The sequence below is a fragment of the Crinia signifera genome, chromosome 1 (genome assembly GCF_055691185.1).
Source record: "Crinia signifera chromosome 1, ASM5569118v1, whole genome shotgun sequence".
Classification (NCBI taxonomy): Eukaryota; Metazoa; Chordata; class Amphibia; order Anura; family Myobatrachidae; genus Crinia; species Crinia signifera.
Window position 1 is genome coordinate 325413945 of NC_139217.1, and position 121896 is coordinate 325535840.

General features: G+C 48.0%; 2 protein-coding genes across 2 annotated transcripts; one reads left to right on the forward strand and one right to left on the reverse strand.

Moving 5' to 3' along the window:
* Positions 1-62826: 62826 nt before the first annotated feature.
* On the reverse strand, positions 62827-121676 carry LOC146080803 (putative methyltransferase DDB_G0268948). The gene is made up of 8 exons (XM_083188471.1): positions 121572-121676; positions 96097-96224; positions 95701-95861; positions 91438-91540; positions 89954-90064; positions 87930-88030; positions 66282-66419; positions 62827-63113 (listed from the first exon to the last, which is right to left on the reverse strand). Exons 2-8 carry the CDS (start codon positions 96205-96207, stop codon positions 63023-63025), a joined length of 816 nt encoding a protein of 271 aa, XP_083044597.1. The 5' UTR covers positions 96208-96224; positions 121572-121676; the 3' UTR covers positions 62827-63022.
* LOC146080774 (uncharacterized) lies at positions 111328-117153 on the forward strand. The gene is made up of 3 exons (XM_083188426.1): positions 111328-111895; positions 112003-113379; positions 114090-117153. Exons 2-3 carry the CDS (start codon positions 112888-112890, stop codon positions 114738-114740), a joined length of 1143 nt encoding a protein of 380 aa, XP_083044552.1. The 5' UTR covers positions 111328-111895; positions 112003-112887; the 3' UTR covers positions 114741-117153.
* Positions 121677-121896: the final 220 nt, after the last annotated feature.

The following is a 121896-nucleotide window of genomic DNA, read 5'->3' on the forward strand; positions in this document are numbered from 1 at the left end:
TAGCCTGTTCTGGGCTTTCCACTGGATGGGTTTGGATGAAGACTGAAATAACTATAATTAACTAAAATAACAGTACCCATAAACCTTGGAAAAGCTGGAAATCAGGGCAACTGTTAACACCCCAAAAAGAAACATTGGCCAGCCTCCTCATAATTTGGCCAATTCCAGGTATTTCAACTAGAAATGCCTATATAATTTCAAGATAGTTACTGTAATATTCTTACAAATCATGCCTGTCCTGAATATCATTAAAATTCATGTGTGAAAAATTACTGTAAGAAATTAAATCTTAATTGTTATTTGTATTGCTGCACTAAAGATTAATGTTGCTATGGATCTAGAAGAACAACCTGAAGTTTTGAAGAGGTTAATTGTGGTCTGAGATAAACTCCCTAGAATTCGGCAATAATACAAATGATCAATGTAGTCATTTGCGCTACATGCGAAACCCTTCACATATCAGTACCAACAGGATAAGGCTGTAGAAGTGTTGTACTAGAGCAGAGTAGTAACTGGTAGATACAGGGTACACCCTTCATGAGTCAGCACAAGGTCATTATTTGACATTACGCTAGTTCACCAAAAACACTATCCAGCTGATAACCTATTGTACAGGAACCTGTTAGAGGAACAACAGAAATGTCCCTGTTTGCACTCAGGAAAACCATGCTGTAGGTAATGGAAATATAACATGGCTGGTTTTGCATAAAGGCAGGGACAGATGGGATCTGTTCTTGGCATTTTATATAGTGTGTGCATACACACACACCAAAAGGGGGCATGGCCACAGCTCACAGTGCACGTCAGGAGTCACGTGGACACGTCTCTCTATGACGGGTGTTCATGCAGAGGGCCGTTTCTAGACTGTTTGGCTCCCAGTGCAAAGACTTAAATATGTGCCCCTCCCCCCACACACCATTTTTGTGGGCATCAGAAAAAAGGTGTGGTCTTGGGAAAAGAGGTGTGGCTTTGAAGGGGTATGGCCTTGCAGAAAAACATAAAAACGCGCCTTTTACACCTCAGTTTTGTCCTGCACGCACAGATATTGGCCACAAAAGTATTGATTATTAATGTATTCCCCCCAGCAAAGTGCAACATAGCTAATCCCATCATCATTATCAGCTTTCAGTGATTTGCCTGCACAGCACACCCCACACACCCGGTGTCCTGAACACTCCACACACCCAGGCCCTTATTCTGTTTCGTGCGGTACGGCCCGCGTGCGGCCGTACCGCCGATGTTTACAGTCTGCACATGCGCAGAGGTCATTCTGCGCATGTGCAGCCCCCTTCGCCGCAGACGTATTTCGTCCGCCGCAAAGGGGGCGTATAGGGGCGTGAGGGGCTTCATCCCCTCATTTCCCTATGTGTACGCCCCGCGTTTCATGGGCGTTCCCATGCAAACGCGGGGCGTATGCATGGAAATGAGGGCATGACGCAGCTCATGGGGGCGGAAAGCTGACGTCGCCGGATGTCAGCTTTCAGCCCCCATACAAGCTACCACACGGACGATTGTCCGTGTGGTCTCAGCTTGCGGGAGCTGCTGGGGCGTGCGGACCTGCCTTCGATGGTCGACGACCATCGAATGCAGGGGGCAGCTCCCACCATGGTGGAGGCGTACGCCTCCACCATTTTTATGCGGATCGCCAGCCGTCCGTGTACGGACGGCCGTGGCGATCCGTCTCGTGGGCGGGGATTGGTTTGTGCGGCCGGAGCCCCGTGTGCGGCTCTGGCCGCACCAACCAGAATAAGGGCCCCAGTGTCCTGCCTGCACAGACCGCACCCCCAGCATCCTGACTGCAAAAAACGCATACCCAGTGTCCTGCCTGCACACTCCACATGCCCAATGTCCTGCCTGCACACCCCACACACCCAGTGTCCTGCCTGCACACCCCACACACCCAGTGTCCTGTCCACACAAACCAATGCTATGCCTGCACATCACATACGCAGATGCCCAGTCTGCATACTCCTTACAATCCAGTGTGCTGCTAGCACACCCCACACACCAATGCCCTGTTTGAAAACCCCACACACCCAGTACCTTGCCTTGTTGCACACCCTGAACACCCAGGATAAAAATTCACTAAAACTAAGACGGTTGTATACAGCCAATCCCCATATAAATGGGATTGCGTTATATGACCTGAAAATATGAATGGAGAATACAACAAATGTACAAAGCTGTTTGTATTTTCCGATGTCACAGCCATTCGTATCCATTTGTATTCCTATACATTCGTATTTGTAATGAATACGTACAATGCAGCAGCATAAAAAAAAATACATAAATAATAACAAAAATAATAGAAAAATAAATAAATAAAACGGCGTGAGGTCCCCCCACAGCCGTAACCAGCACCAGGCTGAAAGAGCTGGGGCTAGTAATAAAAAAATAAATAAATCAGGAAACCCGGCAAATAGGGGTTCCATGATTTTTTAAAAACAACCCCAGGCTCCAGGTCCGGGGCTGGTACCCAAAATACGGGACTAGGGGTCTCCTGTATTTTAAGAACCAGCCCCAGGCCAAACCAGCCAGCAGGGTAATGCCACAGCCGGGGGGAGACTTTTTATACAAGTCGGGCCAAAAGATTCATCCCTACCGATCAGTCAGCCTGGCCAGGGGCCCTGGGGGAGTGGGGACCCCCCCAATAAAGGGGCCCCTCCCCCCTCCAGGATTTACCTGACCAGGCTAAAGCCTGGTGCTGTCCCCGGTGACCCTGGAGCTGATCTTTGTGTAAAAAAAAGAATAAACTATTGTTTAATACAGCGAACAGGAGAAGCACAGAATGTTCATCTTCCGTGCCTCTTCTCTGACTTTCTCAGCTCCTGATTGGCCAATAGAATCATTCGGAGGAGAGCTGCGGAAGATGAACATTCTATGCTTCTCCTGTTTGCTGGTGCCGGGTGTCGTTTTGTTATTTTGCCAAGTACCGGAGGACTACTGCGGAGAGAAGAGGACAGATCTACGCCGGATGAGACCCGTGAGTAGAATTTCCTTCCACAGGTCCCCTATGGATTTCGCCGGACCCCTGGACCCCAGAGCTGGACCTCTGGACTATGGAGCCCCGGACCCAGGGACCTACCGGGTGTGGTATGTTTCACCGACAGTCAGGATCCCGACAGTCATTATACCGACGTTGGGATCCCAACTGGCCGGTGTCAGACAGCGTGGCCAGCGCAACAAAGCACCTTGCGGGCTCGCCTATTCTATTCTCCCTCTATGGGGGTCATGTTTTAACAGTCGGGATCCCAACGTCGGGTTAATGACTGTCGGGACCCCGTCCGGCACCCGACCAACCTACGGGCTCAAGATCGGTAAGTATCAGTATGTATGGGCTTTGGATGTAAAAAAGCTTTATTTTTCGTGTGTCAGTGTGTGTTTATTTGACTATTTTTACTACTGTGGAACTACAAGTGCCAGCGGGCCCTTTAATGCCCCTCATGCTGGGACTTGTGGTTCTCCAAGTCCCAGCTTGCGGGGGAGGCTTGCTGGGACTCATAGTTCCACAGTATAAAACAATAGTTTATTCTTTTTTTTTTTTTTACACAAAGATCAGCCCGGTGACCACCGCTCCAGGGTCACCGGGGACAGCACCAGGCTTCAGCCTGGTCAGGTAAGTCCTGGAGGGGGGGGGTCCCCATTCCCCCAGGGCCCCTGGCCAGGCTGACTGGTCGGTAGGGATGAATGCTTTGGCCGGGGGACTTGTATAAAAAGTCTCCCCCCGGCTGTGGCAATACCCTGCTGGCTGGTTTGGCCTGGGGCTGGTTTATAAAATATGGGGGACCCCTAGTCATTTTGTCCCCCGTATTTTGGGAACCAGCCCCGGACCTGGAGCCTGTGGCTGGTTTAAAAAAAAAATAATAATAAAAAAAAAAATAATAAATAAGCGGGGAACCCCTATTTGCCGGGTTTCCTGATTTTTTTTATTACCAGCCCCGGCTCTTTCAGCCTGGTGCTGGTTATGGCTGTGGGGGGGGACCCCACGCCATTTTTTAAATTTATTTATTTTTCTATTTTTTTTTTACACTGAAGCCTGCATGTATCTGACTGATCCGTGCAGACTTCTGCCAAATACGACAGGAAAATAAAGTGTATTTTCCTATCGTATTTGCCCGGCCATTCGCGGGCGTTTTACCACCGTTTAGTGGTCCTGATGAAGCTAAACGGCGATATGCGCGTTGACCTACACACTTAGGGCCTTATTTTGGTTCATTATTTCGGACAAAATCCTTCTTAGATGGGCAAAACCATGTGCACTGCAGGTGGGGCAGGTGTTACTTGTGCAGAGAGAATTAGATTTGGGTGGGGTTTTACTTCAAAGTGAGATCTATAATGCAGTGTAAAAATAAAGCAGCCAGTATTTTCCCTGCACAGAAACAAAAATACTCACACAAATCTAATTCTCTCTGCACATGTTACATCTGCCCCCCTGCAGTGCACATGGTTTTGTCCATCTAAGAAGGATTTTGTCAGAAAGAATGAACCAAAATAAGGCCCTTAGTGTGTTAAATCCCCTCTATCCCTTTCCCATGAAATGTATATTTTTTGATCTGTAACAGTTGCGTACCGTGTCGACAGCATTAGAGACAGTACTGACCGGGAGCCGTGGGGTCAGACCCTGACCACGTACTCCTGACTTCCTGCTGCATAGCAGCCAGCAACCTTGCTGTGATACGGAACCAGTACCTGACTCTCTGTCTTACTCCACAAGCGTCAACACGGAGCGGGGTTTGACACTGGCAGGGAGAGTCGCGGTGTGACGGCTCTACTGTGGTGTCTTTTCCCCTTCACTCCGACATATATATATATATTAAACGAAATATCTCCTATGTGTAGATCTCAGCAGTAATTCAGATAACATTATCTATGCATCATGCAAATAGAGTGTAACACCTAAAAGGAAAAAAACTCATTTGTGTTGTGAGAATCTTCCTGCAGACCTGCAAAACATTACCTGCTATTTCTAAAGTGGCAACTTGCTAAATAAAAGTGATAATTACCAAGCAATCTATTCCAAGATTGAATGTGAACACACACTAAGCGATTTAGCCTGACTAGCCCGAAGTACACCTGGGACAAGTGCCTTCCGGGTATAGTCTATAGCAGTTTTCACTGCTATGAGCGATTCTGACTTTAAATACGTATAAGCAGTATTTCCAGCTAAATATATGTATCTAATTTGTTTATAGACATTTTGCAACAATTTATTGAGTTATTATTGTGTCATAAACTAACAGGTCGTATCAATAAAGATACCATACTAATCCACACCAGTACAAATAGACACACATCAGGCAATTCCAGCCCAAAAAAGCACCAATATTAGTGCTGTGTGTCCTTTACCTATAGCAGCGGGTGATCGCATGCAGTGAACCCGGCTCTATAGCGTATGTATTACATGTACTGTTGGACTGTTGTTTATACCCTATTTACATCTTTATAATACGCTCCCCCACAGGCCTGCAGAGATAGTGGTTTTTACTAATAAACAATAAATTGCCACACCCACCTTTAATCAATTTTGCCTATGTATGCACACACCAGGCGATTTCTGTTAAAGACGCATTAGGTCATACAGACAGTATTTAAGGAGACCCACTTAGTAGGGATACCTGACATAACTGAGGATTTTTGACCTATAAATCCACACGCCTTCAATGTGACAGTATATAACACCTATCGGACAGAAAGGCAATTCATTGTGTCGACGAGGACTCTTTGTAGACTTGCAGCAACAATATTATTTGTCACCTAAAGAATTACCACAAACAATGAGGGGTGTAACCAATTTATTGTAAAAACACTGGGTACACACCAGGAGATTTCGAACCAAAACGCATTCAATTATATGAGATCAAATTTCAAGGGGATTCACATATTCCACAAACTAATGAGGATTGTGAGACCAGTGCACGCACGTACTTACTCCACAGTGAGAACAATAAATGATACGGAATGTGCACAAACCCAATTGATATAGACCAATCAGTGAATTGAGGGATAGCGGGGTTCACTAAGTAGGAAAAATTCTCCTTTTTTCCTTTTTATTCTTATCCCAATTTCTACCCATGTATGTTGTGTTTTATATGTCGCCATTTTAAAAATAAATATTAAAACTAAATTTTTATAACAAACAATTTTCTCTTTCTCGAGTGCGCCACACTCATGACAGTCTTTCTCTTTTCTTTAAATTGTGTTCTGGGGAAGATGCGGCTCGCTCTGGCCCGCCCTTCTGCTCCGGACGCCGCCCTATGGATGACGCGGCCTACCACGGCACCTCCCGTGTGACGCGTCTGGGGTCTCCTTCGGCTCCCGCTTTCACTCAGCGCCTGGCCCCGCTGGATCACCGCTCGTCACCGGGTAAGTATCACTTTTACTTCTCGCCAGCATCGCTGTCTGCTTCAGCTATGCTGCGCTGCTCTGCTTTTTCTCCATCTCCTCAGGCGAACTGCGCCCTGTCAGCACCGCTATCCGTCTCCTTTAGGCTGCGCAGCGCTGCACTTAACCCTTTCCTGAGGGGAACAGCACACTCGGTAACGGCTTTTTCTATTTATATATTTCAGTCCTCGCTCTCCCTTTTTTCCGCTCTGCCCTCGAGCAGAAAAACTTTATTTAAGTGTTCATCCTCCGGTTCCACTGATCTCCTCTCAGCCCAGGGACATTGGCATGGTCCTGTTATGAAAATTATAGTTAGCCTGTTGCCAGATCAGTCCATCTCACCCTGCTGGGGCACTTTATGTTACCCTAATAAATGTCTATCCTATAAATAATAAATTCATTCCTTTCCATGAAAGTCTGGGCTGCCTTCTGTGGAGGCATTTATCTATATATATATATATATATGTCCAACATGTCTTTAATATCCCCTATGGGGATGGCATTTTAAAAACACAACATACAGTATTTTATATTAAAAGGATTCAGTATGGCATCATATGCCCATATATGTGGTTATCACATTTTTCACCGGTAAAGCATTGCATGTCCTCAGGCAATGGACTTTATACAATTTAAAACATCAATATACTACATATATATCTATATATTAAACATTGCAACACATTACATGCCTTTGAATCAAAAGAATTTACATTTTTATCATAAATCCTGATTTACTTTAACCAAGTTTTGATTAGTCTCTGAATCGGAGGGGTTTCACCCCTTGGGGACTTCTAATGAGTACACCTTCTTTTTGGACGAATGGGCCACATTCCTTGGCCTATCTTCTTTTCTCTACGAGGAGTATTTCCCTAAGGCGCTTAAGATATACTGGGTCTTCCAGAGGATGGTAGGGGACTTGTGGTATTGCGTCTTCCTCTGTACAGTCCTGGCATGGCTCGATTTGGTTTCTGTGTACCATCTTAAGAACTTGGTGGTCATCTCCACCTCTTCTTATTCCATACACCCCATCGGGCTGTATCACTTCCGTCCCCTCAGGGAGGGTGTCAAGCTCCTGATTCGCTGCTCTGTTTCCCCTATCAAAAGGTTGCCTGTGGGAGAATGGCGGTGGACTTCTGCACTGGATGGGTCTCTGCGGAGGGAACACTTCTTCTACTTTCTCCCCTTCACTTGCTTGGTCTGTACTTATGCTTTCTCCACCAGATTCGGCAGCATCCTCTAATTTTGGCTGGTAAGACCATCTGTGGAACTGACGTCTGTTGGGAGCAAACTGGCTTCCTTTAACTGGTACGCCGCCAGGGCCCGTCACGTTGGCTGCCTCAGCACCCTTCTCTCCTTCTACCACATCAAATTCAACCGTCCCGCCCTCTCCAACACTGCGCAGAAATTTCTGGGGGTTGTTTCTCTTTATGGCCGTCTGATGGACAAAGACATCATCTCTTGTGTCATTCCTGTTGATGAAGCCATACCTCTTCCGGACATTAAACCACTTGACAGTTCCTTGTACTTGTGTAGCCAGCACTCTCTTCTCTACCTGGCTTCTCCGGCCATAAATAGTGTGCTGCATAATTCGGTTCAGAGTCTGAGGTTGGCTGTACGATTTTTGTGTCAGTGTCGAGATTGTTATGACCCCTGCAGTCAGCTCTGGCGCTGACGTAAGGGGTTCTCTGCGCTCCGTCCCGGCTGTGACTGCTGTTACCTCTGCAGCCAGCTCTGGCGCTGACGCAGGGGGTTCTCCGCGGTGTGTCCCGGCTGTGACGACGCAACCAGGATGGCGCCGCATCAGGGGGCGTCGCCGCGTCTGGAGACGTGGTCGCGTCAACGACACACGCCCCCCATCTGACGTCACGAACGGCCAGGAGTCTCACGCCCGGCCACTTCCTCAGCGCCCGCCCCGGTTGCCTAGGCGACGGGGGACGCCGGGCGGCCGGGCGGAAGAGGAAGCGCTCAACGCAGCCTCATCTGCCCATGGAGGCTGTGCTATTTAAACCCTGATGCCGGGACACTCAGACGCCGGTTATAGTTCAGACCCAGCGTCCTGAGTGTTCCCGGTTCCTGGAGCTTTCGTTGGTATTCCTGGGTGTCCCTCTCCAGCGTTATCCACCCCTTCGGCTGGTTCCTTGCCTTGCCCGCAGCCGCTCAGCTCCAGCTAAGTTACAGTCCTGCTTATTGAGCCATCTTTGTGTATTGTTACAGTCCTGCTTATTGAGTCATCTTTGTGTATTGTTACAGTCCTGTTTATTGAGTCATCTCTTGTGTATTGTTACATTCAGCTTATTGAGTCATCTCTTGTGTATTGTTACATTTAGCTTATTGAGTCATCTTTTGTGTATTGTTACACCCGTGGGTGGTCGTATCCTGACACTGTTGTTACACCAGGCTCCTTGGGCCATTTACGGGAGCGCCGTGGGTACTCTCGCCAGCAGGTGTCAGTTAGAGGTTCCCCTTGTTCATCACTGGCCTTGACGTGTGAGTTGTCACATACATAAGACCAGGTGGCATCGAGGTGGGAGCCTGACTAACGGGCTCCCACGAACGCGGCTATTAGTGGTGAAGCTTAGCATCCCCGCACTCACACGCCAACTCCATCTGGTAGCAACGGAGTCAGGTTGGCGAGGTTGCCCTCCGTTCCCGATCAGTTCTCCTACCAGCCAGTGCCACGTAGTGCCTCGCCAGGCAGCGTGGCACAGGAGATCCTAACATTATAACCGGCCCGATAATATATATATTTATACTCAGTCGCGGGTCGTAGTCTGTCATGGATCCTTCCCAGCAGGCCACGGGACACGCTCTGGTGGGCCAGATCCACACTCTCACACAGGAACTCCAAAAACTCACCCTCCGGGTCAATACGCAGGAGGAACAGGTACACGGAGTCCTGTCGGCGTCTAGACGCCCAGAGCCCAGACTCGATCTCCCTGATCGTTTCTCTGGAGATCGTTCCCTTTTTTACAACTTCAGAGAGTCCTGTAAACTGTATTTCAAACTGCGTCCTCTGTCCTCCGGTTCAGAGGTTCAGCGAGTGGGGATAATTATTTCTCTCCTACAGGGGGATCCCCAGACCTGGGCATTCGGGCTCCCTGCAGGAGATGAGGCCCTCTCCTCCGTCAGTTCTTTTTTTTCAGCCATGGGGTTGTTATATGATGATCCCGATAGGTCTGCCTCAGCTGAGGCCAATCTCCGAGCCCTACGTCAGGGGCAAGGTACGGCAGAGGGATATTGCACACAGTTTAGGAGGTGGGCCATCGATTCTGGGTGGAATGACCCAGCCCTACGCAGCCAATTTAGAATTGGCTTGTCCGATGGTCTTAAAGACGCCCTGGTACACTACCCATCTCCCACATCCTTAGATGAGATGATGCAATTAGCCATCAAGGTAGATCGACGGTTTCGGGAGCGTCAGAGAGAAAGAGAGTCTGGGGTCTTTCCCTCATCCCCTCCGGGTGATTCTTCCGACCACTCAGGGGAGGAACCCATGCAGTTAGGGGCCACTCGCCTCTCCGCCTCCGAAAAGAGTCGGAGAAGACTTAAGGGATTGTGTCTTTATTGTGGTGGTTCCGGTCACCGTGCTGTGCTCTGTCCGCTTAAGGCGGGAAAAGACAGGGCCTAGGTAACCTTGGGGGGGTTCACTTAGGCCTTACCTGTTTTTCCCCCATGGAATCCATTTATATCAAGACCACTATCTCCTTTGGGAAACAGTTTCGGGAGGTGTCTGCCTTTTTGGATTGTGGCGCAGCTGGCAATTTTATGGACGCCACATTGGTTGAATCCTTAGGGTTCAAACCCATCCCCCTTGAGGGGTCCCTGTCGGTGTGTGGTTTAGATGGCTTACCACTGTCCAATGGCAGCATATCCTCCCGTACTCCTTCCCTCCGGTTGTCTATAGGAGCCTTACATTCCGAGGAAATTTCTTTTTTAGTTTTTCATTGTCCCATTGCACCTCTTGTCTTGGGGCTGCCTTGGCTAAGGAAACACAATCCTAATGTCAATTGGGCTACGGGCGAGATCACCCGATGGGGATCAGCATGTTCTGACAGCTGTCTCTCTCTTCCTCTTCGGGCGGTATCTCCTGTTTTGTCTTCTCTACCTTCATCGTATCACAGTTTTCTTGACGTGTTTTCAAAGAAAGAAGCAGAAACACTGCCTCCCCATCGGCCGTTTGATTGTACCATTGATCTTGTTCCTAATGCCAGATTACCCAAAGGGCGTTTGTATGCTCTCTCCGCTCCTGAGTCCCACGCTATGGAAGATTATATTAAAGAAAGCCTAAAGAAAGGCTTCATCCGTCCGTCCAAGTCCCCTGTGGGGGCAGGGTTCTTCTTTGTTGAAAAGAAGGATGGGACCTTGCGCCCCTGTATTGATTATCGGGCCTTGAATCAGATCACCATTAAGAATTCTTATCCTTTACCCCTCATTTCTGTGTTATTCGACCAGATCCGTGAAGCCGTTGTTTTTTCTAAGATCGATTTGAGAGGAGCATACAACCTCATAAGAATCAGGCAGGGGGACGAGTGGAAGACGGCATTCAACACGCATACTGGCCACTACGAATATCTGGTGATGCCCTTCGGATTGGCCAATGCTCCTGCCGTCTTCCAGGATTTCATTAATGAGGTACTCCGGCCGTTTTTAGGAGTTTTTGCCGTGGTCTATCTAGACGATATCTTGATTTTTTCCAAAACTTTGACCGAACATAGGCAGCATGTTTGCATGGTCCTCCAAAAGTTACGCGAGAACCAACTTTACGCCAAGTTAGAGAAATGTGAGTTTGAAGTTTCCCAGGTTTCTTTCCTGGGCTATATCATTACTCCCAAAGGTTTTTCCATGGAGCCCAAGAAGGTTCAAGCCATCCTGTCATGGGCACGCCCCACTAACCTCAAGGCTGTTCAGAGGTTCCTGGGTTTCTCTAACTACTATCGTAAATTTATTCGTTCATTTTCAGATATCGTGGCTCCCATTGTGGAACTCACTCGCAAGGGAGCAGACCCACAAGACTGGTCCCCACAGGCCGTTGAATCCTTTGAACGGCTGAAGAAGGCGTTTTGTTCTGCCCCCATTCTTCACCATCCTGACCCCCGGAAGCCGTTCTTAGTGGAAGTTGACGCCTCCGATGTTGGGGCAGGAGCCGTGCTCTCCCAGACTCATAGTCTGGATAATAAACTGCATCCCTGTGCCTATTTTTCACGGAAATTTTCCGCCGCTGAAAAGAATTATGATGTTGGTAATAGAGAGCTTCTTGCCATAAAATGGGCCTTTGAGGAATGGCGCCAATGGCTAGAGGGAGCAGAACACGTGATCACCGTTATTACCGATCACAAGAATTTAGCATATATCCAGTCGGCCAAACGACTCAACCCTCGTCAAGCTAGATGGGCTCTCTTCTTTACCCGTTTTCGATTTAACATCACCTTCAGACCCGGTCCTAAGAACGTCAAGGCCGATGCGCTTTCCCGGAGTTTCCAGTCTTCTCAGGACCCGGAATTGGGAGAAGAGACCATTATCCCGTCAGCTTTTATCTTGGCTGGATTAACCCAAGACTTGGCCACTCGTGTTCTTGCTTCCCAGTCCTCTGCTCCCCGGTCGACTCCTCAGAACCTACTCTTTGTCCCCAAGGCTCTGCGTGATTTTGTCCTCAAGGATTTCCATTCCACTAAGTTGGCTGGCCATCCGGGCATCACCAAGACCTTTGAAAGTCTCTCCACTGCAGTCTGGTGGCCCTCCATGAAACAGGACGTCACCCGTTTTGTCTCAGCCTGTCCGGTATGCGCTCGACAGAAATCTCCCAGAGTAACACCCATGGGCCAGCTTCTACCCTTATCCATTCCAGACAGACCCTGGTCCCACATTTCTATGGATTTTATCGTCGACCTTCCTTTGTCTTCCCATTTTTCCACCATTTGGGTTACTGTTGATCGCTTTAGTAAAATGGCTCATTTTATACCTCTGCGCAAACTTCCCTCGGCTCGAGAATTAGCTCAACTTTTCATCACCCATATTTTCAGACTTCATGGTCTCCCCAGAGATATTGTCTCGGACAGGGGACCCCAGTTTGTCGCCAGCTTCTGGAGGGCATTTTGTTCCAACTTGGGTATCCAGCTCAGCTTGTCCTCCGGATACCACCCTCAGTCCAATGGACAAACCGAGAGGGTTAATCAGGCCTTGGAACAATATTTACGTTGCTTCATTGCTAAATGTCAGACCGATTGGGCAGACTTGGTGCCGTTAGCGGAATTTTCTTATAATAATTCCTATCACGTGTCAACCAAGACTTCACCATTTTTCTGTAACACCGGTTTTCATCCCAAATGCAATTCCTTTGATGTTCCTGTTAAATCCTCTCACTCAACTCCCTCGGCAGTTTCTGTTCTTAGGGATTCTTGGAAAAAGGTGCGTCTTGCCTTGAATCTTTCCTCGGTTCGTTCCAAAATGTTTTATGACAGGCACAGGAAACCCTGCCCATTCAGGGTGGGCCAGAAAGTCTTTCTCTCAACCCGATTTATCAAATTACGTCAGAAAAGTCATAAATTGGGCCCCAGATTCATCGGACCTTTTCTCATTACCAGACAGGTTAACCCAGTGGCCTTTCAGTTACAATTACCCCGATCATTGAGGATCAATAACGTTTTCCATTGTTCCCTTTTTAAGCCGGTTTCCACTCTCTTTCACCAGAAACAGTCCAGGAGACCTGTGATTATCAGGGGCCACAAGGAATTTTTGGTTGAACAGATCCTTGATTCCAAGGTTGTCCGGGGTCAACTTAAATTTCTTGTTCATTGGCAGGGATTTGGGGATGAAGAGAGATCCTGGGTCCCGGACAGACTTCTTCATGCTCCCAGACTTAGGGCCGAGTTCTTTAGGAAATTTCCGTTTAAACCTGGGGGTAAGGGTTCGGTGACCCCTCCTCAAGGGGGGGGTACTGTTATGACCCCTGCAGTCAGCTCTGGCGCTGACGTAAGGGGTTCTCTGCGCTCCGTCCCGGCTGTGACTGCTGTTACCTCTGCAGCCAGCTCTGGCGCTGACGCAGGGGGTTCTCCGCGGTGTGTCCCGGCTGTGACGACGCAACCAGGACGGCGCCGCGTCAGGGGGCGTCGCCGTGTCTGGAGACGTGGTCGCGTCAACGACACACGCCCCCCGTCTGACGTCACGAACGGCCAGGAGTCTCACGCCCGGCCACTTCCTCAGCGCCCGCCCCGGTTGCCTAGGCGACGGGGGACGCCGGGCGGCCGGGCGGAAGAGGAAGCGCTCAACGCAGCCTCATCTGCCCATGGAGGCTGTGCTATTTAAACCCTGATGCCGGGACACTCAGACGCCGGTTATAGTTCAGACCCAGCGTCCTGAGTGTTCCCGGTTCCTGGAGCTTTCGTTGGTATTCCTGGGTGTCCCTCTCCAGCGTTATCCACCCCTTCGGCTGGTTCCTTGCCTTGCCCGCAGCCGCTCAGCTCCAGCTAAGTTACAGTCCTGCTTATTGAGCCATCTTTGTGTATTTTTACAGTCCTGCTTATTGAGTCATCTTTGTGTATTGTTACAGTCCTGTTTATTGAGTCATCTCTTGTGTATTGTTACATTCAGCTTATTGAGTCATCTCTTGTGTATTGTTACATTCAGCTTATTGAGTCATCTTTTGTGTATTGTTACACCCGTGGGTGGTCGTATCCTGACACTGTTGTTACACCAGGCTCCTTGGGCCATTTACGGGAGCGCCGTGGGTACTCTCGCCAGCAGGTGTCAGTTAGAGGTTCCCCTTGTTCATCACTGGCCTTGACGTGTGAGTTGTCACATACATAAGACCAGGTGGCATCGAGGTGGGAGCCTGACTAACGGGCTCCCACGAACGCGGCTATTAGTGGTGAAGCTTAGCATCCCCGCACTCACACGCCAACTCCATCTGGTAGCAACGGAGTCAGGTTGGCGAGGTTGCCCTCCGTTACCGATCAGTTCTCCTACCAGCCAGTGCCACGTAGTGCCTCGCCAGGCAGCGTGGCACAGGAGATCCTAACAGAGATTAGTTCTTCCGGGCAATTTCTTAGGACATTCATTCCAATAATTATGGGTGGTAACCATTGTTCTTTAACAGCCGTAATTAAACATCCTTGATTGAGGAGATGAGCTTGTCCTATCTCGATCTCAGCTTCAAAGTATCCGCAACACTCGATACGTTGTCCATTACTGGCTAACAAATTCAACCCGGCCGGTGGTGTGGCTATGATACTTTCTTTCCTCCAATGCTTAATAAACTCATCCCAACGAATCGTAGTCACTTGTGACCCGGTATCCAACAATGCTGGTATGCTGACTCCATTCACTTTGATGTCAAGAGTAGGCAACACCCAATGAATTTTGGTATCCATTCTTGCGATGTGGGACCTTCTACTGAAGATTCTCCCGACGGTTGGTCCCGGACCTCGGGAGTCCTGTTTCTATGTTCCGTACTGCGGCAATTTTGCTCAATATGCCCGCTCCTTTGGCAATGCCTGCAGATGAGTCTTCCTTGCTCATCTAATTTATCTGTAGGAAGTCGGCGGGAGCTCCATGAAGCGTTTCTCCCATCATTTCCGTAGCAGGGTTCTCTCTCCATCTGCCAGGGTCTCTGTAATGTCTGCGTCTCTTTTAAGGTTCTCAATTCTCGACAAATATCCGTCATTCCTTGTGTCAATTCAGCAATTTGCCCTTTCATTTCTTCAATGGGGTCTTTAAAGGCAGCAGATTGAACTTGCTGAAAAACGGTTTCAACAGGTTCGTTCACGGTTCCCTTTTTGGGTTTATCGCCTAAAACCTTTACCATCAACTCCTTGAAGGCCGCAAAGCTTATAGGTGATTCTTGACGATGTAACATCTTTAACTGTCCTTTGGTATTGGCATCGTAGATTCCGTCAAGAAATTGATTGGTTAAAGTTTCATCTTCTTCCATCGGTTCTCTTGGGGCACACAACTTTATATCCTGCAATGCCTCATGTAATTCTACGGCATATTCTCGTAGCGTTTCATGCGGTTGTTGCTTTCTAGAATAAAACTGTGTTTTGAGTTCTGATAAAGTCTTCGCATCGAACACTTCTGCTAACTTTTTCAGTATGTCTGTTGCCGATTTCTTTTGGCTTTCTGGCCACGACTTCACTTTCCTTTTTGCAAACCCCTTCAGCTGAGCCAAAAGGATCTCCACTTGTTGGTCTTCATCTAACCTATATACTTGGAACATGGTCTCGATTTGTTCCCTGAAGTCGCGGAACGCATTGGTTTCAGTCGTCCTCATATCTCCAGTATAAGTGGGAAGCCATGGCGCCCCCAAGTAATAGGGCATAGTTATCACTGCCGGTTTACGTGGCGTTGAACTTATTCTAGCCGCTGCATCTCCTTGGTCCTCGTTGCCAAGCATATCTTCTTGTCTCTCCTGACTATCGTCTTGAGACATTTTGAGTGACGCTGGGTTGGGTTTTCTCCGATTTTGATATACGTATCCTGTTCGTGACGCCAAATGTGAAACCTATCACAATTAGGTAACAGTATTCCTTTCTTTTCAGATGTGCAGTTGGTAGTAGATAAATAATTTAGTACCTTTTAAATTAATTTATTCCTAAGAAACAAGTACCATCAATAAGCATACAACATTGAATTTGCATATATACACAAGAAAATCATACAATTGCAACTCAATTTCTTATTACACAGGAACTGTAGTCTGCTGTCCTCCTCTATACGTTTCTCTGTACGACCAACTCTTTAGAGAAAACACGTTAAACAACCCTACCTGTACTTGCTACAACTAATAAACAGGTCAATACATATTTAAAATCAGTGGCCACATATTCATACTATAAGTAACTTAGATGATAACCTTGGTATTATTATTGCGCAATAATGTATAATGAAACAAGTGTGCACTAGTCTCTGTCTATTATTAAAAAATAAGCGCTTTTAGTCTAAAATAGTTTCCTTTCCTGAAGCTTTAAAGTTCCTTCCTGGGAATGAATTCGCATGGTGTATTTGTAATCCGATAAGAATGGCTATCTTAAAGATAAGTTTCCATTAACTGATCCTGAAGCTGCTGGTTATGTATTGCTATCTCAATAATGCATTAATTTCCACTGCGGCCTGTAGTCTTGTTTCTGGTCACAATCTCCGAATTAATGCTACCATTTCCAATACTGAAGGAAATGTTTTCCTAGCTCAGGGAGATGTTGGGTGTCCAAAGTCTAAGATAAATTAACTTTCCTAGTTGTGGGCTGTAAGCCCGTTTCCCCTGGCAGGAAGGTATAACTACTTTGCAGTTGCTGGCAATACCGTCTCTAAGTACCGTCTTTGAAATAACTCCAACTTACTGGGAAAGTGTCTGAGTCCCAATATGCAATGATCCCTGATGAATTCTGTATACATGCTGACCTTAAAGCGAATGACGTCTCTGGTGTACTATATCCTAAATGAAGATTTCTAATAAATAATATGGGACCTGGGATAATTGCTTTCTGGAATAGTATATCACAACTGTAAGCTCTCAGTCTCTCTAGACACTATTGCAGATTATATATTCCATTGAGTTGGTAACAACCTGTCAATATCCAATCTTCTAAATGTCGTTTATAAACTTTAATGAATCTTCACAGCAGAGCTCTGGTCTGAGAGCACTGTGTACTAATGTCACATGTAGCCTAATGTGCTGGTTATTCCTTTCAATGCAGCCATAAACTGCCTGTGTGAGGGCTGTATTAGGACCTATTTTGGTCTGCCTTTTGGGATGGGCTGGTGGTCACTCACCACTCCCCTCTCTGCTTTGTTGACTCTGGTGCCCGGCTCACTCCCCGCCTCTGTGCCGCCCTCTGTCTGACTTAGCCGCCGCCTACCACAATGATGCAGCCATCTCTGGCTGTCAGTCCCGCCTCAGATGCTGCCGTGCTCACCAAGACTCCCCCGCCTCTGCAGCCTCTGGACTCACCCGGCGCCGCCTCCGTCACCGCTGTTCTGGGGAAGATGCGGCTCGCTCTGGCCCGCCCTTCTGCTCCGGACGCCGCCCTATGGATGACGCGGCCTACCACGGCACCTCCCGTGTGACGCGTCTGGGGTCTCCTTCGGCTCCCGCTGTCACTCAGCGCCTGGCCCCGCCGGATCACCGCTCGTCACCGGGTAAGTATCACTTTTACTTCTCGCCAGCATCGCTGTCTGCTTCAGCTATGCTGCGCTGCTCTGCTTTTTCTCCATCTCCTCAGGCGAACTGCGCCCTGTCAGCACCGCTATCCGTCTCCTTTAGGCTGCGCAGCTCTGCACTTAACCCTTTCCTGAGGGGAACAGCACACTCGGAAACGGCTTTTTCTATTTATATATTTCAGTCCTCGCTCTCCCTTTTTCCCGCTCTGCCCTCGAGCAGAAAAACTTTATTTAAGTGTTCATCCTCCGGTTCCACTGATCTCCTCTCAGCCCAGGGACATTGGCATGGTCCTGTTATGAAAATTATAGTTAGCCTGTTGCCAGATCAGTCCATCTCACCCTGCTGGGGCACTTTATGTTACCCTAATAAATGTCTATCCTATAAATAATAAATTCATTCCTTTCCATGAAAGTCTGGGCTGCCTTCTGTGGAGGCATTTATCTATATATATATATATATATATATATATATATATATATATATATATATATATATATATATATATATATATATGTCCAACATGTCTTTATTATCCCCTATGGGGATGGCATTTTAAAACCACAACATACAGTATTTTATATTAAAAGGATTCAGTATGGCATCATATGCCCATATATGTGGTTATCACAACAGCATTAGTATGTTCTCCTCTGTTTGCAAACTCATACCCTAGAAGTGACAATTGAATTGTATTCATGTTGCAGGAAACCAACTAATGTCTGACCCGTATAGTTTATTACAAAGCTGACTGTAATTCTTGATGAGAGACTTTTTCTTACTTTTTCCCCAAGATAGCTCATCATGATGTCTAGGATCTCCTGTGGTGCCGTGAGCCTGTATTTCTGATAGCAGGATGCATGTTCTTTCGTCTCAAATAGTCGTGTAGCCATTTTATAGCAAGTGCAACCTACAGTAATAAGAAATAGCTGGTCAGCAGAGGTGTAGGGGTGATCCAGCAGTTTAACAGCTTGTGCAATAGGGAGGCAGGGAAATACAGTGAATAAGCACTGCCCCCAAAGCAAACATTCTCTATGTTGTCAGGAATGACGCACCATCACATGTAAAACCATGTCCTCATTTGCCCTGGTCTGCCTCGCACCGTCACCTATGTGGTAATACAGTAACCATAGCACAGACAGTAAAGATGACGCAGGCCCCGTGTATGAGCGCACTATGCCGCCCAGCACGGGCCCGGTGTCTCCAGGAGCACGGACGCACGGACGCGTACAGGCGTCATGTCACGGCCTGAGGCTTACCGTTCCCTGCTCCCTGTACGAGCCGAGGGAAGACCACCAGTAAGCTTGGCCTCCGGTCTAGGGGCGTGGCCTCGCGGCGCCGGGGGTTGTGGTCTCTCTAGAACCCCGCCCAGTCCCCGTTTTCCGTCACGGGGAGCTGCTGGCATGTCCCAAATCCGCTCTCCCGCGTGACCAGATATTGTACGCACGAGCACAGCTTCCAATCACGATTCACGAGTCAACCACCCGGTTCGGTTGTAGCAGCAGCACTCTGCCCTAAGCACCTTATCAGTTTTTTTTGCTTATGTGTAAACTGCAGATTGAATGTAGAGCTGGTCATCGAGGTTTCATAGTCTATGTTTTGTGGCCGGTGCAAAATGCTCCATTAATGGTGCAGCATAACCATTATTTTTTTTTTACCACCAAAGAAAAAGGATGGGCATCGGCTTGTAAAACCATAGTAATCCATTTCAAAGTTGGCTACTATAACTGGGTTTGGGTAAAACCGGACCCATTCAAGACCCCGGAATGCTGATCTGGACATCAAACTCTGCATTCCGGAGCTTGTAGTGTCCGGTTCAGCTGGTGTCCTGTTCAGGGGGGCTGCCTGTGACAGCTGTCACCAGTTAGAGGAGGAGGTGAGAACAGGGCCGGCACCACCACTAGGCAGCCTTAGGCATTTGCCTAGGGCGCCGGCCGCTGGAGGGCGGCAGTTTGGAGCTGGTCCCCCAGTGCCGCATCACCCAGCAAGCTGCCCCCTCCCTGGGGAGCGTTGTGTTGCTGCGACCCGCATCCCCCGCCAGCACAGACACCCCCTCCCACGGCACCAGACACCCCGTCCCCTCCCTGGGGAGAGTCGCGGCGGACAGCGCCGCATCGCTCGGCAACACCCCCCCTCCTGGAACGTCACAGCGATGGACTCCCCACCCCCCCTCCCCTCCCTGGGGAGAGTCCCGGCGGCCAGCACCGCATCGCACGGCAAGCCCCCCGGAACGTCCCAGCGCCGTGCGCCGCATCACTGGACCTGGAAGGCAGCCCCCCTGGAGCGGGTAAGTAATTGAGTGTCGGGGCGCCCCCCCCCTCCCCGCCTGGGGCGCTCTGGTGCCTAGCACCGGATCTGGGTGAGAATACAGCCTCCCTGTATGGTCCGGGCATGTAGCACAAACCGGAGCGGTCTAGACCACATGGGGAGGCTGTAATCTCCCCTTCCCCCTGTCCCTGGTGAAAGCTATCACAGGCATCCCCTGGACAAGACACCCCCGTACCGGACACTAAAAGCTCCGGAATGCAGAGTTCGATGTCCAGTCCGGGGTTTTGTCCGGGTCCCATTGTCGCTTGCATTATCACCATTGATTGCAACCACACCAAAGGCCATCCCTAGTTTGAAGCAGATTTTATGCTTTGGGCTACCGCCTTCTACTCAATTTTATCTCTCTGCAAGGCTTGATGCATTTCTTCCAGGGTCAGTATAGACACAAGCCAGATCTCTAATATATACAAATGGTTTGGTGCATATAAAAAATACAGAATAAAAATCTCAGCTCTAGAACATGGGATGTCATATCTAAAATGCCTAAACTATCCACATGTACATCCAGTGCTATTTTTCAGCAGGAACCAGCAGGAACTCTTGAACCTCCTGAACCTCTAATTAAATATGACATCATCAGGAACTAAAAATGTACTTTCCATAAGATAAGTTTTATTTTAAAGTCACCTGTGAGTGCCTTTGTTTCTAAATACATTATATACATCTATCTCTCCCTCCCTCTCTTTATTATATATATTATTTTTATTTAATTGATCCACCCCCAGACCTGGAGTTCCTGGACCTATTTTTGCAGAAAAATAGTACTGTGTACATCTATTATAAATAGTAACTTTTGGTGAGCAAAGTCTGAATATTGACACACGAAGAGATCCCATGAGGTCTTCAACATGTTTAATGATGTCCCATATTTAAACCTGAGACAAATACGTTTCTCAGACGAAAAGACACCGCTGTGTACAGTAAGCAGCTGACCTAACTTTATATAAAACAAACAATCCAAGGGCCATTTCTCTATGATATATAACACATTTAGCACTCACTTAAGGGGTTATGTTCTACATTAAGAATTAAACAGTTTACCACTGTTTGTCGCTGTGAAAGAAGCAATTTGTGTAAATTCCTAATGAGCCACATAACTAATTAGAAAGAGCGATTGGATCGGGATATTTGTTAGTTCTATGTTTACCTTGCGTGAGGAATTAAGCTGAAGTCTGCGATACACATATCGCATGAATGAAGACATTTGGGGCCGATTCAGACCTGATTGCTGCTTTGTGAATTCGCACAACGTCCGATTATCAATATACTGCTCATGCCTTAGGCCCGTAGTACACATGAATGATGCATGCTAGCAAAGATATCATGCTATTTTTTTCCTTCGCTGGTTGTTCGAAAGGAGATTGACAGTAAGTAGGTGCCGGGGGTAGCGTTTTGTCGTTTATTGGGAGTGCTAAGAAAAATGCAGACATGCCTGGGAAAACATTCCCGAGCGTTTTATGGGAGGGTGTGATTCATTGCAGCCACCGAGTAAGTACCTGGCTACTCCTAGCTTGTGATAAGTGGCCTGTGCAAAAATCATTTGATGAGGAACGTCTAACAAAGGATTTTGGTCATTTTTGCTTGGTGGCAAATTCTTCAATAGCCATACACTTCCATTCGCACGGCATACACATGATATTGTATGGTGGGATTTCACTAGGAATCCTTAAGTCTCTGTTCATAGGCCCTGATTCTGGTTAACTCAGTAAGCTGTGAAGCTTGCAGCTTACCAAGTTCCAGAGGGCCTGCGCAGTCACCCTCCGAATCGCCGCCCTTCTATCCCATAGCAACCATGCGAGGGGATGTGTCACAAAGACACATCCCCTCGCATGTGCCTGCAGCAGGAGAAATCATTCGATGGTCGGTGACCATTGAATGATTTCTTCATGCCACGAAATATAAGTCTGTGGAGACAGACTTATATTTGTGCCCATTCCGCTGAAGTCATGGCGGTGGCTGACATCATGTAACGTCAACCGACCACCCCCGGCACAACTCTTTCCGTCCGCAATCCAGCGGAAACGCTGGGTGCGACCCGGGCCCACCGCCACATGCCCCCCCACCTGCACTGCTCCGTGCAAATGGGCCGGCAACTATGCAAGTCGCGGAGTTTGTTCTCCAACAGAGCCTGCACATGTGTATAAATCATTATGCGCATGCGCAGAGACAACAAATGATTCAGAATTACCCCCATAGGGACAGGTCACCTGCTGCTTTTCCATTCAACAAGATGAAGAAGAGAAGCCTACTGGATCCATTAAGTTCAGCAAAGAAACCTTTCCTCGCAACTCATGCCACCTGTCTGTCTCCCCTCTTCAGATTGTAAGCTTCTGTTCTCACAGTTCTCACTTCAGCTACAGCCCTCACATACTCAGTTTTCATCTAAAGGGGTGTACACATGGAGCAATCCTTCTAAGCAATTTGACTACATAGTCAAAATTGCTTAGAATGTTAGCAAAGATCGCTGTGAAGGTTAGACAAATCTCCCTATAATATCGCCTAGTAAAAAAGAGTTGCCAGGCAAGAATATTTTGACGAGATCACTGGCTGTCTAGTCAAAATCTCTGCTATTCATTGCTGAGGGAGATATTCACTAGGCGATCTGCAATCACTGAGGGAGATATTATCTAGACCCAGCAAGTTTGTTCATTCTAATATAGTCAAAATCGTCCATAGACAAATTGCTTAGTCAAAATCGCTGGTGCATTTAGTCAAATCGCTTAGTCAAAATTGCTTAGTTAAAGTTGCTCACTAGCAAAAATCGCTCCGTGTGTACACCTCTTAACCCACATCTCCTTTCGCTTGTAGCCATTCATCTCTCCCTATGGCTGCCCTACACTAGTACTAAGCCGGTTACTCCTTTGCTTACCTTACATTCCAGGATACAGTAGGGCTTATAGGTAGTACTTTATCACCGGCCAGTAAGCTCCAGACTGAAGTTACAGGCTGGGATTAAAAAAGGATAGTTTTTTTACCGATAATCGGCCGATATATCGGACGATCGGTCAGAAATCGGACAATCGGCCAAAAAATCGTTCTAGTGTGTGGGGGCCTTTAGGAGTTGATTGGCCAGTGATAAAGTACCAGGCACTTTATCACTTCTCCTCCCTTATCACTGCTTCATACATCTCCCCCTTAAGCCCCCCATCCACTACACAGACATATCTGAAGCTACAAATGTCTTCAGATTTCCCTTGAACTCTCCCAGATATTTGATCTGACCCTGGGCTAATTTTTCACTCTATTCACTTCGGATACCTATGGTAGACCCAGGGCTATTTTTCAGTAGGCTCCAGCAGGAACTGAGGCCCTTATTCTAGTTCACTCTTTCTGACAAAATATTTCTTAGATGTACAAAACCATGTGCACTGCAGGTGAATATTTTGTCAGAAAGAGTGAACTAGAATAAGGGCCTCAGTTCCTGCTGGAGCCTGCTGAAAAATACTCCTGGGTAGACCTATGGTAAACCCCTAAGGTGTCCACACACTAAAACAATTTTTTTGCAGATTGGCCAATTTCCAATAAATCAATCGATATATTGGTAGATTTTTACAGATAATAGGTCGAAAATTGGCCAATATTGGTCGGATGCACGATCCCGTGGATCTTTTGCTTAATTTTCTGATCTTTCGTGCTGCATGGAAGATCAGAATATTTAACCAAAAGATCCATAGGACCGCACATGGGATCTTAAGAGAAATCTTTGATAAAGATGTGTACTTGTCTGATATCTTTTGTCCAGGACAGACAAAAGATTTCAAGGCTAATTTCTGCACACATCTTAAGATCGCAGATCTTTCTAGTGTGTGGGCACCTTAAAGTCACATTTGTCCTGTTCTCTCCAGCTTCAGATGGATCTGACAGCCCTATAGGCCCCCACACACTAAAGCGATTTTTTTTGTCCGATTTCCGACCGATCATCCTGATCTGAGGAAGCTCAAAATTGGTCTGTCAGATCCATCTGAATCTGACAAAAACAGGCCAAATCTGATTAGTGGATGGAGGCCCAAGGTGCTGCACCAAAGATCCATCTGATCTGAAGCTGTCAGGGGTTTATCAAAGGTCTGTTTAGATGTATCTGAAGTGAATAGAGTGAAAAATTAGCACAGGGCCAGATCAGATTCCTGGGAGAGCTCAAGGGAAATTTGAAGAGATTTTTTTAGCTTCAGATATGTCTGCGTAGTGATTGGGGGGCTTTAGGCCCCATCCACTAGTCAGATTTGGCCTGTTTTTGTGAGATTCAGATGGATCGGACAAACAGGTCTGAAGAAAAAAAGGCCAATTCTGAGTTCCGTCAGATTAGATATGCGACAGAGTCTAAAGATGCCCACACACTAGAACGATTTTTTTGCAGATTGGCCTTTTTCCGATAAATCGGCCGATATATCATCCGATGTTTACCGATAATCAGCTGAAAATCGGCCGATATCGGTCCGATGCGCACTCCTGCGGATCTTTTGCTAAATCTTCTGATCTTAAGGTGCCCACACACTAGAAAGATCTGCGATCTTAAGATGTGCGCATAAATTAGCCTTGAAATCTTTTGTCAATCCTGGACAAAAGATTTCAGGCAAGTGCACATTTTTACCAAAGATTTTTCTTAAGATCCCATGTGCGTTCCTATGGATCTTTTGTTAAATCTTCTGATCTTTCGTGCAGCATGCAAAGGCGCCCATACACTACGCGATTTGGGCCCAATTCCCAAATCGCGTAGGGTATGACATCCGATCTGATCCGATGCGCGGTCCTGTGCGCATCGGATCAGATCGTGATGTCGGATGGTCTGCACATAAAATATAGATATGGTATCCCAAACTCACTGTATATGAAAAGTCTTCCAAGTCATGTGTAAACTCCTAGGGATTGATAGTAAACTCCATGCTCCTTACGGATCGCAGGCAAGCGCAAAGGCAGAGAGAATGGAAGTTACTATCAAGAACAAATTGAGCAAAGTTATGGCTGAAACAAGGTTTGCTATGGCCTGAGGCATTGCCTATAGTGCTGTATAGTTTTAGAACCACTCTCAGAACTCCACTTGACCTGTCTCCATTCGAAATATTGCTTGGAAGACATCCACATTATGATGGCTAAAGTGTAATAATGAAGTGACTGTTCAATATCTTATAAAGAGGAATAAACAAGTGAGAGTGCAGCAGAGGAAGTTGACAGTACTGACATCTGAATTGCCTGTAAAGGACTGACATTGTCTTGAGCCAGGGGACTTTTGTTATGCTCTGAAATTTGTTATGCCCAAGTTGTTTGATAGATCGGTGAGAAGGGCCAAACCAAGTACTATTGATCAGCACCACGTCAGTAAAGGTTGCAGAGAAGGAAGCTTGGATCCATTCGTCCCGTTGTAAAAAGGTCAATAATCCGGAAGCGGTTGATGCTAGAAGCAATGAAAAAGAAGTATCGCTAGAAGCGCTGTTCCGGGAAGACTGAGAGACAACTAAAGCCGAGATATCTAATGAAGGAAAAGACAAAGGAAAGACTACCCTGACTATCCCCTGGCCAGATGAAGAAAGAAGCAACAGGCAGAAGATGAAGACCTTACTTTCTTCCTGTTTTCTCATTTCTTTTCTCCCCAAGGTGTTGCGTGGTTACCAAAGGGTGGAAAAGGAAAGGCGGAGTTCTGACAGTAGGTTGGCGGATCATAATCAAGCCATGCTAGGATCCCTGAGTAGTCCTGATACTTTGCTCGACCGTAGAGTTGGTAAGGAGTCTGAAGAAAACTTAGGGCGAAGGTAATGTGATGGGTTGTCGTCTGATGAATATTGTATTTGCAGGAGATGTAGTCCTGATATGGAGAAAACTTGTATGCACACATGTCAACATAACTTGACAGCTGATGTAAAGCAACATCCTTTGGGCGAGTATCACTCGCTCATAGGAAGAGTTTAGATCAGACAGAATGTTGGGTATGTTCGCAAGTACCCCAGAAACGGAGTAGTAGGGATCTAATCCCACACCCTCTATCTCTGGCGGAGATACATAATCTAAGCAAAGGAAGATCCTTGCATAAGGAATACGTATGCACCAGGTCTCCTGCACTTAGATTGCAACCATATCAGGTAGACAAGTCCCTTATATGTTAGAACTTCATTAGTTCAAAGGTACAAGGGATATGGGAAGCGACATGGTATAATCAGAGGATAACCTATTCACAGCATCCAGATGGAGAGCCAATAGACCAAGAAAATATTGTTAGAAACCTGCACAAGCGAAAGGCGCAGAATAAACTTATCTTATCAGTGAAACAGATGTCCGGTAGAGTGCATACAGCCAAACTCTTGTGAAAGTTAGATCGGGAAGGAGGGAATGGGAATGTTCATGTGGATATTGTATAAAAGGGTTATGAAATTCTCTGTACCTCACTTCCTTCCAGTTGATGTTTATTTTATTTGTAACACGCGAGCATCTAAATGTGCTCTATGACTCATATTGGACGGTGTTATTTAGGTGGAGTGATGACCCTTACACATGACTCAATGGTAAAGATCCACAAATGTATAACTTCTCCTTATACTCATACACACTTCATACAATTGCATAGAAGAGATCTGAGTATCAGAAAGAAACTTCTGGCCTCAGATCTAGTCCATGAGACCTGCGAGTGTCAAATTCCCCTCGCATTAGATATCACCCATACTGCCAGGTGAATAATTAACTTCCAATACTAGCAAGTATTGACAGACTTAATGGATAACATAATGGAGACATATGATGACACATTCCGATACACCGGAAAAGAGCTACAAGCCTATAAAATAATTGGTTCTGCACAGGAGGTTATGAATGGTAGAGCCCAATGCATTGGGTTAATTATGGTCCCAAGAGATCATAGACTACATAGTCTCTGTATCAGTGGTGTCATCATATTATTCGGCGTGTTACTTAAATGTATGGGGTGGGTAACCCGGGATAGAAACACATTGAAATGATGAGTATAAGGACAAGTGGTCCCACGGAAGACTCAGGTTACAATAGAGACCATTATTCAATAAGGGATACCATACTTAGAAATGCATGTCTGCTTTGTTCTCTTACTCTAATTATTATATATCTCCTCCCTTTAAATGTTTTCTATTTCTTTTCGTTTTTATCCTAATAGTGTATAAGTGTCTCTATGACTCCTCCTTTCTTTCTTCTTAGATACACCCTATCTGGAAAATGTAAATAAATGTAAACACCCCTGTTTTTATTTTGGTCCCAAAATTTGTGTTAGGCACAAGGTGCCGGGAACCCCAAAGTGGAGGTATCGAGACGGCTCAGACGTGCTAGGAGACCCGGTAACTGTGAAGCTAAATGGGTCCTAGCTGGTAATCATCACCGGTCGACATGGGCCACAGAGGAATCAACAGGGTAATGGAGGGCAATAGCCCTAGAGGCCCATGGGGTAGTAGTGAGGGCAGGTGACTGACCCAGAGGTGGAGATGATCAGCACTGGTGGGAAGGAAACTGTCTCGGCCCCTAACTCCGTTGTCACCCAGTACGTCCCACGGTAGGTGCGGAGGCCCTAAATCTTCTCGCACGGCAGCCACGTTTGAAGCACGGGTTAAGCCTGTACAACTCCGGTGCCCTCCAAAGCGTTTTAGGTGGTGGCCACAACCTACCGTTGGAGGAACGAGGTGGACAAGGGGAGAGCTGACTAAATGACCCCGGTGGCCGAGACAGGTGGCAGGGAAATGGACACAGGAATGGACGGGAGCCCTGGTAACCCCTGCCTACTGAACCTAGCACTGATAAGAATACACAAAATAATAAACCACGATACAGCAGGAAGAAATGGAAATAAGGAGTGCGTAACGATACCACTCAGGACCCAAGGCAGAAGACCGGGATGTCTCCAAGGAGACTGCAGGAAGCCGGAAGCCAGGAGAAATCTGCTGGGAACCTCTGAGTAGCAGAATCCACCGACCACAGGCAGGGAAGAAATCCGGGTATAGGAGCTGGAGAAACCACGGGTATTATGCAGGGAAGGAACTGCAGTATGGGCTGAAGAAAACACGAAGGGCACCCCAGGGTGCCTAAGCAATCTTATAACCAGCGGCTTGCTGGACTGTGTAATCTCCATTTATAGGAGAAGTGTGCGTGCAGCAGACTGTGCGCGCGCGAGGTGATGACGCGGCGGGGAAGGACGCCGGGCAGCAGGACGTGGTTGCCAGGCAACGCCCCGATGCTCGGACGCCGGGCGTGACGTCACCGACGCTCGGGACGTTGCCGACGCTCGGGGCGTTGCTGAGCAACGTCCTAATCGTCAGAGGACCGCTCGCCGTGCACCCCGGAGGACGGGGAAGCGACTGCACGGCGGCGGCGTCTGACAGTACCCCCCCCTCGAGGAGAGGTCAACCGACCTCTGAAACCGGGCTTGTCCGGAAACGACTGAAAAAACCTCCTTTTGAGTGAAGGAGCATGGAGATCTAGATCAGCGACCCACGACCTCTCTTCCGGTCCAAAACCTTTCCAATGTACTAAAAAGAAGACCCTCCCTCTGGAAGTCTTGGAATCCAGGATGGAATCAACCACATACTCCTTTTGGCCCTGACGTAAGATGGGCACTGGCCTGCGGACAACCGGCTGAAGAGCAGGTTTGAGAAGAGAGCAATGGAAAGTGTTGTAGATCCTGAGAGAGCGGGGCAGCCCTAATCTAAAAGCGACCGGGTTAACCTTTTTGATAATCCTGTAGGGACCGATGAAACGTGGGCCCAATTTGTGTGAGAATTGCCGGAGCTTGATATTCTTGGTAGAAAGCCAGACCCAGTCCCCAACTTTGAACTGGCACGGTCTCCTGTGGCGGTCAGAGAAGTGTTTGGCTGACCTGGCAGCAGAGAGGAGCGCTCCCCGAACCATGCGCCAAACCTTTCTCTTCGAAGCCACCCACCTAGAATTACCCACTTTGGCATCCGTGGGAAAGAAAGAATTAGCTCTAGGGTGGAAACCGTAATTGCAGAAAAACGGGGACATCCTGGTAGCGGCATGCCAAGCATTATTATAAGAAAACTCCGCGAAAGGCAGATTCTCCACCCAGTCCCTTTGGGTCTTGGAAACGTAACACCGTAGGAATTGTTCCAAGGATTGGTTAACCCGTTCCGTCTGACCATTCGACTGTGGGTGAAAGGCCGTCGAAGGACTGAGTCTAACCTGCAGGGCTACACAGACTGCTTTCCAAAAACTGGCAACGAACTGGACACCTCTATCCGAAACGATGTCAGAGGGCAGGCCATGGGCACGAAAGATATGGGAGATGAATAAAGAGGCTAACGTTTTAGCCGAGGGTAAGCCTTTGAGGGGTACGAAATGTGCCATTTTACTAAATCTGTCGACCACAACCCAAATGGTATTAAAACCCAATGATGGTGGAAAGTCCGTAACAAAATCCATGGAGATGTGCGTCCAAGGTTGATCAGGCACAGGTAACGGCACCAGCTGCCCTATGGGAGAAAGACGGGAAGATTTGTTCTGAGCACATGTGTTACATCTGGACACCAACTGCTCTACTTCTGTCCTCATGTTGGGCCACCAGACCGCACGTGACATTAAAGAAAGAGTCTTGGAAACCCCCGGATGGCCGGCGGATTTACATGAATGGAATTCCGAAAAGACCTTTTCCCGGAGCTTCTGGGGAATAAATAATTTACCCTCGGGAGTGGTGGCAGGGACCGAACTTTGGGCCAGCAGTACCGAATCCAGTAGCCCTTGCGTGAGTCCGGCCAAAATGCATGAAGGGGGAATAATGGGATCGGGACGAGAAACTGGATCTTGTATGGCCGAAAAACTCCTGGACAAGGCGTCTGCTAAAACGTTTTTTGCGCCAGGTCGATAAGTAATTAAGAAATTAAACCTGGCAAAAAACAACGCCCACCTCGCCTGCCGCGAGTTCAATCTCTTGGCTGAGCGTAAATATGCCAAATTTTTATGATCGGTAAAGATCGTGACCTGATATTTGGCCCCTTCCAACCAATGCCTCCATTCTTCTAAGGCACATTTAATGGCCAGCAACTCCCTATTGCCGACATCGTAGTTGCCTTCGGCCTCTGAGAATTTCCTGGAGTAGAAAGCACAAGGATGTAGCAAGCCATCCAGTTTGTCCATTTGAGAAAGAACCGCACCTACGCCAATCTCTGATGCGTCTACCTCGAGAATAAAAGGGAATTCGGGATCGGGGTGTCGAAGAATGGGAGCAGAAGAAAATGCCCGTTTGAGCTCCTTAAAAGCCTCAATGGCAGACGCCGGCCAGGATGTGGGATCGGCTCCCTTCCTGGTGAGGGCCACAATGGGGGAGACAATATCTGAGAAGTGGGAAATAAACCTCCTGTAGTAGTTCGCGAAGCCCAAAAATCTTTGAACCGCCTTCAAATTCGAAGGTTGCACCCACTCCCGAATGGCCTTAAGCTTGACAGGATCCATGGCGAAACCCTTGGGAGAGATAATGTAACCAAGGAACGAAATGGAATCTACCTCGAACTCGCATTTCTCGAGCTTGGCAAAAAGATTATTCTCCCTAAGCTTCTGAAGCACAGCCCTGACATGCTGGCGATGAAGATCCAAAGAAGAAGAATAAATTAAAATATCGTCAAGATACACCACAACAAAGATACCTAAAAACTCTCTGAGAACATCATTGATGAGGTCCTGGAACACAGCGGGTGCGTTGGCAAGGCCGAACGGCATGACTAAGTACTCATAATGGCCCGAGTGAGTGTTAAACGCCGTCTTCCACTCATCTCCGGCCTTGATGCGGATGAGATTATACGCTCCGCGTAAATCAATCTTAGAAAAAACCACAGCTGCACGCAACTGATCAAAAAGAACAGAGATCAACGGCAAGGGATAAGAATTTTTTACCGTGATGTCGTTTAATTGACGAAAATCAATGCAGGGCCGTAAGGTCCCGTCTTTTTTTTTAACAAAAAAAAAACCTGCTCCCACAGGAGATTTAGAGGCTCTGATGAAGCCTTTTTTTAAGCTCTCCTCCACGTACTCCTGCATTGCCTTCTCTTCAGGCAAAGACAAAGAGTATAATCTACCCTTGGGTAATTTAGAGTCAGGTAACAAATTAATGGCGCAGTCATACGGACGATGCGGAGGAAGAGAGTCCGCCTCTTTTTTAGAAAAAACATCAGCGAATTCAGCATACTGGGCTGGCAACCCGGCAGGAATGGTGGTGGTGAGAAGAGCTGGAAGACTGATACACTGCTCAAAACACTCCTTGCCCCACCGTATCAATTCCCCAGAACGCCAATCAAAGACCGGGTTATGTCTCTTAAGCCAGGGAAGGCCAAGCACAATGGGTGTAATGGGACACTGAAAAACAAAAAACTTTATGCTCTCCGAATGGGAAAGTCCAACTCGAAAATCTAATAACTCCACAAAATGAGTGATTGCTCCACCAAGCAGGGTATTACCGTCTAATCCGCAAACGGTGAGCTGGGACGTCAACAGTTGCAGCGGTAAACCCAAATCATAGACAATTTTACAATCCAAAAAATTGGCTGCGGCGCCAGAATCCACTAACGCCTTACCCTCCCAGGAACTGAAACTAACTGGGATAAACAACGAATCAGATGGGGAAAACAATGAAAGGCCCGAGAAGATACTCCCCATTACTTCTGGGCTCTGCCGTTTCCCTGTAACAGGGAACATTTGTTCAGGATATGATCCTTAGATCCACAGTACATACATAACCCCAGGGAACGTCGTCGGGCCTTCTCCTTGGGAGTGAGCCTAGAAAATAACCTGGTAGCCCCAAGCTGCATGGGTTCACCCAGGTCTGGGGGAGCCTCCTCTGGGAGCTCGCAACTGGGTAATGCTTGAGCCTCTTTTTCGCACCGCCTCTCCCTAATCCTCCGATCGATTCGTATGGCTAAAAGGATTAATTTATCCAAAGAAGGAGGAGAGGGATATTGTACCAAGCCATCCTTGACGTTATCCGCCAGGCCTAGGCGAAACTGACTCCGTAGGGCTGGATCATTCCACCCAGAGTCGGCGGCATAACGTCTGAACTTGGCGCTGTACTCCTCGGCAGAAAGATGACCCTGTTTCAGGGCTCTAAGATAAGCCTCAGCGGAGGCTGATCTGTCAGGATCGTCATAAAGGACTCCTAATGCCTGAAAAAAGGCATCTACCGAGCGGAGAGCAGGATTGTCTGGAGCCAGACTAAAGGCCCAAGACTGGGGGTCCCCCTGGAGAAGGGAAATCACAAGACCCACTCTCTGTTGCTCAGAACCTGAGGAGTGTGGTTTTAACTGGAAAAACAATCTACAACTCTCTCTAAAATTTACGAAATGGGGCCTATGACCTGAAAACCTATCAGGGAAATTAACTTTGGGTTCCTGGTGAGAACCCGCTGGTGGCTGAGCTGAGAGTTTAGTGTCCACCTTAATAGACAAATCCTGTAGCTGTTTGGTCAGGAGCGAAACCTGATTGGCCAGAGCTTGGGCCGCGTTGGGATCCATGACGACCAAGCAATAAAAAAATGAAAAAATCGCGGTGAGGGAATATGGACCGTTCACTGCGGAGGTGGATGGCCCACAACACTATTGGCTGGTTATACTGTTAGGCACAAGGTGCCGGGAACCCCAAAGTGGAGGTATCGAGACGGCTCAGACGTGCTAGGAGACCCGGTAACTGTGAAGCTAAATGGGTCCTAGCTGGTAATCATCACCGGTCGACATGGGCCACAGAGGAATCAACAGGGTAATGGAGGGCAATAGCCCTAGAGGCCCATGGGGTAGTAGTGAGGGCAGGTGACTGACCCAGAGGTGGAGATGATCAGCACTGGTGGGAAGGAAACTGTCTCGGCCCCTAACTCCGTTGTCACCCAGTACGTCCCACGGTAGGTGCGGAGGCCCTAAATCTTCTCGCACGGCAGCCACGTTTGAAGCACGGGTTAAGCCTGTACAACTCCGGTGCCCTCCAAAGCGTTTTAGGTGGTGGCCACAACCTACCGTTGGAGGAACGAGGTGGACAAGGGGAGAGCTGACTAAATGACCCCGGTGGCCGAGACAGGTGGCAGGGAAATGGACACAGGAATGGACGGGAGCCCTGGTAACCCCTGCCTACTGAACCTAGCACTGATAAGAATACACAAAATAATAAACCACGATACAGCAGGAAGAAATGGAAATAAGGAGTGCGTAACGATACCACTCAGGACCCAAGGCAGAAGACCGGGATGTCTCCAAGGAGACTGCAGGAAGCCGGAAGCCAGGAGAAATCTGCTGGGAACCTCTGAGTAGCAGAATCCACCGACCACAGGCAGGGAAGAAATCCGGGTATAGGAGCTGGAGAAACCACGGGTATTATGCAGGGAAGGAACTGCAGTATGGGCTGAAGAAAACACGAAGGGCACCCCAGGGTGCCTAAGCAATCTTATAACCAGCGGCTTGCTGGACTGTGTAATCTCCATTTATAGGAGAAGTGTGCGTGCAGCAGACTGTGCGCGCGCGAGGTGATGACGCGGCGGGGAAGGACGCCGGGCAGCAGGACGTGGTTGCCAGGCAACGCCCCGATGCTCGGACGCCGGGCGTGACGTCACCGACGCTCGGGACGTTGCCGACGCTCGGGGCGTTGCTGAGCAACGTCCTAATCGTCAGAGGACCGCTCGCCGTGCACCCCGGAGGACGGGGAAGCGACTGCACGGCGGCGGCGTCTGACAATTTGTACATTATTCCCCTTGTCACCCTGAGTAAATTGTTAGGTTAAGCTGGTTTCACATTGCAAAAACCTGCTTTCAACTCGTTTTTGTAAACGTTTTTTTTTAAATGGGTCAAAAGCCAGGTAAACCCCTTTCATATTGCATGTTGTAAAGGTATATTTCAGTTTCAATACCATTTTTGTACCTTCAAATTGAACCCGTTTCACCCATAGAAAGCCATACAAAGTCATTTTAAATGTTTTTTTCCTGCTTATGGGCGGGGATAATATGTGGTTATCATTTGTAGCAAATACTGTTTCTGAGCTGTTCAGACTGCAGGGAAAATGGTTCAGAAACGTGTAGGATCCTGCTTTTAACACGTTTCAAAATACCGGTATTTTGTAACCGGTAAATTGATTGTGGAGCTTTCATATTGCAGCTGGTACCTGTCACACTCAGCCGCGGCGGTGCGCGGCGGGCATATTACTCACCCGTCCGCGCCCGCCGTCGGCTAGCGTGTAGTGGTCTCCGGGTCAGCGGCAGCGGGCAGCGGCAGTCTGGTGGGCAGCAGGCAGCGTGGGACGCCGACAGGTGTAGCAGTGTGTGCTGTAATGGCGCCGGGAGGCCGGCGCCGCCATCTTGGTTAAGGGCAAAATAGCAGATTGGCCCAGGTCTGAGGTTTCCTCCCATACTGACCTGACAGCCAATGGCAGCCGCCCTCTTGGGATATAGGGGATCTGCCTAGGGCTGTTCAGCGTCAGTGCAAAGAGTCTCCAGAGGCGTTCACAGCTCCCAGCTGACTCCGGCTCTCTGACTCACCTCTCCTGACCTTGGTGCCTTGCTCGTGCTCTGTGTTGGTCTAGGTTACTGCTTAACCCCATCGCTGCCAGTTCTCTCCACAGTCTGGTCTCTGCCTGTATCCCTGAGCTTCCTGACCTAGCCCTTCAAGTCTCCTGCTTCCAAGCAATTCTTCAATCTTCATTCATCATTCATCTTCTTCCAGTCTTCAAGGATCCTTCATTTACCATCAAGTACATTCTCTTTCCGGATCCTCTTATTCTTCAAGACCCCAGCCTGCCGTCCTATGCTATTTGAACTGTCATTATTCAAATGAACTTTCTTCTTCTAAAGTGCCTTGCTGGCTCAAGTATTGTTTATCACTAACTGCCACTTTAAGAAAGTATTCAAGTGTGTATTGTTTCCATTTATGAATTCTATTATTAAACCTGCACGATTTAATCCTTCATCCTCTGGTCCGTCTCCAGTAGCTACACACCACACGACTTCATCCAGCCCTTCAGTTGTGACAGTTTGCACTGACCCGATGGAGTCGGGTGAAGTACAGGCTTCCATGGCGGACGTCTTTCAAGGTATCGTGGCTCGTCTTAAACAAGTGGAAACTACCCAACGCCAAGTGGCTCAATTTCTTCAGGCCTTGTCCCCGCCCCAGGCGGCTCCCTCAGTGTCGGTGGCTCCAGCACCAGAGATTCCAGTTCCTGTTTCCACACCAGGATCCGTAGTTCCTCATCACATGCAACTCCCTACTCCCAGCAAGTATGATGGTTCGCCAAAGGCATGCCGTGGGTTCCTGAACCAATGTGATGTCCACTTCACCTTGCAGTCATCTCACTTCCCAACCTCCAAGGCAAAGGTGGCCTATATTGTGTCTCTCCTGGCAGGGTCAGCTCTGGACTGGGTGTCCCCTCTCTGGGAACGCTCTGACCCCCTGCTCAATGACTATGAAGCTTTTATTACCTCTTTTCGTCGCATCTTCGATGACCCTGGCAGAGTGTCCTCTGCCGCTGCTGAAATCCTGAGGATTCGCCAGGGTAGCCAATCGGTGGGACAGTATGTTGTGCAGTTCCAGACCCTGGCCTCAGAATTAAAATGGAACGAAGAGGCTCTCCTCTCCGCCTTCTGGAATGGGCTGGCAGGTCGTATCAAGGATGAATTAGCTACTCGTGACTTCCCGGCTACCTTGGTCGAGCTCATCTCTCTGTGCAACAAAGTAGATCTACGGATGCAGGAACGCCAACTAGAGAGAAATCGCTCTGATCGCCTTCGCCCTCGCTTCACTCCAAATGCTGTTCCCGTTCCTAGACCAAGTCCTTTCACAACTACACCACCTGATGAACCTATGCAGATCAATCGTTCTCGGCTCTCACTGGAAGAAAAGTCCCGTAGACGACGGGAGAATCTCTGCATGTACTGCGGGTCTTCTGCCCATTTGTTGTCCTCCTGTCCATTGCGTCCGGGAAACGGCCGCTCCTAACCTCCCCGAGGGAGGCCCGGTTAGGAGTCTTGCTTTCATCTCCCTCCTCAACTGTTTCCACCATTCCAATTACCATTGTGTGCCCTCAAGGGGAAAATAAAGTCCAGGCCCTATTGGATTCCGGAGCGGCAGGAAACTTTCTTTCTTCATCTTTCGTCTTTCAACACTCCCTGGCAGTACAACCCTTGACCCATCCCCTGGTTCTCACTGCAGTGGATGGGAGTCGTATCTGTAGTGGGCAAATCACCCTTCAAACCAATCCAGTGACAGTGCTAGTGGGTGCTCTACATCAAGAGACTCTAGAGTTCTTAGTTCTTCCTCAGTCATCACACCAGGTGGTCCTGGGTCTACCATGGCTCGCTAAACACAATCCTCATATTGATTGGACCAGCATAGAGATCAAGGCCTGGGGTACGAACTGTTTAACCACTTGCATGACTCGTATCATTCCACTCAATCAAATAAATCCTCAAGAAGAGGGAGGTTCCAGTCTTCCGTCTTCACCAGGTTCACCTTTGTCTATACCCACACCATACCATTCTTTTTCTGATGTCTTCAGCAAGGGAGGTGCCGATTCTCTGCCCCCTCATCGTCCTTGGGACTGTCCGATAGAGTTGGTACCCGGGAAATTTCCACCGCGGGGTCGTATCTACCCCTTATCTCTACCCGAGACCAAGGCTATGTCTGACTACATTCGTGAAAACTTGAATAAAGGCTTCATTCGTCCATCCACCTCGCCAGCCGGAGCGGGGTTTTTCTTCGTTAAAAAAAAAGATGGGACTCTCCGGCCATGTATCGACTATAGGGGTCTCAACGATATCACAATCAAGAACCGCTACCCATTACTCCTCATCACCGAACTCTTCGATAAGATCAGAGGGGCGTCTATTTTTACCAAACTGGATCTAAGAGGGGCGTACAACTTGATCCGAATCCGTTCCGGTGACGAGTGGAAGACGGCTTTCAACACCCGGGATGGCCACTACGAATACCTGGTGATGCCATTTGGCCTTTGCAATGCCCCGGCCGTCTTCCAACAGTTTGTAAACGACATATTTCGGGACTTACTGTATCATTCCGTCGTGGTGTATCTCGATGATATCCTCATATTCTCTCCTAACCTTCATCTCCATCGTCAAACTGTATCTGAAGTCCTGCGCCGTCTACGCCAAAATCAATTGTTCTGCAAGCTAGACAAATGCGTCTTCGAGGTCACTTCCATTCCATTTCTTGGCCACATCCTCACCAGCACTGGGATAGAGATGGACCCAGAGAAAGTAAGAGCCATCCAAGACTGGACAGCGCCTACCACGCTCAAAGGTATCCAGAGGTTCCTGGGTTTCTCAAATTATTATCGTCGCTTCATCCGGGACTTCTCCACCCTTGCTGCACCCCTTACAGCTCTAACCCGCAAGGGAGTAGATCCAAGTCAGTGGCCACCCGAAGCCTCGCTAGCTTTCCAACAACTAAAGAATGCATTCGTCTCTGCTCCAATTCTTCTTCAGCCGAACCTCGACAAACCCTTCATTATCGAGGTGGACGCATCCTCAGAGGGAGTCGGGGCAATCTTGTCACAGAAAGGGGAGGACCAGGAACTTCACCCCTGTGCTTTCTACTCTAAGAAGTTTCTTTCAGCGGAGAAAAATTACCCCATTGGGGAGCAAGAGTTACTAGCTGTCAAGTTAGCATTGGAGGAGTGGCGGTACCTCCTGGAGGGGGCACGACATAAGATCACGGTATACTCTGACCATAAGAATCTCTCATTTCTCAAGCATGCCCAATGTCTTACTGCTCGTCAAGCCCGCTGGGCCATGTTCTTCGAACGATTTGATTTCCAGATCAGATTCAGACCCGGGTCGATGAATGCCAAGGCCGATGCCCTTTCACGCTCCTTCGAGACTCCGGCCGACCTAGAGACTCCTCCTCGACCAATCCTCGACCCTCTGGTTTTTGCTCAAGTTACGGTCCAACCTTCACCTCCTCCGGGCAAAACCTTTGTTCCCCTCAATCTTCGCAAAAGAGTGCTGTCCTGGGCACACGCTTCCCGTTTTGCAGGACATACTGGTGCACAGAAGACCCTAATGTTCCTGTTACGTTTATATTGGTGGCCCACCATTCGTCAAGATGTAACCAGCTTCGTCGCTTCCTGTGTAAAGTGCGCCCAGCATAAGTCCTCCAGAACATCTCCTGCCGGTCCTCTTCTACCTCTAGCCATTCCTACAGAACCATGGTCCCACTTGTCTATGGACTTTATCTGTGAACTTCCTCCATCCAAAGGGCATACGGTAATCTGGGTGGTGGTTGACCGGTTCTCAAAAATGGCGCACTTCTTCCCATTGAAAGGTCTTCCATCCGCTCCAGTTCTGGCTCAGCTCTTCATCTCCACAATCTTCAAACTTCATGGGTTGCCCAAAGAGATTATATCTGACCGTGGAGTGCAATTCGTTGCGAAGTTTTGGAGGGCTCTCTGTTCCGCTGTACAAGGTAAACTCAAGTTCTCCACTGCATTCCACCCACAAACCAACGGGCAGACGGAACGGGTCAACCAAGACTTGGAAGCCTTCATTCGTTTATTCATCTCTTCTTCTCAAGACGACTGGGTGGATCTTCTGCCTTGGGCGGAGTATGCGCACAATAATTCTTATCATTCATCCTCCGGCACCACTCCCTTTTTTACTGTTTTTGGCAAACATCCCCGATCTCCAGATTTCTCAGACTTATCTTCATCCGATGTTCCTGCAGCTGCTGCTTCTTTACAACGGTTTGCGAAAATCTGGTCAGATGTTCATACCGCTCTCCTCAAAGCATCCGCTCGATACAAAAGGATGGCGGACAGGAAAAGAAGAGCGGCTCCCAAATTGAAGGTTGGAGATCGAGTGTGGCTGTCTACCCGCCACATACGCCTTCGGTTACCATCCATGAAGCTGGCTCCCCGATTCATCGGACCGTTCCCAATCACGCAAGTTATTAATCCTGTTGCATACAGACTACAGCTTCCTTCTTCCCTGAAGATCTCAAATTCTTTTCATGTGTTTCTTCTAAAGCCCTTGAGATTGAATTTATATCAAAAGAAGGTGCCCAAACCGCCCAAGATTGGTTCTGAAAGAGAGACTGAGTTCGAAGTGAGACGCATCATCGACTCACGTTGTCGCAATGCCCATCTGCAGTATCTGGTGGAGTGGCTTGGATTCGGTCCTGAGGAGAACTCCTGGGTTGATGCGGCAGATCTCCATGCTCCCCATCTGGTGAGGCAATTCTTTCAAAGGAACCCACATAAGGTGCGTAGGTGCCCTGGGGTCACCCAGAAAAGGGGGGGTACTGTCACACTCAGCCGCGGCGGTGCGCGGCGGGCATATTACTCACCCGTCCGCGCCCGCCGTCGGCTAGCGTGTAGTGGTCTCCGGGTCAGCGGCAGCGGGCAGCGGCAGTCTGGTGGGCAGCAGGCAGCGTGGGACGCCGACAGGTGTAGCAGTGTGTGCTGTAATGGCGCCGGGAGGCCGGCGCCGCCATCTTGGTTAAGGGCAAAATAGCAGATTGGCCCAGGTCTGAGGTTTCCTCCCATACTGACCTGACAGCCAATGGCAGCCGCCCTCTTGGGATATAGGGGATCTGCCTAGGGCTGTTCAGCGTCAGTGCAAAGAGTCTCCAGAGGCGTTCACAGCTCCCAGCTGACTCCGGCTCTCTGACTCACCTCTCCTGACCTTGGTGCCTTGCTCGTGCTCTGTGTTGGTCTAGGTTACTGCTTAACCCCATCGCTGCCAGTTCTCTCCACAGTCTGGTCTCTGCCTGTATCCCTGAGCTTCCTGACCTAGCCCTTCAAGTCTCCTGCTTCCAAGCAATTCTTCAATCTTCATTCATCATTCATCTTCTTCCAGTCTTCAAGGATCCTTCATTTACCATCAAGTACATTCTCTTTCCGGATCCTCTTATTCTTTAAGACCCCAGCCTGCCGTCCTATGCTATTTGAACTGTCATTATTCAAATGAACTTTCTTCTTCTAAAGTGCCTTGCTGGCTCAAGTATTGTTTATCACTAACTGCCACTTAAGGAAAGTATTCAAGTGTGTATTGTTTCCATTTATGAATTCTATTATTAAACCTGCACGATTTAATCCTTCATCCTCTGGTCCGTCTCCAGTAGCTACACACCACACGACTTCATCCAGCCCTTCAGTTGTGACAGTACCGTTTTAAAGCAGTTTAAAATCTGCAATATGCCGTGTCAAAAATGCAATGTGAAAGGGGCTTTAATGTGCTCCCCATTTATCCATAATCTCGGATTGGACATAGCGCTCGATGGTTTATTCCCCTTTTATGTTTAATTATGTAACTCAAAATATTAGAGTTATGAATTATTTGTATGTGTCTCCAGATATTGTGAAATGTGACAGTTGTATTTGACTGTCAAAGGGTGGACTGTGGAAGTAAAAATTGTACCTCTACCCCATTAAGGAATTACGGCCGCCCTCTGCGCAATACCATAACGCCATTTGCGTCTTATTAGCTTAAACATAACTACCAGGGTCGGACGTGAAACATTAATGGTTAATTCTTTTATATGTTCTCTTTCTTATGTGTGTGAAACCCTCTTGTGTAAATCCAGACTTAGTTTCTATTTAACTTGTCACAATTGCCATCAACAGTCGCAAAGGTCAGTATAGTGAAACAATCACTATAAATGACCTTACAGTTACCTAGTCTGTGTTATAGAATGAATCAGTGTGCTTAAGAAAAAAGGGCTTAAGTTTCGCCTCACCCCAAGAACAAAGAAAACAAGCATGCTCTGACGAGATTCCCATGAACAGGAAGACGTCCCCGTGAAGCTGAGAGCCAATGAAGAGTTGCCCAAGCCCCTTTCTTGTACCCAATGATCATCCAGTCTGACCCCACACCCCTTTGGTTTAAAAGCCTAAGCCCGGGACCCCTGAGTGCAGACAAATTCAAATCTAATTCAGAACAAATTCTCAGGATCATGGAGGAACCCTGTCCAATCGTGGTGTCTTCTCCTTTTGACGGTAATTGTATCCCTTATATGTGTTAGTTCTTATGTGTGTTAGCGGTACCTGCATTTATATCTATTGTAGTAATGTCTCTATCCCATGTATAAGCTGTACTGTACTATTCTATAGTTTATCTATCTATCTATCTATCTATATATATGTATTGTTTGTTACACTGCGTCGACTTCAATATATAAGGCACGGGGTCAGATCCGTGATCTCCACATAACCAATATCTGTGTGTATTATTTCTTTATCATGGTATCAGCATTGCAGACGTAAAATCAGCTCTAACCATAATCAATTTGTATATTGATTGGCATAGTTAGTCTAATTATGGTAAACCTAAAGTTATAAAGTGATATTCAATGCATAAACTCTCATTGAGAGTCTCATTCGCAGATGTGTCTGTATAGCACGTTTAATTAGCTGTGCGGCTGCATTGATCATACAGCATATAAAGTGTAAAGGCTTATTTCTTATATAGCAGTGAACTGGTTAATCTTGTAAGGAATCTGTACAATAGAGTGTCACAAACAGCAGCAGATCTCACCATCTGAGACATCGGTCGTTACCTTCCCGATGGTCTGTGCTGCGTGGGAGGTCCGTTGTATGCATGACACTTGTGGTCAGCTGACTGCACTGACCAATTCCACTGACCAGCAGCCTGACACCTGAACCACACACCTGTGTCTGAATCAAGGTGTGTGAGTAATCATTCCAGTGTTGATTGGTGCTGCGGCTTGCAGCCAATCATCAGCAGGCAAGGGGGATATAGTTCAGGCCTGAGGCCTGACTTCCTTGCCTTGAACAATTGCTTACCTGTTCCCAGTGTCTCCTGTGTCAGAGAAGCTCCCAAGGCTCTGAGATCTCCAGGCTCTCCTGTGTCTCTAGTTCCAGCGTACACCTGCACCTGCGATACCTACCTGGTTCTCTCCATCTCCAGAAGACTCCTGCAATTCCATCCCAGCAGTTGAGTAGCAGTGTTCCGCTGCAAAACATCATTTGGCTTTTCAGCCCATCAGTGACTTTTCCACCTTGTCCTGAAAACTGCCGACAGACTCTGTCGACTCTGGGGTTGACTACTCCCTGCTGTGCACGTAGTGACTACTCCATCTTCGTCCTATACTTCCAGCAAGTACCCCGGGGCCTTTCCTCATCTGTCGACACCACGGTCGACATCACCAGTCGACATCTCCTGCAGTTCCCTGACTGCACGGCCACCTGTGTTTCATCGAGGTCATTCCTCCAGTGCAGTATCCCTAGCGGGCCTGCGTCCAGAGGACCAGGGCAGGGGGCCGCGACCTGCCTGTCAGACGCAGCGAAGTCCAAAGTTCCTTGCGGGACTCCCTGGTGAATACCGCTGGCAGGTTAGACTCCGCGCCCCTGTTCCTGGTCTCCGTCAACACTCTGGTTCGCTGTGTCCTGTACCCCTGTGCATGTCCATACTTAGAACTCCAGCGTTCTGCTATCCAGCACCCTCCACTGGTCCACCACGGTCACAGCCGGGAACACAAAAAGCCCCTACGCTGACAGTTTGTTCAAGGCCGATGGACTCGGCTCAAGACCCCAGTGTGGGACCAGCGGTCATGCAAAATGTTACCGCTTGGATAGAGACTCAAGAAGCCACTCAGCAGCGAGTGATAAAGTTCCTCCAAGAAGTATCCAATCGATTGGACACATTGCAGCAATCATTGCCGACTCCTGTGTCAACTGTTCAGGGGAACATTTCACCGCCAGCTTCTTCTTTTTCTCGTCTCCAGCTACCAGTCCCTAGCAAATATGATGGCGATCCAAAAAATTGCAGAGGGTTTATCAACCAGTGCCAGATCCAGTTCGAACTACTTCTGCACAACTTCCCCACCGCCAGAATCAAAATAGCTTACATCGTTTCTTTGCTAACTGGCGCCGCCCTCAACTGGGTATCACCTCTGTGGGAGAGATCCGACCCTCTATTGTCAGATTATGACAGGTTCATTCAGACTTTTCGCCGTATATTTGATACGCCAGGACGTTCTGTCTCAGCATCCACGGATATACTACGGGTCAAACAAGGGTCCCGGTCCATGGGACAATATGTGATCCATTTCCAGACTCTGGCATCCGAATTAAAGTGGAATAATGAAGCCCTGACAGCTGCGTTCTGGTTGGGAGTGTCAGATCGCATTAAAGACGAATTGGCAACCCGCGATCTTCCTGAGTCTTTGGAAGACTTAATTTCATTATGTGTCAAGATTGATCTCCGCCTCAGAGAAAGGGGTCAGGAGAAACAAAAGAAGTTACTTCCCAAGTTTACTCCCCGAGTACGTTCGGAGTCCCCAGGGCGTGAAGAACCAATGCAAATAGGTAGATCACGCTTGACTCCTGAGGAACGTTCCCGTCGGCAGCGCAATAAACTGTGCCTCTACTGTGCTGCTCCCAGTCACTTCATCAATGAGTGTCCCGAGCGGTCGGGAAACTCCAAGGCCTAACCTGTAACGGAGGAGTTAGGTTAGGTCGTATTTCCAAGTCTCCTCTCTGTACCGACTTCATCCTTCCAGTGTCCCTGGAGACCCCTGCTGGACCCAGATCAAGTTCCGCCCTGGTCGACTCCGGGTCAGCAGGGAATTTCATATCTCAGCCCCTGGTCACCAAGTTGCAAATTCCAGTGGTGTCTTTACATCCTCACCTCTCTGTCACAGCAGTGGATGGCAGCAAGATTCCTGGCAGTGATGTTCGCTTCCGTACCAAGCCTGTTCACCTGAAAGTGGGTACCCTACATCAGGAGCTAATTGAATTTCTTGTCATTCCCAAGGCGTCCTATGACATAGTGCTGGGCCTTCCGTGGTTAAAACTCCATAAACCCAGCATCAATTGGTCACTCCTGCAATTAGAACAATGGAGTCCCCATTGTCATCAGTACTGTATCAGTCCTGTCTTACCCCCCGAACTCCGCCAAAGACTGCTGTCCTGGGCTCATAAGTCGTTATTCTCTGGACATCCTGGTGTACAGAGTACTCTCGAGATTCTGCAACGGTCTTACTGGTGGCCACAAATCAGGAAAGATGTTAAAGAATTTGTGGCATCCTGTCCCGCGTGTGCACAACATAAGACACCCCGTCAGAGTCCTGCTGGCAAGCTCCATCCCTTGTCCATCCCGGCGCGTCCGTGGACGCACATTTCTATGGACTTCATTTCTGAGTTACCTAAGTCTCAAGATTACAACACAATCTGGGTGGTAGTTGACCGATTCTCGAAGATGGCCCGGTTCATACCTCTCTCTGGGTTACCCTCTGCTCCCAGTCTGGCACAACTCTTTGTGCAGCATATCTTCAAAAGTCATGGCCTGCCAACGGAGATTGTCTCTGACCGGGGGGTGCAGTTTGTGGCACGTTTCTGGAGAGCATTATCGTCTGCACTTCAAATTCAACTGAAGTTTTCATCAGCCTACCATCCGCAGTCCAATGGCCAGACAGAGAGAGTCAACCAAGATTTAGAAACCTTCCTACGCCTGTATGTCTCTTCTTCCCAGGATGATTGGGCCAAACTGCTCCCATGGGCAGCGTTCGCTCATAATTTCAGGTACCACTCCTCTACGGGCTACTCCCCCTTTTATGTCGTCTATGGTCAACATCCCAGAGCACCCAGCTTCGAGACGCTACCAGCAACTGAAGTCCCGGCGGCTACTGCAGCCCTAAATCATTTCTCGCAGATTTGGAAAAGAGTACATTCCAACCTGAAAAAAGCCTCTGTCCGTTATAAATTCTTTGCAGATCGTAAGAGACGTTCTGTTCCAGAATTGCGTCCTGGCGACAGAGTGTGGCTCTCCACACGGAACCTTCGTTTAAAGGTACCTTCCATGAAATTTGCGCCCAGATTCATCGGTCCATATGTTGTTAAGCAAAGAATCAATTCTGTGGCGTACAAACTAAAGTTGCCCAAGTCCCTGCGTATTCCCAATTCTTTTCACGTTTCCTTGCTGCGTCCCCTTATTCTGAATCGGTTCCAAACATCTTCTCCAGTATTACCCAAAGTCTGCACTAACCGAGGAGTAGAATTCAAAGTGGATAAGATCGTAGACTCCCGTCATAGATACGGACGCCTCCAGTATCTCATTGACTGTAAAGGATATGGTCCCGAGGAGAGGAGTTGGACCAATGCCGAAGATGTTCACGCCCCTCGATTGAGGGAAAAATTCCACAGTGAGAACCCTTCCAAGCCCAAAGGGTGTTCGGTGCCCACCCTAAAAGGAGGGGGTACTGTCACAAACCGCAGCAGATCTCACCATCTGAGACATCGGTCGTTACCTTCCCGATGGTCTGTGCTGCGTGGGAGGTCCGTTGTATGCATGACACTTGTGGTCAGCTGACTGCACTGACCAATTCCACTGACCAGCAGCCTGACACCTGAACCACACACCTGTGTCTGAATCAAGGTGTGTGAGTAATCATTCCAGTGTTGATTGGTGCTGCGGCTTGCAGCCAATCATCAGCAGGCAAGGGGGATATAGTTCAGGCTTGAGGCCTGACTTCCTTGCCTTGAACAATTGCTTACCTGTTCCCAGTGTCTCCTGTGTCAGAGAAGCTCCCAAGGCTCTGAGATCTCCAGGCTCTCCTGTGTCTCTAGTTCCAGCGTACACCTGCACCTGCGATACCTACCTGGTTCTCTCCATCTCCAGAAGACTCCTGCAATTCCATCCCAGCAGTTGAGTAGCAGTGTTCCGCTGCAAAACATCATTTGGCTTTTCAGCCCATCAGTGACTTTTCCACCTTGTCCTGAAAACTGCCGACAGACTCTGTCGACTCTGGGGTTGACTACTCCCTGCTGTGCACGTAGTGACTACTCCATCTTCGTCCTATACTTCCAGCAAGTACCCCGGGGCCTTTCCTCATCTGTCGACACCACGGTCGACATCACCAGTCGACATCTCCTGCATTTACCTGACTGCACGGCCACCTGTGTTTCATCAAGGTCATTCCTCCAGTGCAGTATCCCTAGCGGGCCTGCGTCCAGAGGACCAGGGCAGGGGGCCGCGACCTGCCTGTCAGACGCAGCGAAGTCCAAAGTTCCTTGCGGGACTCCCTGGTGAATACCGCTGGCAGGTTAGACTCCGCGCCCCTGTTCCTGGTCTCCGTCAACACTCTGGTTCACTGTGTCCTGTACCCCTGTGCATGTCCATACTTAGAACTCCAGCGTTCTGCTATCCAGCACCCTCCACTGGTCCACCACGGTCACAGCCGGGAACACAAAAAGCCCCTACGCTGACATAGAGTCAGCAGCTTTTATTCATATGCAAATGTGGTTTACAGCCATTCACATTGTTTGTGAATGGGGAAGCTTTTACACTGGAAGAGCTATTGATTGCTTAAATCACTGTGGCAACCTGCGGTTGCTAGGGGTAACCGGTTGCATGATGTAGAAGGTTAACGAATACAGTATAACTACTTTTTCATCCACTGGTTTATTAAAATATCAATTTAAATACTAACCATCAATTTTTCGGAACATCAATAGTTCGCTGGCCAACCCTACCTGCCACAGGCCGGGCCTTCACAACTGATGTGTAGCGCTGAAGCTGCGACAGCAGCCGATGACAGCCGCTGTGCACTGCTGGGTTGTTGGTGCCAGCTGTCCAATGAGGAATTTGATTAAAAGCCTGCGATTGCTTCTCTGAAATGAAGCTGGCCACAGAGTGGGCTCCAGAGATGGAGCTATCTCAGCCTGGTGAGTACAGACATCAATGGTAAGATAGTGGCCAAGAGAAGGGATTGGGGTGATTAGAAAGGTATTGGAAATGGATGATAATATGACATCCCCAAAAACCAAGTTCATTTTCAAATGTCTTCATTTGTGCTCAAGTATAATTACTTTCCTTTGTGTCCCCAAGTATAATTACTTTTCCAGTGTCCCCCTACCCGGCTCCCCTCCAACGTCCAGCTCCCCAGGCGTTGCATGTGATAAATCGCATGTGATTTATCACATGCAAAACTTGGCACATCAAGTGCCAAATCGTGTCAGAGCCCTCCCGGGGGAGCTGACGTGGAAATAAGGTCCGACTCCATCGGATAAGTCGGATTAATGTATGGAGACCTGAAGATTAGCATTAATACAATAGTAACAGATAACCGCTTTTATCTACTATTTCTATTGACCTATATAGAGGCACCAAATGAATGCTAATTTAGCGTGACATATTTTATGGCCTATTACCTGAATACCTCAGCCTGCGGCTGTTTAATAGCTATGGTCGAGTACAGCGTCGGACAGCAGGGAGCCGCTGCAGTTCTCTCTCTCTCTCTCTCTCTCTCTCTCTTCTTCCTTCTGAATTAGGTATGAAGGTGTTTGGTATATTCAGGGCTGGATTTTGAGCTGAAAATGTTCCAGGACCTGGGTGAGGCCAATACCATGTAGGCATATAGAACCCATACATAGAACCCATACATTATACGCCCCTGTGTATCTCTACATATATCAAAGTACAAAAATTGCATAAATGTGTAAAATAGAAATGAAATACTTTCGATTTATTTGCCAACTGTATGATGACTGTCTGATGATCATCATGCTTTCATTATAATTGGACTATTTTTATGTGGAAGCCTGGAGCTCCACCCGCCCCATTGTTAATCTGGCCCTGGTACTAATCTTTGTACTTTTATATATTTAAGGAGACTCTGGGGGTATAGTGTATGGGAAATAAATGCCTACATGGTATTGGCATCACTTCCTCCACTTCTAGATAGATAGAATTCCTTTATTCATCTCACAATAGAGAAATTTGCAATTGTTACAGCAAGGTTCAAGTACAGATAAGAGTAAATGGCATATTTAAAGAACACACATGATAAGATATGAAGTCCACACAATATAAATCAAGAATCTAAACATGTTAAGGCCCCCATACATTAGTCTGACTTGTCCTAGGGACAAGTCAGACTTGATTTCCCCTGCAGCCCCCCGGGAGGGTAACACACGATTAGGCACTTGATGTGCCAAGTTTTGCATATGATAAATCGCATGTGATTTATCATATGCAACTCCCGGGGAGCTGCAGGGGGAGAGCCGGGTGGGGGACACTGGGGAGCTGCAGGGAAGAGCCGGGCAGGGTGAGCTGACAAATAGTCAGCAGGTGGGGGACGCCGGTGAGCCGGGCATGGGGAGAGGCTGGCAGGGGCAGCACGGCAGTGGGCAGGGGGATGACGGTAAACCAGCGAGGGGAACAGGTCACGTGCTGGGCAGGAGGACCAGGCAGCCGCAGCTGCAACGAACAAAAACCCCAATACAATCGAATGGGCAGCCAGTGATTGGCTGAGAGCTCTCTCAGCCAATCAGCAATTGGCTGAGAGAGCTCTCAACCAATCACTGGCTGCCCATTCTTTTGTATTGTTTTTTTTTTTTCCTTGCAGCTGTGGCTGCCTGGTCCTCCTGCCCAGCACGTGACCTGATCCCCTCGCCGGTTCACCGGCGTTCCCCCGCCCGCTGCCTATGTGTCCGCTGCCCCTGCCAGCCTCTCCCCATGCCCGGCTCACCGGCGTCCCCTGCCTGCGGACTATTTGTCAGCTCACCCTGCACGGCTCTTACCTGCAGTTCCCCGGCGTCCCCCGCCCACTGACCCTGCCCGGAGACTGCACATAAGATTTAGGAAATCTTATGTGCAGCCGGTGCGACTGCCCGACTCCGATCCGATGTGCACGGGACCGCGCATCGGGTCGGACAGGGTGTCAAAACATGCGATTTGGGGCGATTTTACGGCCTGATTCATCCGAATTGGGTGAAATCGGGCCCAAATCGCATAATATATGAGGGCATTAAGTCTTCTACAGACCATGGCAGTTGTACATTCTAACTGCAGCCGGAAGAAAAGATCTGCAATATCTCTACTGTTCTCTTGAACATGTCCAGCCCCAGGCCGATTTGGCCCTTAATCCAGCCCAGAAGATTACTTAAATGTGTAAAATAGAAATGCAATTTGAATGCTTATGATATATCGCTAACCATGTGATTGGTCTATTTTATGTGGAGGCCTTGTACTGCAGCTTCATCCATCCCGTTGTCAATCATACATAAACTTACTGAATAGGACTTGGAAACCAGACAACGAGCACAGGAGACAGGAGTAGTGTTAAGGAGAGAACACAAGATAAGAGGGCCCTGTCTGCTAGAGCTAACCTACTAAGATGATTAGTGACCTACATGAAGCAGGTGGAGGGTGGAGACTGAGGTAATTAGATTTAGGATAAGGGCTTGTAGGCTGTAATTAATGGTGTGTTTTCAGACCATATTTGGAGCTAGTGAGACAGGCGTTGCCCTGTACTTTTTTTGTATGTTTGGAAATAAGACTAACTGCTTAGTTGGGCACGCTGACAAATCCAATGAAACAGTCAAAGATAAGTGACGCACAGGAGCTACAGCCTCTATCTCAGGGGCAGGTATAGGTAACAGGAAATAAGCATGTATCTTGAAATACACTTCAAAGTAAAATTCCAATAGAAATATCAGATAAATTCAGATGATTCATGGCACTGGTATTATGAAATACTGTTATATGGTAACAAATGGAGCGCAATACGCCTGCAATCCAATTATAATGGTGCATATTTCCTACAGGTGTTTGCTGACTGAAAATTAAATAACACTTTTTATCTAAAAATGTAGCAAATAATTTTGGTTCAAGTTCAGATCATGAGGGCCCCCCAATTTAGCATACATAAATTGCTGCAGTACATCATTAAACTTGTCCAGAACATCAAAAAGTGTACCCTTTTGGGCTTGCTTCCTCGCGACAGGGGTCCCATGTTCTGAACTTGTGTAAGGATTTTAATGAAATAATGAGTTTATAAACAAATAAAAAATATAATTTAGTTCCCAGCAATAATATAACAATTTATACTTGTGGATAACATTATAAATACATACCTCCCAAAATGACCCTCTCCAGGAGGGACACATTGCCCTGTTTCTGGACTTCCCTCGTAATGTATGATTAGCATCACCTGTGGTGTAACGCCTTGCTTACCCATTTACCTGTTTAAAAAAGGTGATGGCAATCATACATTAAGAGGGAAGTCCAGAAACAGTGCAAAGTGTCCCTCCTGGAGAGGGTCATGTTGGGAGGTATGTAAATATCAAAGATTTTACAGTTTCAATCTTTAGAACTATTTTTGGATTGACATTTTGCTACAGGTTGAGTATCCCTTATGCAAATATCCGTTATCCAAATTATTTTGAAAACCAGTCTCCAAAATGTCCTTTTTTTTTTTTTTTACTTTTTGCTAAAAACCTTCTGGGTACATCTGTAACTGGCACTACTGGAGAAATAACATGTGCACTACTGGGGAAATAACATCTAACTGGCACTAAATATGTGCAAGGACATGATTGTTTGTAATTCAAATTCAGTGTCTGAGGTAGTACACAAAGTTTGTTTTATATTTTAAAACCTTGTTTGATGCACAAATAAAATATATTTGTGTGTATTTCATGTGTTTATACAACATGAATGCAAGATACCTCAAGATACATCATTCAAATAAGAAAATATTCCAAAATACGGAATAATTCGTTATCCAAAATTCTTCTGGTCTCGAGCATTTTGGATAAGGGATACTCAACCTGTACTTCACACATACTGTACCTCTCAACTGTCACAATTTTTGAAGGACTGTCCCATGTGGTGGTGGTGGGGGTGGGGGGGGGGTGAGCAGCAGAGAATAGACACTGTGCGCATATGCACAGCATCTATTCGCTGAAACATAGGGGCTGGGAGCATGTACAACAGCTTACACAGTGTTCGACATGCCACCATAGTGACAAGAATGGGGACATGGCTTACGGCAGCCTCTGTCATAGGCGTAGGGAGGGCGGAGCCACCGGAGCTCACGCTCCGGGCGCCGATTGGACGACTGGCGCCGCCGGCCCGCCCCCCCTCCGCAAATGAGTAAGATGAACAACACAGTACTTAACTAAATAGGACTAATGGCGGGCAGCAGGCAGCATGCGCCGACGGCTGCCTGGTTCCTGCCACCAACGGTGAGGCAGAGCGGCTGACTCTCTCCTCTCTAGTGCTGCTGCTGCTGCTCGGTCCGGCTTTCGGGCAGCGCAGCAGCACTCAAGACTCTTCCCAGAGTCACCTGCCTTTGACTCCCTCCCTCCTCTCTCTCCCGCGTGACGTCACGGGGATCTGCGCCCAGTCTGTCTGTCATACTGTTATATGCACTGTCAGCCGGGCAGACAGAGAGCCGAGGGCTGTCCGGCCTTATTCGCTATGCTGCACGCGAGGCTCCCGACTCCCGATCATGATCGTGGGCATCGTGAGGAAAAATCGGGGGCATCGCGGCCATCGCAAGCACTAAAAAATCGGGTGCGATGGTCGCGACGCGATGCCCGCGATTTCCCCATAGGGAACAATGTTTAATGCCTCAATTTAGCCGCGATGCCCCCGATTTCCCATAGGAAACAATGTTAAATGGGTCAATTTGCCCAAATCATCATAGGGAACAATGTTAAATGGGCCATAAACCCCCCAAAACACCCCTGAACAGTGAAATGTCCCCCCAAAAGTATTGTACGCCACCCCACGATCAACGCGAACCCGAAGCGTGGCGAGCGCAGCGAGCCCGCGAGGGGTGGCGGTACGCGTCCTCCGACCTTTTCATACCCCCACAATCCACGTCGGCGTGGAGTTGAGAACAGTATGGCGAGCGCGAAGCGTGGCGAGCGCAGCAAGCCCCGCGAGGGGACGCGGATACCTGTGAAGCCCGCGAAGGGACGGGTTTACCTGTGAAGGTATCCACGTCCCCTTGCGGGGCTCACTGCGCTCGCCACGCTTCGGGCTCGGTGGCTCGCTGCGCTCGCCACACTATTCTATTCTCAACTCCACGCCGACGTGGATAGTGGGGGTATGAAAAGGTCGGAGGACGCGTACCTCTGCGCTCGCCACGCTTCAGGTTCGCGTTGATCGTGGGGTGGCGTAAACTACTTTTGGGGGGACATTTCACTGTTCTGGGGTGTTTTTGGGGCTTTCTGGCCCATTTACCATTGTTCCCTATGATGATTTGGTGAAATTGAGGTATTTAACATTGTTCCCTATGAGAAATCGGGGGCATCGCGGGTACATTGAGCCATTTAACATTGTTTCCTATGGGGAAATCGTGGGCATCGCGTCTGGACCATTTAAGCCTTTTTTAGCCGCATACGACGCGACCGACGCGATTTTGACTTTTTACAATACATTTCAATGGAAAAATCGGGGGCATCACGTCGGTCGCGTCGTATACCACTAAAAATGACACCCGATGCCCGCGATTGTGGCCGTGCTAGGAAACAAGTACCATATTTATTTATTTACAGCGTCTTGTATAGCACAGTAGATTCCGTTACAGTGTCTTATATAGCGCAGCAGATTCCGTTACAGTGTCTTATATAGCGCAGCACATTCCGTTACAGCGTCTTATATAGCGCAGCAGATTCCGTTACAGTGTCTTATATAGCGCAGCAGATTCCGTTACAGCGTCTTATATAGCACAGCAGATTCCGTTACAGCGTCTTACATAGCGCAGCAGATTCCATTACAGCGTCTTATATAGCGCAGCAGATTCCGTTACAGCATCTTATAGAGCGCAGCAGATTCCGTTACAGCGTCTTATGTAGCGCAGCAGATTCCGTTACAGCGTCTTATATAGCGCAGCACATTCCGTTACAGTGTCTTATATAGCACAGCACATTCCGTTACAGCGTCTTATATAGCGCAGCAGATGTCGTTACAGTGTCTTATATAGCGCAGCAGATTCCGTTACAGTGTCTTATATAGCGCAGCAGATTCCGTTACAGTGTCTTATATAGCGCAGCAGATTCCGTTACAGCGTCTTATATAGCGCAGCAGATTCCGTTACAGTGTCTTATATAGCGCAGCAGATTCCGTTACAGCGTCTTATATAGCGCAGCAGATTCCATTACAGCATCTTATAGAGCGCAGCAGATTCCGTTACAGCGTCTTATAGAGCGCAGCAGATTCCGTTACAGCGTCTTATGTAGCGCAGCAGATTCCGTTACAGCGTCTTATATAGCGCAGCACATTCCGTTACAGTGTCTTATATAGCGCAGCACATTCCGTTACAGTGTCTTATATAGCGCAGCAGATTCCGTTACAGTGTCTTATATAGCGCAGCAGATTCCGTTACAGCGTCTTATATAGCGCAGCACATTCCGTTACAGTGTCTTATATAGCGCAGCACATTCCGTTACAGCGTCTTATATAGCGCAGCAGATTCCGTTACAGTGTCTTATATAGCGCAGCAGATTCCGTTACAGTGTCTTATATAGCGCAGCGAAATATGCCATTGCTCCGGGCACCATGGTGCCTAGCTACACCGCTGGCCATGTTACTGCAATCACAGCAGATCGCAGTTTCAGTTCTGGCTGGGGGCAGCGTTATAGGGGCAGGTCGCTGTATTTTGTGGGAGTGGCCCGGACAATGCAGGCAAGTCTGGACCGCTCATGGGGAGATGTCACACACAGCTGCTGCAACTCAAAATATGGCTTCACAGGCATCCCCCCCCCCACAGCCTAGCGCTGGCAGTTGAACTTTATGCGGAGTTTAACAAAATGGCAACTAAGTCTGAATCAGGCCCTTTATCATTTATTATATTGGAAGGGAAATGCAGACACTGAAAGGAATAATCCAACTTGTAAATTATTGAAATATATATTATTTCAGGTTGTTTACTTAGCTGTAGAACACTGCATTTTGCTTTTGAAACATAGGGGTCGATTAACTACCCCACTGCTTGAGTGTGATAATGATTCTTGAAGGAAATTTGATACATTTTTTGCATAACTTTTTATTCTTTAACATTTTTTTTATTTTGTTGCAACCAAAAACAAGAACATAAAACATCCTATTATATTCTCTCTGCCTGATCTATTACCTTACATGTAATTTAAAACTAATGTTTTAGTCTGTTAGCCAGGGTAGTTTTTACATATGGGGTGTTGCCCATAGCAACCAGATTCTAGTTCTTATTTATTTAGCTCTGTCTACAAGATAATAGATAACATCCAATCTTCAATGGAACTCCCATCTTAGTATATTTACCCCCTATGGCTCTCAGGCCCTTAATCTGGTTCACTCGCAAATGCAAATTCCTTCTCAAATTGACAAAACCATTTGCACTGAAGGTGGGGCAGATGTAACTTGTGTAGAGAGAATTCGATTTGGGTGGGGTTTTACTTCAAAGTGAGATAAAAATAAAGCGGTCAGTATTTACCCTGCACAGAAACAAAATAACTCACCCAAATCTAACTCTCTCTGCACATGTTACATCTAAAGGCCCCCAATCCACTAGGGCGAGGTATTGCATGCGGTACCTCGCATGCGGTACCCCACCAACTCACCAGGCAGCTGCTAGACAATATTATTGCATATGATACATTGTATGAGGTACTTTTTGGGTGTAAGCGAACCTTGCAGGGGCTACAGGCTGCCAAGAATATTCATAGCGCCCGTAGGATCTGCGATTGCAATGCGTGGCGAATGGGAATACACCTCACAAAGCAACCACATGAAAATGACATGCAATGTGTCACTTTTAATGCTATCCTTCGCAGTAGTGCATCGGAAATGCATAAAAAGTGGGCAAAACAAACTAGTGGATGGCGGCCTTAAGCGAATGTTTTCGATTTTGGAATGAACTTTCAACAAGCACACCAGGGTGTGACGTTTATGGGTCCACATACTTTTGGTTATAAGTACATCCCATCCGTCATGGCTGTCATGGAGAGTTAAATTAAATCAATTGAAATAATTTGTAATTCCTACAGTGCCGCTCCAGCTGAGGAAGTACCAGTGGAAGATGGCTCTGTAGATCTAATAACTGCATGGTGTGCTGTCCATTGGTTCAACATTGAGAAGTTTCTAAAGGAGGTAACACATTTGTATATTGCACATAAGAAAAAAACGGTTTATTATTCTGTCATTAAAAAAAAATATATATATATATAATATAATAATGATAATAATGTGAACTGTTCATCCTTGTCTTGTGTGCATCTTTTCCCGTATGTGTCCTTGTGTACATGAGCCCCTAAATATGCAGATGCGTGTTTGATAATGTACAAGCAGGCATCTCTTATGCTCAACTCTGGGCTCAATCCAATTATAAGCAAATGGTGGGATGTGCCATTGCTGCGGCATTTCAGTACCTTGGGCAAACCATTAGCCATGAGAAAATATTGTAGACAATTGGATACCGCCCATAGAAGTGCACAATTACATTCATTTGTAGAGATGTTAGTAGTTTGCAACAACAATTATTTACACCCAGAATTCTACCCCACCTTGGGATCTGGACTATTATTATTTATTAACAATTAATTATCGAGTATCACCATATTCCGATGCTGCGCCCCCCCCCACCCCTTGCTGGGCCCCCACCAATATTGGCATTGGTGCGGATGCCTAGTGTGGATGGGGCTTTAGGCATTGACAAACCAGGACAAGTGCCGCCTATTTGCATATTGGTCCTGCCAGATTACAGAGGTTCTTGGGGGGGGGGGGGGGGCTGTATGATATGGACACCCAGCAATGTTGGCAAACTTGTCAGGAGGATGTGAAAGTCATGAGAGAGAAATATGTAAAGTTATGTGAGGATGTAATTGGGTAGGATAGCTTATGGAGATAATTTGGGTGGTTCTGGGATTTTGATAATATTGGCTAAAGAGGGAAGTTTCCAGGAAACGCCCTAAAGTTTGGAGACTAGACTAAAGCCTTAGGAGAGTAGTCAATCCCTGGCAATATTTCCGAAAGTTGGAAATATTGTTTATTTAGTCTATAATAGATCAAATTCACATTCAATCTATTCAATGTGCTGTATTTTTTTCCGACTTTATGAAACATTCCGATAGTCGGAAAAGACGTGGATAGGTGAATGCATGTCTTTTTTAGGCAGAAACAGAAGCTACTGTAATTAAAAAAATTAGCAGCCATTTCCACCAATACGGATTTTGCTTTTCAAAAAGCTGAATCAGCAGCCCCGAGCCCTAGCACCGGGCCCCAGATGAAAAATGTCCAGAATGAATAGGTCCTGGCTGTAAATTCCAACTATTGGAAATATCATCCAGAATAGATATAGATGCTGGTGAATCAGAAAAAGGTGGAGCCATACTTCATTCCCAATGACAATTTGCTATTTATATATGTAAAAACATTTTTATTTGCTTTTCCATCTGTGTTAACATGCTGCTTTAATCATTATTATCATCATCATTTTATCATTATTTTATCTTTCATTATTATTAATTATACTTTGATAATTTCAGGTTGATCGAATCCTTAAGCCTCATGGATGTCTTGCTTTTTGTAGCTATCTATCCTCAGTGGAAGCTCATTACAAGAACAAAACAGAACTCATGTCAAAGATCTTTGCAGAGGTCAGAATTCTGTACCAGTTTTCAATACATCACAAGGTTTTGTAATGATTAGCTACATGCCATATATTTAAATGCTGATCTATTCCATTTAATCTGACCTGTTCCTTTTCTGATTTCAACATTTATCACACTGGAACAACAAGTATTCATTGCAACATCAGGACAAATGTTTTTTAACATACTATTAAAAACATGATTATACTATGGGGTCATTCTGGTTCATCCTCACTGTTGCGAATTAGCAAGGGTGAGCGATGCTGATGGACTGCGCAAGCGCATATTTGCTTACTCGCATGTGCAGCCCATATGTGTGAGCGGAAGCGGCGAGTTGTGTAATCGCTGGCCTGTTCGCACAGAGCAGTGCGGGTGGGGGCGTGTGGCTGCAGAGTGCAGTCGCACCCATGGAAACGCCCAGCATTTCATGGGCGTTCCCATGAAAACGCTGGGCGTTCTCATGGTTATTCATCGGTGTCGTGGGTGCTGGGGGTGGGCAGCAGATGTCAGCTGCCCGCCCTCTTCCTGTACAGGGGCGCTTCAGATTTAACTCAGCAGAAACTGACTTAGATCTGCGAGCACTTGAGAAATCATTGGATGGTTGGCAACCATCCAATGATTTCTGCCCCGCACGCAAGCTGCAAATGGATGTTTATGCATCCATTCGCATGTGTGCAGGTGAAATACAATTGTAAAGCGCAACGGAATTTGCTGCGCTATATAAGAAACTGTAAATAACTAAATAATAAATAAATCTGCCTGTGGGCGGCGTTTAGATGACCCACAAAGCTGCAAATTTCGCAGCTTTGTGGGTCAATCAGAATGATCGGTACTTGTTTCCTAGCACGGCCACAACGATCATGATCGTGGGCATCGTGAGGAAAAATCTTGGGCATCGCGGCCATCGCATGCACTAAAAAATCGGGTGCGATGGTCCCGACGCGATGCCCGCGATTTCCCCATAGGGAACAATGTTAAATGCCTCAATTTACCCGCGATGCCCCCGATTTCCCATAGGAATCAATGTTAAATGGCTCAATTTACCCAAATCATCATAGGGAACAATGGTAAATGGGCCAGAAAACCCCAAAAACACCGCTGAACAGTGAAATGTCCCCCCAAAAGTAGTTTACGCCACCCCACGATCAACGCGAACCCGAAGCGTGGCGAGCGCAGCGGTACGCGTCCTCCGACCTTTTCATACCCCCACTATCCACGTTGGCGTGGAGTTGAGAATAGAATAGTGTGGCGAGCGCAGCGAGCCCGAAGCGTGGCGAGGGGACGCGGATACCTGTGAAGCCCGCGAAGGGACGCGTTTACCTGTGAAGGTATCCGCGTCCCCTCGCCACGCTTCGGGCGTGGTGGCTCGCTGCGCTCGCCACACTATTCTATTCTCAACTCCGCGCCGACGTGGATAGTGGGGGTATGAAAAGGTCGGAAGACGCGTACCGCCGCCCCTCGCGGGCTCGCCGCGCTTCGGGTTCGCGTTGATCGTGATGTGGCGTCAACTACTTTTGGGGGGACATTTCACGGTTCAGGGGTGTTTTTTGGGTTTTCTGGCCCATTTACCATTGTTCCCTATGATGATTTGGGTAAATTGAGCCATTTAACATTGATTCCTATGGGAAATCGGGGGCATCGCGGGTAAATTGAGGCATTTAACATTGTTCCCTATGGGGAAATCGGGGGCATCGCGTCTGGACCATTTAAGCCTTTTTTAGCCGCATACGACGTGACCGACACGATATTGACTTTTTTCAATGCATTTCAATGGGAAAATCGGGGGCATCGCCTCGGTCGCGTCGCAGACCACTAAAAATGACACCCGATGGCCGCGATTGTGGCCGTGCTAGGAAACAAGTACCGAATGATCGCCTACGTGAATTCTACCAAGGAAAAAATTTTTTTTACTAGCGGAACAAAATACTAAATAATTTAGGTAAATCAAAGTTATCCCCCCCCCCCCCCTATACACCAGTGATGGGTTGCAGCAATCCCCCATTTCCACATCGGGAGGATCGGGAATAATAAACATTCTCCCTGAAAATTGGACATTTGCCTAGCATTGAACCAACAAAAGTGTTCTGTATTTAAAGTGTATAGGATTTATAGTATTACATTTTAAACCATAGTCCACTTTTTTTATTTATTTAAATCAATCATTTATATTGAATTTTCCAAAATAAAAAGAGGGAACATAAAGAAGGGGACAGAAAATAGGAACATCAATGTAAACAAGTCATCCACTGAGTGAGTGGAACAAACAGTCAGAAGGAGCGAATTAGTTCAAAGTCCACTTTTAATGTGACAGATTCAATATTTCCCATGCAAACCCTTAGTAGCTTCAAGAGCCTGTATTTGCCTTTTGGATATTGTCTATTGGCACATACTGTCGGTGGGGCATGGGGAGGTGGTGGAGCACGAGCTCTGGGCGCCGAAGGGGTCCAGGGTGGCGGCACGCACTGCAAATGATCCCCCGGGACACGCTGACGCTGTGCCTGCCCTGATTGACTGTGTGCTGCCTGGCGCCTGCCCAGCTGAGCCTGCAGCTGCCCGCAACCCGATGTCTTCCCTGGCCGTCAGCGCGTCACGTGTCCACTGCTCCTGCTCTGTCCTCCCTGCTTGACTGTGATGATGAGCCACTGCCAGGCAGCGCAGAAATCAGGAGGACACTCCCCCTGCTGTACTCCGTCCTCCATCAGCACTCCGTCCCAAGCGTATTACGTGCTGGCTGTGTGTGTCACATGTTGGAGGAGGCTGAGGAGAAAGAGGGACAGTCCGGAGCCACGAGTCACCCACAGTAGCTGCTGTACAGTGCTGTGCTGCTGGCTGCCTGTCTGGGGATGTCAAGGTGCATTTTACAAATCATACATTGGACATTTAATAAATAACAATAACTATTGATGGGGTCCCACTGACGTGGGGATGGGGGGGTTTTGGGGATTGGTGTGGGGGGGGTGCAAAACATACCCTTGCTCCGGGCACCATGGCACCTAGCTACACTGCTGGTCATAGGCCACGCCCATTATTTGGCTCAGTCACGCGGGTGTCCCAATCATTGACTTGAGGGCTTTAATATTTGTGTGTGTGTGTGTGTGTGTGTGTGTGTGCAGTTAGGACCTAATATAGGGACTTATTCAGTTTGCTGATGCAACGGTTTTCTCGACAGGCCACCCAGCATGTTTGGTTCCTCCCTGACTGCAACATATTTGCAATCGCACCACAGAAATGTGAAAGCAGAGCAAAAATGCAATGTGCTCACAGAACTATGGTAACTTCCTGCGCAGCCTAGTTGTTTTGGCTCACAGTGGCTGCGTGCGACACACACAGCCGTCGCAAATTGACACGAAAACAGTCTGGACACGCCTCTGTTACCTGGACCGCACCCACCCAACGTCTCTGTCGCTGCCCCGTCACCGTCATTTTAAACTGCAGTCACACGTTTCAAATTGCAACCACAGTTTAAGCCCTCGTGTATGCGCACCTGCAAGACTTTTCTCGTCAGGCAACACTCCTTCCTCCACACTGCTACTTGCTGTCAGTTGCTGATACTGCTGGCATAATAGAGGTAAAGCGAGATCTCATTCAGCTTATGTACCTTGCTGATATCAGAACACGTGATTTCACCACATGACCGCAATTTACAGAAGGGAAACTAGGTGGATAATGTGGTCTGTTTAAATGCTGTGTTTGAGAAATGACAGCTGATTGGGTGGAACTTTATTTCCAGCCACTTTATCTCTCTCTGTGGGCGGGATGCTCTAAACCGAAAATGTGGTAAAAACCTCATTATCAGGGTTTTTACCACATTTTCCTATGCTCTAAACCCCTTCCGTTGTGGCAGCGCTGCAGAGGGAATCGCCAGCAAAAGCTGGTGATACCCTGTAGAAGCCTATGGGCTTCTCTCCGTGGCGCTGTGTGAGGGATCCGCCATGAATCCCTCCCAGCATGCCCAGAGGGACTCCTGGGTCTTAGACTCAGAAGTCCAGGGACGGCGCCGCATTGCAAAGGACAACTTTTATTGCAAGAGTTATCCTTTGCATTACTAATCACATATATTAGAGCACATGCAGTTGTTAAGAATGCGGTAGCCGGTAGAGAGAGGCTGGCAGATGATAGAGCATCCTTCCCCAAAGACTTAAGGATTATTGATTTTGACTAGATCTTCAAAATCACCTAGAAGTTTAGCCAGAAATTGCCCCTTGTGTGTGCAGCAGGCAATAGTGATGCGCAGCCCCGCAGTGTCGCTACTTCCCAGCCATATAGACTGTGCGCTAAGTCGAGTCCCATGTGTACACTCCTTTAGTACATAGGCCAGGCATTCCCAGCTCTGGTCCCATGGGGTACGTTAATACCAGATGCCCGGAGGTGAAATAGACCATGGTGCCACTCCCCAGTGGCTGTCACTGCAAGTGCACTGGCACAGCTGAGGGGACAAAAGAGATATCTTGGTCATATCACCCAAGTTACAGCCTTGTTGTGTGTGTGGTCTTCAAATCTGGTTACTGGTATCATCCAGTGCTGGGAGAAACAATGGGTTTCTTCAGGTTACGGTCACTAGGTCATCAGGGTTAAGGTCGACTGGTCGACATGCATCAAGGTCAAGACACCTGAAGGTGGAAATAGGGTTAGGTCGACTGCATAAAATAGTGTTCCATGCATAACCAGTGCAGCGTGCCATGCGAGGGTGCTTGGTGCATTTTTTTTTTAGTGTCCATGTTGACAATCGGGACAAAAACCTTGAAAAACTCCATGTCGACCCTTTGACTATCAACCTATTCCATGTCAACCTGTTGACCTAACCTCATGTCGACCTTCAGGTGTGTCAACCTTGATGCATGTCGACCTTAGTGCTGTTCACCCTATTATGACCCATACCCTCTCAAGCACCTGAGTGATATCACTAAACTGATTGAGCATAGAATATGTGCATTCGCAGCCCCCCCCCATCGTAACGGGGCCAAATACTTCCCGCTCCGATCACTTTTTAATTACGCCCTATATTCTTTTAGTATTTGACTAGCTTGTCCAACTCCAAATGTTGTGCAGCAAACCTTTAATAAGCTTCAACATATTTTTCTTAATCAATGGAGTCTGTATTATTATTATTATTATTATTATTGTTTATTTATATACAGCCACCAAGGTTCTGCAGCACCTTGTGTTGTAAAAAGCAATGGTATGAATAATTTACAGATGGAGCAGCTCTCATCAGAGGGGGCGCAGGCACAAGATGCTCGCGTGCCCCGTTCTGACGGAGCCCTTCGCTGCCTCCCCACCGCTCCACCATAGCTGCCTGCACCCCGCACTAACCATGCCCGTCTCCCTGAAGCGGAGACGGCCATGGTTTCTGCTCCCCGCCGTTGAGTGCACGCGCGCCCCTGTCAGATGCAGCGCCTCTTCCCAGCGTTCCCTGAGAGGCGCTACATCTGTATATAATAAAATCAAGTTCTGATAAGAGAAATAGGAAGAGATGTATCAAACCTTTTTAAAGAGGTAAACTGGAAGAGCTTCCCCTAGCAATCTATCAAGTGCATTTTATAAAATGATAGCTAGATGCTGACTGATTGCTATAGGAGACTTCTCCCCCACATAGAGATGAAAGAGAAGAAAAAGAGTAGGGGGAGCGCAAAAGAATAAAGGGTACTCTTTACCTAGCACGGCGCCCACGATCTTGATCGTGGGCATCGTGAGGTAAAAAATCGCGTTGGTCGCGTCGTATGCGGGCTAAAGATGCCCGGACGCGACGCGACCGACGCGATGTCCACGATTTCCCATTGAAAACCATGTTAAACATGGACATCGTGTCGGTCGCGTCGCGGCCGAAGCGTGGCGAGCGTAGCGAGCCCGCGAGGGGCGGCGGTACGCGTCCTCCGACCTTTTCATACCCCCACTATCCACGTCGGCGTGGAGTTGAGAATAGAATAGTGTGGCGAGCGCAGCGAGCCACCGAGCCCGAAGCGTGGCGAGCGCAGCGCGCCCCGCGAGGGGACGCGGATACCTGTGAAGCCCGCGAGGGGACGCGTATAGCTGTGAAGGTATCCGCGTCCCCTCGCGGGGCTCGCTGCGCTCGCCACGCTTCGGGCTCGGTGGCTCGCTGCGCTCGCCACACTATTCTATTCTCAACTCCACGCCGACGTGGATAGTGGGGGTATGAAAAGGTCGGAGGACGCGTACCGCCGCCCCTCGCGGGCTCGCTGCGCTCGCCACGCTTCGGGTTCACGTTGATCGTGGGGTGGCGTAAACAATTGGGGGGGCCATTTCAGAGTCCAGGGTAAGTATTTGGGCTCTAAGGCCCATTTAACATTGTTTGCTATAGTAAAATCGGGTCCATTCACCCATTTAACATGAAAATCGTGTCCATCGGGCCTTTTAACATTGATTCCTATGGCAAATCGTGGGCATCGCGTCGCGGTCATCGTGTGCACATTTATGGCCGGCCGCGACCGACGCGATTTCCATGTTTAACATGGTTTTCAATGGGAAATCGCGGGCATCGCGTCGGTCGCGTCGCGGCCAGACATAAATGTACCCGCGATGCCCGCGATGGGCGCCGTGATAGGTAAAGAGTACCGAATAAAGAAACATTTGCGCTGGGGACAACATCTAGTTTATCATAATTTATATAAATAACTCAAATGAATAATCAGATAAAATAATTGGATTCAATCATTAAGTTGTTCTTTATTATTAATAATTGAGTATTTATGAAGGAAAGTAAAAATAGACTTTGCATGTAGATTAAAACATTTTTATGTATTGAAGGTATACAGGAGAATCGGCTTAAGTGAAATACTGTTTAGTAAATTCTCCAGCAATTACTATAGAAAATATACTTTTCTCCGACTTTTCTCATCACTTCGGCTTGGAAGCCAGAACTAACACATTTTTAAGCCACACTTCAATTTTGGTTTCATTAGTTGACACTTCCATAATGTCCAAGAACCTGAAACAAGATTAAGGAACATCACATAGCTACAAGATTCTGACATATAATTTAGTCTTTTTACTAGATATAGAAAAATATTTTGGCTCTATGTTAATAATATGTATTGACAAAAATAAATAACAATACCGTGTAACTATCTAGGAAATGCAATATCAATATATAGTCGGTAACTGTGGTATTGGTGGCGAGTACCTATGTGATCAGACACGTCTCGTTGCTTGTTAGAAGCATTAGGTATGTACTGCACATTTACTATTGCAAATGGTGATTTGCACATTGGAACACTCTATCTGCAGTTCATAAGTATCTGAAAGGACGAGCGGAGTGCCGGACCACCCACATAAATCCATCTATCTATCTATCTATCTATCTATCTATCTATCTATCTATCTATCCTCTATCTATCTCTATCTATATACATACATACGGAGGCACTGCCCGCGGATTGCATCGTATGCAAATATGATTTGCATACGATGCGATTTAGCACACCCCCACTATCCAAATCAGCCCGAAGTGTGGCGAGCGGATGCGGTACGGATCCTCCCGACCTGTTCATACCGCCACTATCCATGTCGGCGTGGAGTTGATTTTATATAGTGTGGCGAGCGCAGCGAGCCACCAAGCCCTAAGCGTGGCAAGCGGACGTGGAAAACGAGCCCGAAGCATGGCGAGCAACACATCAAGTAATACGCGTCCCCTCGCAGGACTCTCTGCTCTATCCTTGCTTTAAGAACTCATCTCCACACTGACGTGGTTAGTCTGTGTATGAACAGGTCGGGAGGACGCGTACCACGTCCCCTCGCTGTGCTCGCCACACTTCGGGCTGACGTGGATACTGGGGGTGTGCTAAATCGCATCGTATGCAAATCACATGCAAATAATGTGCAATTTGCATAGGATGCGATCTGCGGGCAGTTTCGCCGTGAGATCCCGACAGTCATTAGCCCGACTTCGGGATCCCAACTGGCCGGACTCAGACAGCATGGCGAGCGCAACAAAGCCCCTTGCGGGCATGGTGGCTCGTTATGCTCGCCTCCTATTCTATTCTCCCTCTATGGGGGTCGTGGACACCCAAGAGGTAGAATAGCCAGTGGCCGTCGGGAACCCGTCTGTCGGTGTTTTAACCGACTGTCGGGACCCCGTCCGGCACCTTTAGTTATTGCAGATAAACCCTGCTTATGGCAGGTAGAGTTTCTTTAGATGTATGAGAATTGTTGGCAGAACTTCTGATTAAAACCTGGAGTTGTCCTGATGGAAATGTAAACTCTCTAGAATAGTTTATTTACCCTTTGCCATTGACAGATAGAAGGTAGGGGGCCAGATGCACTAAGCTTTGAAAGTGATAAAATGGAGAGAGATAAACAATCAGCTCCTACCTGCCATGTCACAGACTGTATTTGAAAAATATCAGGCAGGAGCTTATTGGTTGGTTGTTTATCACTCTCCATTTTATCACTTTTGAAGCTTAGGGCATCTGGCCCAAAATCTCCTCTCAAGGTAGATGCTCCTATTACTAGATTGACGAAGACTACCACCGTCCCATTTCCCAATGCTTAAAATGTCAAATGTCCAAAAAGGGCTTGGTATTCAGATCAGTTGAGCATATTGCAGACTGACCTGTCCCATTATGGAGAGACCTGGTATGTTGTTCCTGCATTCAGCATTATTGCATCTTGATTTAACAGCCTAGAGGGTTTTTATATAGGCAGATACAAATCATGATGAATGCTAGGAAGATGGTCAGCCATATGTTATCAAAGATAATTGCATGACTTCTTTTTATATTTGGGAGGATTGTGATGCAGGGATAAGACTGGATAAAAAAAACTTGTGTTATTATTTTTGCAGGGAGTTCTCCGTCTGAAACCTCCCATTGTCCCTCCTGTACCAAGAAATCTGAGCCTGGCTCTTCAAGCCTTACAAAAGTTATCTTTTTTGGCCTTTATCAATAGACTTCAAAAAATTTTAACCTGGAAAGTTGCTTTTCTTTGGCCTTATCTTTGGGTCTCAGAGTATGGTACTTTCACATGCTTTTCCCCCTTTCTAATTTTCAAAATTTTCATTACAATAGAGCAGTTTTGAGTAGCTAACCTTCATTCCAACCAAAGGTAGTCTTCAAGCTTTATGTAAAATTGTTATTCCAGCAGTTCCCCAGATTTCTGGTCAGAATGTATAGGACTATTTACTGTCCTTGGAGGTAGTTAGGGCCCTTAAGATTTATGTTATTAAAAGCAGAGCTGGGCAGCCCCTAAGCCAGGGGTGCGGAACCTCAGGCCCGCCGGGCGGCTTTGCTGGGAGTCAAGTACAGTGGAATTCTCACGAGAGGTCGGTAGTTCTCGTGAGATACCTCTTAACAGCAGCCGGAGATTCTCAGTCCTATTCAGCGGCAGCCGCCGGAGCGTGGGACGGCTGCAGCAGGAAAATTTGTAAGATAAATTTTTACATATGGCCCCCGAAGGATTTTTTTCCCATACAAATGGCCCTTTGCACAAAAAAGGTTCCCCACACCTGCCCTAAGCAAACTATAGCTAGATGAAGTATGGCTGCAATCCTTCAGGCTTTGAAGAAAATAGGCATCTGTTCAAGAAATAATAAATGCCAATGGGATACTGTATATTTCTACCCCTCCCTAAAAAAAGTGGAAAATGGGGGGTTTGACTGTATAGAGAAACTAATCCGAAAAATTGGGAGGCTCTTACACATGGTTTCACATTATGGCAAAACAAACACACAAAAAATTTATGAAATTAATTATGGGATACAATTGGATTATAGGGTACATAAAAAACACATTTATCACAATATAAATTAGTCATACATTTCTCCGAAATGGGAATCCTGACTAGAACCCCACAAGGGAAAATAACCTGTGTAAGTCAGGATTTCGACTGCCGGGCTCCTGACAATCGGGATTCCAATGTCAGAGAAACGACCAATGGAATCCTGACTGTCGGTCAGTCATGTGTTGCACAAGGATGGGTATGTTATAACTCTCCTACAGTCGAGATTCTGCCAGTCGTTTCTCCAACATTGTAATACCCGCTGTCAGGAGCCTGACAGGGGAGCGAGCACATTTAAGCTCCTTGCGGGCTCGGTGGTGAGCACAGTCTGTCTCAGTAAGTATTCTGTCACAGAGCTATGTAGATAGAACGCTTTTCATACCTTTGTTCTGTTGTTTTAATGAATTCATTTGCTTTCTCAGGTTCCTGACTATGAAATGTTTGAAACATGGAGAAGCTCTTAATAAGACCAATCAATTCTGCCAAAGTCATTGTGACCTTCCTATCCATGTCAGCGATCCTGCAATAAATAAGTAAGTAGAAGCAGATATTTACTACATAAAGTATGAGTTCTTATCTTTGCCCGAGTACTTCTATTCCGTCGCTTATATTTTACATGGTGTCTCAACCGCAAAGTCTCCTGCGAGGCAGCTGGGCATATTCTAGCCTGGCCTTCTTATATCCGATACTAAGCTAAGGATGCAGCAGGACTGGCTACATACACCCAGTCCCCTGCAGATGGAGATACATTCATTACATACAGGGGGTGATTTAGCAAGGCTCACTAAGCAGCGGTCACTCACTGCTTATCAAGCCCATAAACGCCGTCCCATGCTGAAAGCCCACCCCTCCCTATGGCCAAATCCCCTTGGTACCATGCAAGGGGATGTATGTGAACATACTCCAAAGGGGAGAGAAATAATTTGATGGTCGCCAACCATCTAATGATTTCTCTCCCATTCGGAAATAAAAGTTAGTCTAAACCGACTGTCATTTCTGTCTGAGTCCGCTGAAGAGGGGACAGGCGCTGACAATACGTGATGTCAGCTTTCCACCCCGTGCAGGGGTTCCCAGGGGAACTTTTTCATGGGGATCCCCATAAAACGTGAAGCATTCCCCTTCAGCCGCCCCCAGCCCTCCCCCCTCCCCACAACGAATAGCCCGGCGAGTGTATAAATTGCCAAAGCCGTTCGGTGCCAGGGTTTGCAAAGGTACAAACCCCGACCATCGGGTAGGGAGCCGAATTCGGATCCCACAGAGCGATCCTGAATCAGCCCCATACTCTCAGCAGAGTATCTAACCAGTGACCAGCTTTGTTATGGGTTACAGCAAATTATATATATATATATATATATATATATAGTCCAGGGTGTTTCCACAACTATTCAAGTTTGTGGAATGTCGGGCACTCGCCTCATAAAGAATCCAGCACAATATGTATAAAAGTCCAAAGTAAAGGAGTTTTATTTTCAGCAGCTGCTCCAGGCACCAGTGGGCTCTTTCTTCCCTACTCCGTTGATTGCACTGAACTTCATTTGAGAAAGTTTCTTGAAAAAGGTCCGCTTAGGACCGAAACGTCGGGGCATAACCTATCTGCATGACAGTAAAAATCAACTTCACCAATTGAAAATAAAACTCCTTTACTTTGGACTTTTATACATATTGTGCTGGATTCTTTATGAGGCGAGTGCCCGACATTCCACAAACTTGAATAGTTGTGGAAACACCCTGGACTATAATTGGTTGCATGTTTATTATGTGCACCCTTTGTCTGGCACCCCGTGTTGTATTATACTCAGTGTGAGTGCGGTCTATACATAGATTATATATATATATATATATATATATATATATATATATATATATATATATATATATATATATATATATATATATATATATAGTCTCTCTCCAATTGCATAGAATATGCAAAAGATGGGACCAGCACATCCAATAAACGTATAAAGGCAGTTAGGCAGTTTTAATTATATATATATATATATATATATATACATATATATATAGACGTTCTTGTAATGACGCGGCACTCCAGACAGTTTCCAACTTGTAGTAAATTTTTATTGAAGCATCTCAGCAACATTTCAATACGACAGTATTATCATCAGGCTCGTATTCAAAAATTTACTACAAGTTGGAAACTGTCTGGAGTGCCGCGTCATTACAAGAACGTCTGCATACCCTCTGGGCGAGGGCACCCAACGAGAACCTGTCATTCGGTGGTTGTGCCCGGAATTCCCAAGTGTGTATATGTATAATATATATAAATATGTAATATATATATATATATATATTATACTAGGTGATTCATTGCGCCCTCCGGGCGCTCTTCACACCGTCGTGTGTTGCTTCGCACCATTAGAAGTAGAAATATATGTGAGTGTGAGATATAGTGTAATTTGCAGAATAATGCATTTGAGAGCATAAATGTTGGAAGCATGGATGTGTGTATGTGTGTGTGTGTGTGTGTATAGTTGTGAGTATTGTAGGCATGGATGGGGGTGTATAGTTCTGAGTATTGGAGGCCTGGATGGGTGGGTGTGTGTGTGTAGATGTGAGTATTGGAAGCATGGATGTGTGTGTGTGTGTGTGTGTGTGTGTAGTTGTGAGTATTGTAGGCATGGATGGGGGTGTGTAGTTGGGAGTAATAGAGGCATGGATTGGTGTTTGAGTATTAGAGGGATGGATGGGTGTGTGGGTGGGTGGGTGTAGATGTGAGTATTGGAAGCATGGGTGTGTGTGTGTGTGTGTAGTTGTGAGTATTGGAGACATGGATGGGTGTGTGTAGTTGTGAGTAATGGAGGGATGGATGTGTGTGTGTGTGTCGTTGAGAGTATTGGAGTCATAGAAGTGTGTGTGTGGGTTAAAATCACATTGGTGCGTTAGTGGGCAAACCTAGTAAAGTGTACTGTGTTACACAGAGTTTTGAAGGCACCTTGAAGTTAATGTCAAAATCATAAGACATGTTTATTTTGGAGTTTTGGAGGCATGGATGAATGGGTGTGTGTGTGTGTATTGTGTATTTTTGGAGGCATGGATGGGTGTGTGTGTGTGTGTGTAATTGTGAGTATTGTAGACATGAAGGGGTGTGTGTGTGCGTGTAGTTGTGAGTGTGGTAGGCATGGCTGGGTGTGTGTGTGTGTGTGTGTGTGTGTGTGTAGTTGTGGCATGAATGGGTGTGTGTGTAGTAGTGAGTATTACAGGCATGGATGGGTGTGTGTATGTGTGTAGCAGTGAGTATTAAAGGCATAGATATGTGGGTGTGTAGTTGTGAGTATTGGAAGCTTCGATGTGTGTGTATTTGTGATTTTTTGAGCTATGGATGGGTATGGGTGTGTGTTTGTGTGTAATTGTGAGTATTGTAGGCATGCATGTGTGGGTAGGTGTGAGAGTGGTAGCCATGGATGGGTGTGTGCGTAGTTGTGAGTATTGGACGCATGAATGTGTGTGTGTAGTAGTGAGTATTGGAGGCATAGAGGGGTTTGTGTCTGTGTGTAGTTGTGCGTATTAGAGGAAAGAAGGGGGGAGGATCGCAGAGAGAAGGAGAGGGGGGAATCGCAGAGAGAAAGAGAGAGAGGGATCGCAGAGAGAAGGAGAGGGGGGAATAGCAGAGAGAAAGAGAGAGAGGGATCGCAGAGGCAGAGAGTCAGAAAAAGAGAGATCGCCGAGATAGAGGGAATTTAGAGAGAGAGAGGGATCTCAGAGAGAGAGAGAGGGATCTCAGAGAGAAAGAAAGGGATCCAAGCGAGAAAGAGAGGGATCTCAGAGAGAAAGAGAGGGATCTCAGAGAGAAAGAGAGGGATCTCAGAGAGAAAGAGAGGGATCCAAGCGAGAAAGAGAGGGATCTCAGAGAGAAAGAAAGAGATCGCAGAGAGAGAGAGATCGCAGAGAAAGAGAGAGAACACAGAGAGAGAGAGAGAGAGAGAGAGGGAACACAGAGAGAGAGAAAGGGGAACGCAGAGAGAGAAAGGGGAACGCAGAGAGAGAGAGGGGCAACGCAGAGAGAGAGAGAGGGGCAACGCAGAGAGAGAGAGGGGCAACGCAGAGAGAGAGAGAGGGGCAACGCAGAGAGAGAGAGAGGGGCAATGCAGAGAGAGAGAGGGGCAACGCAGAGAGAGAGAGAGGGGCAACGCAGAGAGAGAGAGAGGGGCAACGCAGAGAGAGAGAGAGGGGCAACGCAGAGAGAGAGAGAGGGGCAACGCAGAGAGAGAGAGAGGGGCAACGCAGAGAGAGAGAGGGGCAACGCACAGAGAGAGAGAGGGGCAACGCAGAGAGAGAGAGAGGGGCAACGCAGAGAGAGAGAGGGGCAACGCAGAGAGAGAGGGGCAACGCAGAGAGAGAGAGGGGCAACGCAGAGAGAGAGAGGGAGGGAACGCAGAGAGAGAGAGGGAGGGAACGCAGAGAGAGAGAGAGGGAGGGAACGCAGAGAGAGAGAGAGGGAGGGAACGCAGAGAGAGAGAGAGGGAGGGAACGCAGAGAGAGAGAGAGGGAGGGAACGCAGAGAGAGAGAGAGGGAGGGAACGCAGAGAGAGAGGGAGGGGGATCGCAGAGAGAGAGGGAGGGGGATCGCAGAGAGAGAGAGGGAGGGAACGCAGAGAGAGAGAGGGAGGGAACGCAGAGAGAGAGAGGGGGAGGGAACGCAGAGAGAGAGAGGGAGGGAACGCAGAGAGAGAGAGGGAGGGGAATCGCAGAGAGAGAGGGAGGGAACGCAGAGAGAGAGAGGGAGGGAACGCAGAGAGAGAGAGAGAGGGAGGGAACGCAGAGAGAGAGAGGGAGGGAACGCAGAGAGAGAGAGGGAGGGAACGCAGAGAGAGAGAGGGAGGGATCGCAGAGAGAGAGAGAAAGAGGGGGAACGCAGAGAGATAGGGAACGCAGAGAGAGAGAGAGAGGGAACGCAGAGAGAGAGGGGGGGAACGCAGAGAGAGAGAGGGGGCAACGCAGAGAGAGAGAGGGGCAACGCAGAGAGAGAGAGGGGCAACGCAGAGAGAGAGAGGGGCAACGCAGAGAGAGAGAGGGGCAACGCAGAGAGAGAGAGGGGCAACGCAGAGAGAGAGAGGGGCAACGCAGAGAGAGAGAGGGGCAACGCAGAGAGAGAGGGAGGGAACGCAGAGAGAGAGGGAGGGAACGCAGAGAGAGAGGGAGGGAACGCAGAGAGAGAGGGAGGGAACGCAGAGAGAGAGGGAGGGATCGCAGAGAGAGGGAGGGGGAACGCAGAGAGAAAGAGGGAGGGGGAACGCAGAGAGAAAGAGGGAGGGGGAACGCAGAGAGAGAGAGGGGGAGGGAACGCAGAGAGAGAGAGGGGGAGGGAACGCAGAGAGAGAGAGGGGGAGGGAACGCAGAGAGAGAGAGAGAGGGAGGGAACGCAGAGAGAGAGAGGGAGGGAACGCAGAGAGAGAGAGAGGGAGGGAACGCAGAGAGAGAGGGAGGGGGATCGCAGAGAGAGAGGGAGGGGGATCGCAGAGAGAGAGGGAGGGGGATCGCAGAGAGAGAGGGAGGGGAATCGCAGAGAGAGAGGGAGGGGAATCGCAGAGAGAGAGGGAGGAAACGCAGAGAGAGAGAGGGAGGGAACGCAGAGAGAGAGAGGGACGGATTGCAGAGAGAGAGAGAAAGAGGGGGAACGCAGAGAGATAGGGAACGCAGAGAGAGAGAGAGAGAGAACGCAGAGAGAGAGAGAGAACGCAGAGAGAGAGAGAGGGGGAACGCAGAGAGAGGGGGAACGCAGAGAGAGAGAGGGAGGGAACGCAGAGAGAGAGAGAGGGAGGGAACGCAGAGAGAGAGAGGGAGGGAACGCAGAGAGAGAGGGAGGGAACGCAGAGAGGGAGGGAACGCAGAGAGAGAGAGGGAGGGAACGCAGAGAGAGAGAGGGAGGGAACGCAGACAGAGAGAGGGAGGGAACGCAGAGAGAGAGAGGGAGGGAACGCAGAGAGAGAGGGAGGGAACGCAGAGAGAAAGGGAGGGATCGCAGAGAGAGAGGGAGGGATCGCAGAGAGAGAGGGAGGGAGGGAACGCAGAGAGAGAGAGAGGGAGGGAACGCAGAGAGAGAGGGAGGGATCGCAGAGAGAGAAGGAGGGGGATCGCAGAGAGAGAGGGAGGGAACGCAGAGAGAGAGAGGGAGGGAACGCAGAGAGAGAGAGGGAGGGAACGCAGAGAGAGAGAGGGAGGGAACGCAGAGAGAGAGAGGGAGGGAACGCAGAGAGAGAGAGGGAGGGAACGCAGAGAGAGAGAGAGGGAGGGAACGCAGAGAGAGAGAGGGAGGGAACGCAGAGAGAGAGAGGGAGGGAACGCAGAGAGAGAGAGGGAGGGAATGCAGAGAGAGGGAGGGAACGCAGAGAGAGAGAGGGAGGGAACGCAGAGAGAGAGAGGGAGGGAACGCAGAGAGAGAGAGGGAGGGAACGCAGAGAGAGAGGGAGGGAACGCAGAGAGAGAGAGAGGGAGGGATCGCAGAGAGAGAGGGAGGGATCGCAGAGAGAGAGGGAGGGAGAGAACGCAGAGAGAGAGAGAGGGAGGGAACGCAGAGAGAGAGGGAGGGATCGCAGAGAGAGAAGGAGGGGGATCGCAGAGAGAGAGGGAGATATCGCAGAGAGAGAGAGGGAGGGAACGCAGAGAGAGAGAGGGAGGGAACGCAGAGAGGGAGGGAACGCAGAGAGAGAGAGAGGGAGGGAACGCAGAGAGAGAGAGGGAGGGAGGGAACGCAGAGAGAGAGAGGGAGGGAACGCAGTGAGAGAGAGGGAGGGAACGCAGAGAGAGAGGGAGGGATCGCAGAGAGAGAAGGAGGGGGATCGCAGAGAGAGAGGGAGGGAACGCAGAGAGAGAGAGGGAGGGAACGCAGAGAGAGAGGGAGGGAACGCAGAGAGAGAGAGGGAGGGAACGCAGAGAGAGAGAGAGAGGGAACGCAGAGAGAGAGAGGGAGGGAACGCAGAGAGAGAGAGAGGGAGGGAACGCAGAGAGAGAGAGGGAGGGAACGCAGAGAGAGAGAGGGAGGGAACGCAGAGAGAGAGAGGGAGGGAACGCAGAGAGAGAGAGGGAGGGAACGCAGAGAGAGGGAGGGAACGCAGAGAGAGAGAGGGAGGGAACGCAGAGAGAGAGAGGGAGGGAACGCAGAGAGAGAGAGGGAGGGAACGCAGAGAGAGAGAGGGAGGGAACGCAGAGAGAGAGAGAGGGAGGGATCGCAGAGAGAGAGGGAGGGATCGCAGAGAGAGAGGGAGGGAGAGAACGCAGAGAGAGAGAGAGGGAGGGAACGCAGAGAGAGAGGGAGGGATCGCAGAGAGAGAAGGAGGGGGATCGCAGAGAGAGAGGGAGATATCGCAGAGAGAGAGAGGGAGGGAACGCAGAGAGAGAGAGGGAGGGAACGCAGAGAGGGAGGGAACGCAGAGAGAGAGAGAGGGAGGGAACGCAGAGAGAGAGAGGGAGGGAGGGAACGCAGAGAGAGAGAGGGAGGGAACGCAGTGAGAGAGAGGGAGGGAACGCAGTGAGAGAGAGGGAGGGAACGCAGAGAGAGAGAGGGAGGGATCGCAGAGAGAGAGAGAAAGAGGGGGAACGCAGAGAGATAGGGAACGCAGAGAGAGAGAGAGGGAACGCAGAGAGAGAGGGGGGGGAACGCAGAGAGAGAGAGGGGGAACGCAGAGAGAGAGAGAGGGGGAACGCAGAGAGAGAGAGGGGGAACGCAGAGAGAGAGAGAGAGGGGGAACGCAGAGAGATAGAGAGGGGCAACGCAGAGAGAGAGAGGGGCAACGCAGAGAGAGAGAGAGGGGCAACGCAGAGAGAGAGAGAGGGGCAACGCAGAGAGAGAGAGAGGGGCAACGCAGAGAGAGAGAGGGGCAACTCAGAGAGAGAGGGGCAACTCAGAGAGAGAGGGGCAACGCAGAGAGAGAGGGAGGGAACGCAGAGAGAGAGGGAGGGAACGCAGAGAGAGAGAGGGGGAACGCAGAGAGAGAGGGAGGGATCGCAGAAAAAGAGAGAGGGAGGGAGGGATTGCAGAGAGAGAGGGAGGGGGAACGCAGAGAGAGAGAGGGAGGGGGAACGCAGAGAGAGAGAGGGGGAGGGAACGCAGAGAGAGAGAGGGGGAGGGAACGCAGAGAGAGAGAGGGAGGGAACGCAGAGAGAGAGAGGGAGGGAACGCAGAGAGAGAGAGGGAGGGAACGCAGGGAGAGAGAGGGAGGGAACGCAGAGAGAGAGAGGGAGGGAACGCAGAGAGAGAGAGGGACGGATTGCAGAGAGAGAGAGAGAAAGAGGGGGAACGCAGAGAGATAGGGAACGCAGAGAGAGAGAACGCAGAGAGAGAGAGAGGGGGAACGCCGAGAGAGGGAGGGAACGCAGAGAGAGAGAGGGAGGGAACGCAGAGAGAGAGAGGGAGGGAACGCAGAGAGAGGGAGGGAACGCAGAGAGAGAGATAGAGATATCGCAGAGAGAGCGATAGAGATATCGCAGAGAGAGATAGAGATATCGCAGAGAGAGAGATAGAGATATCGCAGAGAGAGAGATAGAGATATCGCAGAGAGAGATAGAGATATCGCAGAGAGAGAGAGGGAGGTAACGCAGAGAGAGAGATAGAGATATCGCAGAGAGAGATAGAGATATCGCAGAGAGAGAGATAGAGATATCGCAGAGAGATAGAGATATCGCAGAGAGAGAGAGAGAGAGGGAACGCAGAGAGAGAGAGGGAACGCAGAGAGAGAGGGGGGGAACGCAGAGAGAGAGAGGGGGGGAACGCAGAGAGAGAGAGGGGCAACGCAGAGAGAGAGGGGCAACGCAGAGAGAGAGAGGGGGGCAACGCAGAGAGAGAGAGAGGGGCAACGCAGAGAGAGAGAGGGGCAACGCAGAGAGAGAGAGAGGGGCAACGCAGAGAGAGAGAGAGGGGCAACGCAGAGAGAGAGGGAGGGAACGCAGAGAGAAAGGGAGGGAACGCAGAGAGAGAGGGAGGGAACGCAGAGAGAGAGGGGGAACGCAGAGAGAGAGGGAGGGATCGCAGAAAAAGAGAGAGAGAGGGAGGGATTGCAGAGAGAGAGGGAGGGGAAACGCAGAGAGAGAGAGGGAGGGGGAACGCAGAGAGAAAGAGGGAGGGAACGCAGAGAGAAAGAGGGAGGGAACGCAGAGAGAGAGAGGGGGAGGGAACGCAGAGAGAGAGAGGGAGGGAACGCAGAGACAGAGAGGGAGGGAACGCAGAGAGAGAGGGAGGGAGGGAACGCAGAGAGAGAGAGAGGGAGGGAACGCAGAGAGAGAGAGGGAGGGAACGCAGAGAGAGAGAGGGAGGGAACGCAGAGAGAGAGGGAGGGAACGCAGAGAGAGGGACGGATTGCAGAGAGAGAGAGAAAGAGGGGGAACGCAGAGAGATAGGGAACGCAGAGAGAGAGAGAGAGAACGCAGAGAGAGAGAGGGGGAACGCAGAGAGAGAGGGGGAACGCAGAGAGAGAGAGGGAGGGAACGCAGAAAGAGAGAGAGGGAGGGAACGCAGAGAGAGGGAGGGAACGCAGAGAGAGGGAGGGAACGCAGAGCGAGAGAGGGAGGGAACGCAGAGCGAGAGAGGGAGGGAACGCAGAGAGAGAGAGGGAACGCAGAGAGAGAGAGGGAGGGAACGCAGAGAGAGAGAGGGAGGGATCGCAGAGAGAGAGAGGGAGGGAACGCAGAGAGTGAGAGGGAGGGAACGCAGAGAGAGATAGAGATATCGCAGAGAGAGAGATAGAGATATCGCAGAGAGAGAGATAGAGATATCGCAGAGAGAGAGATAGAGATATCGCAGAGAGAGAGATAGAGATATCGCAGAGAGAGATAGAGATATCGCAGAGAGAGATAGAGATATCGCAGAGAGAGAGAGGGAGGGAACGCAGAGAGAGAGATAGAGATATCGCAGAGAGAGATAGAGATATCGCAGAGAGAGAGATAGAGATATCGCAGAGAGATAGAGATATCGCAGAGAGATAGAGATATCGCAGAGAGAGAGATAGAGATATCACAGAGAGAGAGATATAGAGATATCGCAGAGAGAGATAGAGATATCGCAGAGAGAGAGATAGAGATATCGCAGAGAGAGAGATAGAGATATCGCAGAGAGAGAGAGAGAGATATCGCAGAGAGAGAGATAGAGATATCGTAGAGAGAGATAGAGAGAGGGATCGCAGAGAGAGATAGAGAGAGGGATCGCAGAGAGAGATAGGGATCGCAGAGAGAGATAGGGATCGCAGAGAGAGATAGGGATCGCAGAGAGAGATAGGGATCGCAGAGAGAGAGGGAGGGATTGCAGAGAGAGATAGGGATCGCAGAGAGAGAGAGGGAGGGAACGCAGAGAGAGAGAGGAAGAGAACGCAGAGAGAGAGAGGGAGGGAACGCAGTGAGAGAGAGGGAGGGAACGCAGAGAGAGAGAGGGAGGGATCGCAGAGAGAGAGAGAAAGAGGGGGAACGCAGAGAGATAGGGAACGCAAAGAGAGAGAGAGAGAGAGGGAACGCAGAGAGAGAGGGGAGGGAACGCAGAGAGAGAGATAGAGATATCGCAGAGAGAGATAGAGATATCGCAGAGAGAGAGATAGAGATATCGCAGAGAGATAGAGATATCGCAGAGAGATAGAGATATCGCAGAGAGAGAGATAGAGATATCACAGAGAGAGAGAGATAGAGATATCGCAGAGAGAGAGATAGAGATATCGCAGAGAGAGAGATAGAGATATCGCAGAGAGAGAGATAGAGATATCGCAGAGAGAGAGAGAGATAGAGATATCGCAGAGAGAGAGATAGAGATATCGTAGAGAGAGATAGAGAGAGGGATCGCAGAGAGAGATAGAGAGAGGGATCGCAGAGAGAGAGATAGGGATCGCAGAGAGAGATAGGGATCGCAGAGAGAGATAGGGATCGCAGAGAGAGATAGGGATCGCAGAGAGAGAGGGAGGGATCGCAGAGAGAGATAGGGATCGCAGAGAGAGAGAGGGAGGGAACGCAGAGAGAGAGAGGAAGGGAACGCAGTGAGAGAGAGGGAGGGAACGCAGTGAGAGAGAGGGAGGGAACGCAGAGAGAGAGAGGGAGGGATCGCAGAGAGAGAGAGAAAGAGGGGGAACGCAGAGAGATAGGGAACGCAAAGAGAGAGAGAGAGAGAGGGAACGCAGAGAGAGAGAGGGGGGGGAACGCAGAGAGAGAGAGAGGGGGAACGCAGAGAGAGAGAGAGGGGCAACGCAGAGAGAGAGAGAGGGGCAACGCAGAGAGAGAGAGGGGCAACGCAGAGAGAGAGAGAGGGGCAACGCAGAGAGAGAGAGTGGCAACGCAGAGAGAGAGGGGCAACGCAGAGAGAGAGGGAGGGAACGCAGAGAGAGAGGGGGAACGCAGAGAGAGAGGGAGGGATCGCAGAAAAAGAGAGAGAGAGGGAGGGAACGCAGAGAGAGAGAGGGAGGGAACGCAGAGAGAGAGAGAGGGAGGGAACGCAGAGAGAGAGGGAGGGAACGCAGAGAGAGGGACGGATTGCAGAGAGAGAGAGAGAAAGAGGGGGAACGCAGAGAGATAGGGAACGCAGAGAGAGAGAGAGAGAGAACGCAGAGAGAGAGAGAGGGGGAACGCAGAGAGAGAGGGGGAACGCAGAGAGAGAGAGGGAGGGAACGCAGAAAGAGAGAGAGGGAGGGAACGCAGAGAGAGGGAGGGAACGCAGAGAGAGGGAGGGAACGCAGAGCGAGAGAGGGAGGGAACGCAGAGCGAGAGAGGGAGGGAACGCAGAGCGAGAGAGGGAGGGAACGCAGAGCGAGAGAGGGAGGGAACGCAGAGAGAGAGAGGGAGGGAACGCAGAGAGAGAGAGGGAGGGAACGCAGAGAGAGAGAGGGAGGGAACGCAGAGAGAGAGAGGGGCAACGCAGAGAGAGAGAGAGAGGGGCAACGCAGAGAGAGAGAGTGGCAACTCAGAGAGAGAGGGGCAACGCAGAGAGAGAGGGAGGGAACGCAGAGAGAGAGGGGGAACGCAGAGAGAGAGGGAGGGATCGCAGAAAAAGAGAGAGAGAGGGAGGGAACGCAGAGAGAGAGAGGGAGGGAACGCAGAGAGAGAGAGGGAGGGAACGCAGAGAGAGAGGGAGGGAACGCAGAGAGAGGGACGGATTGCAGAGAGAGAGAGAGAAAGAGGGGGAACGCAGAGAGATAGGGAACGCAGAGAGAGAGAGAGAGAGAACGCAGAGAGAGAGAGGGGGAACGCAGAGAGAGAGGGGGAACGCAGAGAGAGAGAGGGAGGGAACGCAGAAAGAGAGAGAGGGAGGGAACGCAGAGAGAGGGAGGGAACGCAGAGAGAGGGAGGGAACGCAGAGAGAGGGAGGGAACGCAGAGCGAGAGAGGGAGGGAACGCAGAGCGAGAGAGGGAGGGAACGCAGAGAGAGAGAGGGAGGGAACGCAGAGAGAGAGAGGGAGGGAACGCAGAGAGAGAGAGGGAGGGAACGCAGAGAGAGAGAGGGAGGGAACGCAGAGAGAGAGAGGGGCAACGCAGAGAGAGAGAGAGAGGGGCAACGCAGAGAGAGAGAGTGGCAACTCAGAGAGAGAGGGGCAACGCAGAGAGAGAGGGAGGGAACGCAGAGAGAGAGGGGGAACGCAGAGAGAGAGGGAGGGATCGCAGAAAAAGAGAGAGAGAGGGAGGGAACGCAGAGAGAGAGAGGGAGGGAACGCAGAGAGAGAGAGAGGGAGGGAACGCAGAGAGAGAGGGAGGGAACGCAGAGAGAGGGACGGATTGCAGAGAGAGAGAGAGAGAAAGAGGGGGAACGCAGAGAGATAGGGAACGCAGAGACAGAGAGAGAGAACGCAGAGAGAGAGAGAGGGGGAACGCAGAGAGAGAGGGGGAACGCAGAGAGAGAGAGGGAGGGAACGCAGAAAGAGAGAGAGGGAGGGAACGCAGAGAGAGGGAGGGAACGCAGAGCGAGAGAGGGAGGGAACGCAGAGAGAGAGAGGGAACGCAGAGAGAGAGAGGGAGGGAACGCAGAGAGAGAGAGGGAGGGAACGCAGAGAGAGAGAGGGAGGGAACGCAGAGAGTGAGAGGGAGGGAACGCAGAGAGAGAGATAGAGATATCGCAGAGAGAGAGATAGAGATATCGCAGAGAGAGAGATAGAGATATCGCAGAGAGAGAGATAGAGATATCGCAGAGAGAGAGATAGAGATATCGCAGAGAGAGATAGAGATATCGCAGAGAGAGAGAGGGAGGGAACGCAGAGAGAGAGATAGAGATATCGCAGAGAGAGATAGAGATATCGCAGAGAGAGAGATAGAGATATCGCAGAGAGATAGAGATATCGCAGAGAGATAGAGATATCGCAGAGAGAGAGATAGAGATATCACAGAGAGAGAGAGATAGAGATATCGCAGAGATAGAGATATCGCAGAGAGAGAGATAGAGATATCGCAGAGAGAGAGATAGAGATATCGCAGAGAGAGAGAGATAGAGATATCGCAGAGAGAGAGATAGAGATATCGTAGAGAGAGATAGAGAGAGGGATCGCAGAGAGAGATAGAGAGAGGGATCGCAGAGAGAGAGATAGGGATCGCAGAGAGAGATAGGGATCGCAGAGAGAGATAGGGATCGCAGAGAGAGATAGGGATCGCAGAGAGAGAGGGAGGGATCGCAGAGAGAGATAGGGATCGCAGAGAGAGAGAGGGAGGGAACGCAGAGAGAGAGAGGAAGGGAACGCAGAGAGAGAGAGGGAGGGAACGCAGTGAGAGAGAGGGAGGGAACGCAGAGAGAGAGAGTTAGGGATCGCAGAGAGAGAGAGAAAGAGGGGGAACGCAGAGAGATAGGGAACGCAAAGAGAGAGAGAGAGAGAGAGGGAACGCAGAGAGAGAGGGGAGGGAACGCAGAGAGAGAGATAGAGATATCGCAGAGAGAGATAGAGATATCGCAGAGAGAGAGATAGAGATATCGCAGAGAGATAGAGATATCGCAGAGAGATAGAGATATCGCAGAGAGAGATAGAGATATCACAGAGAGAGAGAGATAGAGATATCGCAGAGAGAGAGATAGAGATATCGCAGAGAGAGAGATAGAGATATCGCAGAGAGAGAGATAGAGATATCGCAGAGAGAGAGAGAGATAGAGATATCGCAGAGAGAGAGATAGAGATATCGTAGAGAGAGATAGAGAGAGGGATCGCAGAGAGAGAGATAGGGATCGCAGAGAGAGATAGGGATCGCAGAGAGAGATAGGGATCGCAGAGAGAGATAGGGATCGCAGAGAGAGAGGGAGGGATCGCAGAGAGAGATAGGGATCGCAGAGAGAGAGAGGGAGGGAACGCAGAGAGAGAGAGGAAGGGAACGCAGTGAGAGAGAGGGAGGGAACGCAGTGAGAGAGAGGGAGGGAACGCAGAGAGAGAGAGGGAGGGATCGCAGAGAGAGAGAGAATGAGGGGGAACGCAGAGAGATAGGGAACGCAAAGAGAGAGAGAGAGAGAGAGGGAACGCAGAGAGAGAGGGGGGGGAACGCAGAGAGAGAGAGAGAGGGGGAACGCAGAGAGAGAGAGAGGGGCAACGCAGAGAGAGAGAGAGGGGCAACGCAGAGAGAGAGAGGGGCAACGCAGAGAGAGAGAGAGGGGCAACGCAGAGAGAGAGAGTGGCAACTCAGAGAGAGAGGGGCAACGCAGAGAGAGAGGGAGGGAACGCAGAGAGAGAGGGGGAACGCAGAGAGAGAGGGAGGGATCGCAGAAAAAGAGAGAGAGAGGGAGGGATTGCAGAGAGAGAGGGAGGGGGAACGCAGAGAGAGAGAGGGAGGGGGAACGCAGAGAGAAAGAGGGAGGGAACGCAGAGAGAGAGAGGGGGAGGGAACGCAGAGAGAGAGGGAGGGAACGCAGAGAGAGAGAGGGAGGGAACGCAGAGAGAGAGAGGGAGGGAACGCAGAGAGAGAGAGGGAGGGAACGCAGAGAGAGAGAGGGACGGATTGCAGAGAGAGAGAGAAAGAGGGGGAACGCAGAGAGATAGGGAACGCAGAGAGAGAGAGAGAACGCAGAGAGAGAGAGAGGGGGAACGCAGAGAGAGAGGGAGGGAACGCAGAGAGAGAGAGAGGGAGGGAACGCAGAGAGAGAGAGAGGGAGGGAACGCAGAGAGAGGGAGGGAACGCAGAGAGAGAGAGGGAGGGAACGCAGAGAGAGAGAGGGAACGCAGAGAGAGAGAGGGAGGGAACGCAGAGAGAGAGAGGGAGGGAACGCAGAGAGTGAGAGGTAGGGAACGCAGAGAGTGAGAGGGAGGGAACGCAGAGAGAGAGAGGGAGGGAACGCAGAGAGAGAGATAGAGATATCGCAGAGAGAGAGATAGAGATATCGCAGAGAGAAAGATAGAGATATCGCAGAGAGAGAGATAGAGATATCGCAGAGAGAGAGATAGAGATATCGCAGAGAGAGATAGAGATATCGCAGAGAGAGAGAGGGAGGGAACGCAGAGAGAGAGATAGAGATATCGCAGAGAGAGATAGAGATATCGCAGAGAGATAGAGATATCGCAGAGAGATAGAGATATCGCAGAGAGATAGAGATATCGCAGAGAGAGAGAGATAGAGATATCGCAGAGAGAGAGAGATAGAGATATCGCAGAGAGAGAGAGAGAGAGATATCGCAGAGAGAGAGAGAGAGAGATATCGCAGAGAGAGAGATAGAGATATCGCAGAGAGAGAGATATAGAGATATCGCAGAGAGAGAGAGATAGAGATATCGCAGAGAGAGAGATAGAGATATCGTAGAGAGAGATAGAGAGAGGGATCGCAGAGAGAGATAGAGAGAGGGATCGCAGAGAGAGAGATAGGGATCGCAGAGAGAGATAGGGATCGCAAAGAGAGATAGGGATCGCAGAGAGAGAGGGAGGGATCGCAGAGAGAGATAGGGATCGCAGAGAGAGAGGGAGGGAACGCAGAGAGAGAGAGATAGAGATATCGCAGAGAGAGAGAGAGATATTGCAGAGAGAGAGATAGAGATATTGCAGAGAGAGATAAAGATATCGCAGAGAGAGAGATAGAGATATCACAGAGAGAGATAGAGATATCGCAGAGAGAGAGATAGAGATATCGCAGAGAGAGATAGAGATTTCGCAGAGAGAGAGATAGAGATTTCGCAGAGAGAGAGATAGAGATATCGTAGAGAGAGATAGAGAGAGGGATCGCAGAGAGAGATAGAGAGAGGGATCGCAGAGAGAGAGATAGGGATCGCAGAGAGAGATAGGGATCGCAGAGAGAGAGGGAGGGAACGCAGAGAGAGAGATAGAGATATCGCAGAGAGAGAGAGAGATATTGCAGAGAGAGAGATAGAGATATCGCAGAGAGAGAGATATAGAGATATCGCAGAGAGAGAGAGAGATAGAGATATCGCAGAGAGAGAGATAGAGATATCGTAGAGAGAGATAGAGAGAGGGATCGCAGAGAGAGATAGAGAGAGGGATCGCAGAGAGAGATAGAGAGAGGGATCGCAGAGAGAGAGATAGGGATCGCAGAGAGAGATAGGGATCGCAAAGAGAGATAGGGATCGCAGAGAGAGAGGGAGGGATCGCAGAGAGAGATAGGGATCGCAGAGAGAGAGGGAGGGAACGCAGAGAGAGAGAGATAGAGATATCGCAGAGAGAGAGAGAGATATTGCAGAGAGAGAGATAGAGATATTGCAGAGAGAGATAAAGATATCGCAGAGAGAGAGATAGAGATATCACAGAGAGATAGAGATATCGCAGAGAGAGAGATAGAGATATCGCAGAGAGAGATAGAGATTTCGCAGAGAGAGAGATATAGATTTCGCAGAGAGAGATAGAGATATCGTAGAGAGAGATAGAGAGAGGGATCGCAGAGAGAGATAGAGAGAGGGATCGCAGAGAGAGAGATAGGGATCGCAGAGAGAGATAGGGATCGCAGAGAGAGAGGGAGGGAACGCAGAGAGAGAGATAGAGATATCGCAGAGAGAGAGAGAGATATTGCAGAGAGAGAGATAGAGATATTGCAGAGAGAGATAAAGATATCGCAGAGAGAGAGATAGAGATATCGCAGAGAGAGATAGAGATATCGCAGAGAGAGATAGAGACTTCGCAGAGAGAGAGATAGAGATTTCGCAGAGAGAGAGATAGAGATTTCGCAGAGAGAGAGATAGAGATATCGCAGAGAGATAGATAGAGATATCGCAGAGAGAGAAATAGAGATATTGTAGAAAGAGATAGATAGGGATCGCAGAGAGAGAGGGATCGCAGAGAGAGATAGAGAGAGGGATCGCAAAGAGAGAGAGGGATCGCAGAGAGAGATAGATAGGGATCGCAGAGAGAGAGGGATCGCAGAGAGAGATAGAGAGAGGGATCAGAGAGAGATAGGGATCGCAGAGAGAGATAGATAGGGATCGCAGAGAGAGATAGAGAGAGGGATCGCAAAGAGAGATAGAGAGAGGGATCGCAGAGAGAGAGAGAGAGAGGGATCGCAGAGAGATAGGGATTGCAGAGAGAGAGAGAGATAGAGGGATCGTAAAGAGAGAGAGTCGTTGCAGAGAGAGAGAGAGAGGGGGGGTTGCAGAGAAAAGAAAAAAAGAGGGATCACACAGAGAGCCCACGACCCCCCCTACCCGAAATTCACGGGCACCCCTCCCACACCCGCGCCCCCCCCCCCCCGAAATTCGCGGGCACCCCTCCCCCCCTCCGAAATTAGCACTCACCCCCCCCCCCACATGGGGGGTGCCATGCCCCTGCTGTACGATGAGTACAGAAGTACTCACTGTTGCTGTCCTTCCAGGGAGCCACTGTAGGAGGAAGGAGCTGGCAGGAGGAGAGATTACAGATGAACCACAGCAGGGTTCCCGATGTGCACGTTGTCCTGCTGTCCTCTAGCCTTTCACCGGCGCCATCACAGTGAGTCAGTGTGCTCGGGTGGAGAGATATCGCAGAGAGATAGAGATATCGCAGAGAGATAGAGATATCGCAGAGAGAGAGAGATAGAGATATCGCAGAGAGAGAGAGATAGAGATATCGCAGAGAGAGAGAGATAGAGATATCGCAGAGAGAGAGAGATAGAGATATCGCAGAGAGAGAGATAGAGATATCGCAGAGAGAGAGATATAGAGATATCGCAGAGAGAGAGAGATAGAGATATCGCAGAGAGAGAGATAGAGATATCGTAGAGAGAGATAGAGAGAGGGATCGCAGAGAGAGATAGAGAGAGGGATCGCAGAGAGAGAGATAGGGATCGCAGAGAGAGATAGGGATCGCAAAGAGAGATAGGGATCGCAGAGAGAGAGGGAGGGATCGCAGAGAGAGATAGGGATCGCAGAGAGAGAGGGAGGGAACGCAGAGAGAGAGAGATAGAGATATCGCAGAGAGAGAGAGAGATATTGCAGAGAGAGAGATAGAGATATTGCAGAGAGAGATAAAGATATCGCAGAGAGAGAGATAGAGATATCACAGAGAGAGATAGAGATATCGCAGAGAGAGAGATAGAGATATCGCAGAGAGAGATAGAGATTTCGCAGAGAGAGAGATAGAGATTTCGCAGAGAGAGAGATAGAGATATCGTAGAGAGAGATAGAGAGAGGGATCGCAGAGAGAGATAGAGAGAGGGATCGCAGAGAGAGAGATAGGGATCGCAGAGAGAGATAGGGATCGCACAGAGAGAGGGAGGGAACGCAGAGAGAGAGATAGAGATATCGCAGAGAGAGAGAGATATTGCAGAGAGAGAGATAGAGATATCGCAGAGAGAGAGATATAGAGATATCGCAGAGAGAGAGAGATAGAGATATCGCAGAGAGAGAGATAGAGATATCGTAGAGAGAGATAGAGAGAGGGATCGCAGAGAGAGATAGAGAGAGGGATCGCAGAGAGAGATAGAGAGAGGGATCGCAGAGAGAGGGATAGGGATCGCAGAGAGAGATAGGGATCGCAAAGAGAGATAGGGATCGCAGAGAGAGAGGGAGGGATCGCAGAGAGAGATAGGGATCGCAGAGAGAGAGGGAGGGAACGCAGAGAGAGAGAGATAGAGATATCGCAGAGAGAGAGAGAGAGATATTGCAGAGAGAGAGATAGAGATATTGCAGATAGAGATAAAGATATCGCAGAGAGAGAGATAGAGATATCACAGAGAGAGATAGAGATATCGCAGAGAGAGAGATAGAGATATCGCAGAGAGAGATAGAGATTTCGCAGAGAGAGAGATAGAGATTTCGCAGAGAGAGATAGAGATATCGTAGAGAGAGATAGAGAGAGGGATCGCAGAGAGAGATAGAGAGAGGGATCGCAGAGAGAGAGATAGGGATCGCAGAGAGAGATAGGGATCGCAGAGAGAGAGGGAGGGAACGCAGAGAGAGAGATAGAGATATCGCAGAGAGAGAGAGAGATATTGCAGAGAGAGAGATAGAGATATTGCAGAGAGAGATAAAGATATCGCAGAGAGAGAGATAGAGATATCGCAGAGAGAGATAGAGATATCGCAGAGAGAGATAGAGATTTCGCAGAGAGAGAGATAGAGACTTCGCAGAGAGAGAGATAGAGATTTCGCAGAGAGAGAGATAGAGATTTCGCAGAGTGAGAGATAGAGATATCGCAGAGAGATAGATAGAGATATCGCAGAGAGAGAAATAGAGATATTGTAGAGAGAGATAGATAGGGATCGCAGAGAGAGAGGGATCGCAGAGAGAGATAGAGAGAGGGATCGCAAAGAGAGAGAGGGATCGCAGAGAGAGATAGATAGGGATCGCAGAGAGAGAGGGATCGCAGAGAGAGATAGAGAGAGGGATCAGAGAGAGATAGGGATCGCAGAGAGAGATAGATAGGGATCGCAGAGAGAGATAGAGAGAGGGATCGCAAAGAGAGATAGAGAGAGGGATCGCAGAGAGAGAGAGAGAGAGAGGGATCGCAGAGAGATAGGGATTGCAGAGAGAGAGAGAGATAGAGGGATCGCAAAGAGAGAGAGTCGTTGCAGAGAGAGAGAGAGGGGGGGTTGCAGAGAAAAGAAAAAAAGAGGGATCACACAGAGAGCCCACGACCCCCCCTACCCGAAATTCACGGGCACCCCTCCCACACCCGCGCCCCCCCCCCCCCGAAATTCGCGGGCACCCCTCCCCCCCTCCGAAATTAGCACTCACCCCCCCCCCCCCACATGGGGGGTGCCATGCCCCTGCTGTACGATGAGTACAGAAGTACTCACTGTTGCTGTCCTTCCAGGGAGCCACTGTAGGAGGAAGGAGCTGGCAGGAGGAGAGATTACAGATGAACCACAGCAGGGTTCCCGATGTGCACGTTGTCCTGCTGTCCTCTAGCCTTTCACCGGCGCCATCACAGTGAGTCAGTGTGCTCGGGTGGAGGGGGCGTGGCCACTGCTCTTCAGGCCAGTAGAGGCCTGGAAAGCACGGAAAACGGCCCGACAGAGGAGGGTTTGGTCCTGCCCACCGGGAAGTAGCTGCTGGCTGAGTCAGGAGGGGAGGTGGGTTGCGCTGTGCGTTTCCTTGGGGATGCCCTATGGACAGGCATGGGGTGGTGTGCCATGGGATGAGTTGGGGGTGGGGTTTGCGGGTGGTGAGCAGCCGTGGGGCGGAGTCAGGACATGTATGGGCGGGCATGGGGAGGGGCGGCCGAGGAGGGGTGTGAGCTGATGTGGAGAAAGGAAGGCAAGGGGGGTGCTGTGTAGAACGGAAGTGGCCAGGTTTTGCAGTGTGGCTAACAGTGGATGGGCCTGTCAATCACCCGTTGAACTCCGCCCACTGTTGGCTACACTGCTTTGACTGACGGATCTGGCTAAATATATAAGAGATACTAGGTGATTCATTGCGCCCTACGGGCGCTCTTCACACCAGCGTAAGGGGCTAGCCCCCTTCTATGCTGTAACCTGAACTGCATGCACTACCTCACCCTGCACTATGTCACACAGATGCACTCCCTTGACCTACGGCTCGTGCTGTCATACCAACGTACTCTCCCACCCCGTGGCCTGCGCTACCTTTCCCCCGCCACCTGGGCTCTATTACTGACGCACTCCCTCACTGTGTGGCCTGCGTTCTATCACACTAACGCACTCCCTCACCCTGGGGCCTGCGTTACACTGACGCACTCCCTTACCCACCCACCCCCCTCGCCTTACCTCCTATCTGCCCCAGCCGCCAAGCGGGGCAGGCGGGTTGTTGGCTAGCCATGTGAGGGGGAAGTGGGTGGGGGGGCCTATTTTGGGGCCCCTAAGATTGGTGGGGCCCGGGTTAGCTTTCCCCCTTACCCCCCCCCCCCCCTGTGGCTGGGCCTGCTGCCATGTGCCATTGCTGCCGGTTTGTGCTTGGTGCCACACTTACCCCGCAGCCTGCTTCTCCTGCACTGCACACTGTGGGAAGGTTGAGATTTCGTTTGCAGCGCTTTAGCCCGGAGAGTCGTAGCTCCCTCCCCAGTCCCCTGCCTTCCGCTCGGTCCATGTGCCATCACCGCCGGCGTGTGTCCGGCGGTGAATGTACCCCGCTGCCTGCGCCTCCTGCACTGCAGCGCACAGGGTGGGTGGGAAGTGCTCCAGGCTGGGGTGGTCGACAGCCGAGCGCAGCTCGGCTGTCGGTGGCCCGCTCCACATAGCTGGAGGTTGTGCTTGTGTGTGTGTGTGTGTGGGGGGGGGGGGGTGTGGGGGGGGGGTGTTTGTGGCTGCTACCTAAAAGCACGCCCCTCTCCCACTGTGTGGCTCTCCAGCATATGGGGGTTTGGCCACCCCTGATAGGGGGAAGATCACGCCTGCGGTGACGTCACAGGACCTTCGTGTGGCTTCCCTGGGGAGTAGGTATATGAAAATCATGTATATAGCTAACCTTTTTCTTGGGGACTGCTCCAGCTGTAATCTAAGGTGTGCAGATCATGTATATGGCAGCCCGATCCACCTGTGTGTATGACTCCGCCCAGCGTTATACAAACAGTCACATAGTGACAGTTCTGGCTAAATATATAAGATATATATATATATATATATATATATATATATATATATATATATATATACACACATATATATTTTAAAAAAACTTGAGTTCACAAATGTTATGCTTTAGTAATATAATATATTGTATGAATGAGGCACCATGTTCTAGGAACATAAAAAAAAAAAAAAAAAAACATTTACATACCTTTTTTTGTCTGTATAGGGAATAGCCTCAAATATCTCCTTGTAACCTGACTTGACAAGACTAACTTTTTCATGTTGATACTGTTCCAGTAAATCTTGCACCTGGAAAATAATATTTTTTTTTATTAATAGAAAGTATGAACATAGAGCACATGTGACAATATGTAATAGATTCAAAGTGCAGGCTATTCGGGAATATCTGCAAGTCTGTACATATTTTTAAAGTGGCAATCAACTAGATCAGTTTTGTCTTTTAAATGATTGCCACTTTACAGATAGAGACAGAAATTCCCAAATAGCCTGCACCTCACAGGCTATTACATGTCATGTCACTTATCACAGGCTGCCCATGATAAGTGACATGACATTACCACACTACATACAGTAGCTCTGCCTGGGCACGTAATACGCTTGGGACGGAGTGCTGAGGGAGGACGGAGTACAGCAGGGGGAGTGTCCTCCTGATTTCTGCGCTGCCCGGCAGTGGCTCGTCATCACAGTCAAGCAGGGAGGACAGAGCAGGAGCAGTGGACACGTGACGCACTGACGGCCAGGAAAGACCGGGTTGCGGGCAGCTGCAGGCTCAGCTGGGCAGGCGCCAGGCAGCACACAGTCAATCAGGGCAGGCACAGCGTCAGCGTGTCCCGGTGGATCATTTGCAGTGCGTGCCGCCACCCTGGACCCCTTCGGCGCCCAGAGCTCGTGCTCCACCACCTCCCTATGCCCCACCGACAGTATGTGCCAATAGACAATATCCAAAAGGCAAATACAGGCTCTTGAAGCTACTAAGGGTTTGCATGGGAAATATTTAATCTGTCACATAAAAAGTGGACTTTGAACTTATTCGCTCCTTCTGACTGTTTGTTTCACTCAGTGGATGACTTGTTTACATTGATGTTCCTATTTCCTGTCCCCTTCTTTATGTTCCCTCTTTTTATTTTGGAAAATTCAATATAATTGATTGATTTAAATAAAAAATAAAAAGTGGACTATGGTTTAAAATGGAATACTATAAATCCTATACACTTTACATACAGAACACTTTTGTTGGTTCAATGCTAGGCAAATGTTAAATTTTCAGGGAGAATGTTTATTATTCCCGATCCTCTGATACGACCGATGCGGGAATGGGGGATTGCTGCAACCCATCACTGGTGTATAAGGGGGGGGGGGGGATAACTTTGATTTACCTAGGTTTTTTTTTCCGCTAGTAAAACATTTTTTTTCCTTGGTAGAATACACATAGGCGATCATTCTGATTGACCCACAAAGCTGCGAAATTTGCAGCTTTGTGGGTCATCTTAACGCCGCCCACAGGCAGATTTATTTATTATTTAGTTATTCACAGTTTCTTATATAGCGCAGCAAATTCCGTTGCGCTTTACAATTGTATTTCACCTGCACACATGCGAATGGGGCAGAAATCATTGGATGGTTGCCAACCATCCAATGATTTCTCAAGTGCTCGCAGATCTAAGTCAGTCTCTGCTGACTTAGATCTGCGGCGCCCCTGTACAGGAAGAGGGCGGGCAGCTGACATCTGCTGCCCACCCGCGACACCGATGAATAACCATGGGAATGCCCAGCGTTTTCATGGGAACGCCCATGAAATGCTGGGCGTTTCAATGGGTGCGACTGCACTCTGCAGCCACACGCCCCCACCCGCACTGCTCTGTGCGAACAGGCCAGCGATTACACAACTCGCCGCTTCCGCTCACACAGATGGGCTGCACATACGAGTAAGCAAATATGCCCTTGCGCAGTCCATCAGCATCGCTCACCCTTGCTAATTCGCAAAAAAGTGAGGATGAACCAGAATGACCCCCATAGTATAATCATGTTTTTAATAGTATGTTAAAAAACATTTGTCCTGATGTTGCAAGTTGTTGTTCCAGTGTGATAAATGTTGAAATCAGAAAAGGAACAGGTCAGATTAAATGGAATAGATCAGCATTTATATATATGGCATGTAGCTAATCATTACAAAACCTTGTGATGTATTGAAAACTGGTACAGAATTCTGACCTCTGCAAAGATCTTTGACATCTGTTCTGTTTTGTTCTTGTAATGAGCTTCCACTGAAGGAAGATAGGTGAAAAAAGCAAGACATCCACGAGGCTTAAGGATTCGATCAACCTGAAATTATCAAAGTATAGTTAATAATAATTAAAGATAAAATAATGATAAAATGATGATGATAATAATGATTGAAGCAGCATGTTAACACAGATCGAAAAGCAAAGAAAAATGTTTTGACATTTAAATAGCAAATTGTCATTGGGAATGAAGCATGGCTCCACCTTTTCTGATTCACTAGCATCTATATCTATTCTGGATGATATTTCCAATAGTTGGAATTAACAGCCAGGACCTATTCATTCCGGGCATTTTTCATCTGGGGCCCGGTGCTGGGGCTCGGGGCTGCTGATTCAGCTTTTTGAAAAGCAAAATCCGTATTGGTGGAAATGGCTGCTAATTTTTTTAATTACAGTAGCTTCTGTTTCTGCCTAAAAAAGACATGCATTCACCTATCCACGTCTTTTCCGACTATCGGAATGTTTCATAAAGTCGGAAAAAAATTCAACACATTGAATAGATTGAATGTGAATTTGATCTATTATAGACTAAATAAACAATATTTCCAACTTTCTGAAATATTGCCAGGGATTGACTACTCTCCTAAGGCTTTAGTTTAGTCTCCAAACTTTAGGGCGTTTCCTGGAAACTTCCCTCTTCAGCCAATATTATCAAATCCCAGAACCACCCAAATTATCTCCATAAGCTATCCTACCCAATTACATCCTCACATAACTTTACATATTTCTCTCTCTTGACTTTCACATCCTCCTGACAAGTTTGCCAACATTGCTGGGTGTCCATATCATACAGCCCCCCCCCCCCCCCCCCCAAGAACCTCTGCAATCTGGCAGGACCAATATGCAAATAGGCGGCACTTGTCCTGGTTTGCCAATGCCTAAAGCCCCATCCACACTAGGCATCCGCACCAATGCCAATATTGGTGGGGGGGGCCCAGCTGGGGGGGGGGGGGGCGCAGCATCGGAATATGGTAATACTCGATAATTAATTGTTAATAAATAATAATAGTCCAGATCCCAAGGTGGGGTAAAATTCTGGGTGTAAATAATTGTTGTTGCAAACTACTAACATCTCTACAAATTAATGTAATTGTGCACTTCTATGGGCGGTATCCTATTGTCTACAATATTTTCTCATGGCTAATGGTTTGCCCTAGGTGCTGAAATGCCGCGGCAATGGCACATCCCACCATTTGCTTATAATTGGATTGAGCCCAGAGTTGAGCATAAGAGATGCCTGCTTGTACATTATCAAACACGCATCTGCATATTTAGGGGCTCATGTACACAAGGACACATATGAGAAAAGATGCACACAAGACAAGGATGAACAGTTCACATTATTATCATTTTTTTTTTTATGACAGAATAATAAACTGTTTTTTTCTTATGTGCAATATACAGATGTGTTACCTCCTTTAGAAACTTCTCAATGTTGAACCAATGGACAGCACACCATGCAGTTATTAGATCTACAGAGCCATCTTCTACTGGTACTTCCTCAGCTGGAGCGACACTGTAGGAATTACAAATTATTTAAATTGATTTAATTTAACTCTCCATGACAGCCATGACGGATGGGATGTACTTATAACCAAAAGTATGTGGACCCATAAACGTCACACCCTGGTGTGCTTGTTGAAAGTAAATTCCAAAATCAAAAACATTCGCTTAAGGCCGCCATCCACTAGTTTGTTTTGCCCACTTTTTATGCATTTCCGATGCACTACTGCGAAGGATAGCATTAAAAGTGACACATTGCATGTCATTTTCATGTGGTTGCTTTGTGAGGTGTATTCCCATTCGCCACGCATTGCAATCAAAGATCCTACGGGCACTATGAATATTCTTGGCAGCCTGTAGCCCCTGCAAGGTTCGCTTACACCCAAAAAGTACCTCATACAATGTATCATATGCAATAATATAGTCTAGCAGCTGCCTGGTGAGTTGGTGGGGTACCGCATGCAATACCTCGCCCTAGTGGATTGGGGGGCCTTTTAGATGTAACATGTGCAGAGAGAGGTAGATTTGGGGCGAAATGTAATAGGGTGCGATTTTTAGACATGTGCGATTTTTGGTCAAAAACGGCCGAAATCGCACATTTTCCGAAAATCGCACATTTAATAGGTTGAAAATCGCGGTAAAAAATCGCACTTTTTACCGCGAAATCGCACTTTTGGAAGTGGCGATTTTTAGTCACATTACAAATCGCATCCAGATGTTTTCCCATTATAAAGTATACAACTCGCAAATGTAATAGGGTGCGATTTTTGGTAAACGTTACCAAAAATCGCCAAAAAAATAGACCAGGTTCTGACAGGCGAATTTGACAGAACCATGCACAGATCATTGAGATCTGTGCATGGTCCTGTTAATAAAAATGTGTAAAAGTGTTTTTATAAAAAAAAAAACGGCGTGGGGTCCCCACTCCTAAGCATAACCAGCCCCGGGCTCATTGAGCCGGACCTGGTTCCAAAAATACGGGGGGACAAAAAGCATAGGGGTCCCCCGTATTTCTGAAACCAGCCCCGGACTCTTGGACCGGTCCTGGTTCCAAAAATACGGGGGACAAAAAAATCTGGGGGTCCCCCGTATTTTGAAACCAGCACCGGGCTCCAACAGCCCGCGGTGTCATGCCACAGCCGGGGGACACTTTTTATACAAGGTCCCCCGGCCAAAACATGAGCACCGTGGCTGGTCAGCCTTGGACGGGGTACCTGGAGGAGTGGGGACCCCCCCCAATAAAGGGGTCCCCCCCCCCAGGCTTCACCCGTCCAGGGCTGAAGCCCGGGGCTGTCACCGGCGTCCGTGGCCAGTGGACGCAGGCCTGATAGGGTTAAATCGATCATACGTTACATTGCTTTATACCGGAGAACTACAAGTGCCAGCAGACCTACCCCGCATGCTGGGACTTGGAGAACCACAAGTCCCAGCATGCGGGGCATTAATGGGCCCGCTGGGACTTGTAGTCCACCTGTAAAAAGAATGTTCATAAAAAACACACACACAGAGAAGTAAAAGTTTATTACACACACACACCTCACTTTTACACCAGCGTTACTTACCATTTCTGGATCCAGCGCTGGTCTGGCTGCTTCACAGCCGGCTCCCCCCGCACTGACAGGCAGCGGGGAGAACCGGCTTTCTCCGTTGCCTCTTACAGCTTCTGTAGCGCTGTTCCTGCGCTACAGAGGCTGTGAGCGCGATTGGCCGATACGTCTCCATGGAGACGCATAGCTCATTCCTGATTAGCTGAGCTATGCGTCTCCATGGAGACGCATAGCTCAGCCAATCGCGCTCTCAGCCTCTGTAGCACTGGGACAGCGCTACAGAAGCTGTTAGAGGCAACGGAGAAAGCCGGTTCTCCCCGCTGCCTGTCAGTGCGGGGGGAGCCGGCTGTGAAGCAGCCAGACCAGCGCTGGATCCAGGAATGGTAAGTAACGCTGGTGTAAAAGTGAGGTGTGTGTGTGTGTAATAAACTTTTACTTCTCTGTGTGTGTGTTTTTTATAAACATTCTTTTTACAGGTGGACTACAAGTCCCAGCGGGCCCATTAATGCCCCGCATGCTGGGACTTGTGGTTCTCCAAGTCCCAGCATGCGGGGGAGGTCTGCTGGCACTTGTAGTTCTCCGGTATAAAGCAATGTAACGTATGATCGATTTAACCCTATCAGGCCGGCGTCCACTGGCCACGGACGCCGGTGACAGCCCCGGGCTTCAGCCCTGGACGGGTGAAGCCTGGGGGGGGGGACCCCTTTATTGGGGGGGGTCCCCACTCCTCCAGGAACCCCGTCCAAGGCTGACCAGCCACGGTGCTCATGTTTTGGCCAGGGGAACTTGTATTAAAAGTGTCCCCCGGCTGTGGCATGACACCGCGGGCTGTTGGAGCCCGGTGCTGGTTTCAAAATACGGGGGACCCCCAGATTTTTTTGTCCCCCGTATTTTTGGAACCAGGACCGGTCCAAGAGTCCGGGGCTGGTTTCAGAAATACAGGGGACCCCTATGCTTTTTGTCCCCCGTATTTTTGGAACCAGGTCCGGCTCAATGAGCCCGGGGCTGGTTATGCTTAGGAGGGGGGACCCCACGCCGTTTTTTTTAAAACTTTTTTTTTTTGCACAAAATCGCATTTATGAAAATGCGCACATTTTCATGACTGAAAATCGCCCGAAATCGCGGCAATTCACATTTTTTGCCTCAAATTCGCATCTCATTACATATGCGAATTCGCGGCAAAAAATTCGATTTTTAAAGGTGCGATTTGGTGCGATTTTTTTTTAGTCTAAAAAATCGCACCCTATTACATTTCGCCCTTGGTGTTATTTTGTTTCTGTGCAGGGTAAATACTGACCGCTTTATTTTTATCTCACTTTGAAGTAAAACCCCACCCAAATCGAATTCTCTCTACACAAGTTACATCTGCCCCACCTTCAGTGCAAATGGTTTTGTCTATTTGAGAAGGAATTTGCATTTGCGAGTGAACCAGAATAAGGGCCTGAGAGCCATAGGGGGTAAATATACTAAGATGGGAGTTCCATTGATGATTGGATGTTATCTATTATCTTGTAGACAGAGCTAAATAAATAAGAACTAGAATCTGGTTGCCATGGGCAACACCCCATATGTAAAAACTACCCTGGCTAACAGACTGAAACATTAGTTTTAAATTACATGTAAGGTAATAGATCAGGCAGAGAGAATATAATAGGATGTTTTATGTTCTTGTTTTTGGTTGCAACAAAATAAAAAAAATGTTAAAGAATAAAAAGTTAAGCAAAAAATGTATCACATTTCCTTCAAGAATCATTATCACACTCAAGCAGTGGGGTAGTTAATCGACCCCTATGTTTCAAAAGCAAGTAAGCAAAATGCAGTGTTCTACAGCTAAGTAAACAACCTGAAATAAAATATATTTCAATAATTTACAAGTTGGATTATTCCCCTTCCAATAAAATAAATGATAAAGGGCCTGATTCAGACTTAGTTGCCATTTTGTGAAACTCCGCATAAAGTTCAACTGCCGGCGCTAGGCTGTGGGTGGGATGCCTGTGAAGCCATATTTTGAGTTGCAGCAGCTGTGTGTGACATCTCCCCATGAGCGGTCCAGACTTGCCTGCAGTGTCCGGGCCACTCCCACAAAATACAGCGACCTGCCCCTATAACGCTGCCCCCAGCCAGCACTGAAACTGCGATCTGCTGTGATTGCAGTAACATGGCTCACGCATGTTCAGGAGGGCGGCATTAGCCGAATAGCAATTTTTGCCCTTCTGCAGCCCAGTCTGAATCAGGCCCAAATAGCAGTATTTTTTATTTTGCACTGTTATTTCCCTGCATTGATTATAATCACAAAGCTCCCCATGGTTTAATGCAGTTTCAAAATTGATTCTTGTGGCCACTTATATGGGACCTCCCCAGAAAGGTGTCTAACAGGTTTCATACTACGCAGTTGTTATCAGTGATCATAAACTCAATCAATATTCATGAAGGTGAGGCCTATTTTTAATTGCCTCATTTATATTGGCAATGGGATGCTCCATTAACCAGTCACCAAAATGACTGTCTTGAACTTTTTAGCTGCCCGGTCCCTCTGCACTTAATGAACCGTTCTTTAAATACCTAAAACACACTTTTATTTACACAGTTTTCTAAAATGATTGGAATTATTAGCAGCTCATCTCACCTAAATGTTATGTTTGAAAACTCAGGAGCTTTTTTGGCCTCTTCTATCTGGGCTTCACTAATGTCTGTTCCCAGCACCGTTTTAAAATGAGGAGCCATAATTCTGGTGCCCTGTCCTGATCCACAGCCAACATCCACAGCAAGCTCATAAGGCTTTGGCAACTAGGAAGAGAAAAAGACCTTTACCATGACAGCAAAACAAAGAAAACCAGCTTAGCATGGGTACACACATAGGACCTTATTCTGGTTGACTCGCAAGGCTTTGAATTTCGTGCGTGAGTTAGTTTATTAGTGAGATAGCAAATTTAGTAAGTTATGTTCTCCTGCGTTTGCAAACTCATGACCTCAAGGTGACAATTGTATTTATGATGCAGGAAACCAATGAATGTTTTCTTACTTTTTGCCCAAGATAGCTCATGATAATGTCTTGGATCTCCTGTGGTGGCGTGGGCCTGTATTTCTGATAGCAGGATGCGTGTTCTTTTGTCTCATATAGTCGTGTAGCCATTTTATAGAAAGTGAAACCTACAGTAATAAGAAATAGCTGAGGTCAGTGGAGGTGTAGGGGTGATCCAGCAGTTTAACAGCTTGTGTTACAACTTTGGACTGCAATCTGAACACAACCAGCCCCAGTGCTGAAAAGCTGCCAGTATTATATCCTGGCCATATACGCTAGACCAACTTTCATGCCACCATCTAAATAGTTGGATGGTTGGACTGAAAATCTGCTACTGTATGGGAGCAAATTACAATCAGCAATTTACTCACAAACCTAGGAAAATGGAGAAAAAAAAAACATTTCATGCATCAGATTGACAGCAGGTCCAATGCGATGTGCGATCCCGTGCCCACGCACCGAAACCTGTGAGTCAAACTGGCTGCAGAAGCAATCTGTTGAATTTCTACTGAGCTGGGCAGGCTTGGCTGTGATCACATACAAAGGACCGTATGCGATACTGCCCCCCGGGAAGCTCTGAGGGGAGAAGTCACCCTAGTGTATGCCCAGCTTTACACACATACAACACCGGCTGTAGCTATTTATAGTAGATACTTGTAGATATCAAATGTATGTAACTGAGTAAAGCTGTATAAACTACTGCTCAATAAACTATCCTACTGGTTAAGTCTTACACTCTTTGGTGGATCCGCTAGTGTATACTGTTTACTCTTTTTGGGTTCTACATTGAAAATTACAAATTATACCACGTTCTCATTGCCGCCCTTGCAAAAACCGGGGTTTTTGTTCCCGTGTTTTTGGCAGGGCACAGATCATCTCAGCTCACAGACCCCGTTCATACTGCACCTTAGACCTGGGAAATTCCTGTGTCTGCCCCATTCACACTGCTTCCCCTGGTCTGCCCTGCCAACAAGTGTGAGGAATCTTAGAGCAGCTTTGATTGGCTGTTGAAAAAGCATCTTTGAAAGAGAAGCCTTTAATGGCTGGCTAAGATGATGCCATTTAAAGGGGACTTTATTTCTCAGCACACTGCATTGCTTTAATCATGGCCAACGAGGCACTCATGAGTAGCTTGGAGTTCCTGGTTTATTGCAATATTTTGCTGTTTCATGCAGCAAATGAGAGCTTGCTTCAGCTGCTAACATTGTGATACCTTGCACATTGTACTCTGAAGAGGAGGAAAGCGCAATTTATTGCTGAGAGAGAGAATGCTCACCTTCAATATTTGCACAGGAGAAGAGCTTTCATCATGCCCAGCATTCCCTCCATATTGAAATTCAGCACAGCGACTACCTGGCGAATGTGGACCAGAGACCGCAGTCATGGTAAAGTGTTTTGGTCTACAGTGAAGGCTTATGAGGATGACCAGTGGATGGAACATTTTCGCATGTCACGTGGGACCTTTCAATATATGCTGGACCTTATCACCCCTGCACTTTCTAGGCAGTCCACAAACTGCAGAAAACCCATTTCACGAGAAAGAGACTACCGATAGTGTTGTGTTGGTATGCTACTCATGGAGAATACCACACAGTCGCCTGCTTGTTTGGAATGGGCAGATCAACGATTGCACTTTAGTGCATGAGGTTACGCAAGCTTTGCTGGAAGGCCTTTACCGTCGCTTCATCACCTTACCTCAAGGACAGCGACTAGATGATGCCATCACTAGTTTCCTGCATCATGGATATCCACAGTGTGCTGGAGCCATAGAAGGGACACACATACATATCATTGCCCCCCCCCCCCCCCCTTACAATGATGCTGATTACTTCAACCGCAAAGGCTGGAACTCTATTATTCCAAAGGTTGTAGTTGACCACAACTATTAAGTATCGTTTTTTTTTTAGTTTTTTTATAATGTTTATTGTAAAACAATTATAAACACTTTTTATTTTGCAGTTTCACTGATCTATTGGCTGGCCTGGTCGTTCCCATGACCTTGAAGTACTGCTTACGGAGTGCTTTTAGTTATTTCACTACCAGTTGCTGGGTTTTAATGATGCTACGGGCAGACAGGATTTTGGAGATGTTGTAGTGCACTATTGAATCCTTGACAGTGCCAGTCAGTTGCTTTTTGATCTCCTCCTCCCCTCTCACAGCCAGCAGCTCCAAAATGTCCTCATCCCTCCAGTGTGCCATCTCTGCTCTCCTTTCTTCACCATTAAATGGACATCACATGTCACCTGATCTCATTCTCCAATCAGCTTGCTTTTTCGCGTCCTGTATGAAAACCCCAGGTCTCCCATGTTCACAATGTTGTACACCTATGTATTTACCAGGAATAACCCTGCAAAAAACCTGTGTGAAATTACCGGGGCATTACACCCCGGGAATTTTACTCACACCCATTCACACTGAGACACAACATTGAAAATTACCGCTTGCCCTGGCAAATACTGGGGTTTTTGCCGCAGTGAGAACGAGCCATTAGGCAACAGATACTCATTTCAATACCAAAATTAGACAATATGGAGTAAATTTACTAAAGCTTCTAAGAATAAAAAGAGGTGATGTTGCCGATAGCAACCAATCAGATTCTGTCTATCATGTCTCTATTGCATCCTTCTCTAGACCGAATCGGATTGGTTGCTAAGGGCTACATCACCTCTTTTAGTATTTAGAAGCTTTGGTAAATGTACCCCTAGGAGTTTAGTTGAACAATAATTTCTTTCCTAACTGCAATTTTCAATCCTCACACCTCTGTTTATAGAAACAGGTCACTGCTTTTACATTTACCAAGCCCGATGCCTACTGCATACCTCCCAACATTGGCATTGGTGGCAGTGGGACATGTTTTGGGGCATGGCCTCTTGACCAAGGGGTGTGGCCTATGCGCATGGTACACCAATAGGCCAGACCCCCAGTCCCTTTCAATAGCCACTGCAGGCATGCGAGTAGCAGGGCGGGGACTCCCAACTTCCCCCCATCAACTTGCAGGACACTGCCGGCCCTTGGTGGGCCGACAGTCATCAAAAACCAAGGATAGCCAACTCCAGTCCTTGAGAGCTACCAACAGTTATCATTTTCCAGGTCTCCTCAGAGAAGCACAAGTGAATTCATTGGGGGTTATTTTGGTTCACTCCTTCTGGCAAATTCCTTCTTAGATGGACAAAACCATGTGCACTGCAGGTGGGGTAGAGGTAACTTGTGCAGAGAGAGCTAGATGGGGGGGGGGGGGGTTACTTCAAAGTGAGATCTATATTGCAGTGTAAAAATAAAGCAGTCTGTATTTTTCCTGCACAGAAACAAAATAACACCTAAATCTAATTCTCTCTCCACATTTTACATGTGCCCCAGGGGCAAACGCAGGATTTTCAGAAGGGGGTTTCCAGAGGGGCGGAGCAAAGCACGGAGATGGACACTTAGGTGACCCAGTATATGCCGGGTCAGTTAAAGTGTTATAGATAGACCAAATTTATATAAATAAAATAAAAATATATATACACATACAGGGGCACCAACAGCAGTGTAGACCCCTGGGAATAGCATTGTATTGGGGCCCCTACCGATCCTCCAGTGGTAGGGGTGGGGGAAGCTTTGATGTCTCACGGGTGGTAGGGGGCATTATATCAACCGCTCAGCATGTAGGGCCTGGATCAGTAATTTCCACTAATTACCCCTTTACTGCACAGATGGTGGGAGATGGGGTGGGAGAAGGGGGCATTGGGCTGAATGAAGGGGCCCTGATACATAACTTCCAGGGTGGTAGAGGATGTTTAATATGCAGAGGAGCAGGGGCGGATTGGCCTGCCGGGAAACCGGGCCGTTTCCCGGTGGGCCGGCCCATAATAGTTATAAAGGGGCTGCTCAACCCCCTGGCTGGGCTGCAGACTTTGCCCCAAAGAAATATGGCTGCGCCTGCGGCCAGCAATGACTGTCACTAGAGCAAAAATGTCCGCGGGAGGGCTGGTGCGCATGTCCGGCAGCACGCAGCTTCTCCCGCGGTTCTGTCTCTCTCTGCAGTGTCACGAAGTCACCACTCACCAGCGTCTGTGTCTGTGAGGATGGTTGCGTGCAGGGAGCGGCCAGCCATGAGAGGTGCTCTCCAGTCCAGTCCATGCTGTGAATCCCCGCCGCTGCTGTCCTCAGTCAGGCTCTGTGGCTGCCGGCTCCCAGTACACTCACACTCACAGTCACAGCAGAGAGAGACAGCAGCGCCGGCAGCACAGAGCTGAGCTCCCAACCCCCTTAATGTCATCATCCTTCTTCAGTCATGAGTGACAGCAGATCCTGGAAAGGGGGCGGAGCTACACGCGTGGAAGGGCGTGGCTACACGAGTGGAAGGGGCAGAGCTACACGGGAGCCCAGGTAATGAAAGAAATAAGTAGATCCACAGCCAGCCAGCCAGCTTTTAAGGTAAATAAAGTGGTGGTGCAGGCGTTACGCAGCACTACTAATGTCCACAACTGGTGAGGGCATTATGCAGTGTCACGACTGTCCGCAACTGGTGAGGGCATTATGCAGTGTCACGACTGTCGGCAACTGGTGAGGGCTTTATGCAGTGTCACTTCTGTCGGCAACTGGTGTGGGCATTACGCAGGGATACTACCGTCAGCAACTGGTGTGGGCATTATGCAGCGCTAATACTGTCAGCAACTGGCGCGAGGGCTACACAGCGCTACTACTGTTGGCAAATGGTGCAGGCATTATGCAGCGCTACTACTGTAAGCAACTGGTGTGACCGTTTTGCAGCGCTACTACTGTCAGCAACTTGTGAGGGCATTACGCAGGGATACTACTGTCGGCAACTGGTGAGGGCATTATGCAGTGTCACTACTGTCGGCAACTTGTGAGGGCGTTACGCAGGGATACTACTGTCTGCAACTGGTGAGGGTGTTAAACAGTGTCACTACTGTCGGCAACTGGTGTAGGCGTTACGCAGGGATACTACTGTCAGCAACTGGTGAGTGTGTTCTGCATCGCTACTACTGTCAGCAACTGGTATCGGCATTATGCAGCACTGCTACTGTCAGCAACTGGTGAGGGCGTTACGCAGTGCCACTACTGTTGGCAACTGGTGCGGGTATTACCCAGGGCTAGTACTGTCAACAACTGGTGAGGGCATTATGCAGCATTACTACTGTCGGCAACTGGTGCAGGCGTTACCCAGCAATACTAATGTCCACAACTGGTGAGGGCATTATGCAGTGTCACTACTGTCGGCAACTGGTGAGGGCATTATGCAGTGTCACTACTGTCAGCAACTGGTGTGGGCATTATGCAGTGTCACTACTCTCGGCAACTGGTGCGGGCATTATGCAGTGTCACTACTGTTAGCAACTGGTGTGGGCATTATACAGTGTCACTACTGTCAGCAACTGGTGCGGGCATTATGCAGTGTCACTACTGTCGGCAACTGGTGCAGGCATTATGCAGTGTCACTACTTTCGGCAACTGGTGCGGGGGTTATGCAGCGCTACTACTGTCGGCAACTGGTGCGGGCATTATGCAGTGTCACTACTGTCAGCAACTGGTGAGGGTATTATGTAGTGTCACTACTGTCGGCAACTAGTGTGGGCATTATGCAGTGTCACTACTGTCGGCAACTGGTGCGGGCGTTATGCAGCGCTACTACTGTCAGCAACTGGTGTGGGCGTTATTCAGCACTACTACTGTCAGCAACTGGTGCAGGCAATACGCAGCACTGCTACTGTCAGCAACTGGTGAGGGCGATACGCAGCGCTACTACTGTCAGCAACTGGTGTGGGCGTTATGCAGCGCTACTACTGTCTACTACTGTGGCCAACAGTGGGGATAATGCATAAGCAACGCTGCTACTGTGGCCAACAGTGGGCATTATGTGTAAACCGCACCACTACTGTGGACATTATGTAAGTGTAAGGGTTCTACTACTGTGGGCATTATATGTATAAGCAGTGCTACTACTGCGGATATTATGTGTGTGGAAGGGTTCTACTGTGGGCATTATGTTGTATGTATAAGCAGCGCTACTACTGTGGATATTTTGTGTAAGGGGCACTACTGTCAAGCGTAATGTAAATATAGGGCACTAGGTGATGTGCAGGACCGTAACTAGGTGTGTGCCAGTGGTGCCTTGCCCATTCGCACTGTGGGTATACCACCTACATGACCACTCACTGCTGATTGTCATCCGCCACTGCTCTCAGAGCTTGTGGTCCAGCTGCATCAGTTATTGATTGGCTGTCAGACCAGTAGGTTGATGTTTTGCCTAGGGTGCTGAGAAGCCTTACACCAGCCCTGCCAGGGTTATATGTATGGGGAGATTCTGTAATAAGGGTATATATATATATATATATATATATATATATATATATATATATATATATATATATATTTATATATATGTATATGCCTTCCCCCCAGGTATGAGAGAGGTGATCCCTTAATGAGTGGAGGACCAGCATGCGGTCAGGGCCGCAGTGCTGCCCGCTGTGTAATGCAATTGTGCTGGAAGCACTGAAGCTCCCTGCTCCATATGGTCTGCCCACACCTCGTGTCCCGCAGGAATGTGCTCTTGGCCCAGTGGTACAGGGATGGAGGGTGCCATCCAGTCGGCGGCGTCTAGATGTTTGAAGTAATTAGAAAAAACATCTATTTATTTCAGGAAGTAAAATAAATATATATATATATATATATATATATATATATAAATAAAAGTCCAGCAGCACTACCTCATCTGTAGATCAAAGCCGGTGCCTTCCAAATCCCCTAAGGGACAAATACACACTGCCAGGAGGCGGCACTCGACAAAAGAAGAGTCAAGGAGACAGATATCTCATCATCAACGTTTCCAACTTTACTTTAGTTCGTCATCAGGATACCTGATATCCTGATGACGAACTAAAGTAAAGTTGGAAACGTTGATGATGAGATATCTGTCTCCTTGACTTTTCTTTTGTCGAGTGCCGCCTCCTGGCAGTGATTATATATATATATATATATATATATATATATATATATATATATAAACCACGAAATGTGTCTTATTGAAGTGTGTAAATGAAGACTCAAATCATGGTTTTGATGCACCATGATTTCAGTCTTCATTTGCACACTTCAATCAGACCGCAGTGCCGCAGTTCGTAGATTATATATGTGTGAGCTGTTGTGATTTTATATAGATAGATAAACAGATATATATTGTAATATGTGATGGCTGTTTTCTATTTTTGGCACCTCTCAATTATTTTTTTTGCTGTTGTGCAGCCCAATATGTTTTTATGTTATTCCTGTGGGGGCTAGCGTTTAATGTTTTTTTTTGTCTGGTGTCATGTGTTTTTCTCCTGTTGGGGCCACCAATGTGTATTGTTTTCTGTTTGGGACAATATTTGTTTTTTCTTTGGGGGCCAGTGTGTTTTTGTCGTGTGGGGGCATATGTTTTTGTTTTCTGTGGGGTTTTATATTTGGGGTCAGTATGATTGTTACCTGTTGGGGTTGCTGGTGAAAGTTTCAAAAATTCAACCAATGGTGGCAGTGTAACAGCATTAGCATAAAGTTGCATATGCAACTGCATCAAAAATACAAGGCAGGCTGCAACTGCATGCAACTCTAAATCAGATCTATTCAATCTATTATTAGGGACCCGCCCCGTCTTGACAGACTCCACCCCCTTAGCAGACCCCGCCCCCAGGGCTGCTTCCATAAATTTCCCGGGCTGTTTTTACATCCCAATCCGCCCCTGCAGAGGAGGGGTGTATAGTGGAGTGGGCTTATTATTCATAATTTTCTGGTGGGAGGACAGCTTGCTTGACTGCAGATATCTCTAGTTCCAGGAAATAGATTTCTTAGATTTTAATGGCATTAAAAACAAGATAATCCCACCTACCAAATGGTACTGGGGACTAGGTGATCATAGTTCAGGAGGCAGAGCAATCTGCCAACGAGTATATAAAACTACATACCAGGTGTGTGGAGCTGGAGTAGTAACCAGCTGCTGGAAGGCTGATATCTCTGGTTCTGGGAACAGTAAAGACAAGCTACCAGTGTCCATTAAGGGGGAGAGTCCCAGCTTTTGGAATATATCCTCAGAAAAACTCTAAAGATGGCCATACACACGCAGATTTATCTTCAGATCTGGCTGGCTGGAACAAAATCCTGGTTATGGATGAGAGCAAATGACAGTTGACCATTTGCTTGGAAATGCTGGAAAACTGACAAACTGTCACTCATCCATAACCAGGTTTTTGTTCTTACCAGCCAGATCTGAAGATAAATCTTACTAGTGTATGGGCACCTTAAGTCAGACAGAACCTGAAATATCTGACTGGGGAGAGCAATTAACAGGCTTGGATGGGGACCACTGCTTTGAAGTCAGATATCTCCGGTTCCTAAAGGCCGATTTTTACAATTCTTGTACCCATGGAAAGAGGGGACCCTCAGCTTTCAGCCTAGGGTCCTTAGACTCCTGGGGGGGTTCTGGGTACTCAGAAACCCCCCCTGCGTGCGCTACTGTGCCCCCCTGCAGTGCACATGGTTTTGTCCATCTAAGAAGGAATTTGCCAGAAGTAGTGAACCAGAATAAGGCCCAGTATCTCCACCTGTGGATCTGTAGTAATTTGTCAGTTAGTAATGAGTGCACCTGTGCACCTGCTAGGTGGTCTGAAAAACATGAACTGTTGGTAGTTCTTGAGGACTAGAGTTGGCTACCAAGACTCTATTCAGTGAATATCGAGACAGTTGGGAGGGGTATAGATCATAGGATAGACAAGCATTAGGTCAACCACTGAAAGTTGACATGGCTGAAGGCCGACACATGCATTATGTTGACAGCCAAAGGTCAACATGGGGGCTTCACTTTTTTGGCCCAAATGTCAACACGGTCACTGCGCTAGGCATGCTTTGGACATGGTGCCTACTATTTTTTTTCTACCACCACACCCTAGTGGATGGTAGGGCATGAAATACCGCCTGTCGGCTCCTGTCTCAAAAAAAGTGAACAACCTCATTTCGACCTTCCCTATGTCAACCTAATGACCCTGTTGACCTTCAGCCATGTCATCCTTCATGCATGTCAACCTTCAGTGGTCGACCTTTTCACGGTATCTCGTTGGAAGGTATGTTTCTGGATCCATTACCTTCAGCAAATAAACCAAATGGACTGATCTCAAGCCCCTCCATTGCTCGCACCTCATGTCACCTGTCTGTCTCCCCTCTCCCCATAGATCACAGGTCTTCAACCTGTGGCCCTCCAGATGTTGTGGAACTACATGTCCCAGCATGTCCTGAGGTTTTTTGGCATGCTCTTAAAGGAAAAAATGTGGCAATGCATGTTGGAACATGTAGTTTCACAACATCTGGAGGGCCACAGGTTGAAGACCCATGCCATAGATTGTAAGCTTCTTCAATCAGGGTCTTCCTCCATCCTGCTCTTGTAGCCCTCATCTCTTACACTTCGACTACAGCCATGGAGATGCTGGACTGCCCCCAGAGACAAGTATGTGTACAAGCTAACCCCTACCAGTGCCAGATTAAGGTCCATATGGGCCTGGAGCTGACATTTATGGAGGGCCAAGTTGGTTTATATGAAAAGATATGGAGAGGGCGCTCCACGATGAGCTGGTAAGCCAAGTAGCTCCTATTACAAAATACTGGGGGTAGTAACTCCCCCAGCCAAAAACATACAAGAAAAAGAAAGAATGTAACAGCGCTTGGTCACCGGATTCAAATAATTAATTTCCTAGCACGGCGCCCAAATTTTCTACGTACGGCACCGTAAGGACATCGCATCGCATGCGATTTTTATTGCATGCGATGCGATGCATTTTTTTATGTCTTTTTTTCTATGGGCATTGTACCCCAGTATATCGCATGACATCACATCGCATGTCCTGCAAGATCGCATGCGATTTTATAGGGTGTGCGATGCCATGACATAAGGTATGCAATAATATGATTGTATGTTCCAAAAATAGGTTTAACGCACCCCCCTCCCACTATCCACGCCACTCCGAAGCGTGGCGAGTGGCGGCAGAATGCGTCCTCTGACTTTTTCATTACCTTACTATCCACATCGGCGTGGAGTCTATTTTATATAGTGTGGCAAACGCAGCGAGCCACTGAGCCCCGCGAGGGGACGCGGATTACTTTACATGTATTCCGCGTCCGCTCGCCACGCTTCAGGCTCGGTTGCTCGCTGCGCTCGCCACACTATATAAAATCATCTCCACACCAACGTGGATAGTGGGGTAATGAAAAAGTTGGAGGACGCATTCCAACGCACCTCCTGCGGGGCTCGGCTGCGCTCGCCACGCTTCGGGATGGCGTGGATAGTGGGGAGTGCGTTAAACCTATTTTTGGGACATACAATCATATTATTGTATACCTAATGTCATGGCATAGCACCCCAGAAAATCACATGCGATCAAAAAAATTGCATGCTATTTTGCGGGAGGTGCGATGCCATGCGATGAGATGGCCCCGGGGACATAACAGCAGTGAATACATTAACTTTAAAATCGCATCGCATGTGATAAAAATCGCATGAGATGCGATTTTTCTAACGTAGAATAGCCCTCTACGCAATTAACGTAGTGGGCGCCGTGCTAGGAAACAAGTACCGATAAAGTAAAATAAGATAAAATGGTGCAATCAATAAAAATGCAAATAAGGTTTTGTTTAGGTATATTCACCCACTGGTACCACTTGGTTGCTGCAAATTGGCTCTGGTGTAAATGTCTATTCCTATTGGGCCCAATGGATTATGGTGTACAGTCTGTATCCAGGTTCCTCTGTTCCTAGTACACCTCTGGGGATAGCACACACCTCTGTTCCTTTAGTTGCCACAGGGGGGGAAGTCTCAACCCCTACCTCTGAGATCGTATGTAGAGAGGATTGTTGGCTGTGGAAGAGGCTGGTTCAAAGGATAACACCCGGGAGGGTGTTAGGTGATCCCTCGTTTGGTGGAAGACTGATGGAGTGGATGCAATTTGGACTCAGATGTTCAGCAAAACAGCAATGGTGGGTCTAGGGGTGGTAGCCTTGACGCGTTTCGCCACTTGGTTGCAGCTTTTTCACAAGGTTTTGCGGGTATAGCCACAGAGGGTTTATATACCGTATCCAATATGGCTGCTGATAAGCACCCGGTGTGTGCAATCTAGCAGTTAACATTATAAAATACAATTTAACAGCAGAGAGTTCAATAGGAGGCAGACAAAATGATATATTTATACATTAAAATACTTAAAAATCGGTGTATAGCAGTATATTTAATAATATAGATAGGTCTGGATGTGCAGCCTATCAGGATGTTTGTATATAGTTGTCACATAGGCCCCCATTCTGGTTGGTGCGGTCGGACTGCCGTGCGTACGGACGGTCCGACCAGATGCCGCAATTTTTCGGTGAGTGCGAGTCCGCCCATAGTACATCCGCACACGGACGGTCAGAGAAACCGACAATGGGGAGTGGCGTGCATTTGAGCGTAAGCTGCCGTACATGGACGGCTCTTAACCTTAGCGATCGGAGACAGAGCGCTGCTCCGATCATAAGCAGTAGCGTATGGCAGAGCACGGTAGTGTACGCGTCACTTGTATGGACCAGCAATTATTCGGATAATTGGAAAATTGCTAGAAGGCAACTTCAAAGGGATTTCCCTTTGAAGTTGCCTTCTAACAATTTTCCAATTATCCTAAGTGTGATGTTTGATTAGCTTATGATTTCCTAATTTGTCACCCTTAATTTGTCTACAATTGAACCCTCAGTACATGTAGATTTAATGTGTACTAATGTGGAAATGTTATCTCTATCTAGGTTTCCCCCAATGTGTATTTTTGTAATATTTTTGTTGTTTGTTTACATGCTGTAAAAAATGTGAAGACTTAATATGTTCCTATTTATTTACATGTCTTGCTACCCTAATGATATGTGTGATGTTTTACTGCACCAACAACTAACATTCATGCATTTACATTATGTGTTATTTACACAACATTCATTCCTTACCCTTCACTTTAAATTACATATATAACTTACATTATAAATCTTACATGTACCTATGTCCACCTACCCTCCAAAACACTCTAATATGGGGGTTTTTTTGGTTCACTCTTTCTGACAAATTCCTTCTTAGATGGACAAAACCATATGCACTGCAGGTGGGGCAGATGTTAATTGTGCAGAGTGAGTTAGATTTGGGTGGGGTTTTACTTCAAAGTGAGATCTATATTGCAGCGTAAAATTAAAGCAGTCAGTATTTTCCCTGCACAGAAACTAAATAACTCACCCAAATCTAACTCTCTCTGCACAGTTTACATCTGCCCCCCTGCAGTGCACATGGTTTTGGCCATCTAAGAAGGAATTTGTCAGAAAGAGTGAACCAAAATAACCCCCCTATGTTACTAGAAAAACCACAGACATCTTCTAACTTTTCAGAAACTTTTTTTATTAATTTAAAAATAATAACAAAAAAAAAAAAATTAAAGGAGACCATGCATGCGCCCAAGGAGAATGGCAACATGCAGAAATGCCCACTCCAGCTCTGCCACTGTGGTGGCCAAGGCCTCCTAGTGCTGTTGATTTTCTGTTGCAAAGGAAAAAAAAAATTGTCATTGAAATGTGAAGGCCAGACAAATTTTAAAAGAGCATTGAAGATGGACCTGCTGTGAACATGTTACAAACTACACACACAAACATATCACATGACTTCAAATAACTGCACTTTGCCTTCTTAGCTGAATGTACTGTATGCTGCATAATTCTAGCAAGGTGTGTGTTGTGTAAAACAGCTCAAACCTCTGGACTTTAGGTATGCAGTGTAACGATCATTACAATTTTGTTGCTTTACCAGTTTTCCATCCTCATAAACTCATGGTCCTCCAGCTGTTGTGGAAAAGCATGGCCCAGCATGGGCTGCAACAGTATTAACAACCCAATATCTCAATGTATGTGTCCGGTCATGCTGGGAAGTGTAGTTCCACAACAGCTGGAGGCCCATGAATTTGACACCACTGCTCTAGGATCTTGCAATGGATGTAAGGTGTGTCAATCACTGAAGAAGGGATGAGGCATGGCCACACTTCCAGAGAAAAAATATATGCTCGGCCACCATGGCCACACTTCCAACCTACACCAACGGACTTATTGTTCCTGGAGGAGGACACCCCACAGGTCATGTTGGGACTGGAGTGATGTGGAGGAACTAACAATATTTTGGAGTTCACATATGTGGGTGTAGTGAATGTAAATGTGTATGTCAACATTAGGCAGATTGTTTACTTATGTCCTCATTTGTGGTGCTGTAGGTGGCCTGGTTGGGGATGGGGGACCAAGGAAGGACGAGGCAGGGATGGGAATCGGGATGAAGGTAGTGGGGTGTGTTGGGGACTGGTAGGGGTTGGGAGTGGGTGGTGGGGAGTAGTAGGGGGGTTGGAAATGGGGTTGGGGGGGTGGGGAGTGGGTTGAGGCAGGGGAGTGGGGTGAGGCAAGGGAGTGGGTTGAGGCAAGGGAGTGGGTTGAGGCAAGGTAGTGGGATGAGACAGGGGAGTGGGTTAGGGCAAGGGAGTGGGTTGAGGCAAGGGAGTGGGTTGAGGAAGGGGAGTGGGATGAGTGCCTTGACAAAGCTGCTAAGCGAAAGCGCGTGCTTGGCAACTCTAGCCGTGCGGGCGCAATAGCTGTGTGTTCCGTACTCATACCTGAATCTCATAGTGACAGCTGCTCCGGCGCTAGCCCTTCTCAGGGCTCTGCCTGCTCTATGTTATAGTCTGGCTCCATGCCAGCACAGACGTTACTGTCATATTGGTTGTACTGTATTGTATGCACCCAGGGGATTTTGTAGCATGCACACAGCTTGCTGCCAAGTGCTCTGCTCGTTATAAGTCACAAAGTATCATTTGATTAAAGCAGAACTTACAAACTGTAACACTTCTCAGGGCTCTGCCTGCTCGGTGTTACAATCTGGCTCACTGCCAGCACTAACGTAGACTGTCATATCTGTATGTGTTAAGCTGGGTACACATATGTACAATCGTCGGGCCGTTCTTCCGATCTGCGGACGAACGGCCGTTCGATTGTATATATGTGTACGCTGTCCCGATCCCTTCGTTGCGATCGATAAACGGCCAAAAACGCTTTTGGCCGTCCACGGTCGGTCGGTCGCAGGTTCTTTGCTGCTTAATATTCTTCCGACAGGACGGCTCCATATCGAAAGAAAAGTGACATGTGTACGCACGTTCGATCGATATGCAGCCCGTTCCTGCGATCATTCCTCCCAAACGCAGCACGCCCATGTGGGTGTTGACTAGCTGCGTCATCCCTCCATCAGCGCAGCAAGTAAACAACAGGAAGTCTTCTCCCCCGTACTTTCCGCCCCATGCTGTTAAAGAATATTCGTTGTGTGTGCATTCGTTTTGAAATAAATAATCGTTGTGTGTGCATTCTAGAAGTTATAGAAGATAGATAGATAGAGATAGATAGATAGATAGATAGATAGATATGTGATGTTCATTGTTCTGCATAAACACTTAACATTTATTAAGAATATACTGACAAAAATTACTGTGAACACATTGTTTATTTGGGTGGTCGGACCTGAACAGAGTATCACATACAGGTGCTTGCGTGAAGGTGTAGCAGGAACGGACACCCACCCACCCAAAAAACATAAAACCACATTTGAACATGGTGGTGTATGTAGTGGGAAGCGGTCCCACGGCAGCAACGCATCACATGGGAACATCCCGGCCTGCTCACATGTGATGCATTGCTGCCGTGGGACTGCTTGCCATGACATAAGTGCCACGTGTGAAGGTTTAGCAGGAAAGCCCACCCACCCAAAAAACATGAAAACACATTTGAACATGGTGGTGTATGTAGTGGCAAGCGGTCCCACGGCAGCAACGCATCACATGGGAACATCCCGGCCTGCTCACATGTGATGCATTGCTGCCGTGGGACTGCTTGCCATGACATAAGTGCCACGTGTGAAGGTTTAGCAGGAAAGCCCACCCACCCAAAAAAACATGAAAACACATTTGAACATGGTGGTGTATGTAGTGTCAAGCGGTCCCACGGCAGCAACGCATCACATGGGAACATCCCGGCCTGCTCACATGTGATGCATTGCTGCCGTGGGACTGCTTGCCATGACATAAGTGCCACGTGTGAAGGTTTAGCAGGAAAGCCCACCCACCCAAAAAACATGAAAACACATTTGAACATGGTGGTGTATGTAGTGGCAAGCGGTCCCACGGCAGCAACGCATCACATGGGAACATCCCGGCCTGCTCACATGTGATGCATTGCTGCCGTGGGACTGCTTGCCATGACATGCACCATTTTAAGGTGCATGCTGCTGGCCTCCAAATAAACAAGAAGGAGAACCAAGTAAAATAAAGTACACAAACTATTTTTTGACTTTATAATGCAAACCGTTATAAATTTTTTCATATAAAGAGTGTACTACTGCTACGCCTTTTTGGATTTTCGTAATTTTTTGGGCTACGGTATGGACTTTCCCGCTTAGTTCTTGTAGACATTTATGGACTTGTGTCATGTTTTCTTGCATTGTGCTTTCGTCGCTGGACGTGTCAGGTGATGGTGTGTTCTTCTCCCCCTCTGCACTGACATCTGAAATCTCGATGATATCTATAATAAGTACAGATAAAGAAATGTTTACCTTTCCACAAATGATACGTCACTATCCCATAAAGATGATTTGCAGTATACACTCACCATCTACACTGCTGGTGATCGCAATCACTTGGTGGCCCTCTGTGGTCCCTTCCATCGGCTGCGCAGCCTGGATATCATCTATAGTGACAAGGTAAAGTGACATATTACTACCCCTTGTTGTGTGTATAAAACATGTGTTGTTCTGTTGGTGTGCTGGTACAAAACCTTACCTGTTGTACTCTCCTTCTTTATTTTTAGGTTGGAGGCCCTGTCTCTGCCTTCCTCATGCCTTCTCCTGGATTGGATTTCCTCTGAGTAAATAAAAACAAGCAACATGTCAGCAAAACACTCAAAATGTAATGGATCATGACAGTATATTAATAAAGCCACCTAGGGCATTGGACTCACTTCTTTTAATAATTCCACGAATTTTCTTCAGCTTGGCCTGCTCCTTGTGCTTCAGGTCCGACCACCGTTTTTGGAGCTGGTATTTGGACCTTCTTTTCCCAAACTTCTCCTTTATCTCCTTGCATACACGCTGCATAATAATTTCTTTTCTGTAATTTGTCTTGGGGTATGTTTTTCTCGAACAATCGTAGTCCCTTCTATCCAGCATTTTGACCATCAGTTCCACCTCTGCAGATGACATGGCGGATGCGCGCGTCACTTTTTTCTCCTTGTTGTCCTGTCTGTCAGCGATTTCTTTATCTGTGGTTATCACTGATTTGGAAATCAAAGGTTCTGTACTGGCCTCCCCCATATGCGGTGGCGCCAGACCCTCCGACATGGCTCCTCGATGTCCCGTGTCTGTGTGACGCGAAGCACGTGAGTGGGGCGGAGATTCCTGTGCTCATCCAATCACTGTGTTTCAAGCCACGTTCTGCACGAAAGAATATTCCGTCGTTGTTGTTGGATTGATCGGAGCAGCGCAGCGAATTTTCCGGACTGTATCGACATTTATTTCGGTGAGTATTAAAACAAAATGTGTAGTTTTCTATGACAGGGACTTCAATCTGTGGGCCAGGGGTATGCTGGGGCTTGTAGTGACCGTGTATCCTATGTTCCACAGACTTTCAACTCCTGTACTATAGCTACAGTATATCTAGTGGCCCACAGACTGAACACCTGTACATTAAATGGTTTATGGTGTGCTTTTTGTATCAAGAAAATAATATGCCTTTTTATTTTATTTTTTGGCACAGAAATTCAACCATGGCAGAAAAAAATGTCGAATTTATGAAGGATTTCATTGAGGCCTACAGGGATCAGAATTGTTTATGGAACACCAAATCCAGAGACCATTCGAATAGGCAGAAGAGGCTATCTGCTCTGGAGGAGCTGGTGAGGGTGAGCCAGACATACTACCCCATAGCAAATGTGGAGTGGGTCCGGACTCGCATTGCTAATATGAGGACCGTATTTAAAAAGGAATTAAATAAGGTTGAGTCCTCAAAGCGGTCTGGGGCAGGGGCAGACCAAGTGTATGTGCCCAGGCTGTGGTACTATGACCTGCTGGCCTTCACGGTGGACCAGGAGCTGCCCAGGGATTCGGTCGGCAACACTTCAAGGAACCAGCCTGCACCCTCCACCTCCGCGTGCACCCAAGAGGTTTCAGATGACACCATTTGCGGCACAGTAAGTAGACGGATTTTTTTTGAAAATTTTTTTGCACACAAGATAAATATAACAGCAAGTACAGTATAAAAATTGTGAACATGTAAAATTAAAAGGGGGGGGTATCGCCCCCTGCAACTGACCTCTCTGTTGGGCACAACAGAGAGGTCAGTTGCAGGGGGCGATACCCCACCCTTTTGGTTCTACATCGTCAATTTGACCTTCTCTGTGGCCCTAATTCTGGTTCTTCTCAGTGGTGGAGCTATACTCTTATCCGCCTGGGAAGACAGTGATCAATATTCAGACATCGCAAGTGCATTTCCCACATTTTTTGTATTTGGAAGTTTTGGTTGCCATTGGTAATCCCTGGTATCTACACTGTTGTAGTCTTTCTGGCGCGGATTATTGTAATATTTTTTTGTGGTGTAAAATTAACGAAATAATATCATTCTGCCAATCCACAGCGCCAACACCAATAAAATACTGCATGTATTCATACCTGGTTAATTTAGCACGCATAGATGCATTTCTGGTGTTTAAATTAGTATTTGTTATGTCTGGTATCTAAATAATTAGTTTCCAGAGATGCCAATCATAACGCCTCTTCAACTAGCTCACTTTCATCCATGGCAGCAACATGGTGGTGTGTGGGCTGCGTTCTTCTGCGTAGATATAAAAATATATGGAAGTCTTAAAAATCTATAGTGATACATCATCTTGTTTTGTTACAGCCATCGCTATTTGAGGAGGAGTCTTCGGCATCGCTGGAGGTGGCATCACAGCTGCCTTCACCGACCCTCTGCTCCACCCCCACACCAACCGCCACGACCAGCGGTGAACCTCCATCAAGCGCTCAAAGTGCAGCAGAAGCACCATCAAGAAGAGGGCGCAAAAGGCCGAGGCAGACTCCAGATGCTGCGGACGTGGCAACCACCAAGATCCTGGAGTCTGCCAACAGATTGATGAGCATGGATGAGGATGATGCGGACCGGGTGGGGAGCGTATTAGCGGACAATTTGCGAAAGTTGGACCCGGCTACAAGGGTGGAGGTAGAGCGCATATTTTATGAGACGCTGTACCGGGCCCGTGTGGGGACTCTGACCCGGCACACACGTCTCACCGATGAGACCCCTCTGCCTAGGGTTGAATTTCAACCCATCAGCCCAGCTCCTATACCCCAACAAGCTGTATTTCACCCGGTGCAATATCCCCAGTATCACCATTTACAGCCACCAACTGGGCAAAGGCAGCACCAACCGGCAACGGCGGCTAATACGCTCCCACCAGGTCCACCTGGTGGCCCCTTCCAAACTCCATCTCCCTCCCAACCACCGATGGATACAGGGGATTATGGGGTGGGCCAAGTTTACCACCAGATGTAAATATTTTATATAGTTGATTTAATTGCATTTTTGTTTTAATAATATAGTTTAAATATTTTTATGTTTAAGTATTTCTTTATTATTTATTTCCTTGTTATTTATGTTATATTTTTTATAAGTTTATAAGTTAATAATTTATACAAAAATTAAAAATTCTGTAATCTAGTTGGTGTCCGTGTGAAAATATCATTTACCATGCAGGGTGACTATAGGGCACAGATATACATATGGGGTACATGCATGTTGTTTCAATATTTACCTTCATGTATTGCTCCTGGAGACTGTACAAAAGTACCAGGAGAAATTGGCATAGAAATAGGTGTGGTGGAGCAACTACTTGCTAGTACATAAACACCAGTACTGGGTACAGTCTGCACTCCAGGTGCCGTGGCATTGTGCCCTCCAGGAATGCCTGGCACCTGAGTACTACCACTCACTTGCCGTGATTCGGCCTCCACCTCCCCCTCCTTGCTGCAATAAGACGCAGAGGACAACTTGTGCGGAACTGTGAGTATACAAATTTTATTGGCAAAATATTGATTAGTACACACCAAAAAACAATATATTTACAATGACAAAAACGTACATTTTTAAGCAATCATGTCATTCTGCCACTCCACAGCCCCAACACCATTGAAATAATCCAAGTACTCGTCTCTTGACAACTTTGCTTGCGTTGATGCATTTCTGGTGTTTAAATTATTTGCCAAAGCTGTCAGACCAATAGGCTCGTCAACAACTTGGCTGTCGTCCACTGTAGCCCCCAGTTGTTGTGTGTGCACCGCTTTTCTGCGCATGTAGTTGTGCAGCACACAGCAGGCCTGCACCACTTTGTCAATCTTATCTAGGCGCAGATTGATGGCACTGTGAAAAATTCTGAATTTATTACTCAGAATCCCAAACGCATTTTCAACCACTCGCCTGGCACGTGACAGGCGATAGTTAAAAATGCGCCGTTCCCTGTTCAGTGCCCTTTGTGGGTAGGGTTTAAGGACATTAGGGTGCAATGCAAAGGCCTCATCCGCCACAAAAACAAAGTTCAAACCGTGCTCATTTTCAGTCCGCTCTGGCAGATTCAGTAGATTTTTTTTCAGTTGGTCGTGGAAAAAGGTATACTCCAGGGCTCCTCCATCTGAAACTCTACCATTTTTCCCAATGTCCACAAATACAAACTCGTATCGAGCATTAGCGATGGCCATTAGAACAATGCTGAAGAACCCCTTATAGTTATAATAAAAAGAGCCACTCTTTGCAGGGGGCATGATTCTGACGTGTTTGCCATCGATAGCTCCACCACAATTAGGGAAATTCCAAAGATCACGGAAATCACGTGCAATATTTTGCCACTCCTCCTTGGTCGATGGAAACTGCAATATAAAAGTATATGCGTATTATTAATCTGTTGGGTTGATTTTAGACACATCAGCCCTCCCCCATTGCAGCCTCAAAGCTATTACCCGCCTTATCAAAATGACCCCCCACCCACTGGTGTAAAGATTACATTAACAGGCATTGTAATGATATACATATAGGGTACAGGTATGTGCACAGCTATACATATGGGGGACATGTATGTAATTTCTATATTTACCTTCATGTATTTCTCCTGTAGAACTTGGACGATGGCATCACAGGTGTCTGGTATTATCAACCCCAGCGCTTGAGATGATATTGCGGTTGTGAATCTCAGGTCGGCAAGGGTCCTGCCTGTTGCCAGATAACGCAGCGTTGCCACCAGTCTCTGCTCTGCAGAAATAGGCCTCCTGAAATAGGTGTCCTCTCTCTCTATTAAAGGGGTAACCAGTGTCAGCAGCTCCATGAAGGTAGCGTCATCCATACGGAGATAATTCCTGAAATCATCAGGATTGTTCTCCCGTATCTCCTGTAGCAATGGCATGTGGGAGAAGGTGTCTCTCCTCAGAAGCCAGTCTCTGGTCCAGCAGCTCCGATTCTTGGTCCTTTTTCTTTTTTTAATAGCCCGCAATCTGATGGCCATAGCAGCCAAAATGCACGCACGAGCCTTCCTTCTCCTCAAGCTCATGATTAAAAAGGCCCAAATGCACCGATAGACGAACGTACGTACGTATATCCAGTACAGCTAGCAATGGATATGAATAGTCACGGCTCTATTCACTGTACTACACGAACGATTCTTTGTTCCGTGATCACGCCTCGTTTTGCTATGCTCTTTTAATCCAGCCCATTATGATAATGTTGTGTACATTTTTATCGTTCGAATAGCCAGAACGGGAGAGTGTGTACGGTGGTACAATCTTTTTCTTGCGATTGTTTGGACGGGAGTACATCGGACGTCGCCAGTAAAATTGTACATATGTGTACGCGCAGATCGGTCGTATGTTTCGGACGGCCGAACGTGTATACGGTCGATCGAACGGTCGCAAGAAAAATGAAATTGTACATATGTGTACCCAGCTTAACAGGCACCCAAGGGAATCCCTGTATCGTGCACAAAGCCTACTGCCCAGTGCTCTGTTTGCTATAAGTCACAGAGTACCTGCCGTTCTGACATTGATCAGTGCAGTACTTACAGTATACATTGTAACACATTTCAGGGCTCTGCCTGCTCGTGTTACAATCTGGCTCTCTGCCAGTACAAACGTAGCCTGTCTTATCTGAATGTGCTTTATATACCCAGGGGAATACCTGTAACGTACATGCAGCCTGCTGCCTAGCACTCTGCTTGGTATAAGGCACACAGTACTAGCCGATCTGGCTCTTCACTAGTGCAGAATTACACACTGCAATATCTTACCTGTGTGTAACCTTATACAAGCATACCATAGCTGTTTATATACACGTGGGGACAGAACAAACTAGCTGGTCTGCCACACAATCTCTGCTTGTAAGCAAGAAATAAGAGGGAATAAAATATAATTATAAATCCCCTATACTCATTTTATATTGTGTGAGACCGAATTCTGTACAACCAATCCTCAGGTTTGAGGACATTTTTTAGTATAATAGAGCCAATGCAGTGTAACCAATCTGGGGATTGATACATTGGATACAAACTGCACTTATTGTTGCCAATCGTTACCTTAATTATAGCACACAACATTGTGGAGCTTTATTAGCCGATATAACCTAATTAAACTGTGCTTGTTTAAGGGAATCCCATAAATTCCCAGATTGTGAAATAACGGAGCCTGTCTGACTAACCTGACATTGCACATGAACGGATTGAACCACACACAACACGCCCGCACGTGTTAAGTTTTAACACACTTTATTTGTCTTGTGTCTGTCTATCTGTGTTTTTTTTTAAATTTTTCGCTTGCTTCTAAATGTAAACAAATAAAGGTTATATTTTATGTATACAATTTCTTTTTGGTGCACCACACCAGGACAAATCTTCGCTCTCCCTGTTTTCCTTGAATAAAATACATTTGTCAGTGGTAGCACACCCCTATAGTTTATTTTCCTTGCAAAGGTCTGTACACCATAATATAAGGGGGCCTCATTAATACAAATTTTCTCACCATAACCCACAAATCTTGTGCGATTGCACCCAACCTGTGTGTTGTGTAAAACAGCTCAAACCTCTGGACTTTAGGTATGCAGTGTAACGATCATTACAATTTTGTTGCTTTACCAGTTTTCCATCCTCATAAACTCATGGTCCTCCAGCTGTTGTGGAAAAGCATGGCCCAGCATGGGCTGCAACAGTATTAACAACCCAATATCTCAATGTATGTGTCCGGTCATGCTGGGAAGTGTAGTTCCACAACAGCTGGAGGCCCATGAATTTGACACCACTGCTCTAGGATCTTGCAATGGATGTAAGGTGTGTCAATCACTGAAGAAGGGATGAGGCATGGCCACACTTCCAGAGAAAAAATATATGCTCGGCCACCATGGCCACACTTCCAACCTACACCAACGGACTTATTGTTCCTGGAGGAGGACACCCCACAGGTCATGTTGGGACTGGAGTGATGTGGAGGAACTAACAATATTTTGGAGTTCACATATGTGGGTGTAGTGAATGTAAATGTGTATGTCAACATTAGGCAGATTGTTTACTTATGTCCTCATTTGTGGTGCTGTAGGTGGCCTGGTTGGGGATGGGGGACCAAGGAAGGACGAGGCAGGGATGGGAATCGGGATGAAGGTAGTGGGGTGTGTTGGGGACTGGTAGGGGTTGGGAGTGGGTGGTGGGGAGTAGTAGGGGGGTTGGAAATGGGGTTGGGGGGGTGGGGAGTGGGTTGAGGCAGGGGAGTGGGGTGAGGCAAGGGAGTGGGTTGAGGCAAGGGAGTGGGTTGAGGCAAGGTAGTGGGATGAGACAGGGGAGTGGGTTAGGGCAAGGGAGTGGGTTGAGGCAAGGGAGTGGGTGGGGGCAGGGGAGTGGGTTGAGGAAGGGGAGTGGGATGAGGCAGGGGAGGGGGAGATGGGGTGGGCACCAGCAGGTGCAGCTGCCATGTCGGCCTCTTCCTCCTCCTCCTGCTGTCGAGCTGGTCTTGCCTGGATGCGTGCCATGGCGCGTGCTGCAATTTCAATGTTGATTGAAATGTCATTGAAGGTGGCGGAATATGAAAAGAAAAAATTAAAAAGTAAACAGTTATTAATGCAAACAACATACTTAAATATAATTATTGTGTGTTTTAACATTTAAAAGTCTAATTACAAATGCTTAATAAACAACACACATATAAACACATACACACACACACACATATTTACCTATACACATGCATGCATGCATTGCATACATACATACATACATACATACATACATACATACATATACATAGACACACATATACACATTTTGCATACATTTGCATGTACATACTGTTTAAGAAATATACATTACTTACAGTGGTTCACATAACACCGGATCCGCCCCAATAGCTCCGGCTGCCTCCTGCAGAGGTCTGACCTCCGCCTTTCCAACTGGACGATGGTCCACCTGACGCCCCCCCGTGCAAAAATTTGCCACCGGGCAGCATTATACACCCAGCGCTTCTCATTGTTGCTCACATAGGGGCCCCAGACGCTGGTCCATGACTGTGCCAACAGTTCTCTTTGGGAAAAGGGTGCAGCTCTAGTGGAAGTCATATTGGCAATGGCGCAGCAAATAATTGCAGGTACATATATAAGTTATGCTGTTTTCTGATTGGTTGTTATAAACTTTATTAATCCATTCTGTATTAACAATATGTGTGCATTGTAATTTACGCAACCCTGTATAATCTACACGGCCGTACACATGCTTATACACCTTCCATGTAGTGTGCTTTGAATGTTTTGGTGTCCATTTCGGTAAAGTGTGCTTTGACATCTCGAAACAAATATCACTGTAACAGTAATGCACACAACCACATATACGAAACCTTTCATTATATTGCCATTTAGGACATAGTGGGACATGGAGGCTGATTGTCTTGTTGGTAAGCTCGCGTAATGTAAGCAGTTCTTACGCCGTACTTTTGGCAGGAATTTGTGCAAATTTACCCATTTAAAAAAAAAAGGGGGGGGCGGAATGTTGGCTATATATAGCTCACCAGCTACATTGAAAACTTGCTGCTAACATGTCTGGCTCAGGGTCTGATGGCTCTACCTCAGACAATGAGCTGATTTTGGCAAAAATTCAGTCCATGACTGAAGCCATACAGAGGAAGGAAGAGGAGCGGAGGAGGAGAGAGCCGCAGGCAAATGACCCAGTTAGACCAAGGGTCAGGCTCACAACCAGACCCAGGGCCAAGTTCTGAGGCTCAAGCAGGGCCAAGCAACCAGGCAGAACAAGATGTGCCATTACTTGGAACATCTGAGACCCAGTAGGTGTGTGCTGAGGTGACTGGTTGCCCCAGGAAACGGCCTGCATCATTTAGGAAGCGAACTAGTCAGGATCCCAGCAAAAAAAAAAAAAAAAAGAACCCTGCATTTCAGGAGAATGAATTACAGATTTTGGTACCCCGAGCACGGGAATGGATAGAGTTAACCACCAGGAAGCTGACAGCCTCTGCGAAGGACAAGATTTGGGGACAAATTACAGATGAAGTCAATAAGGTGGCACCACTGTTTTGCACATTAGGCTGAAATGCCAGCGCAGGCAGCCAATTTCACTGTAAAGGAGCATGAACTGAATAACTTCATTAGGCGCTATCTGCTGGCTACTGGCACGCTAAGCATTGAATTCCCCCCATAGACCTCAGGCGGTAGCAGAATGAATGGTGACCAAACCCCTTATTGGTGAATATACACACAATGTATGATGTCCCTGGTAAGAAAGTTATGCTCAAAGCACTAAACAAAAAGTAAACATACTTCAGGAACAGGAGACCACTGGAAAGCTAGGCACCTGCAGAGTCATAGTTAGACATACAGATGTAGCACCTCAGCCAGCTCGGGGAATCGCCTCACGTTTGTGCATCCTAGTCACTTGGCGATGAGGAGCTTAATCCCGGATGGACAGGGTTATGGGGAGTGTGAGGGGCTACGGACAAGATGGGGGAGGCGTCGGAGGGCTCTGCCAGAATGGGGCACGCAAGCATCTCGTACGCGCGTGCCTCCTTCTGGGAGATGGTGAAAGGCGGCGATTGGCGATACAATCGCCAGGAGCAGCTCTAATAAGAGCTGCTTTATCTGTAAGCGAGTGTAGTGCTCACAGCATATAACACATCAATAAGGAGCTAAGCAATCCGCATAAGTCCAAAGATCAGCAGCATTAACACAGCCAGAAAGTAAGACTAAAGATAAAACAACACAGGCATTAAACAAAGTCAGGCATCATGTGGAAAGCAGGAACATAGATCAATTGCTGGGCAGCTAAAATCACAGGCAACACAAAAGAAACATATCTGGTAATACCTTGTTGTCACGCAGAGAATGTAATTCACCACTGATGGTCAGCTCAGAAGGCTCATGAAAGGTGCGTGTCCCAGAGCAATGCACACTGAGCAGGTTCTCTCTCATGCAAATTGTAACATGGCATGCTCAGGAATGTTACTTTTCCTTGTCAACCTTTGACCATGTCCACCTATTGCTGTTGACCATTTTCATGTGTTGACCTTATGACTGGAGGAAGAGGGGGAGGTATCGGAACTCTGGAAAGTGATGGAGGGTTGCATACCTGGGTAAATGACACAAGTATAGGGGGCAAAGGGAGAGAGCTCACTTGAAAAGTTAGCTTTAC

Coding starts and splice junctions, on each gene's coding strand:
- LOC146080803 (XM_083188471.1), bottom strand. CDS start 96,207: ATGGCTACACGACTATATGAGACAAAAGAACACGCATCCTGCTATCAG. Junction 66,420..87,929: donor CCCTATACAGACAAAAAAAG/GTATGTAAATGT, acceptor TATTTATTGCAG/GATCGCTGACATGGATAGGA. Junction 63,114..66,281: donor ATTAAAACAACAGAACAAAG/GTATGAAAAGCG, acceptor ATCTTGTTTCAG/GTTCTTGGACATTATGGAAG.
- LOC146080774 (XM_083188426.1), top strand. CDS start 112,888: ATGGTGTGCTTTTTGTATCAAGAAAATAATATGCCTTTTTATTTTATT. Junction 113,380..114,089: donor ATGACACCATTTGCGGCACA/GTAAGTAGACGG, acceptor GTTTTGTTACAG/CCATCGCTATTTGAGGAGGA.